The sequence below is a fragment of the Sarcophilus harrisii genome, chromosome 4 (assembly GCF_902635505.1).
Source record: "Sarcophilus harrisii chromosome 4, mSarHar1.11, whole genome shotgun sequence".
In the NCBI taxonomy this organism is placed as follows: Eukaryota; Metazoa; Chordata; class Mammalia; order Dasyuromorphia; family Dasyuridae; genus Sarcophilus; species Sarcophilus harrisii.
In genome coordinates, this window is record NC_045429.1 from 242,654,635 (window position 1) to 242,798,813 (window position 144,179).

The window sequence follows — 144,179 nt, forward strand, 5'->3', positions numbered from 1 at the left end:
ATTATGTGGTAGATTTGATTAAGATGAACTTCAAGTCACCAAACACCTGAAGTTCTAGCATCAAAGTCAATGACCTCCCCATGGCCACAAGAACAAGAAGATTGGGTCAGTGCCTCCTTTTTTCTAGAAGCAGATGTTAACTTTAAAAGCATAAAGTAGGCCCAAAATATGAGAAGAAAAAAAGAAAAAAAAAACATTCATAATAGAAAGCTACTATGGTAACAAGGAAGATTAAAACACCAACTTAGAAGAGGCAAAGGAGAAAGGGATAAGAGAAAGGTTGGGGATGATATAAGGAAGGGCATATTAATGCAGAAGAAAAGAAGCAAAACAGACTTTGAAGAGGAATGTTATAAAAAAGAAGATATACAGAGTAAAACGGGATAGAGGGAAATATTCAGCTAGAAATCATAACTGAGCATGTAATCGAATGATCATACCTTTAAAAGGGAAACTGATTGAAAATGGATTAGAAACTAGATCTCAACATTATATTGTTTAAAAGAGCCATTATTGACAGAGAATGACATTCAGAATTAGAATAAGGTGCTGGAACAGATTCGATTATACTTTAGTTGATGTTTAAAATCAAGGGTAGCAATCAAGATAAGAGACAATACAAAATCCAAAATAGACTTAATTAAAATAGACAAACAGGGAAATTACATTTAAAAAGTTTAATACATACAATGAAGTAATATCACAAATTTTATAACAAGTTTCTCTGATAAATGCTTTACCCCCTGAAATATATAAAGAATTGAGTCAAATTTTTAAAAGTAGGAGTCATTTTCCAATTGATAAATGGTTAAAGGATAGTCAGCTTTTAGAAGAAAAAGAACAAAGATATCTATAATGATATGAAAAAATACTCTAAATTAGTAATGTTTAGAGAAATGAAAATTAAAATAACTCTGAGGTACCTACCCAAAGAATTACAAAATTGTGCATACTCTTTGACCCATTAATCTTTGATTTGTACCCCAAAGTAATAAAAAAGAAATGTACATATCTATTTATCTCTATCTCGATGTCTGTCTGTCTATCTATCTATCTATCTATCTGTTCTTTTGTGGCTACAAAGAATTGGAAATTGAGAAAATGTTTATCAGTTGCTGAATGACTGATCAATATGTGTAAATAATTATGATGGAGTACTATAGTACTATAAGAAATAATGAGGGAAATGATTTTTTTAAAATAGTATGGGAAGATGTGAATTAATGCAAAGTGAAGTGAGCAGAGCCAGGAAATCATTATTTATGGTAGCAACAATATTGGAATGATAATGAGCTGTAAAGACAGATATTTAGATCCCAATGCAATGATCCAAGAAAATTCCACAGTTCTCAAGTAGAAAAAATACTATTTATCTTTGGCAGTAATAGTTGGAAGTGGAGAACCTGATGAACTCTAAGTGCAATCTGAAGCATAATTTTTCAGTTTATTTTTTCTTGCTTTTCTATGATATGGGATTTATGAAAAGATGTTTTACATGATTTCACATATATAATTTCTATTATATTTCTTGTCTTCTCATTAAGTGGGACAGGGACAACAGAGAGACAAAAAAATTATGACAATTAAAATAATGTTAAAATAAATTAAAAATATATATTAAAATTCATAGAAAAAGAGGTTACTGCTGATATAGGAAGTAAGAGAACATGGAAATGACAAGAGTGGGGCAATAATTCAACTATTCCACTTTGAGCAATGAGGCAAGGAGAAACAGTGAAGATACAGCCAGTATGTAAGGATGATGACTAAGTTATCTGAGGCAGTCAGGTTTCAATAATAGTGAGGAAATAAAAGTAGTAAGTTGAGGAGTATATTAAGGATGATAGTAAGTTTGTTGCTTATGAAGCAAACATTTTGGAGGGCACGGCAAAAAGACTGGGGGTGTTTCACTGAAATTGGAAGGCATAATTTGATGGGAATTTGAATAAGAAATTAAGTAATTAGAGGAGGAAAATGGGCAGTAGAAGATGATCTATAGAGACTGAAAATCGCTGGGATATGATAAGTATGATCACATGTGACAATATTCTTTTTTAAGGGGAGAGTGCCTCTCTTCCCAAAAGGTGGGAGATCAGGCTATAGGTAAGTGCAGCATAAGATGGGGGAGGGGCATAGTAGAAATGTCAGATATGGGAGGTTTTGCATAACTACTTCTCTTCCCTTTGAAAGAGAGAGATTGGGCAAGAAAAGGACATAGCAAGAGATGGAAATTGACCCAGCATAGCAGGAGAAAGAAGTCCTATTTACCAACTGTCCACTCTTCTTTCAAAGCACAAACATATCAATATGGATTTTTACCTGTATAGGCAGATGTGTCCAAAAAAGAACATGGAAACACTATAATATAGTTGAGTGTTTATCTGGGATTGGGATATGTGAGTTCAGCTTCTAGAATTTCCTCTTGCTATTTATGCAACTTTGGCTAAGTTTGCCACATATCTGTGGTGCCAGTTTTCTCTTATATGAAAGGAATAAGTTGTATTAAATATATTCTGAAGTCTCTTTTAGCTTCTAAAGCTAAAGCTTTTAGCTTTTAGCTTCTAAAGCTTTCTAATATATAATTGAGACGTGTACTATACAATAGTTCTTTACAAACTAATTGGGGACTGATCAAGCAAATGAAGGCAAAAAATTCATAGATTAGAGAACAAAATGCACAGAGGATTAATAAAAGACTCCTTCAGGGGTCACTGATTAAAACAAAAAATGATAATTAATAATAAATATCCTATTCAGATTAGAAGTAAGAGCAACAAAAAATTTTAAGGCTAAATAGATAACATGGACAAAAAGAATGTATCCAGCTTTTCTAAGTTTGCTGGAGGGGTCAAGGACATGGTATTAGTATAATAAATGAGGATGGAAATATGAGCAAACAGAAGAAAACACATCATGATGAAAAAAATAGCATGGGTTAACAAAAGTCCAAGAGATAAACCAAGAAGAGAATAAATAGAAAAACAATTTTGAGGACAGAGCCAAGACAGCAGAGAGCAGACACAACTTTCTGTGACCTCCTCTGGCCTTCTTTCAAACCAACAGTAGATTAAGCCTCTAAACTGGTTTTGGAGTCAAAGAACTTGTAATGTTCAGGCTAGCTTTCTGGAGGTCCTCTGGAAGGGCCTTGGTCTCAGCAGGATAGACACCACGAGTATGGATAAAAATAGAGTCCAGAGTCTTAATTATCTCTTACACAGTCTGTGTCTGTAATAGTTGACCCAGTCTCTGCCAACAGTCTGACAGTCTGACAGTCTGATTGTCTGAATGTGTGACTGTCTGATTGTCTCAACCAGTCTCAATCAGTCTCCCCATCATGATCTTAGTGTAGGAGTCAGGAATCACTATCCACCACAAGGATAGTAAAAGATAGAATGTTCATCTTCCAGTCCTTCTAAGCTCTTATATACCTTATTGTAATTATATCATTATAGTATACTGAATATATATGAACTAGAGAACCATTACATCACTATACTAAGAACTAAGTATATGTGTGAACTAATCCCACTGAGTTAACACCTTGTTTTCAAGTATACTTCTCCAGAGTTCTGGCCCTCTACAAGAACCCACAAATATTTGAAGTACAACACACTTTCAGAAGAAGATATTTTGGAAGAACTTCAGAACAGGTCTATTTCAAATAGGCAGGGGGACAGCCTGCCAAGCCCAGACCACAGTACAGGGAGACCAAGGCAAATCAGAAGCATTGCAGTTTCCACATACCTGGGAATCTTCTGTGATCCTCTTAGGCAACTCTATCCTGGTTGCAAGTGGGTGATCTAGCAGATGTGCTACAAAAGGCAAATTGTAAATCACTGAGCCTCAGAAGAATATGGGATCTATCCATGATTACCTAGTACTGAGGTCAAACAGCAGAACTGCCTGAGGGCAAACTAAAGCAGCTGTTACTCCTTTTTGTCAAGAGCAGACCTCAAGCCTTAAAAAAAAGAGCAAAAAAAAAAAACCCTAAAAGAAATCTCATCAAAGACAGCTTTTATGGAGAGAGAGAAGAACAGACTTCAAATCCTGAGGTTCCTTAACACAAATAAATTCCAGATCAATCCCCAAAAGGAGATATGAGCTGGTCCCCATTCACAAGGCTTTCTTGAAAGATTTCATAAAGGATCTTAAAAGAGAGAAGAAAAATGGGGAAAGGAAATGAGCTATTTGTAAGAAGGGAAGGGAAAAGCAAATAACTACCTACAAAATAGATTTGATAAAATGGAAAAAAGGCATATAACTCCTTGCAAAATAGATATGAAAATGATACATATTTGTTGAAAAAACAAAATTTGTGAAATGAAAAAAAAATGCAATGAACAAAACAATTAAATTGACCAAATACAAAAAATACTAAAAAAAAAAAAAGGTAATTGAAGAAAATAATTCATTAAAAATCAGAATTGAACAAATGGAAGTAAATGACTCAATAATACTTCAAGAATCAGTCAAACAAAAGCACACACAAAAAAAGAAAAAAAATAGAAGAAAATAAGAAATAACTCTTAGTAAACAACTGATCTGGAAAATAGGTCTAGGAGACACCTTCTAAGCATTATTGGACTTTCTGAAATCAATGATGAAAAAAAAAAGAACCTAGACATTATCTTACAGAAAATCATAAAGGAAAACTGCCCTGATGTTTTAGAATCAGAAGGTAAAATAGGCAATGAAAGAATTAGCCAATCACCTCCTAAAAGAGACCCCAAAATTAAAACCCCAAAATATTGTGGCTAAATTTCAGAACTAGAGCACCAAGGAAAAGATACTGAAAAGAGCCAGAAAGAAACAGGCTTACCCAGGACCTAATAGCTTCCACCTTAAAGGATCTAAGAACATGGAATCTGATATTCTGAAAGGCAAAGGAACTTGAATTATAGCCAAGAATAAACTATCCAACTAAAACGAGCTTTAACTTTCAGGAAGAAGATGAACATTAAAGGATATAGGTGAATTTCATCTATTTCTAATGAAAACTCCAGTAATGAACAAAAAATTTGATCTCCAAACACAGAAGTCAAGAGAATCATAAAAAGGTAAAAAGGAAAGAATTCTTGAGAACTACATTTCTGTTTGGGATATACTTAAAGACTGTGGTATAACTTGATTTATTATGATAATATGAAAAAGAAATTAGAGGTGAGAAGGGGATCATATTAAAAAAGAGGAAAAAAGATAAAATAAGGGAAATTACATTTCACAAAGATGCAAAGAAGACATTATAATTGAAGTAAACAAGGGAGGAGGATGAGCATTGTGTGAATCTTACTCTCATCAGATTTAGCTCAAAGAGAAAATACCAAGTCTCACAGAGAAACTTTTCTTTCCTCATAGGGAAGTGGGAGGGGAAGGGGGAAAAGAAAAAGACTAATAGAAGGGAAAGAACTTATTAGGGGAAAGGTATAAAAAGGGGGAGAGGCTTTCTTTATATCTATATCTATATATCTATATCTATATATCTATATCTATATCTATCTATCTATCTATATATCTTTTTTATTTACAAATATATGCATAGGTAATTTTTTAGCATTGACAGTTCCAAATCCTTTTGTTCCAACTTTTTCCCTCCTTACTCCACCCCTTCCCTCAGATGGCAGGTTGGCCAATATATGTTAAATATCTTAAAATATAAGTTAAATACAATATATGTATACATGTCCAAACAATTATTTTGCTGTATAAAAAGAATTGGACTTTGAAATAGTGTACAATTAGCTTGTGGACAAAATGCAGGTGGACAAAAATAGAGGAATTGGGAATTCTATATCATGGTTCATAGTATTCTCCCAGAGTTCTTTCCCTGGGTGTAGCTGGTTCAGTTAATTACTGCTCTATTGAAACTGATTTGTTTCATCTCATTGTTGAAGAGGGCCACGTCCATCAGAATTGATTATCATATAGTACTGTTGAAGTAATAATGATCTTCTGGTCCTGCTCATTTCACTCAACATCAGTTCATTTAAGTCTCTCCAGGCCTTTCTGAAATCATTCTGTTGGTCAATTCTTACAGAACAATAATATTCCATAATATTCATATACCACAATTTATTCAGCCAATCTCCAATTGATGGGCATCACTTGTGATGTAATTTCTTGTATAAAAGCTATGTATCTTTACTACTTCTTTAGCCCTCCTACCGCAAGCTTTCTCTTTCTTATCTTGCAATGGGACAGCTCATCCTCCGGAGGTTTTCAATAAACAACTTTTCTGCCTTTTACTGAATGATCTCTGATTAGTCATTTTGGGTAAGGGTCTTCCACATCACTCACAGTTGGGGGCTCATCCAGGATGGGGTCTTTGGGGAAGATGGCTGTGTGCACTCCAGACAGGGACAGGAGCCCATGGAGTAGTTTTCTCCATGGTCTCTGGCTCTGGATGAGCAGCCTCGCTCCCCCCTTAGACAATGACCCGAGGCAGGGATACTCAGTGGAATGCAGAATTGAAGATTGAAGGAAGTAGAGTCCTGATGGCCAGCATTTGCAGCCTGAAAAGAAACACGTGTTCTTGAGGTAAAGCTCTTGGGAAGTTTGGGGGTCTATTGGCTGGGTCTAGGGAGACCTTGAGGGATTAGCCCTCCTAATTTTATTTTTGGTGGACTGCTATTGACCCCAGTGATAAAGGACTTTTCCTAAGGAGGTTCTCAGGTGGCTGTGGGGGCATGAAGGGAATGAAGAACCTCCACCCAGGGCGTGAGGGTAATGTAGGGCCTCTGCCAACACCTGAACCAGGTCCAGGATGGTATAGAAGTACTCCAAAAATTTGTATCAGGACATTAGCTAGGGAATTCAAGATTGGAATGAACATCCCAGATATAAAAGGGAAGAAAGCTGGGAGGATGTTCCCAGGACTATTTGGGTATATCAGACTTAAATCTGTATGTAAAAGGTGAAAATAGAGTTTTGTGTATGTCTGTGTGTATGTTTGCTTTGCATTGCTTTTGTTTTATGTTAAAAGTTATAAAGCTTGTAAGAGATAAGAATTCAGTCTCCGTGTTGCAGGCTTTAAAAAATATCAGGCTGAATTGGGAGTTGGTAATTCTTTCCAAGTGTTTCAGAATGAAATTTGGGAACTAGTTTTGGCTTCTCAAGAAAAGAAAATCTTTTTCTCTTTCTTCCTCTACCTCTACCTAACAGCTTCAGCTTTGTGGTGAGAAGGAGGAGGAGGGAGAGAAGGGAAAAAAATAAAAACATAGATCGAAAGTTTGGAAAGTTTTTAGAAAATATAAGAACAGTGGCTATCACTTCTGTAAATAAGGAGCCTGTTATCAGGACTCAGCCAGAAAAAAAAAATCTCAAGGTAAAGGAAGGATTGCTACGTAAAGCTTTCCTGGCTTACTAAAGAAAAGAAGTTTGAATGGAATATTTAGGTAGATTTTAGGAAATTTCCCAAACTCAAGTACTGGTGAATTTTAAAATAACTTTAAATTGGTATGTATGTTAAGATTGGAAACTTAAGATTGGAAATAAGAAATTACAGATATTAGAAGGGAGGAATAAAAATAGAGTAAGAGAGGTAAATAGTTGAACATGGATTAGAGAAATTCTGACCTGTTGGATCTGTGGGAAAACTAGACATACTTCTAAAAAGAAAAAAAAATGTCCCAGGAGAAGGAAGAAAAATCATTATTATCAAGTTTGCTTTCATGGAATTAGAGAGCAGAAAGTTTAAGAAGGCTAAACTGGGTAATTGTCTGCAATATTTGATTAAGAGTTTTAAGAACTTACTATATTTTAAAGAGGTACTATAATTTTAAAATTGAAATAAAATTGAAATTAAATTGGGGGAAATAATTTTACTGTTGCTTGCACATGTTAGATTTATTCTGAGTGTAAATTTTTGAGAATTTTTTTGAATATTGTGGCCTTTAGATCTAAAGAGAAAAAACTTTTCTTTTTTATTATTTGGTTGAACTTCAATAGGTTATTAAATCAAATGCCAGTAGTTTACCTTGGGGGGGGTCATGTTTGTATTTCCCTACTTAAATGGTATGTTGCTTTTTAAAAATATTGGGTAATTTGAGTTTTATGAAATTTGCTTCAAAATTAATTGTGAATCTTCAAGATTAAAGTTTAAAAAGGCAATTTAAAGACACGGGAAACGAGAGATTGATTTACAAAAGCAATTAATAGTTTAAATGGGGCATCTAGTCAGAAGGATTATTGGTTTGGGAGTGTGTTTAAAGTATGTGATAAGCAAGCCATTCTCCAAATGAAAAATGGTCAAAGGATATGAACAGACAATTCCCAGATGAAGAAATTGAAACTATTTCTAGTCATATGAAAAGATGCTCCAAGTCATTATTAATCAGAGAAATGCAAATTAAGACAACTCTAAGATACCACTACACACCTGTCAGATTGGCTAAGATGACAGGAAAAAATAATGATGATTGTTGGAGGGGATGCGGGAAAACTGGGACATTGATGCATTGTTGGTGGAGTTGTGAATGAATCCAACCATTCTGGAGAGTAGTTTGGAACTATGCTCAAAAAGTTATCAAACTGTGCATACCCTTTGATCCAGCAATGTTACTACTGGGCTTATATCCCAAAGATATTATAAAGAAGGGAAAGGGACCTGTATGTGCATGAATGTTTGTGGCAGCCCTTTTTGTAGTGGCTAGAAACTAGAAACTGAGTGGATGCCCATCAGTTGGAGAATGGCTGAATAAATTGTGATATATGAATATTATGGAATATTATTGTTCTGTAAGAAATGACCAACAGGATGATTTCAGAAAGGCCTGGAGAGACTTACACGAACTGATGCTGAGTGAAATGAGCAGGACGAGGAGATCATTATATACTTCTTTTTTTTTTTTTATTTAATAGCCTTTTATTTACAGGATATATACATGGGTAACTTTACAGCATTAACAATTGCCAAACCTCTTGTTCCAATTTTTCACCTCTTACCCCCCTCCCCTCCCTAAATGGCAGGATGACCAGTAGATGTTAAATATATTAAAATATAACTTAGATAATTAATAGTATACATGACCAAAATTATTTTGTGTATAAAAGAATCAGACTCTGAATTATTGTAAATTATTGAAGGAACAAATCAGGTGTGCATAAATAGAGGATTGGGAATTAATGTAATGAGTTTTAGTCATCTCCCAGAGTTCTTTTCTGGTATATAGTTCAGTTCATTACTGCTCCATTAGAAATGATTTGGTTGATCTTGTTGCTGAGGATGGCCTGATCCATCAGAACTGGTCATCATCTAGTATTGTTGTTGAAGTATAGAGATCATTATATACTTCAACAACAATACTATATGATGACCAGTTCTGAGGGACCTGGCCATCCTCAGCATTGAGATCAACCAAATCACTTCCAATGGAGCACTAATGAACTGAACCAGCTTCGCCCAGAGAAAAAACTCTGGGTGATGACTAAAAACCATTATATTGAATTCCCAATCACTATATTTATGCCCACCTGCATTTTTGATTTCCTTCACAAGCTAATTGTACAATATTTCAAGTCTGATTCTTTTTGTACAGCAAAGTAACGGTTTGGTCATGTATAAAAAAAATAAAGTATGTGATAAGGTTTGAGCAAGAAGGCACTGGGAGGGGAGAGACAGAGAGATGGGACAGGAGAATGAAGGTGATTTAAGAAGGATTGATTAGTGGGAGCAAATGATTTCAAGAAGAAATTAGTGGAAAAAAGAAGGAACTGGGTGGAAAGAGTAGTCACAGAGAGATGACTGTGAGGCGTGTTTTGTGGGGGGAAAGCAGCAGAGAAGCAGTGGAAAGTGGCAGATGCTTGATTCCTTTGGCTGAAGAAAACAAACTGTGATTTAAAGAGACAAGCTGCTCTTACAAGATGTTAATTGATTGAATATCTGTTTCTTTAGATAAATAATGGTTATGAATATTAAAAAGCATGATCAGAAATGTGGTATATAGTTTGTAAGGTTTTTTTCAAAAAGTTTAATTGATGTTTTCAAGAACTTTTCAGATTTTTTTTATGTGAAAATAGAAAGTTTTAATTAACTGTATTCATGCCAATTATCTGAAAGGGACTCCAAGGATAATAGTTTTTGCCCTCTGTCTTTTGAAAATATTTTTGTTGTGAACAATAGGTAGTTTGGAATTTTTCTGTGTATTGGGTATTTTAAAAGCAAAATGATTGGTAATATTCAATTTATTCAAGATGCAATATCTACTTGGGTGTGTAAGAATTGTGTGAATTTTCTGGGATACATTTCTTACTGTTACTGATATAAGGTCATGGTAAATAACTGTTTGGGATTTATCTGAAACTTTGGAGATAAAATTCTTTGGGCTTGTAATTAATACTGTTTGGGAGTTTTGAAGCTCCATTCTCTTGTGTGCTGAAGGTTTTAACTGCTTATATTATGTTATAGTTATGTTCTTGCATTTTATTTTCTTCTTGTGACTGATTTCTATGATCAGAGCAATAGTTAATAAGAATTGTTAATGCAATTCAAATATGTCATACCTTGCTGTTTCCAATCTCTTTATATGTAATCATTATATGCTAAATATTTAGGCAAATAATATTTAGCCTGGTCATCTGTCTGTTACTGGATATTTGTATTTTGCTTTTAAAATGTTTCTAAATGATAAGAGGACAATTAACAATGGTCTGTGAAACCTAACTGCTATTTATTGGGACTATAGCCATCTGCTTGTCCTGTGAAGCAAACTTGTTCCTTCACATGGGAACTGCAGGCCAATCTATACTGGCCTCCCCACATGTTGTTGCAGTTCCAGACTGTTCTAACCTTGTTAGATTTGTTTTTTTAATTGTTCTAGATTTTGGCCAAATTACAGATTATTGAACCTCTTCTGAGGTATGGATTGGCCCATCTGAAGCTTAGATTGACACCACACCCACACCCCTGCATGGATTGAGAGCCTTTGTCCATTTCTCAGCCCGCAGCAGCTAAGATTGAGACCATCACCCATGCTCCTGATGTAATTTGAACTAATATGAGGGACTTGGGAATGGTTGATGAATGACTGTTAATTCCTGACTTGGCCATCTATTACTGTGTGTTTAAAATTTGGGAAGGAAATTGTTAAAATTGGTAACTGTTACTGTTAAGGAAGTTATAATATGTTTATAATATCTATGTTCACTTCAGAATATGTAATTGTTTGAGGGATTTTATTTATTTATTTTTTTAGGAAACTGTGATGACCGTGCTAGCACCCAGGATACCACAGAATCATCCGGAATCAGATAAGCAAAATCCTTAGTCTTTATTCTTGGTCTTTAGATGCAGGATTGAACAGGATGGAAGCAGAATCTCTCTGACCACCTTCTTCCTCCCCTACCACAAAGGGTCACTCTGGCTTGTTTTACTCCACCCCCTAGTCCCTCCTACAATCCTCTGTACACACTAATCATTGAACCAGCACAGGATAGTGGGCAGGACATTTTCCAAGCATATGCCCATAGAGTATTGTCCAATCAGTAATTAGCCCTAAGTGTTTGAATTGACCTCAGTTCAATGACTTGAGTTTCAGCCCTCTACATCTCTTGCTTTTTTTTTTTGTTTTAGAACACAGGTGTTTATGCCATCCCTGACTACTCAGGGAGGTGAAAGCCCCTAAAAGGAGGTGATCATGATGCCTTCCTGACTTCTCAGGAAAGGAGGTGAAAACACTGAAAAGGAGGTGATCACATCCCCCGACTTCTCAGGAAGAGAGGTGAAAGCACTAAAAAGGAGATGATCACTCCCCCCTCTTCTTCCCCCCCCACCAGTGCATCTTTGTCAAAAATCAAGAAGTTAATAGTATAAAGGGCTAGATTTAAAGGTTCTCTAGGGTTACCTGTGGCTCCCCCCCTTTTTTTTTGTTTTTGGAGGAGCATCTTAAAGTCTCTTTCTCCTCTCTATTATTGCTTGTCCTTGAAGATTGAAAGGTATGCCAGTGGTGTGTAAAATCTTATATTGTGCACAAAAGTGTGCAAAATGTTTAGAAGTATATGCAAGTCCATTATCTGTTTTTATGCCTTGTGGCATACCCATAATTGCAAATGCTTGGATAAGGAATTCAGTGACCACTCAGGTTGTCTCTTTTGCTGCTGGTATTGCAAAAGTGAATCCTGAAAAGGTGTCTACCACAATGTGGATAAAAGACAGATGACCAAAAGATTTATAATGGGTCACATCCATTTGCCAAATTTCATTGGGTCTCAAAACCATGAGGGTTCTTCCCTGGAGGCAGTGTAGGAGCATGGAAAGGAAGGCAAGCTGTACAGGCTTTTACTATACTCCTTGCTTCCTCTCTTGTTATTCCAAATTGTAAATGTAAAGCTCAAGCAACCTGATGATATTTAAAATGAGATTTTTGGGCTTCTTGAAATAAAGGAGTATTGGCCAGCATAGTTAGAAGGCTATATGACTTTGAATTACCATCAAAAATAGTACTTGGAAGTTCACTATGAGAGTGGACATGCAAGATATAAATCTTACCTGGATGCTTTCTCACTTTCTCTTGAAATTCCTTAAAGAACTAATTGTATATTAGAGGCTACAAATTTTATTTGGGCTGTGGCAATTCTTTGTACCATACCTACTGAATAAGCCTAATCAGATATTATATTTACATCTCCTGGACAATAAGAGCTAGAATGATTGCATACAATTCATTCTGCTGAGTGGACAGAAAAGGAATTCTGACTACTCTCTTTATAGTTAAGTCACGAGAGTATACAGCACAAATATTATTTGGATGCATATGTAAAGATAGTTGGTCCTTTAAGAGGAACTTTAGAAATTAACAGAAATTTTATATTTAGTAGAAGATGAGCTTAGATAATTCACATATCAATCCAATTCCAGAAACTTTATCAGAAGGCTCATTAGTAATAACAATACATAAATAGATTTCAATTATGAAACCTTTTCTTTTCAAAGGTCAACTTCCATATTTCTGTCATTATTATGCCATTTGATTGAAATTAGAAAATATTCAGATGAAGGTTAACATTAAGGATAGCACTAAGTATGCTGTTGTGAATTTTAGAATCTCAAAATTTCAAAGACCTCACAATCTAATCTAGTAAAATATTCTTATGATTGAATTTCCTCCCTAGCATGGGCATTACATTAAATTCAACAAAGAAGGAAAAGAAAGAAAACAAACATTTCTATTGTATGCTGGACATTATGCAAACAAATTTTAAAATATTATCCCATTTGTTCCTTTCAACAAACCTGATGAATTAGGTTCAAACCCAGTTCCCTCATTTGAGGAAGCTGAGACAAACATATTAAAAGACTTGTCCAGGTTCAAACACTTGCTCTGCCTTCCACAAACACTTTCTAGATTTGGAACTATAATTAAATTAGTCCTGCTATTGTTACTGAAATTTGTCTGACATTTTACTCCCTTACAGCTCCATTCTTTCTCCTTGTAATTTTTCATGCCAGAACATATTCTCTCTGGTTATCAGCTCTCAATATGTATTGTACTTTTTGGGGATAAAAGCTCTTTTAGTATAAGAAACATCTTCATTTTTTTATTTTTATATGTATATTTTTAGCTTTTCTTAGTGCTAGGTATATAGGAAGTGAGTCATATATATATGTATATGTATATTTATTTATACACTAGGATCTTTCTATATCTATCTAACTTTATAGAATCTCTCTCTGTATATATATATATATATATATATATATATATATATATGTATATGTGTGTGTATATATGTATGTGTGTGTGTGTGTGTGTATAATACACAGATAGATAGGATTCATTATATTGTCCAGTACCTCAAGACTTTGGTCCAGAAATTTTGGAAATCTGAATTAAAATCCTGCCTCTGATACTTACTATTTCATTATTGAAAACTGACTATCTTTTTATGCCACAGGTAACTCCATTTGTCTTTTCCACAGAGTCAATATATTATCTGTATTAGTTGGAAAGTTTCTCACAATGAGAGCAATAATTACATGGTATTGAAAAAGAATCCTATGTAGGTAGGGTATTTAATGAGAAAATCAAGTTTTGCTCTTTGAAAGTTGAATTATTGCAAAAAAATTTTTTAAAAATCTCCATTCATAGTATCGTTTGATTTTCTAGTATTATATATGTCAATGGACATTGATTCAGAAGATCTGTATTTCACAACATACTTATTCTATGATCTTATCCAAGTTTCTTTTCTCTGTGATCCATAGTTTCTTTAGAAGTTATCATTGGGCTAATTATATTTTCATTACTGTCTTCACAGGACTATTTGAAAGTAAATATGTTTTATACCTCATAGTGTTATAGTAATGCTTTAACTGTGTTCAGATTGTCTACATTCCTAATAATTTCATTGTTTCAATGTTATCAGACATTTGTTTTAATGAGGAGCTATATTACACTGTATAGCATTTCACCAGAAGTAGTTAAAATACATTGAATGTGTATAAATTTATATCTATATTATGTATAGATGTATATCTATGTGTAAATATATGTACATTTGTGTGTACACATATATGTATGACATATATGTGCAGATATCATAAATATAATTGTATGTGTTGTATGCACACATGTGTGTCAAAAGAGCAAGAATGTTTTAATGATGGACATTTTATTTTATTCTTATTCCTTTTTACATTGAGAATATTCATTTTCCCTTACTCCTGATATTTCTAAGATACATAGATTCACCTTGGGTATTTACAGTTACCTATAGTAGTAGGATTTTTAGCTCTGTTTTTTCAAATTTAGCTTGTGAAAAAGACTATCATTTTTCTTTTAAAATTTTATTTTATATAAAAAGAACAGAGTAAGAAAAACAGAAAAACAGAAAAGGAATACAAAAGAAAATAACATAAAGGAAAAATTGTCATGTACCCAGCAAAACATCAGAGAAGATTCAAAATATTTAACAACAAATTCCCAAGTCAAGAATGTGTGTTTGTGTGTATAAGAAGAAGAAGAAATTATATTCATGAATATCCATTTTTTTCTTTGCTTCCTTGTAAATTGTTCTTTGGTTTTCTGCTATCTTATTTACTTTATTCTTTTCCCCCTCTATCATTCCCCTCATCCCCAAGAAAGCTATAGTTAAGAAAAATATATTTAATGCATACATATGTAGATAAATACATACATGAACATACACACACACACACACCCTACACACACACATATCTTCCCTATCCCTGCTGATTCTTTAATTAAATTCTGCTCCATAACTTGGCTTATTACTACTTAACCTCCTACAATCCAAGGGTCCCTCCCTTATCTTCTTCCATCCTCCTTTGCTTCCCCACCTCCCCCTTATTTCTTTAAAGATTCTGGAGTATGTTATACCCTTCATGATATATATATATATATATATATATATATATATATATATATATATGTATGTATGTATATATGTAGTGATGCCTATTGAACCCATTCCCAATCTGAGTAGGTTTTTAGAACTATGAGCTTTCCTCCCTCTTCTAATGCCTCTGTGTCTATTCTTCCTCTTAACCTCATTTGTATAAAATGATTACTATTTTTACTTAAACTCTGTCACTCTTTCTTCTTTGCTACTCTACTGTTGATCTGAATCTTAAACATATAGTATACATTTCCTATGTAACAAGAACTATAAATAATTTGTCCATGTTTAAACATTTTGTCCATATTGAGTTCCTTAACATTGATCTTTGATATTGGTTCTTATTTTTTATATTTTCTGTTCATTTAGGGTTTGGTTGATCAAAAGCCCTGAAAATATGTAAGTTTGTTAAGTCCTTTTTTTTCCTCATTCAAAATTATAAATAATTTTTGGTGAATATGATATTTTTTTATATTTTTTGCTGGGTATAATATTTTTTGGCACAAGACTTGTTCTTTTGATTATCAGCAGATACAATTTCAGGATTTGTGGTCCTTTATTGTGATTACTGATAAGTGTTGCATAATTGTAATTGTAGCTCCAGCATATTTGAATTGTTTTTTCTTCTTTCTTGCAAATTTTCTCATTGTTCTTGAGGTTTTAAAATTTGGCAATAATATTCCTATGTGTTTTCCACAAAAGATCTCTTTGAAATGGTGAGTGGGGGATTTTTTTCTATTTCTACTTTTCCCTTATGTTCTATCACTCTAGGACAATTTTGTTGGGTTATTTCCTGTATTATTCTGTCAAGGTTCTCTTTTTGGTCACAACTTTCTGGCAGTCCAATTACCATTTTTCTTAGAAAAATTATGAAAGTAATATTTTCACCTAAGAATTATGTCAGTTGTATAATTTAGATTTTTTATCTAAATATTGAACACTCCATTGCAGTAAATACTTTTTAAAAATGATTTTCTATATGGTACTGCATTTATTACACCTCCATTACATAGTAATACATCTGTATAGAGGTGTGTGTGTGTATGTGTGTAAGGAGAGATAGACATAAATAATTTTCCCTTCCATGATAAATGAAGCATTTAATATTTTGATATTCAAAAGCAATTAATTAATTTCTAAAGGTGACATGCCTCAATAAAAATTAAATATAACAGTAAACTAAATAGACTTCAAGAGATTGTATTTTAATGTAATGTCATTTTAATGTCAATTTGCATTAACCATTTTTACAAGATTTATTGTATATTTTTGGTTCTACTCTTACATTTTAATTGGTTTTTCTTAGAGTTATATAATAACTGTCTATTGAAAATTATTCATAGTATTCAGGGAATAACTTTTATCTTATTTCTCTTTTTTTTTTTTTTTTTTTTTTTTTTTTTGTAGAACAAAAAGAAATTTGTATTGAAATTTGGCATATATAGTTTGACTGTATCCATATTTCTTTTTTTTTTTTTTTATTTAATAGCCTTTAATTTACAGGATATATATACATGGGTAACTTTAAGCATTAACAATTGAAACCTCTTGTTCCAATTTTTTCACCTCTACCCCCCACCCCTCCCTAAATGGCAGGATGACCAGTAGATGTTAAATATATTAAAATATAACTTAGATACACAATAAGTATACATGACCAAAACATTATTTTGCTGTACAAAAGAATCAGACTCTGAATTATTGTACAATTAAGCTTGTGAAGGAAATCAAAGATACGTGTGCATAAATATAGGGACTAGAATTCAATGTTGGTTTTAGTCATCTCCCAGAGTTCTTTTTCTGGGTATAGCTAGTTCAGTTCATTACTGCTCCATTAGAAATGATTTGGTTGATCTCGTTGCTGAGGATGGCCTGATCCATCAGGACTGGTCATCATCTAGTATTGTTGTTGAAGTATATAATGATCTCCTGGTCCTGCTCATTTCATAGCATCAGTTCGTGTAAGTCTTTCCAGGCCTTTCTGAAATCATCCTGTTGGTCATTTCTTACAGAACAGTAATATTCCATAATTTTTCATATACCACAATTTATTCAGCCATTCTCCAACTGATGGACATCCATTCAGTTTCAGTTTCTAGCCACACAAAAGGGCTGCCACAAACATTCGTGCACATACAGGTCCCTTTCCCTTCTTTATAATCTCTTTGGGATATAATCCCAGTAGTAAACATGCTGGATCAAAGGGTATGCACAGTTTGATAACTTTTGAGCATAGTTCCAAACTACTCTCCAAAATGGTTGGATTCGTTCACAACTCCACCAACAATGAATCAGTGTCCCAGTTTTCCCATCCCTCAACAATCATCATTATTTTTTCCTGTCATCTTAGCCAATCTGACAAGTGTGTGAGATATCTTAGAGTTGTCTTAATTTGCATTTCTCTGATTAATAATGACTTGGAGCATCTTTTCATATGACTAGAAATAGTTTCAATTTCTTCATCTGAAATTGTCTGTTCATATCCTTTGACCATTTTCAATTGGAGAATGGCTGATTTTTTATAAATTAGGTTAATTCTCTATATATTTTGGAAATGAGGGCCTTTATCAGAACCTTTGACTGTAAAAATATTTTCCCAGTTTATTTGCTTCCCTTCTAATCTTGTCTGCATTAGTTTTGTTTGTACAAAAACTTTTCATTTGGTATAATCGAAATTTTCTATTTTGTGATCAGTAATGATCTCTAGTTCTGCTTTGGTGATAAAACCTTCCCTTCCACAGGTCTGAGGGTAAACTATCCATGTTCCTCAATTTATTAATAATTTCATTCTTTATGCCTGGGTCCTGAACCCATTTGTTATCTTGGTGTCGCGTTAAGTATGGATCAATGCCTAGTTTCTGCCATAATTAGTTTCCAATTTTCCCAGCAATTTTTATCAAACAGTAAGGTTCTTATCCCAAAAGCTGGGATCTTTGGGTTTCAAAGACTAGGTTGCTATATTTGTTGACTGTTTATCCCTTGAACCTAATCTATTCCACTGATCAACTAATCTATTCCTTAGCCAATACCAAATAGTTTTGGTAACTGCTGCTCTATAGTATAGTTTTAGATCTGGTAAGTAAGCCACCATCATTTGATTTTTTTATTAATTCCTTGAAATTCTTGACCTTTTGTTTTCCATATGAACTTTGTTTGTTATTTTTCTAGGTCATTAAAATAGTTTTGGGAGTCTGATTGGTATAGCGCTAAATAAATAGATTAGTTTAGGTAATATTGTCATCTTTATTATTTTGCTCGCCCTACCAAGAGCATTTAATATTTTTCAATTGGTTAGATCAGACTTAATTTGTTGTGAAAAGTGGTCTGTAATTTTGCTCATAAAGTTTCTGATTTTCCCTTGGTAGATAGATTCCTAAATATTTTATATTATCAGTAGTTACTTTAATGGAATTTCTCTTTGTAACTCTGACTGTTGGATTTGTTAGTGATATATAAGAATGCTGATGACTTATGTGGGTTTATTTTATAACCAGCAACTTTGCTAAAGTTTGGATTATTTCTAATAACTTTTTGCAGAATCTCGGGGTTCTCTAAGTATACCATCATGTCATCGGCAAAGGTATAATTGGCTTCCTCATTGTCTATTCTTATTCCTTTAATCTCTTTCTCAGCTCTTATTCTATAGCTAGCGTTTCTAATACAATATTAAATAGTAACGGTGATAGTGGGCAACCTTGTTTCCTCAGATCTTATTGGGAATGGTTGCAGTTTGTCTCCATTACATATGATGCTTACTGATGGTTTTAAATAGATGCTGCTGATTATTTTAAGGAAAAGTCCATTTATTCCTATACTCTCAAGTGTTTTAATAGGAATGGATGTTGGATTTTTATCAAATGCTTTTCCATCTATTGGAGATGATCATTGGTTTTGTTAATTTGGTTATTGACATTGGCCAATTATATTGATAGTTTCCTAATATTGAACCAGCCCTGCATTCCTGGTATAAATCCTACTTGATCATAGTGTATTATCTTGGAGATGATTTTCTGTAGTCTTTTGCTAATATCTTATTTAAGATTTTAGCATCAATATTCATTAGGAGATTGGTCTATAATTTCTTTCTCTGTTTTCAGCCTACCTGGTTTAGGTATCAGTACCATGTCTGTGTCATAGAAGGAATTTGGTAGGACTCCTTCATTCCTATTTTATCAAATAATTTATATAGCATTGGGAATTTTCTAAATGTTTGGTAAAATTCACATGTAAATCCATCTGGTCCTGGGGTTTTTTTCTTGGGAGTTGTTTAATTGCCTGTTCTATTTTTTTCTGAAATGGGACTATTCAAGCAATTTACTTCTTCCTCTGTTAGTCTGGGAAGTCTGTATTTTTGGAGGTAGTCATCCATTTCACTTAGGTTATCAAATTTATTGGCATAAAGTTGAGCAAAATAACTCCTTATTACTTCTCTAATTTCCTCTTCATTGGTGGGAAAGTTCTCCCTTTTCATTTTAAGACTACTAATTTCATTTCCTCCCTCCTTTTTCCTAATCAGATTTACTAAAGGCTTATCTATTTTATTGGCTTTTCATTAGAACAACTCTTAGTTTTATTAATTAGTTCAATGGTTTTTTACTTTCAATATTTTAATTTCTCCTTTTAATTTTAAATTTCCAATTTAGTATTTGATTGGGGGTTTTAATTTGGTCTTTTTTTTTTTTTAGTTGCAAGCCCAATTCATTTCTTTTCTTTCTCTGTTTTATTCAAGTAAGCCTCTAAGGATATAAAATTCCCTCTTATTACCCTTTGGCTGCATCCCACAAATTTTGGTATGATGTCTCATCATTGTCATTATCTTAGTGAATTATTAATTGTATCTATAATTTGCTGCTTCACCCAATCATTCTTTAAGATGAGATTGTTTAGTTTCCAATTACTTTTTGGTCTATTTCCCCTAACTTTTGTTGAATGTAGTTTTATTGCATCATGATCTGAAGAAAGCATTTACTATTTCTGCTTTCTTGCATTTAATTAAGTCTTTATGTCTATATATGGTCAATTTTTGAATAGGTTCCATGAACTGCTGAGAAGAAAGTATATTCTCTTCTATCTCCATTCAATTTTCTCCAAAGATCCAACATACCTAATTTTTCTAATATTATATTTACTTCTTTAATTTCTTTCTTATTTGTTTTGTGGTTTGATTTGTCTAATTCTGAGGTGCAAGGTTGAGATCTCCTACTATTACAGTTTGTTGTCTATTTCTTCTTGCAACTCTCTTAACTTCTCCTTTAGGAAGCTGGTCCATACCACTTGGTGCATATATTTTAATATTGATATTGCTTCGTTGTTTATGCTCCCTTTGCAGGATGTAGTTTCCTTCCTTATCTCTTTTAATTAGATCAATTTTTACTTTTGCTTGATCTGAGATAGGATGGCTACCCTACCGGCTTCACCTGAAGCATATAGATTTTGCTCAGCCTTTTACCTTTACTCTTATGTATCCCCTGCTTTAAATGTGTTTCTTGTAAACAACATATTGTAGGGTTCTGACTTTGATCCAGTCTGCTATCTGCCTCCTCTTTATGGGGAGTTCATCCCATTCCATTTACGGTTAAATTACTAAATCTGTTTCCTGCCATCCTATAACCCCAGTTGTGCTTCTTATTCTTGCCTCCCCCAACCCTCTTTCCCCTTTTAAACTTAGTATCCCTCTTGTATCACGATACTTATCCTCTTTATAATCCCTCCCTCCCCCTTTGGGTCTTTCCCCTTCCTTCCCTTATTACTCTTTTCTTTTCCTTTTCCTCTCCCCCGTTTTTAATGGGCGAGAGGAATTTTCTCTAAAACAAATGTCAATTATTTTTCCTTTGAGCCAACTCTGATAGAGTAAGATTACACAATGTTCCTCCCCTCTCTAAATTCCCTCAGATATGATAAGTTTCCTTAGCCTCTTTGTGGGATGTGGTTTCCCTCTTTTTATCCCTCCTTCCCACCTTATTCTGCCATCATCCCTTTTCCATATCTACTTCCCTTTTTATGTTATATCAGTCTATCAAATTTTACATGTATTTTTTGTATATCACAACAGAAATACAATTCTCAAGTTATTTTTACCTTTTTTCTGCATCTCTTGAGTTCTATTCTTGGAGAATCAAATTTTTGTTTAGTTCTGGTTTTTTCTTCCCAGAAACAAATGATTCATTTGTTTCATTAAACGTCCATCTTCTTCCCTGGGAAAATGCTCAACTTAGCTGGGTAGTTTATTCTTGGCTGCATCCAAGTTCTTGTGCCTTTCGGAATATCATATTCAGGCCCTTCTTTCCTTTAATGTAGGGCAGCCAGATCTTGGGTGATCCTTATTGTGGCACCTCAGTATTTAAATGGTTTTTTTGGCTGCTTGTAAAATTTTTTCCTTAATCTGATAGTTCTGAAATTTTGCCACAATATTCCTTGGGGTTTTTATTTTAGGTTTCTTTCAGAAGGTGTTCGATGAATTCTTTCAATGCCTATTTTCCTTCTGATTCTATACATCTGGGCAGTTCTCTTTGATGATTTCTTGTAAAATAGTATCTAGGCTCTTTTTTTCATCATAGTTTTCGGAAAGTCCAATAATCCTCAGATTATCTCTCCTAGATCTATTTTCCAAGTCTGTGATTTTAGCAAGTAGATAATTCATGGTTTTTCCAGTTTGTCATTTTTTGGTTTTGCTTGACTGATTCTTGCTGTCTCAATGCATCATTAGTTTCAATTTGTTCAGTTCAATTTTTAAAATTATTTTCTTCATTAGCTTTTTACTTCTTTCTGTATTGTCAATTGAGTTTTAGATTATTGTTTTGGTCTGTGGAATTTTTTTCCATTTCACTAATTTTTTTTTTTAGTGAATTATTTTTCTTTTCAATTCACAGATCCTACTTTCTTCGTGTTCTTTGTCTTTTCAATTCACGGATCCTACTTTCTTGAATTCTTTGTCTTTCAATTCACAAATCCTACTTTCTAGTAATTCTTTATTTTTCAATTCACAATTCTTACTTTCCTGAGATTTTTTATTTTTCCAATTCAAATTTTGTTTCCTGCACTTCCTGGGAATTTTTTAACTTTTCAATTCGTATTTCAGGAAGTTGTTGCTCTCTTATAGGCTTTCTTTCCTTTCCCCATTTATCTTCTAACTCTCTTTTGAGACTTTTAATGGTCTCTTCTAGGAGAGCATTATGTAAGGAGGACAGTCTGATGCATTTTGCTGTTTGAGGTCTCTTCGGTTTGCTGACCTGCTCTTTTTCTGCATAGAAGCTGTCGATTTTCTTTTCATCTTTTTATTCATGTTTTAAAGCCTTTAGGGTAGGTCTCCTAGGCAAGGGGTTACCAGCTTCCTCTGCAGAGCAGGGAGAGATGTAAACCGATTTCTGGCTCCAGGTATGGGAGTGCTCTGGGTGGAGTTTTCCCTTCCCCAACAGGAAGTGGTTCAGCACTGGCCGAGCTATCAAACTGTTAGTAGGGCTGGTGGATTATCGATTGCTTAAGTGGGCTGGTGGATTATCGATTGCCCTAGGCTAGAGACTAAGTGGTGAAAGTGTCACCCGGGCCGGAGCCTCTTGTGGGACTGTGGTATTGCAGCTGGGCACCAGACTGCACGCAGACAGCCACAAACTCTGCCCAGTGTCTCTGCCTGATGCAAATCGCCTGGAAAACTCTATGGCCCCAAGCCGAGCTCCCCACTGCAGATTGGAGGCTAACCGGGCCGTCCTCCCTGCCGTGCAGGATCTCAAGCCCAAGAAAGCCCGTACTGTGGGTTGGGGCTGCGCGCTGTGCTGAGATCTGTGCCTTCACCCTGGGTTTGAGACTCTCCTCGGAACCTAATTTCTCTCCCAGTCTGCGCCGATCTCCCCCCTGGCCCCGGAACCAACCTTTTTTGGCGAGACTGCAGATTTTCTTCGGCCGGTGGGTTGTTCTACTTCTTATCTTTACAGATTGAGCAGTCAAGACTATTTTTGAGGCTCGATATAATATTGATAAAGAGGGTAAGAGAAGAGCTTAGAAAGACGTGTGTGTCTTCTCCGCCATCTTGGCTCCGCTTTTATCTTATTTCTCCTCGTGACATTCATTACCTTTGCTCTCCTCACAATCAAGAGATCCTTGAGGTTTTTCTTTTTTCTTTACAAACCAAAATGGAGTTCAAATTCTTCCGATTCAAATGGAATATTCCACTTTCTTTTAAGGCAGATCATTCACTAGAATAACCTTTAAATGTAAATTCCTTGAGGGGGAAAAACACATATATACATGTATGGTTATATATAGCATATTTAACCATATACATTCCAATACACACATTGTGTGTGTGTATGTGTGTGTTTGTGCATGTGAATTAGATTGTTTAAAGTTTAATATAACTCATAGAGTATGTCAGAGCAAAAACAAAAATAGGAGGGGATATGTTGAATTATAAGAATTTTTATTTAATATTTGTGGTAGCCCTCTTTGTAGTGGCTAGAAACTGGAAACTGATTGGATGCCCATCAATTGGAGAATGGCCAAATAAATTATGGTATATGAATGTTATGGAATATTATTTTTCTGTAAGAAATGATCAGCAGGATGATTTCAGAAAGGCCTAGAGAGACTTACATGAATTGATGCTGAGTGAAATGAGCAGGACCAGGAGATCATTATATACTTCAACAACAATACTATATGATGATCAATTCTGATGGATGTAGTTCTGTTCAACAATGAGATGAACCAAATCAGTTCCAATAGAGCAGTAATGAATTGAACCAGCTACACCCAGCAAAATAACTCTGGGAAATAAGTGTGAACTGCTACATAGCATTTCCACTCCCTCTGTTTTTGTCCACTTGCATTTTTGATTTCCTTCACAGGTTAAGTGAACATTATTTCAAAGTCCAATTCTTCTTCTGCAGCAAAATAATTGTTTGGGCATGTATACATATATTGTATTTAACATATACTTTAACATATTTAACATGTATTGGTCTACCTGCCATCTAGGGGAGAGGGTGAGGGGAACAACAGGAAACATTGGGAAAAAAAGGTTTTTCAATTGTCAATTCTGAAAAATTACACATACATAAATCTTGTAAATAAAAAGGTATAAATAAAAAATATACCTTCAAATGAAAAAAAAAAACAATTCTTATTTAAGATTCTTATGTTCAAGTAACATTTTATATTTCTTTTTTATCCCAAATGCTCAACATGGTTTCTTGAATTCAAATGAATGAGCATCTATATAGTAACTACTATATGATTTATATGATTATATGATATTGTATTATATACATTATATTGCATTATTATATGTACAATTATATGATGGTACAATAGAAGTTAAATTATTTTTAAAAGATATTTTAAAAACTACTTATTTATGATCAACGGTGTCAGTATTAACAAAGAAAAATCAAAATTATTGTTTTATTTAAATAGAAAAGATGAGGTTAATTACTTTGTCAGTTGGCAGACAATAGTGGAAAATCTCATTTTTGACTTGAGGGATAGGTGCATGTTATGGGAGAGTAGGCATCCAAGTTTTACATCCTTCAGGGACTATATAAACAACTGCCTTAAGGTGTTCTTGGTTCTATTTCACCACTTTACCATCTGGGGAGACATATGTAAATGAAATCAGCAGATCCTGAGAATGTTTATTATGGAAGTTATTCTTTTTTTTAAACAGCTAAATTGATTTTTTTCCTTTGCTACAAAATATGCAAAATTGAAAATTTTTTGATCAGAGATAACTGTGGTCCCTGCATATTGCTGCTCTGCTTTCAAGAGGATAAGACACACACACACACACACACACACACACACACACACAACTCTCCAAAGCAGATTTGAAAACATCCAGTCATATAGCATGAAGGGCAACTTCTTCATGGAATATGCATTACTGTGATGTATATGGTTCTTTCTATCCTTCACCCCACCTCTGTCAAATAATTATCTTCATTCAAGTTTAAAGTAAATACAAGAACAAACGTTAACAATGCTCAATAATTTTATTCTCCTTAAGCATGCCTTTGGAACTTATTACAAAAGAGTATGTTCTTTTAGAAGGAGTTAATACATAATATTATAGAATATGAAGTTTATAATTTAGTAGTTCTTTAAAATCAAAATTAGATTGGCATTTATGTTGAACTTTTTAATTATTATTAATTAATATCCTTATTTTACACAATTGTAGTTTCAAATTAAACTACAGATAATACTACTAATAATATTAGCTTATGTTTATAGAATGCATTTAAAATTTAAAAAATACTAAAATATGCCAAAGTATATAGTCTTTAACATTATGCTAGATCATAGAGTTAATTATTAGAAAGCTGACATAATTATTTATGGTCAGAATATAAGAGTAGGCTTTCCAATTTATTATACACAATAAGATTTTTCAAAGCAGAGATATTTTTTCCTAGCTTAAGCACCATCAGTTCATCAGTTTGGCTGTTCCATTTAATGATAAAGATAATAATGCCTCTGTACTATATAAAGGCACTTTATGAATTATTATAAATGAACAAAATTATCCTGATGTAGCCAAATGAATAATGATAGGCTATTCCAAATTTTACCAGAATTCATAATGTTGCTGAGACTATACTTGAAAAGCATTGTGTCTTATAATATCTGTCAGAGAGGTAAATCTATTGGAATATTGAGGACTTAGGGTGACCTCAGAATTGTTATAAGAACTGGAATGCCAATTAACCTCATAAAACATCTTAAAATAATTTATATAAACCCTTGAACAAAACATTCAAGTTTTCCAAAAAAAACCTGGTTAAATGGTGCTTACAAAATGTTCAGGGTTGTAAATAAAAGTTATGTGACTCCCATTGTTATTTCAATTCAACAGAATTTTTCTCAGATTTTATAATTTCTCTCTCTCTCCATTATTAGAATGGTATTACTTTCATATTATGAAAAAGTTCATTTATTCTTTATTTTAAAATATTTTAAGGTAAGAGTGAATGTTGTATGTTGTCAAAAACATGTTCTGCAATAATTAATAATATCACATGGCTTTTATTATTAAGATTTGCTAATATTTTAATAATTTTAATGATATTGAACTAATAAGAAATCCCTGCCATATATACTAGTATACTATATATATATTAAAAACTTTCATATTGGAATAATGGTAGTAAGGATTATTCACTATTTTTCTGAGAATAGATTGTTTCAGTCATGTGTTTCTTGCTACATAAATTTAGAATTTTTTTTTATTTTTTAAAAATATTCATCCATAACTTTAAGGTTGTCAGTTTTGTTGGCATGAAATTGGCATGAAATTCAAATACTTTCTGATATTTCTTGTTTATTTGTTGATAATTCAACCATTTTATTTTTGGTTGTGGTAATTTTGTTTCCTTCGATATTTAAAAAAATCTAATTTGCTTAGATTTTATCTTTTTTTTTTTTAAAGTAGAACAATAGTTCTCCTATATTTAGATTCTAACATGATATTCTCTAATATTTCATATGATAAAGTAAAAGTATCAATAAATACTTTTTTCCCCTTCTTACAATTCATGAACTTTTCTATTAAGTATATATATATATATATATATATATATATATATATATATTTGTGTGTGTGTGGTGTGTGTGTATGTATAGATATGTCATTAGACACATATGTTAAATATTGATGTTGATTGTCTTCATTCATAATAACAAAATATAGACACATATGTTAAATATTGATGTTGATTGTCTTCATTCATAATAACAAAATACAGTAAGTGGAAAAGGGCTAAAGGTTGTACCATCCTCCTTACCTACAGGCCATATGCTCTCAAGAAATGGGCTTTAGGTTTTTGGACATTTTCTTTGTTCTTTTCCATTCTCATTATAGAGAGTGGGCTTTCCAACTCCGAGGCTTGAGACAGTGGGATCCAGAAAACCAGAAATCCAGTCCAGGTTTTGGAATATGCCCAGTAATGAAGCCCAGTCTATGAATGCTAGTCCATTCGGACCTTGAAATTCAATTTTATGAGACTAATAGCTTTTAGGAACTGGGCTAAAGCATAAATCTAATCCCCTTTACTCCCCAGGGACAAGGAAAAATAATGAGGATTTATATCGACAAGATGTTGAAGGGAAAAAGAGAGTCCTTATTTATATATTTGAAGTAAATGTCCCCTTGCACAAAAGAAACTGCATTTTAATGATCAAATTTAATTAGGATACTGATTAGAGGACCTCTAAAACAAGTAATACAATATGTTGGGGCTGGATCCGATAGTAGATAAAAGAAATTCCCCAAATCACACCTTACTAGAAAATTCTCTTTTTGTATAAGTGCTTACTATGGTTTGGCAAGCACAGTACTTGGCACATAGTGAACACTAAATAAATGCTTATTGATTAAATGACTGAGCACTAGACTGTAAGGTTAGCATCAACCTCCTTACACTTGTAAACAAACAAACTATTGGATTTGCTTTTTAACCCAGCTCTACTAACCCTTGTATTTTTAGGAGCAACTCCATCTAATTCAATTGTGGCTTTTCTAAATCTTGCACTCATACTATTTTCTCCTTTTATTTCTTGCCTTTTCTTTACACAAAAGATAGTAATCTACACTGAATTTTCTCATCAGCAAAGCTTTGGGTTTGATGAAATCTGCTCCTCTTTCCTTGCTCCTTTACTCATTCCATCACCCATCACCCTCTTTAAACCCTATCATCATCTACTTTCTGTGGTTAAAGTTTACTTTGTTAATAGTGACTGAATCTAACCTCTATCTTACTTTTTCACTTCCCAATTTCCTCTGTTAACCCTGTTAATTGAAATATAGTTTTGTATTAGATTATTGCATCTGTGTTTTCTATCTTCCATTTGACAAGTTCACATGACCATGAAGTTTAGATATTGCACAGTCCCCCACTCTTCCCTTTTAGTTTGGATTTTACAAGACATTTTCGCTTCCTTCTTTCTTATTCCCATTGCAGATTTCCCCAATTTTTCTTTTAATTTCCTTTCAAACATCATCAAAATAGTTTCAGACCCTCTGTGTTATTTAACTTCCTTGCTAATCAATGATGTTTTTAAAGTTCTGAGTGGATATTTACACCATATCTTCTCTTTATTCTCTTTTGATTACTTACTGATATATCCCTTTTTAATGTGTCTCGACTCCTCATAGACAACACAAAATTAGTAGACATGAAAGGTGATCAGATTTTGTTGCAGGAGAACTCAGGAGGTATTACATTCAAATAGCAGTCTTGAGTGAAACAAAGCTGGCAATTGTAGGCTGACTTATTGAAATAGGAGCTGGATACACATTTTGCTGTAGTGACCACAGTGAAGGGGAGTACTGTAAATTGGTATAGATTTTGCAATTAAACTAATGTACCAAAATAGGACAAGATTACAATTCTGGATGACTTTTAATGCTAAAGTAGGTTCAGACTACCATACATGGCAGGGAGTTCTTGGAAGGAATAGAGTTGCAATGAATTACAGTAATGGTCATATACTACTGAAGACTTGTTCATCTCATGACCTTTTAAACACAATGAAAATTCATGGTTGCACCATCATGGTAAACAATGGCACTTAATAGACTGTGTCATTAAAAGGGGAAAAGAGAGAGTATGTGAGACTGTAAAGGCAATGTGGCACAGAGTACTAGAGTGATGCTAGACAAATCTTCTTCAAGCTAAATATTTACATTCAATGAAAACAATGTCCTCAAAGCAAAAAAAAAAAAAAAAAAAAAAAACCCAAAAAATAAACTACCAGAAGTAATGCCAAGAAATTAGAGTCTGCTTTCATAATTAACAGTTTATTGCTAACTTGGAAAGTAAATTGAGTCAGCACACAATTAGCAACAGTGGAGTAGAAAAGAAGTGGACAACTTTCAGAAATTTGGTGTATGGAACTGCATTTGCTCATCTGGGTCAGAACACTTGAAATATCAAGAATTGGTCTGAAAATGATAGGAAAATTCAAAAGCTACTAAATGAAAAATGAGAACTCCACAGGGTATACCAGCAGGATAGTCAATCTTCTTAAAGATTGAAATAATTACTTACTGAAAAAGATCCTAAAATGCAAGCTTCCAAGAATATTGTGGCCAAATTTCAGAGCTCTTAGTTCAATATTTCTTTTTTTAAATAGTATTTTATTTTTACAAGTTACATGCAAAAATTTTTAAACATACATTTTTAATTTTAAAATTTTGAGTTCAAAATTTTCTTTATTTCCTCTTCTTCTCTCTCCTTAAGAGAATAAGCAATTTTATCTAGTTTATATATTTGCAATCATGCTATGAGGGAAAAAACAGAGCAAAAGAAAAATAAAATAAACACAAAAAATTAAAAAAAGTGAAAATAATATGCTTCAGTCTGCACTAAGATTCCATCAATTCCCATCCCACATCCCTGATTTTGAGAAGCATATTCAATCATGATCCTTTTGAAATTGTTTTAGATCATCATTTTGTGAGAAGAATTAACTTAATCATAGTTGATCATCACACAATATTGCTGTTATTGTGTACAATATTTTTCTGATTTTACTCACCTCATCTTGTATCAGTTCATGTGAGCTTTTCCCTGTTTTTTTCCCTGAAAACCTTTTACTTATCATTTCTTATAGCATAACAATATTGCATTATATTAATAAATCACAATTTGTTCAGCTATTTCCCAATTGATGGACATGCCCTCAATTTCCAAGATTTTGTTGCCACAAAAATAGCCATTCCTTTTCCTTTGATCTCCTTCGCATACAGACTGAATCACAGGGGATGAACAATTTGATTACCCTTTATGCAGTTTCAAATTGCTCTTGAGAGTGGTAAGTTTAGTTCACAACTCAATAAACATTGCATCAGTTGTCCAATTTTCCATCATCTTTTCCAACACATATCATTTCTCTTTTCTATTCATTATTAGTCTGATAGATGTAAAGTAGTATTTCTGAATTATTCTATTAAATGATAGTGTCAAGAATATTTTAGAGGATTTTTTTTCTAAATAATTATAGTCATGGTTTTTTCTTCTGCAAATTGTTCATTCATTTTATCCATTTTTCAATTGGGGATGACTTGTATTCTTATGAAATTGATTTAATTTCTCATACAGTTGAGAAATGGAACCTTTATCAGAGACACTTTCTATAAAAATTGTTTCCCAGATTTCTGCTTTCTTTCTAACTTTGGTTGCATTGGTTTTGATTGTGAAAATGATTTTTTAAAAAGCATATAATTAAAATTATTCACTTGAAAAAAATCCTGTAATGCTCACTTCCTTTTGTTTGGTCAAAACTTGAAGTTATTGATAAATCTGACAAGTAAAATATTCCATGTTCCACCAGTTTGTCTATGATGCTACTCTTTATATCTAAATCACATACACATTTTGAACTTATCTCACAATAAAATGCAAAATATTGGTCTATATATAATTTATACCATGCTGTTTTGTAGTTTTCCCAGCAGTTTTTTTTTATCAACTAGTAAGTTATTATGTCAAAGCCTTGGATATTTGGGATTATTAGGAGCTTTGGTTATTTATTGATGTATCTTGTGTATATAAACTATTTCCCTGTTTCACCACTTTTTTTCTTAGTCTAAATCAAAAGAATTGTGAGGATTGTCTTTATATTACATTTCAGACATCATGTAGCTAGGTCATCTACTTTATATTTTTTCCAATAATTCCCCTGATATATTGACTTTTCTGATCTTCAGCATTCATTTGTGGGACTTTTTTAATGCCCTAATACATCATCTGATTTTCTTTTTAAGCCATTAATCTATGAGAAAGGAATATTTCTTTTATATTGGAATATTTATTCATTCATTTTTCTTATTATGTACAATCTCTAAATTTCCTAAAATTCTATTTACTTCCTTACATGTTTAGTACTTATTTTTATATAGATTTATTTATTTACTTTGGAGAGGATAAAGGTGAGGTTAAGTACAATTTTACTCTTTATTTCTCCCTGTCACTAATTTAGCTTCTTTATTAGAAATTTGGATGCATTGTCTATGGTATCTTTCAACAAAGTGTAGTTTCCTTCCATGTATATATATATATATATATATATATATATATTTAGCTTTTTATTTACAAGATATATGCAAGGGTAATTTTTCAGCATTGATAATTGCAAAACCCTTTGTTCCAACTTTCCTTTCCTTCCCCCACCCCCTACCCCAGATGGCAGGTTGACCAATACGTGTTAAATGTGTTAAAATATAAGTTTACTTTTTATAGCTTTTTATTTACAAGATATATGCATGGGTAATTTTTCAGCACTAACTATTGCAAAACCTTATGTTCCAACTTTTCCCCTCCATCCCCCCACCCCTTCCCCCAGATAGTGGTTGACCAATACATGTTAAATATGTTGAAGTATAAGTTAAATACAATAAATGTATACATGTCCAAACAGTTATTTTGCTATAAAAAAGAATTAGAATTTGAAATAGAGTACAATTAACCTGTGAAGGAAATTAAAAATGCAGGTGGACAAAAATAGACTGATTTGGGAATTCTATGTAGTGGTTCACAGTCATCTCCCAGAGTTCTTTTGCTGGGTGTAGCTGGATCAGTTCATCATTGTTCTATTGGAACTGATTTGGTTCATCTCATTGTTGAAGAGGGCCAGGTTCATCAGAATTGATCATCATATAGTATTGCTGTTGAAGTATATAATGATCTCCTAGTCCTACTTGTTTCACTGAGCATCAGTTCATGTAAGTCTCTCCAGACCTTTCTGAAATCATCCTGCTGGTCATTTCGTACAGAACAATAATATTCCATAATATTCATATACCACAATTTGTTTAGTCATTCTCCAATTGATGGGTATCCATTCATATTCCAGTTTTTGGACCCTACAAAGAGGGTTGCCACAAACATTCTTGCACATACAGGTCCATTTCCCTTCTTTGAAATCCCTTTGGGATATAAGCCCAGTAGTAACACTGCTGGATCAAAGGGTATGCACAGTTTGATAACTTTTTGAGCATAATTCCAAATCACTCTGCAGAAGGGCTGGATGTATTCACAATTCCACCAACAATATATCAGTGTCCCAGGTTTCCCTCATCCCCTCCAACATTCCGCATTATCTTTCCCTGTCATTCTAGCCAATCTGAGAGGTATGTAGTGGTATCTCTGAGTGGCATTTATTTGCATTTCTTGGATTAATAATGACTTGGGGCATCTTTTCATATGGCTAGAAATAGTTCCAGTTTCTTTGACAATTGTCTGTTCATATCCTTTGACCATTTATCAATTGCAAAATGACTTGATTTGTTATAAATTAGAGTCAATTCTCAACATATTTTAGAAATGAGCCCTTTATCAGAACTTTTGACTATAAAAAATGTTTTCCCAGTTTATTGCTTCCATTCTAATCTTGTCTGCATTAGTTTTGTTTGTACAAAAACTTCTCAATTTGATATAATAAAAATTTTCTATTTTGTGATCAATAATGATCTCTAGTTCTTCTTTGATCATAAATTCCTTCCTCTTCCACAGTGCTGAGAGGTAAAATATCCTTTGTTCTTCTAATTTATTTATAATCTCATTCTTTATGCCTAGGTCATGAACCCATTTTGACCTTATCTCGGGGTATGGCATTAAGTGTGGGTCAATGTCTAGTTTCTGCCATACAAATTTCCAATTTCCCCGGCAATTTTTGTCAAACAGTGAGTTCTTATCCCAAAAGCCGGGATCTTTGGGTTTGTCAAACACTAGATTATTGAAGTTATTGACTGGTTTGTCTTTTGAACCTACCCTAATCCAATGATCAGCTAGTCTATTTCTTAACCAATACCAAATATTTTGATAACCACTGCTTTATAATATAATTTTAGATCTAGTACTGCTAGGTCACCTTCATTTGATTTTTTTTCATTGATTCCCTTCAAATTCTTGACCTTTGGTTTTCCATATAGACTTTTTTTTTTTTTCTATTTCAAATGGTTTTAGGATCTGGTTGGTATACACTAAATATATTGTTTATGTATTTCATCTTTATATTTTACACTATCAAGAACATTTAAATTTTTTCAATTGGTTAGATCTGACTTTGTTTTGGAAATGTTTGTAGTTTTCTCATATAGTTCTGATTTCCCTTGGGATGGATTCCTAAATTTTTATTTCATAGTTCTTTAAATAATTTCTCTTTGTAACTCTAACTGTTGGGTTTATTAGCAATTTAAAATTGATGCTTATATGGGTTTACTTTGTATCTTGCACCTTTGCTAAAGATGTCGATTATTTCTAACAGCTTTTTAGTAGAATCTTTGGGGTTCTCTAAGTATATCATCATATCATCCACAAAGAGTGACAATTTGGTTTCTTCATTACCTACTCTAATTCCTTTAATCTCTTTCTTAACTCTTATTCTCAAAGGTAGTATTTCTAATACAATATTAAATAGTAACGGTGATATTGGCAACCTTGTTTCCTCCCATCTTATTGGAATGGTTGCTTTGTCCCCCCTACATATTTTACTTGGTTTAAATAGATACTGATTATTTTGGAAAATCCATTTTTCCTGCTCTCAAGTGATTTTAATAGGAATGGATGTTGGATTTATCAAATGCTTTTTCTTCATCTTTGGGGTATCATATGGTTTTGTTAGTTTGGTTATTAATTGGAATTATTGATAGTTTTCCTAATTTGAATCACCCCATTCCTGTTAAAATTTGCGATTGGTGCATTTCCTGGGGATGATCTTCCCAAATCTTTTTGCTAATTCTTATTGAAGATTTTGCATCAATTGATGGGGGTTGGTTGGTTTTCTTTCTCTTTTTTCATACCTGGTTTGATATCAATTACCATGACTGTTCATAAAAAATTTGTGGGACTCCTTCATTGCCTTTTTTTTCAAATGTTTATATAGCATTGGGCTAATTGTTCTTTAAATGTTTGGTAAATTCCATTAAAATCCATGTGTCCTGGGATTTTTTCTTAAGGAGTTGTAATGGTTCTTCTTTCTTTTTCTTAAATGGATTATTTAAAATTTACTCCCTCCTCTTTAATCCGGAAGCCTATATTTTTGGAGGTATAATCCATTTCATTAGGCTTAAATTTTTGCATAACACTAAAAGGTTTTATTTCAATTTCCTCTTCATTGGTAAAGTTCTCCTTTTCATTTTAAGACAACAATAGTTTTCCCTCCTTTTTGTAATTGGATTTAAAAAGGTTTATCTATTTTTTGTTTTTCATAAAACCAACTCTTGTTTTATTTATTAATTCAATAGTTTTTTTTAGTTTTAATATTATTAATTTCTCCTTTTAATTTTAGAATTTCAAGTTTAGTATTTGATTGGGGTTTTTTTTAATTTGGTCTTTTTCTAGTTTTTTAATTTACAAGCCCAATTCATTGATCTTCTCTTTTTCTATTTTATTCAATCAAGTCTCTAATAATAAAAATTTTCCCCTTATTACCACTTTGGCTTCATCCCACAAATTTTGGTATGATGTCTCATCGTTGTCATTATCTTGAGTGGGAAATTAATTGAGTCTATAATTTGTTTTTCAAATCATTCTTTAGGATGGATTATTTAATTTCAATTCTTTTGGTCCATTTACCCTAACTTTTTGTTATGAATTTTTTATCGTGATCTGAAAAGAAAATATTTATTATTTCTGTTTATTTAATTTTGAGGTTTTTATTCCCTAAATATTTTTTTTTTTAGGTTCCATGAACTGCTGAAAAAGTATACTTCTTTCTGTCCCAAATTCAATTTTCTTTAAAAGATCATCTTTCCTAATTTTTCTTTTCATTTACCTCTTTTGCCTTTCTTATTTGCTTTGTGGTTTGTTTTATTAATCCTAAAATTAGTTGAGATCCCTTTATAATTTTGCTATTTCTTCTTAACTCTTCCCCTCCTTTAGGAGTTAGATGCTTACCTGGTACATTTTTAGTATTGATATTGCTTCATTTTCTATGCTAACCTTTAGTAAGATATGATTTCCTTCCTTATCTCTTTTAATTAGATAAATTTTTGCTTTTGCTTGTTCTGAGATAAGGATGGCTACCCCTACTTTTTTTTTTTTTAATTCACCTGAAGCATAATAGATTCTGCTCCAGTCTTTCAGCTTTTCTCTGTATCTCCTTGTTTTAAGTGTGTTTCCTGTAAACAGCATATTATAGGATCCTGACTTTTGATCCAGCAGGCTATCTGCCTCCACTTTATGGGAGAGTTCATCTAATTCACATTTATGGTTAACATGACTAATTTTCTATTTCCTGCCATCTTATTATTTCCAGATTATGCTTTTCTTTTTCTTGTCTCCCTCTTACCATAACCCTATCCCAGTATTTAACTTGTGAGCACCACTTACATCACACAGCTCTCCCTCTTTAGGATCCCTCCCACCCCCTTTGAATCCCTTCCCCTTTCTTATACAGTTCCCTTATTACACTTTTCCTTTAACCTTTTCCTCTTCCACTTTTCTTTTAATCAAATTTATTTTTGCTTTTGCTTTTTCTGAAATGGTGATTAATAACCCTATTTTTTTCTTCAGCTAAAGCATAATATATTCTGATCCAGCCTGTTACCTTTACTCTGTGTATCTCTCTCTCTCTCTCTCTCTCTCTCTCTCTCTCTCTCTCTAGATGTGTTTCCTATAAACATGTTGTAGGATTCTGGTTTTTAATCAACTCTGCTATCAGCTTTGTTTTATCAGAGTTCATCTTCATATTCACAGTCACAATTACTAATTGCATATTGCCTTTTATCTTATTTTGTCACTGTTTATGCTATTTTCTCTCATTTACTTTCTTACAAGAGTTTTGCTTTTGATCACAATCTCCTTCAATATTCTGTCTCTGCTATTAGTTTGTTTTAATTTATATATCATCTCTTTTTCCTAGAAAATTAGGGCAGTTTTCTTTTATAATTTCTGAATCTTATGATTATATATATGGAGTTGTGGAAAAACTAGATTACTAATACATTGTTGGTGGAATTGTACAATGATTGAACTCTTTTGGAGAACAATCTTGAACTATGACCAAAGTGCTATCAAAATTTGCATAATCTTTGATACAGCAGTGTCTCTACTGGACCTGTATCCCAAGAAAATCATAAAGTATGGGAAAGAATTCACATGTGCAAAATGTTTGCAAGAGCTCTTTTTGTGGTAGAAAAGAACTGGAAAATAAATTGATGCCCATCAGTTGGGAAAGGCTGAATAAATTTTGGTATATGAAAGTAATGGAATGTTATTGTTCTATCAAAATGATAAATAACTTGGTTTTTAAAAAGGCCTGGAAAGATTTGCATGATGTTGGGAAAGACAAACAGAACCAGGAATACATTGTATACATTAACAGCAAGAATGTACAATGATCAACTATGAAAGGCTTGGTTCTTCTTAGTAGGTCAGTCATTCAAAATAATCCATTAGACTTTGGTCAGAAAATGACATCTGCATCCAGAAAAAAAAAATTAAGAAGACTGATGGTAAGTTAAGACATGCTATGTCCACTTCTTTTTTCTGTTTTTTAAAAATCTCTCCTATAGTTTTTCTCTTTTGCTCTGATTTTTTTTTCTCCCAGCATGATCTATAAAGCAATGTATGCCAAAACAGAGAAATAAATAATTAACAAAGCAAAACAAAACACAACCAAAAAACCCACACAATTTTCTCCCTCTCCTTCACCCACCCCAAGACAACAACAATCTAATATTGGTTAAATATGTAAAATAGTATTAAATATATTTCCACACTTATCGTATGGGGAAAGAAAAATCAATTTACAAAAAGACAATTTACAAAGAACTCACAATGGAAAATGCTATTCACATACTGAGTAAGAACTGATGGATTCTACATGCAGAATGAAGCATACCATTTTACCTTTTGCAATTCATTTTCCCTCCATTTTGCCTGTGCTCTCCCAACAATTATATGGAAATATGTATGCCTATAATCTATATCAAATTGCTTACCATTTTAGGAAGAGGGGAGAAGAGGAAAGGAGGCAGAGAATTTTGGAACTCAAAATACATTAAAAATCAATTTAAAAATGATCTTCCCCCATTGTATTTGATTTATTCATTTAATATTTCCCCTACTTATGTTTAAAACAATTTTTACATGTGATTTACAAATTCTTAATTTCTAGGTTCTCTTCCTTATTCTCATTCACAATTAAGAAACCATAGGTGAAGTTATACAAAACATTTCCAGAAAGTCAAGTTGGGAAAGAAAACATATATCCCCCACCCTAATGAAAATAAAAACCCTCCAGAAAAATTAAGTTAAAAAAAGAAAGCAATAGAGAGAGAAAACAAGAATGTTTCAATATGTTCAGACACAATATTTTCCTTCTCTTGGTATGGATAGGATTTTTCATTATAAGTCCTTCAGAGTAATTGTGGATCATTGTACTGTTGAGAATGAAAATTCCTTTCCATTCCAGAGTATTGTTATTACTTTATATATGGTACATTTCACTTACTTTGAGTTCAAGGAGGACTTTCTAGGTTTTATTTTTTTCTGAGAGCTTCCAACTCTTCACTTCCCATAGAAAAATATCATTCCATCATAAACACATAGCATACTTTATTGATCCATTTCCTAAGTGATAGGCATTCTCTCAATTTCTATTTTTTTTTCCCTTTGAGAAGAGAGTTGCTATGAATATTTTTTGTGTATAGAGGTCATTTTCCTTTACTTAAAAAAATCTTTTAGTATTTGTACCTTTCAATTAAATCCAAAGATTCATTTACTATTCATGTGGTGTTGTTAGGTCAAATGATATGCACGAATTTATAACCCTCTGGGCACAGATTGTCTCTTTTGATCATTTATCAATGGAGGCATGGCTCTTTTTTTTTTTTAATTTTTATAAATTTGACTCGGTTTTCTCTTTATTTTAGGAATGAGACCTTCTCAGAGAAACTTACTTCAAAAATCTTTTCACAATTATCATTGCTAACTGTAATTTCCCTCTCTCTTTTTACCCTATTCCTTTTCAATATCGGCTGCACTATATTTGAATTATTTCTTTCTAGATACTTGTGATATTTTCTCTCAGCTCTGGAAGTTTTGGAATTTAACTATAATATCCTGGAATTTTCATTTTGGGATTTCTTTAAGGAAGTGATAGGTGGATTTTTTCAATTTCTATATTATTTCTAGTTTTAGAATATCAAGATAGTTTTCCTTGACAATTTCTTGAAATATTATATCTAGCTCTTATTTTTAAAGCTTTTTATTTTCAAAACAAATGCACAGATAATTTTGTTTAGTTCTGTATTTCAGATTTCTCCCTTCTTCCTCTTCCATAGATGGCAAGTAATCCAATACATACTATACATGTTAAATATATGTGTTAAATCCAATATGTGTAAATATATTTAGACAATGTTTTTGTTGCACAAGAAAAATCAGATAAAAAGGAAAGAGAATGATTAGGAAAACAAAATGCAAGTGAACAACATCAAAAAAAGTGAGAATGTTATGTTGTGATTCATATTCAGTTCCCACAGTCAGAGCTCTCTCTGGATGTAGATGGCCCTCTTTATCATTATAACTGGCATCAATCATCTCATTGTTGGAAAGAGTCATGCTTATCAGAATTGATCATTGTATAATATTGATGTTGCCATGTAGGATGATCTCCTGGTTCTTCTCAGTTTACTTCACATAAGTTCATATAAATCTCTCCAGACCTCTCTAAAATCACCCTCTTGATAATTTCTTATAGAACAATAATATTCCATAACATTCATATACCATAATTGTTCAGGCATTGTCCAATGGATGGGCATCCACTCAGTTTCCAGTTTCTTTTTTTTATCATACCTTGTTATTTACAAGATATATGCATGGGTAATTTTTCAACATTGACAATTGCAAAACCTTTTGTTTCAATTTTTCCCCTCCTTCCCCCACCTCCTTCCCTAGATGGCAAGTGAACCAATACATGTTAAATATGTTAAAGTATACAATATATGTATACATATCTATATAGTTATTTTGCTGCATGAGAAGTATCGTACTATGAAATAATGTACAATTAACCTGTGAAGGAAATCAAAAATGCAGGCAGACAAAAACAGAGGGACTGGAAATACTGTGTAATGGTTCACACTCATTTCCCTGAGTTCTTTTGTTGGGGGTAGCTGGTTCTATTCATTATTAAACAAATGGAACTGATTTGATTCATCTCATTGTTGAAGAGAGCCACATCCATCAGAATTGATCATCATATTGTATTGTTGTTGAAGTATATAATGATCTCCTGGTCCTGCTCATTTCACTCAGCATCAGTTCATATAAGCCTGTCCAGGCCTTTTAGAAATCCTCCTGCTCATCATTTTTATAGAACAATAATATTGCATAGCATTCATATACCATGATTTATTCAGCCATTCTCCAATGCATGGACATCCATTCAGTTTCCAGTTTCTGGCCACTACAAAGAGAACTGCCACAAAGATATTTGCACATACAAGCCACTTTCCCATTTTTAAGATCTCTTTGGGAATATAAACTCAATAGTAACACTGCTGGATCACATGGTAAGCAGAATTTGAAAACTTTTTGAGCATTGTTACAAATCTCTCTCCAGAAAGGCTGGTTGTATTCAATTCCACCAACAATATATGTGGGGGGCGGAGCCAAGATGGCGGAGAAGACACACGCGACTTTCTAAGCTCTTCTCTTACCCTCTCTATCAATATTATATCGAGCCTCAAAAATAGTCTTGACTGCTACAATTTGTAAAGATAAGAAGTAGAACAACTCACCGGCCGAAGAAAATCTGCAGTCTCGCCAAAAAAGGTTGGTTCCGGGGCCAGGGGGGAGATCGGCACAGGGAGAGAAATTAGGTTCCGAGGAGAGTCTCAAACCGAGGGTGAAGGCACAGATCTCAGCACAAGCACACAGCCCCAACCCACAGTACAGGGCTTTTCCTTGGGGCAGTTGTGATCCTGCACGGCAGGAGGACGCAGCCGGGTTAGCCTCCAATCTGCACAGTGGGGAGCTCGGCTTGGGGCCATAGAGCTTTTCCAGGGCCGATTTGCATCAGGCAGAGACACTGGGCAGAGTTTGTGGCGCTCTGCAGTCTGCATTCAGCTGCTAATACTCACAGTCCCACAAGAGGCTCCGGCCTGGGGCTGTGACACTTTCACCACTTAGTCTCTAGCCTAGGGCAATCGATAATCCACTCAGCCCTACTAAGCCGTTTGATAGCTAGGCCAGTGCTGAATCCACTTCCTGTTGGGGGAAGGGAAAACTCTCACTCGGAGCACTCCCATACCTTGGAGCCGGAAATCGCTTTTAAATCTTTCCTGCTCTGCAGAGGAGCTTGGTAACCCCTTGCCTAGGAGACCTACCCTAAAGGCTTTAAAACATGAATAAAAAGATGAAAAGAACTATCGACAGCTTCTATGCAGAAAAGAGCAGGTCAGCAAACCTGAAGAGACCTCAAACAGCAAAATGCATCAGACTGTCCTCCTTACATAAGTGCTCTCAGAAGAGACCATTAAAAGTCTCAAAAGAGAGTTAGAAGATAAATGGGGAAAGGAAAGAGAAGCCTTTACAAGAGAGCAACAACTTCCTGAAATATGAATTGAAAAGTTAAAAAATTCTCAGGAAGTGCAGGGAAACAAAATTGGTGAATTGGAAAAAATAAAGAACTCGCAAGAAAGTAGGATCTGTGAATTGGAAAAGGAAAATAATTCACTGAGAAAAAAAAAAAAAATTAGTGAAATGGAAAAAAATTCCACAGACCAAAACAATACATTCAAAAACTCAATTGGACATATACAGACAGAAGTAAAAAAAGCTATTGAAGAAAATAATTCTTTAAAAATTAGAACTGAACAATTGAAACTAATGATTCATTGAGACAGCAAGAATCAAGTCAAGCAAAAACAAAAAATGACAAACTGGAAAACCACAGAATTATCTACTTGCAAAACGACAGACTTGGAAAATAGATCTAGGAGAGATAATCTGAGGATTATTGGACTTTCTGAAAACTATGATGAAAAAAAGAGCCTAGATACTATTTTACAAGAAATCATCAAAGAGAACTGCCTAGATGTAATAGAATCAGAAGGTAAAATAGGCATTGAAAGAATTCATCGAACACCTTCTGAAAGAAACCCTAAAATAAAACCCCAAGGAATATTGTGGCAAAATTTCAGAACTATAAGATTAAGGAAAAAATTTTACAAGCAGCCAAAAACCCATTTAAATACCGAGGTGCACAATAAGGATCACCCAAGATCTGGCTGCCTCTACCTTAAAAGGAAAGAAGGGCCTGGAATATGATATCTCGAAAAGGCACAAGAATCCTGAGATGCAGCCAAGAATAAACTACCCAGCTAAGCTGAGCATTTTCTTCCAGGAAGAAGATGGATGATTTAATGAAACAAATGAATTCCATTTGTTTCTGAAGAAGAAACTAGAACTAAAACAAAAAATTTGATCTCCAAGAATAGAACTCAAGAGATGCAGAAAAGGTAAAAAATAACTCTTTGAGAATTGTATTTCTGTTCTGGATATACAAAAAGAATACATGTATAATTTGATTGACTTGATATAACATAAAAAGGGAAGTAGATATGGAAAAGGGATGATGGCAGAATAAGGTGGGAAGGAGGGATAAAAAAGGGAAACCACATCCCACAAAGAGGCTAAGGAAACTTATCATATCTGAGGGAATTTAGAGAGGGAGGAACATTGTGTGAATCTTACTCTCATCAGAGTTGGCTTCAAAGAAAAATAATTGACATTTGTTTTAGAGAAAATTCTTCTCGCCTCATTAAAAACGGGGGAGAGGAAAAGGGAAAAGAAAAAGAGTAATAAAGGAAGGAAGGGGAAAGACTCAAAGGGGGAGGGAGGGATTATAAAGAGGATAAGTATCGTGATACAAGAGGGCATTAAGTTTGAAAAGGGGGAAAGAGGGTTGGGGAGGCAAGAATAAGTCAAAGCACAATCTGGGGTTATTAGGATGGCAGGAAATACAGATTTAGTAATTCTAACCTGTAAATGTAAATGGGATGAACTCCCCATAAAGAGGAGGCAGATAGCAGACTGGATCAAAAGTCAGAACCCTACAATATGTTGTTTACAAGAAACACATTTAAAGCAGGGGGATGCATATAGAGTAAAAGTAAAAGGCTGGAGCAAAATCTATTATGCTTCAGGTGAAGTCAAAAAAGCAGGGGTAGCCATCCTTATCTCAGATCAAGCAAAAGTAAAAATTGATCTAATTAAAAGAGATAAGGAAGGTAACTACATCCTGCTAAAGGGTAGCATAAACAATGAAGCAATATCAATATTAAACATATATGCACCAAGTGGTATGGCACTCAACTTCCTAAAGGAGAAGTTAAGAGAGTTGCAAGAAGAAATAGACAACAAAACTGTAATAGTAGGAGATCTCACCCTTGCACTCTCAGAATTAGACAAATCAAACCACAAAACAAATAAGAAAGAAATTAAAGAAGTAAATATAATATTAGAAAAATTAGGTATGTTGGATCTTTGGAGAAAATTGAATGGAGATAGAAGGGAATATACTTTCTTCTCAGCAGTTCATGGAACCTATTCAAAAATTGACCATATATTAGGAGATAAAGATCTCAAAATTAAATGCAAGAAAGCAGAAATAGTAAATGCTTTCTTTTCAGATCATGATGCAATAAAAACTACATTCAACAAAAAGTTAGGGGGAAATAGACCAAAAAGTAATTGGAAACTAAACAATCTCATCTTAAAGAATGATTGGGTGAAGCAGCAAATTATAGATACAATTAATAATTTCACTCAAGATAATGACAATGATGAGACATGATACCAAAATTTGTGGGATGCAGCCAAAGCGGTAATAAGAGGGAATTTTATATCCTTAGAGGCTTACTTGAATAAAACAGAGAAAGAAAAGATTAATGAATTGGGCTTGCAACTAAAAAACTAAAAAGACCAAATTAAAACCCAATCAAATACTAAATTGGAAATTTAAAATTAAAAGGAGAAATTAAAAATATTGAAAGTAAAAACTATTGAACTAATTAATAAAACTAAGAGTTGGTTCTAGAAAAGCCAATAAAATAGAAAAGCCTTTGGTAAATCTGATCAGAAAAAGGAGGGAGGAAAATAAAATTAGTAGTCTTAAAAATGAAAAGGGAGAACTTTCCACAAATGAAGAGGAAATTAGAGAAATAATAAGGAGTTATTTTGCTCAACTTTATGCCAATAAATTTGATAACCCTAAGTGAAATGGATGACTACCTCCAAAATACAGACTTCCCAGACTAACAGAGGAAGAAGTAAATTGCTTGAATAGTCCCATTTCAGAAAAAGAAATAGAAGCAGGCAATTAAACAACTCCCTAAGAAAAATCCCCAGGACCAGATGGATTTACATGTGAATTTTACAGACATTTAAAGAACAATTGGCCCCAATGCTATATAAATTATTTGATAAAATAGGGAATGAAGGAGTCCTACCAAACTCCTTCTATGACACAGACATGGTACTGATACCTAAACCAGGTAGGCTGAAAACAGAGAAAGAAAATTATAGACCAATCTCCCTAATGAATATTGATGCTAAAATCTCAAATAAGATATTAGCAAAAGACTAAGAAAATCATCTCCAAGATAATACACTATGATCAAGTAGGATTTATACCAGGAATGCAGGGCTGGTTCAATATTAGGAAAACTATCAATATAATTGGCCATGTTAATAACCAAATTAACAAAAACCATATGATCATCTCAATAGATGCAGAAAAGCATTTGATAAAATCCAACATCCATTCCTATTAAAAACACTTGAGAGTCTAGGAATAAATGGACTTTTCCTTAAAATAATCAGCAGCATCTATTTAAAACCATCAGTAAGCATCATATGTAATGGAGACAAACTGCAGCCATTCCCAATAAGATCTGGAGTGAAACAAGGTTGCCCACTATCACCGTAACTATTTAATATTGAATTAGAAACGCTAGCTATAGCAATAAGAGCTGAGAAAGAGATTAAAGGAATAAGAATAGGCAATGAGGAAGTCAAATTATCACTCTTTGCCGATGACATGATGGTATACTTAGAGAACCCCAGAGATTCTGCTAAAAAGTTATTAGAAATAATCCACAACATTAGCAAAGTTGCTGGTTATAAAATAAACCCACATAAGTCATCAGCATTCTTATATATCACTAACAAAATCCAACAGTCAGAGTTACAAAGAGAAATTCCATTTAAAAGTAACTACTGATAATATAAAATATTTAGCAATCTATCTGCCAAGGGAAAATCAGAAACTTTATGAGCAAAATTACAGACCACTTTTCACACAAATTAAGTCTGATCTAACCAATTGGAAAAATATTAAATGCTCTTGGATAGGGCGAGCAAATATAATAAAGATGACAATATTACCTAAACTAATCTATTTATTTAGCGCTATACCAATCAGACTCCCAAAAACTATTTTAATGACCTAGAAAAAATAACAACAAAGTTCATATGGAAAAACAAAAGGTCAAGAATTTCAAGGGAATTAATGAAAAAAAAATCAAATGATGGTGGCTTAGCTGTACCAGATCTAAAACTATATTATAGAGCAGCAGTTACCAAAACTATTTGGTATTGGCTAAGGAATAGATTAGTTGATCAGTGGAATAGATTAGGTTCAAGGGATAAAACAGTCAACAAATATAGCAACCTAGTCTTTGACAAACCTCCAAAGATCCCAGCTTTTGGGATAAGAACTTACTGTTTGATAAAATTGCTGGGAAAATTGGAAACTAATATGGCAGAAACTAGGCATTGATCCATACTTAACGCCTGTACACCAAGATAAGGTCAAAATGGGTTCATGACCTAGGCATAAAGAATGAAATTATTAATAAATTAGAGGAACATAGGATAGTTTACCTCTCAGACCTGTGGAAGGGAAGGTTTTATCACCAAAGCAGAACTAGAGATCATTACTGATCACAAAATAGAAAATTTCGATTATACCAAACTGAAAAGTTTTGTACAAAACAAAACTAATGCAGACAAGATTAGAAGGGAAGCAATAAACTGGGAAAATATTTTTACAGTCAAAGGTTCTGATAAAGGCCTCATTTCCAAAATATATAGAGAATTAACTCTAATTTATAAAAAATCGCCATTCTCTAATTGAAAAATGGTCAAAGGATATGAACAGACAATTCTCAGATGAAGAAATTAGAAACTATTTCTAGTCATATGAAAAGATGCTCCAAGTCATTATTAATCAGAGAAATACAAATTAAGACAACTCTAAGATACCACCTACACACCTGTCAGATTGGCTAAGATGACAGGAAAAATAATGATGATTGTTGGAGGGGATGTGGAGAAACTGGGACATTGATTCATTGTTGGTGGAGTTGTGAACGAATCCAACCATTTTGGAGAGTAGTTTGGAACTATGCTCAAAAAGTTATCAAACTTACATACCCTTTGATCCAGCAGTGTTACTACTGGGAATATATCCCAAAGAGATTATAAAGAAGGGAAAGGGACCTGTATGTACAGCATGTTTGTGGCAGCCCTTTTGTAGTGGCTAGAAACTGGAAACTGAATGGATGTCCATCAGTTGGAGAATGAGCTGAATAAATTGTGGTATATGAAAATTATGGAATATTACTGTTCTGTAAGAAATGACCAACAGGATGATTTCAGAAAGGCCTGGAAGGACTTACACGAACTGATGCTGAGTGAAATGAGCAGGACCAGGAGATCATTATATACTTCAACAACAATACTAGATGATGACCAGTTCTGATGGATCAGCCATCCTCAGCAACGAGATCAACCAAATCATTTCTAATGGAGCAGTAAAGAACTGAACTAGCTATACCCAGAAAAGAACTCTGGGAGATGACTAAAACCATTACATTGAATTCCCTAATCCCTATATTTATGCACACCTGCATCTTTGATTTCCTTCACAAGCTCAATTGTACAATAATTCAGAGTCTGATTCTTTTGTACAGCAAAATAATGTTTTGGTCATGTATACTTATTGTGTATCTAAGTTATATTTAATATATTTAACATCTACTGGTCATCCTGCCATTTAGGGAGGGTGGCGGGGTAAGAGGTGAAAAATTGGAACAAGAGGTTTGGCAATTGTTAATGCTGTAAAGTTACCCATGTATATATCCTGTAAATAAAAGGCTATTAAATAAAATAAATAAATAAATAAATAAAAAATAAAAAATAAAATGAAAAAAAAAAAAACACCAATATATGTGGCCCAATTTTCCCACATCTCCTCAAACATTCAGCATTGTCTTTTCCTTTCATCCTAGCCAATCTGACAGATGTGTAGTAGTATCTCAGAATTCTCTTAATTTGCATTTATCTGATTAATAATGCCTTGGATCATCTTTTCATATGGCTACAAATAATTTCTCCATCTGAAAATTGCCTGTTCATATCCTTTGACCATTTATCAATTGGAGAATGGCTTGATTTTTTATGTTACAGTCAAATCTCTATATATTTTGGAAATGAGGCCTTTATCAGAACCTTTGACTGCAAAAATGTTTTTCCCAGGTTTTTGTTTCCCTTCTAATCTTGTCTGCATTAGGTTTGTTTGTACAAAATATTTTTAATTTCATATTAATATTTTTTTTGTATTTTGTGATCAATAATGATCCCTAGTTCTTCTTCAGTCACAAATTCCTTCCTCTTCCGCAGGTCTCAGAGGGAAACTTTCCTATGTTCTTCTAATTTATTTATAATCTCATTCTTTATGCCTAGGTCATGAACCCATTTTGACCTTATCTTGGTGTACTGTGTTAGAAACAATGCCTTATCTCTGCTATATTAATTTCTAATTTTCCCAACAGTTTTTGTCAAACAGTGAATTCTTATCCAAAATCTGGGGTCTTTGGGTTTGTCAAGTACTAGATTATTAAAGTTATTGACTATTTTGTCCTTTGAACCTAACCTATTCCATTGATCAACTAGTCTATTTCTTAGTCAATACCAAATGGTTTTGATGATCGCTGCTTTACAATATAGTTTTAGATCTGGTACAGCTAGGCCACCTTCATTTGATTTTTTTTTTTTTTATTATTTCCCTTGAAAGTCTTGACCTTTTGTTCTTCCAGATGAACTTTGTTGTTAATTTTTCTAGGTCATTAAAATAGGTTTTTGGGAGTCTGATAGGTACAGCACTAAATAAATAGATTAGTTTAGTATATTGTCACCTTATTATATTTGCTCAACCTATCCAAGACCTATATCTCACTGAATATTTTTTCCAATTGGTTAGATCTGAATTTGTTTGCATGGAAAGTGTTTTGTAGTTTTGCTCATATAGTTCCTGATTTTACCTTTGTAGATAGATTCCCAAATATTTTATACTATCAGTAGTTACTTTATTTTTCTTTTTATAGCTTTTTATTTACAAGATATATGCATGGGTACTTTTTCAGCATTGACAATTGCAAAACTTTTTGTTCCAATTTTTCCCCTCCTTTCTCCCACCCCCTCCTCCAAATGGCAGGTTGACCAATACATGTTAAATATGTTAAAGTATAAGTTAAATAAAATATATGTATATATGTCCATACATTATTTTGTTGTACAAAAAGAATCCGACTTTGAAATAGTGTACAATTAACCTGTGAAGGAAATAAAAAAATGCAGGTAGACAAAAATAGACTGATTTGGGAATTCTATGTAGTGGTTCATACTCATTTCCCAGAGTTATTTCTCTGGGTGTAGCTCATTCAATTCATTACTGCTCTGTTGGAACTGATTTGGCTCATCTCATTGTTGAAGAGGACTACATCCATCAGAATTGATCATTATATAGTATTTTTTTTTTGAAGTATATAATGATCTCGTGGTATTGCTCCTTTCACTCAGCACCAGTCCATGTAAGTCTCTCCAGGCCTTTCTGAAATCATCCTGCTGGTCATTTCTTGTGGAACAATAATATTCCATAACATTTATATACCACAATTCATTCAGCCATCAGCCGTTCTTCAATTGATGGGCATCCACTCAGTTTCCAGTTTCTGGCCACTACAAAGAGGGCTGCCACAAACATTCTTGCACATATGGGTCCCTTTTCCTTTTTTAAGGTCTCTTTTGGATATAAGTCCAGTAGTAATACTGCTGGATCAAAGGGTATGCACAGTTTGATAACTTTTTGAGCATAATTCCAAATCACTCTCCAGAAGGGCTGGATGTATTCACAATTCCACCAACAATGCATCAGTGTCCCAGTTTTTCCACATCCCCTCCAACATTTCACATTATCTTTCCCTTCTATTCTAGCCAATCTGAGAGGTATATAGTGATATCTCCAAGTGGTCTTAATTTGCATTTCACTGATTAATAATGACTTAGAGCATCTTTTCATATGGCTGGAAATAGTTTCAATTTCTTCATCTGAGAATTGTCTGTTTATATCATTTAACCATTTATCAGTGGGAGAATGGCTTGATTTCTTATAACTTAGAGTCAGTTCTCTATATGTTTTGGAAATGAGGCCTTTATCAGAAATTTTGACTTTAAAAATGTTTTCCCAGTTTATTGCTTTCCTTCTAATCTTTTCTGCGTTAGTTTTGTTTGTACAAAAAACTTTTCAATTTGATGTAATCAAAATTTTCTATTTTGTGATGAATAATGATCTCTAGTTCTTCTTTGGTCATAAATTCCTTCCTCTTCCATAGGACTGAGATGTGAAGTATCCTATATTCTTTTAATTTATTTATAATCTCATTCTTAATGACTAGGTCATGAACCTATTTTTACCTTATATTGGTGTACACTGTTATGTGTGGGTCAATTTAGAAATTACTTTAAATGGAATTTCTCTTTGTAACTCTAACTGTTGGATTCTGTCAGTGATATATAAGAATGCTGATGACTTTTATGGGTTTATTTTGTATCCTGCAACTTTACCAAAGGTGTAGATTATTTCTAATAGCTTTCTCTGGGATTCTCTAAATATACCATTATATCATCAGCAAAGAGTGATAATTTGGTTTCCTCATTAGCTACTCTAATTCCTTTTATTTCTTTCTAAACTCTTATTGCCAAAGCTAGCATTTCTAATATAATATATTGAATAGTAATGGTGATAGTGGGCAAACTTGCTTGACTCCTTATCTTACTGAGCATGTATCCAGTTTATCCCCTTTACATATGATGCAGACTGATGGTTTTAAATAGATGCTATTGATTATTTTAAGGAAAAGTCCATTTATTCCTATACTCTCAAGTGTTTTTAATAGGAATTGTTGTTGGGTTTTATCAAATGCTTTTTCTACACCTATTGAGATGATCATATGGTTTTTATTAATTTGTTTTTTGATATGGACAATTATACTAATAGTTTTCCAAATTTGAACCTGCCCTTTATTCCTGGTATAAATCCTACTTAGTAATCATATATTATCCCGGGGATGCTTTTTTGTAACCTTTTTGCCGATATTTTATTTAAGATTTTAGCATCAATATTCATTAGGGAGATTGGTCTATAATTTTCTTTCATTGTTTTCAACCTACTTGCTTTAGGTATCAGTACCATGTTTATTCCTAAAAAGAATTTGGAAGGAGTCCTTCATTCACTATTTTTTCAAATAGTTTACATGACTGACATTGCACTTAATTGTTCTTTAAATGTTGGGTAGAGTTCACATGTAAATCCATCTAGTTCTGGGGATTTTTTCTTAGGGAGCTGATTAATAGCTTCTTCTATTTCTTTTTCTAAACTGGGACTATTTAAACAATTTACTTCCTCCTTTATTAATCTGGGCAGCCTCTATTTTTGAAGGTAGTCATCCATTTCACTTAGCTTATCAAATTTACTGGCATAAATTTGAGCAAAATAACTCCTTCTTATTGCTCTAATTTCCTTTTCATTGGTGGAATGTTCTCCCTTTTCATTTTTAAGACTAACAATTTGATTTTCCTCTTTCCTTTATCTAATCAGATTTACCAAATTTTATCTACTTTTTTTCATAAAACCAACTCTTAGTTTTATTTATTAACTCAATAATTTTTTACTTTCAACTTTATCAATTTCTCCTTTTAATTTTAGAATTTCAAGTTTAGTATTTTATTGGGGTTTTTTAATTTAGTCTTTTTCGAGCTTTTTGCGTTGCAAGCCCAATTCATTGATCTTCTCTTTGTCTATTTTATTCAAGTAAGCCTCTAAAAATATAAAATTTCCCCCAGTTCTGCTTTGGCTGCACCCTACAAATTTTTCTATGTTGTCTCATTGTTGTCATTCTCTTGGGTGAAATTATAAATTGTGTCTATGATTTGCTGTTTCATCCAGTCATTCTTTATTATGATATTATATAGATTCCAATTAATTTTTGTTCTATTTACCCCTAAATTTTTGTTGAATGTTGTTTTTATTGAATCGTGATCACAAAATGATGCATTCAGTATTTCTGCCTTTCTGCATTTAATTTTGAGGTCTTCACGTCCTAATATATGGTCAATTTTTGTATGAGTTTCATGAACTGCTGAGAAGAAAGTGTACTTGTTTTTGTCTCCATTCATTTTTCTTCAAAGTTCTATCAAATCTAACTTTTCTAATATTCTATTTACTTCTAACGTCTTTCTTATTTGTTTTCTTGTTTGATTTATCTAATTCTGAGAGTGCAAGGTTGAGATCTCCCATTATTATAGTTTTACTGTCTATTTCTTCTTGCAACTCTCTTAACTTTTCCTTTAGGAAGTTAGATGCTATACCACTTGGTGCATATATGTTTAGTATTGATATTGCTTCATTGTCTATGCTACCCTTTTGTAAGATATAATTTCCTTCCCTCTTTTAATTAGATCAATTTTTGTTTTTCCTTGAGCTAAGATAAGGATGACAACCTCTGCTTTTTTGACTTTACCTGAAGCATAATAGATTCTGTTCCAGTCTTTTACCTTTACTCTGTATATATCATCCTGCTTTAAATGTGCTTCCTGTAAACAACATATTATAGGGTTCTGGCTTTTGATCCAGTTTGCCATTTGCCTCTGCTTTATGGGAGAGTTTATTTCATTCACATTTATACTTAAAATTAGTAATTTTGTATTTCCTGCCATTTTATTAATTCCAGATTATGCTTTTCTTTATTCTTTCTCCCCTTACCTCGCTCGTAGGATTACTTATGGGCACCACTTGCCTCACATAGCTCTCGCTCTTTAGAATCTCTTCCATTCCCTTTAAATCCCTTCCCCTTTTTTATACCTTTCCCTTATTACTCTTTTCCTTTTCCCTTTTCCTCTCCCACTTTTTAATGATGTGAGAGAAATTTTTCTGTAAATTGCATATGTCAATTATTTTCTCTTTGAGCAAAATCTGATGAGAGTAAGATTCACACAGTGTTCCTCTCTCTCCCTAAATTCCCTCAGATATGATAGGTTTCTGTTGCCTATTCATGGGATGTAGTTTCCCTCTTTTTATTTCCTCTTTTTTTCTTTTTCTGATACTATACCCTTTCAATTTCTGTTTCCTTTTTGTATATTATGTCAGTAAAATCAAAGTATGCATGCACTCCTTATGTATGTCCATAATGGTAATAAAGTTCTCAAGAATTCTTTTTACATTTTTCTGCTTCCCTTGAGTCTGATAGTTGGAGGTCAAATTTTTTCTTTAGTTCTGTTTTTTATATTAGAAACAAATGGAATTGGCCTGTTTCATTAAATGTTCATCTTCTTCCCTGAAAGAAAATGATCAGTTTAGCTGGATAGATTATTCTTGGTTGCATTACAAGTTCTTTTGCCTTTAGAATATTAGATTTCAGGCCTTTTGATCCTTTAATGTGGAAGCAGCTAGATCCAGAATGATCCTTATTGTGGCTCCTCGGTATTTGAATTTTTTTTTTCTGGCTGCTTGTAATATTTGTTCCTTAATCCGGCAGTTCTGGAATTTAGCCACAATATTCCTTGGAGTTTTTATGTTAGCATCTTTTTCAGAAGGGGAATTCTTTCAATGCCTATTTTACCTTCTGATTCTATTACATCTGGGCAGTTCCCTTTGATGATTTTAGACTCTTTTTTCATCATAATTTTCAAGAAGTTTAATAATTCACAGATTACATCTTTTAGATCTATTTTCCAGGTTTGTTGTTTTTCCAACTGTATATTTAACATTTCTTTTTGTTTTCCTTTTTCTTTTTTTTCTTTTTTTTCTTTTGGTTTTGCTTGACTGATTCTTGATGTCTCATTGAATCATTCATTTCTATTTGTTCAGTTCTTATTTTTAATGAGTTATTTTATTCATTAGCTTTGTTTACTTTTTTGTGTACGTCCAGTTCTGTTTTTAAATAGTTCTTTTGCTCTATGGATTTATTTTTCAATTTCACTAATTTTTTAACTGAGTTATTTTCCCCCCAATTCACAAATCCTGCTTTTCTGGGACATCTTTATCTTTTCCAATTCACAAATTATTTTTCCTTGGGAGTTCTTTACCTTTTCCAATTCACATTTCAGGAATTTGTTTTCTTTTATCACATCAAATTTTTCTTTAAGTGAATTATATGCCTTTTCCTACTCACTTGCAACTCTTCTCTTTCCTTTCCCCATTTTTCTTCTAGCTCTCTTTTAAGATCTTTTATAATTTCTTCTAGGAGAGCCTTGTCTGATGTGGGTCAGGTTACATCCCCCTTTGGATCTTTGTCTGGAGACTGTCTGCTATTAGTCTCCTCAGTGTTGAAAACCTGCTTTATTTCTGTATAGAAGCTATTGATGGCTAAGTATGCTTGGCTTTTTTACTCATTTTTAAAAAGCTCTAAGGGTCTGCCTTCAGAGGAAGGAGGTTACCAGTTTCCTCTGAAGAATAGGGATAGATATATGGACTGTAGCTCTCCTGCAAATGGACTGCTAAGAGTGGTTGATCTTTGGAAGTGTTTTGGGAAGAGCTCCACAAAGGGGAAGTATTACTGCCCTGGGAAGAGCCTGTCTATGTGGATCAGTGGCTTCCCTGGGAAGTGCAGCCAGGCTGTGGAACTTCTATGACTGGGCAGAGCCTTCCTGCTTTGCAGATTTGTGGCTGTCCCAGGCAGAGCCTTCCTCCCCTGCAAATTTGTGACTGCCACAGGCAAAAGCCCCATGCTGTAGAATGGGGTTGCACAGCTGTGCTTTGGTTCATGCTGAGTCACTTCTGGTGCTAAGTGGGTGTAACCAGATCCTGTTAGATTCTGGCATTTTTTTGGAGTACATTCTACATATTTGGCCTTTTTGCAACTTCTCTGCTGATCTACTGCTTTGCAACCAAAGCAGAGCAGCCAATCTAATAAAATCCTCCCTGGAAAATCTCCACCTGCAGAGACTGCCCCATCCTTGTCTGCTCATTGTGTTAGCCTCTGCTTTCTACCTCCTACCTGTTCCGGCCTGCTCCCACTGATTAGGATAAACTTTTTCTGGTGATCTTCCAGATTATCTTCAGCGGGTACCTTGTTGCACTCCCCAAATATGTGGATTTTACCAGTCAAGCACTATTTCTGAGGCTGAATTTAGTCATTAGTATTGAGAGTAGGAGAGGAGCTTAGAATAACACATGTGTCTTCTCTGCTATCTAGGCTCCACCCCCAGTTTCCAGTTTCTTGATACAACAAAAATGGCTGCCAAAAATATTTTTCATATGTGGGTCCCTTTTCCTCCTTTAATATCTCTTTGGGATACAAGCCCAGTAGAAACACTGCTAGATCAAAAGTATGCACAATTTAATAACTTTTTGAGTATAGTTCCAAATTGCTCTCCAGAATCCCTGGATTCATTGACAGTTCCACAAACAATGTATTGGTTTTCCAGTTTTTCCACATTTCTTCCAACATCCATCATTTTCTTTTCTGGTCATTTTAGTCAATCTCAGAGGAGTGTATTGTTGTCTCAGAGTTGTCTTAATTTGCATTTTTCTTATTAATAGTGATTTAGAGCACCTTTTCATATGAGTAGAAATAGTTTCAGTCTCATCATCTGAAAATTGTATGTTTATATCCTTTGATGATTTATCAATTAGAGCATGGCTTGATTTCTTATAAATTAGAGTCAATTCTCTATATATTTGGAAATGAGACCTTTATCAAAACCTTCAATTGTAAAAATGTTTTCCTAGTTTATTGCTTGCCTTCTAATCTTGTCTGCATTAGTTTTGTTTGTACAAAAGCTTTTTAACTTGATATAATCATCCCTGGTATCTTCTTTTAGAAAAGTGTTGTACTCCAAATATTTGTCGGTTTTATGTTTCCAAAATTAATTTAGAGTCTTAATCTGTTTTTGGTTTGAAAGAAGATCAGAGGAGGTTACAGAAAGTTGGGTCTACACTCCACTAACTTGTCTCTGTCCCCTCCCTCTTGAACTCTTTTTTGATCATAAATTTCAGGTAGAATGATAATTTTAAAATTAATTCTCCTGGATCTAGTTTCTAGTTAGTTGTTTGTTCAATGAGATGTTTAATATTCTTTCTATTGTGTCATTTTTTGTTTTGCTTTATTATATCATGATTTCTCATGAAGTCCTTGGTTTCCATTTGCTCAATTCTAACTTTTACGGAATTATTTTCCTCAGTGAACTTTTGTTCCTCCTTTCTTTAATTGGCCAATTTTGCTTTTCTTCTCCTCATTACTTTTTTATATTACTTTTGCACTACTCTCAATTCTTTTGTTTTTTTCCATGGTCTGAGAGCAATTTTTATTTTTCTTGAAGGCTTTGGATGTAGGAGCATTAACTGCGTTTTTAATCTTCTGAATGGGTATGTGTGTGTGTGTGTGTGTGTGTGTGTGTGTGTGTTTGATCTTCCTTGTCACCATAGTAACTTTCAATGGTCATAAAACCTTTTTGTGGTCTGCTCATTTTCCTAGTCTATTACTCTGCTTTAACTCCTTATTAAAGAATGCTCCCTTCTAGAGCAGAGGATACATGGCTCATGCTTCAGGGCTTTTATGCAGCTTTTTAAAGAGCTCCTTCTAGGAATCTGACTACAAGCTATCTTTTCTCTCATGGAGGTGTTAAGGGTGTCCTGCATTACTGTAGCTGTAAGATCTAGTGTACTTAAGCAACAGAGTCCTGCTTTGTTGAAGCCAGAGACAAAGCTTGGCCCTATGCTAGGACTGCAAATTGGAGTCCCATATCATTGCTACAGAGACTTTTCTCTGATCTTAAGTCTAGGTCCCTGGTGTCTCCCAGCCAAGTGATCCAGAACCAGTAGCATTGATTCAGATAAAGAGATCCCACCTAATTGATGCTAGGGCAAGGTCTGAAAACTGGGCTAGGCCTGGGGCCTGGCCAGGTCTCGGGGTGAGGCCAGGAAGAAGGCTGCATTTATGTGTCCTATGCTGGTCTTGCATGATGGCTCCTACTTTGTTTCTATAGACTTTTTCTGTTTATCTTGCAAGAACTCTTTGCTGTCTCTGAGAGGTCTGGAAGCCACCACTACTACTACAGATTTGGAAGACCTGCTTAACTGACAGCTGAGATTGAGCCTGAGGCCCGTGCTGTGCTGGTGTCCATTCCATGACTACATGTTCTCCTACCCTGGTATCATTTGCTTTTTCTGCTTACCTTAAAAGTTGCCTTCAGCTAGAAAATATTCTATTCCAACTTTTTGGATTTTTTTTATGCTCTAAAATTTGTTTAGAGACTTTATAAAAAGGAATTTGGAGCAGGTTGTGGGAGAGATTGGACGATTCCATGTCTTTATTCTGCCATCATGACTCTACACCACCAAAATGGTCTATAAACAATTAAAAAATATTATTCAAAAAAAGTACAAATCCTATGTAATTTATCCTGAACCTGGTCTTGTCCTCTTGTACAATAGCAATTCCCAGTTCATTACTGATGTTATCATCTGATTAGAACCTATCCCCATTTTTGACAACTTCTGTTTTTTTGTCAAACTATAATGGGGAAAATGACTCATTATTTTCCTAGGCATTTTTGACAGTGACATTAGCACTTTCTAGATCTTTAGGAAAAAATTAGTGATAGGGATGATGTGGGGAGTGCTGAATCAGAACTCTACTACTTCCCCCTATTCTATGATCATTGTAAAAATTTTCCAATATACTGCTTTTGGTCACAAGGCACAAAGCATCTGTAGATCTTTCAGTAAAAAATATGCAGCAAGTCATATGAAAGAATATATTATCCTTAACTCTATTGTGTTCTCTTCTGAAATTACCCATTTTTATTAGTTAATTCCCTTTAAAGTCACTGGTTTATTCCATTGTAGTAAAGCTGGCCTAATGGGAATTACCCATGCCAAAAAAGTATTAAATACACTACTCTGTACTTAATGCAAAGGAGATAAGGAGGGCTTAAAACTCATTGAGAAGTCTAAAAGTATGTACAGAAGTTTGTGCTTTTTACCATGAATAAATGAAAACTAAGCAATTTGAGCAGTCTCTGCTGAGTGAATTATATAATAAAATTAGCCAATTATCAGTTTGACTTTTAAAAATGACAGCTTTTGAGTGGAGCCAAGACGGCAGAGAAGGAACACACAACTTTCTAAGTTCCTATCACCCCCTCACAACCAACTATTAAATTCAGCCTCAAAAATAGCTCTTCATTGCTAAAATTCATGAAAATTAAAAACACTACAACTTAACAGCCAAAGATAATCAGGAAAATCGCCAGGAAAGGTTTGTCCTGAGGGGCCAGGAACAGACGAGCTCAGGCAGTGAGAGACAAGCATCCTGAGCAGATCAGGGGGGTGTGTGATCTCTGTGGCTAGAGAAGTTATAGAGACAACTCTGCTATAGGCTAACAGCACTGCTTTGATTACAAAGCAGCAAACTGACAGAGAAATTAAAGACTAAAACAGAAGGTACTCTAAAAAAATGCCAGAACCTAACAAGATCTGGCTTTAACCACCCAAACCCAGAAATGATTCAGGCAGAACTTAACACTACAGCCACATCCTGCAGTTCAGGGCTTTTGTGTGCACAGCAGGGGGGGCACAACCTGGGGCAGCCTCTAATCTGCACAGAGCTGGGCTAGGTCTGGGGCAATAAAACTTCCCTAACATACTGTGCTTTTCAAGGCAGAGACAGTTCTGGTGACTACAGGGCCGTTCACTGCTCAGTTGCCAATACCCACAGCCCCACAGCAGGCTTTGGCTTGGGGTAGTGAAACTCTCACTGCTCAGCATCTAGCCCCAGGGCAGTCATCCCACACAGTGGGGGTTCTTTGCAGGGCACTTTCCCAGCTCAACCCTGCAGGCCTGAGTTACTTCCAGGTGGGAAACTCTTTCCCAGAGCACTCCAGTACCTCGCTGCTTTTTGAAACCAGCTGGCAGGACAGCTACCTGTCCATACACCTATAATTGCTCTGCAGAAGGTGGTAACCTCCTGGCCTTGAAGGCAGACCCTACAAGCTTTAAAAAATGAGTAAAAAAATCAAAAGGATGATTGATTGTTTCTATATAGAAAGATAGCAGCTTTTCAATCCTAAAGAGATTAATAGCAGACAGTCTCCAGACAATTGTTGGTCCCCAATACAAAAGGCTCCCCTAGAAAAGACTATTAAAAACCTTAAAAGAGAACTAGAAGAAAAATGGGGAAAGGAAAGAGAAGCTATGCAAGAAAGCAACAACTTCCTGAAATGTGAATTGGAAAAGGTAAAAAACTCCCAAGAAGTGCAGGGAAACAGAATTTGTGAACTGGAAAAAGAAAATAACTCACTAAAAAAATAGTGAAATAGAAAAAAAATTCCATAGAGCAAAACAACTCATTTAAAAACTCAATTGGACATATAAAAAAAGGAGTAAAAAAAGCTAGTGAAGAAAATAACTCACTAAAAATCAGAACTGAACAAATAGAAATGACTGATTCATTGAGACATCAAGAATCAGTCAAGCAAAACCAAAGAAAAAAAATGAAACATTGGGAAAAAATGTCAAATATTTACTTGCAAAAACAACAGAGCTGGAAAATAGATCTAGGAGAGATAACCTGGGAATCATTGGACTACCTGAAAATTATGATGAAAAAAAGAGCCTAGATACTATTTTACAGGAAATCATCAAAGAGAACTGCCCAGAAGTAATAGAACTGGAAAGTAAAATAGGCGTTGAAAGAATTCATTGAAGACTTTCTGAAAAAGACCCTAAAATAAAGACTTTGAGGAATATTGTGGCCAAATTTCAGAATTTTCAGACTAAAGAAAAAACATTACAAGCAGCCAGGAAAAAACAATTCAAATACCAAGGTGGTACAATAAGGGTCCCACAAGATCTGGCTGCCTCAACATTAAAGGATCAAAGGGCCTGGAAACTGATATTCCAAAAAGCAAAAGAACTTGGATTGCAGCCAAGAATAATCTATCCAGCTAAGATGAACATTTTCTTTACATGGAACAAGATGGACATTTAATGAAACAAAGGAACTCCATGTGTTTCTAAGGAAAAAAACCAGACTTAAACAAAAAAAATTGATTTCCAACAACAAGACTCAAGAGAAGTAGAAAAAAGTAAAAGGAACTCTTGAGAACTGTATTTCTGTTGTGGATATACATAAAAACCACATGTATAATTTGATTTTACTGATATAACATAAAAAAGGGAAGTAGAAATGGAAAGGGGATAGTGTCAGAAAAAGGGGAAAGGGGAGATAAAAAGAGGGAAACTACATGTAACGATGAGGCAAATGAAGCCTATCATATCTGAGGGAAATGAGAGAGGGAGAGGAACATTGTGTGAATCCTACTCTCATCAGAGTTGCTTCAAAGAGGAAATAATTGACATATTTGTTTTACAGAGAATCTTCTCTCACCTCATTAAAAAGTGGGAGAGGAAAAGGGAAAAGGAAAAAGAGTAATAAGGGAAGGGTACAAGAAAGGGGAAGGAATTCAAAGGGAGGAAGGAGGGATCCTAAAGAAGGAGAGCTGTGTGATGCAAGTGGGCCCAATAAGTTTAATATCAGGGAAGGGAGGAAGGGGAGCAAGAATAAGAAACTCATAATCTGGGGATATTAGGATGGCAGGAAATACAGAATTAGTAATTTTAAGGATTGTAAATGTGAATGGGATGAACTCTCCCATAAAGCAAAGGCAGATAGCAGACTGGATCAAAAGTCAGAACCCTTCAATATGTTGTTTTCAGGAAACACATTTAAAACAAGGAGATACATACACAGTAAAGGTAAAAGGCTGGAGCAGAATCTATTACGCTGCAAGTGAAGTAAAAAAAAAAAAAGCAGGAGTAACCATTCTTATTTCAGATCAAGCAAAAGCAAAAATGATCTAATTAAGAGATAAGGAAGGAAGCTATATCTTGCTAAACGGTACTATAGACAATGAAGCAATATCAATATTAAACATATATGCACCAAGTAGTATATCATCTAACTTCCTAAAGGAGAAGTTAAGAGAGTTGCAAGAAGAAATAGACAGCAAAACTATAACAGTGGGAGATCTCAATCTTGCACTCTCAGAATTAGATAAATAAAATCACAAAACAAATAAGAAAGAAATTAAAGAGGTAAATAAAATATTAGAAAAATTAGGTATGATAGATCTCTGAAGAAAACTGAATAGGGACAGAAAAGAGTATACTTTCTTCTCAGCAGTTCATGGAATGCACGCAAAAACTGACCATGTATTAGGACATGAAGAACTCAAAATTAAATGCAAGAAGGCAGAAATAGCAAATGTTTTCTTTTGAGATCATGATGCAATAAAAACTACATTCAACAAAAACTTAGGTATAAATAGACCAAAAAGTAATTTGAAACTAAATAACATATTAAAGAATGATTGGGTGAAACAGCAATAGACACAATTAATAATTTCACTCATGATAATGACAATGAGCCATCATACCAAAATTTGTCGGATGCAGCCAAATTGGCAATAAGGGGACATTTTCTATTCTTAGAGGCTTACTTGAATAAAATAGAGAAAGAGAAGATCAATGAATTGGGCTTGCAACTTAAAAAGCTGGAAAAAGACCAAATTAAAAACCCCTAATCAATTGCTAAATTTAAAATTCTAAAATTAAAAAAAAGAAATGAATAATATTGAAAGTAAAAAAATAAAACTATTGAACTAATAAATAAAACTAAAAGTTGGTTTTATGAAAAAAAACAATGAAATTGATAAACATTTTGTAAATCTGATAGAAAAAGGAGAGAGGAAAATCAAATTAGTAGTCTTAAAAATGAAAAGGGAGAACTTTCCACCAATGAAGAGGAAATTAAAGAAATAATAAGGGGTTACTTTGCCCAACTTTATGCCAATAAATTTGATAACCTAAGTGAAATGGATGACTACCTCCAAAAATATCGGCTTCCCAGATTAACAGAGGAGGAAGTAAATTGTTGAAATAGTCCCATTTCAGAAAAAGAAATAGAACAAGCTATTAATCAACTCCCTAAAAAAAATACCCCGGACCAGATGGATTTACATGTGAATTCTACCAAACATTCAAAGAACAATTAGTCCCTATGCTGTATAAACTATTTGAAAAAGAAGGGAATGAAGGAGTCCTACCAAATTCCTTTTATGACACAGACATGGTACTGATACCTAAACCAGGTAGGTTGAAAACAGAGAAAGAAAATTATGGACCAATCTCCCTAATGAATATTGATGCTAAAATCTTAAATAAGATATTAGCAAAAAGACTACAAAAATCATCCCCAGGATAATTCACCATGATCAAGTAGGATTTATACCAGGAATGCAGGGCTGGTTCAATATTAGGAAAACTATCAGCATAATTGGCCATATTAATAACCAAATTAACAAAAACCATATGATCATCTCAATAGGTACAGAAAAAGCATTTGATAAAATTCAACATCCATTCCTATTAAAAACACTTGAGAGTATAGGAATAAATGGACTTTTCCTTAAAATAATCAGTAGCATCTATTTAAAACCATCAGTAAGCATCATATGTAAAGGGGACAAACTGCAACCTTTCCCAATAAGATCAGGAGTGAAACAAGGTTGCCTACTATCACTGTTACTATTTAATATTGAATTAGCAATTGTAGCTTTGGCAATAACATTTGAGAAAGAGATTAAAAGAATCAAAATAGGTAATGAGGAAACTAAATTATCACTCTTTGCTGATGATATGATGGTATACTTAGTGAACCCCAGAGATTCTACTAAAAAGTTATTAGAAACAATCCACACCTTCAGCAAAGTTGTAGGATACAAGATAAACCCACATAAGTCATCAACATTCTTATATATCACTAACAAAACCCAACAGTTAAGAGTTACAATGAGAAATTCCATTTAAAGTAACTACTGATTATGTAAATATTTAGGAATCTATCTGCGAAGGGAAAATCACAACTTTATGAGCAAAATTACAAAATAATTTCCATACAAATTAAGTCTGATCTAACCAACTGGAAAAATATTAAATTCTCTTGGATTGGGTGAGCAAATATAATAAAGATGACAATACTACCTAATCTATTTATTTAGCGCTATACCAATCAGATGCCCAAAAAACTATCTTAATGACCTAGAAAAAATAACAACAAAATTCATATGGAAAAACCAAAGGTCAAGAATTTCAAGGGAATTAATGAAAAAAATCAAATGAAGGTGGCCTTGCTGTACCAGATCTAAAATTATATTATAATGCAGCAGTTACCCAAAGTATCTGGTACTGGCTAAGAAATAGACTAGTTGATGTGGAATAGGTTAGGTTCAAAGGACAAAACAGCCAATAACTTTAATAATCTAGTGTTTGAAAAACCCAAAGACCCTAGTTTTTGGGATAAGAACACATTATTTGGCAAAAATTTCTGAGAAAATTGGAAATTATTATGGCAGAAACTAGGCATTGACCTACATTTAACACAGTACACCAAGATAAGGTCAAAATGGGTTCATTACCTTGGCATAAAGAATGAGATTATAAGTAAATTGGAAGAACATAGGATAGTTTACCTCTCAGACCTGTGGAAGAGGAAGGAATTTATGACCAAAGAAGAACTGGAGATCATTATTGACTACAAATTAGAAAATTTTAATTATATAAAATTGAAAAGCTTTTGCACAAACAAAACTAATGCAAACAAGATTAGAAGGTAAACAATAAACTGGGAAAATATTTTTACAGTTAAATGTTCTGATAAAGGCCTCATTTCCAAAATATACAGAGAATTGACTTTAATTTATAAGAAATCAAGCCATTCTCCAATTGATAAATGGTCAAAGGTTATGGACAGAGAATTCTCAGAAAAAGAAATTGAAACTATTTTTAGCCATATGAAAATATGCTCCAAGTCATTATTAATCAGAGAAATGGAAATTAAGATAACTCTGGATTACAACTACACACCTGTCAGACTGACTAGAATGACAGGGAAAGATAATGCAGAATGTTGGAGGGGATGTGAGAAAACAGGGACACTGATACATTGTTGGTGGAATTGTGAATACATCCAGCCTTTCTGGAGACCAATTTGGAATTATTCTCAAAAAGTTATCAAACCGTGCATGCTCTTTGATCCAGCAGTGTTTCTACTGGGCTTATACCCTAAAATGGTACTAAAGAAGGGAAAGGGACCTGTATGTGCCAAAATATTTGTGGCAGTCCTGTTTGCAGTGGCTAGAAACTGGAAAATGAATGGATACCCATCAATTGGAGAATGGTTGAGTAAATTGTGGTATATGAATGTTATGGAATATTATTGTTCTGTAAGAAATGACCAGCAGGATGAATATAGAGAGGCTTGGTGAGACTTACATGAACTGATGCCAAGTGAAATGAGCAGAATTAGGAGATCATTATATACCTCAACAATGATACTGTATGAGGATGTATTCTGATGGAAGTGGAGTTCTTCAACAAAGAGATCTAAATCAGTTTCAATTGAACAGAGGTGGACAGAAGCAGCTACACCCAAAGAAAGAACACTGGGAAATGAATGTAAACTGTTTGCATTTTTGTTTTTCTTCCCAGGTTATTTTTACCTTCTGCATTCAATTCTTCCTATGTAAGAAGAGAAGTGTTCGGATCTGCACAGGTATATTGTATCTAGGATATACTGTGACATATTTAACATGTATAGGACTGGTTGCCCTCTGGCGGAGGGGGCTGAAGGGAGGGAGGGGAAAAGTCAGAACAGAAGTGAGTGCAGGGGGTAATGTTGTAAAAAAATTCCCCAGCCATTGGTTCTGTCAATAAAAAGTAATTATAATAAAAATGACATTTTTGTATATCAGATCAGTATTAATCTTACTTTTTGATGTCAGTATGAAAGCATTTGGGAAACTTTCAGTCTCTGACAATAGAATCTAAAACTGCCCACATTACTTGAAGGAAAAAAAATACTTCTCCACTCCTAAAAAAAAGATAATTTAAAGATACTTCTTAGAATCATAATACATACACAGTGGTGTCGTCTTATTTATGGTGAAAAGTGACAATTTTCACCCAGAAATTGATCAAGTTTTTGCCTTATTGTGATAGTACACCATTTATTTTGCCTTTCAAAAAGATTTGTGCAATATGTCAAAAGAATAGTTTTAAAATAAATCTGTGTAGCCTTAGTGACTATAGTTTCCTTTTCAACATTCAGAAAAGAAGGAGAAAGGCAATTGTAATTCTTCAATGACTTAATTTTACTCTAAATCACAGATCATTCCTGTTAATCACTACTTGTTAGTGGCAAGAAATTTACTACATTTTAAACAAGATGATAGTAGGTAGGATAATTCAGTCTTTAACTCAGTCTTGTTGCAGAGACAGCAGACTTACTGTCTGATTTAAGATCAAATAGCCGCTGCATGGTTCTGGAATAACAAAATTTTGTTGTCTTTGTTTATCGACATTTGTAAATCTCAGCAGGTTAAGAAACATTGCAGAGTATGTAATGAAATTGTCATTATCTTCTTATTGTAGTAGATACTACTCCACCCTAAAGCTCGATTCAGCTATTTGATGGTGAGATGACTAAATTTTAATATAAATCATCTTAAATTTTATGATATTTTATAGCGTAAAAGATGGTAGATACTAAAAATGTACTGAACATGATGATCTACAGACAAAGCTGCATCACATTGTGAATGACTATTTATATGTCAAGTGTATTTTTAATTTTAATAAAGATATTTATGTGATAAAGAAAGACTACATGATGATCTTCAGGCACCAATGGGAGATATATTATGAACTGATGCATGAAAGAATATTATGTGACACAAGAATTACTTGGATACTTCAACAATGACATAATAAATGATGATAAATTCTGATGGATGCAGCCCTCTTCAACAATGAGATGAACCAAATCAGTTCCAATAGAGCAGTAATAAACTGAACTAGCTACACCCAGGGAAAGAACTCTGGGAGATGACTATGAACCACTACATAGAATTCCCAATCCCTTTATTTTTGTCCACCTACATTTTTGATTAAGTCCAATTCTTTTTGTACAGCAAAATAACTGTTTGCACATGTATGTATATACTGTATTTAACTTATACTTTAATTATTTAACATGTATTGGTCAACTTTCCATCTGGGGGGAGGAATGGGGAAAAGGAGGGAATAAGTTGTAACAAAAGGAGTTGTAACTGTCAATGCTGAAAATTACCAATGCATATATCTTGTAAATAAAAAGCTATAATAAAAAATTAAAAAAAATAAAAATTATCATTTGTTTTTTTTTTTATATTTATTTATTTATTTATTTTATTTAATAGCCTTTAATTTACAGGATATATACATGGGTAACTTCACAGCATTAACAATTGCCAAACATCTTGTTCCAATTTTTCACCTCTTACCCCCCCCCACCCCCTCCCCAAAATGGCAGGATGACCAGTAGATGTTAAATATATTAAAATATAACTTAGATACACAATAAGTATACATGACCAAAACATTATTTTGCTGTACAAAAAGAATCAGACTCTGAATTATTGTACAATTAGCTTGTGAAGGAAATCAAAGATGCAGGTGTGCATAAATATAGGGACTGGGAATTCAATGTAATGGTTTTTAGTCATCTCCCAGAGTTCTTTTTCTGGGTATAGCTAGTTCAGTTCATTACTGCTCCATTAGAAATGATTTGGTTGATCTCGTTGCTGAGGATGGCCTGATCCATCAGGACTGGTCATCATCTAGTATTGTTGTTGAAGTATATTAATGATCTCCTGGTCCTGCTCATTTCACTCAGCATCAGTTCGTGTAAGTCTCTCCAGGCCTTTCTGAAATCATCCTGTTGGTCATTTCTTACAGAACAGTAATATTCCATAATATTCATATACCACAATTTATTCAGCCATTCTCCAACTGATGGACATCCATTCAGTTTCCAGTTTCTAGCCACTACAAAAAGGGCTGCCACAAACATTCGTGCACATACAGGTCCCTTTCCCTTCTTTATAATCTTTTGGGATATAATCCCAGTAGTAACACTGCTGGATCAAAGGGTATGCACAGTTTGATAACTTTTTGAGCATAGTTCCAAACTACTCTCCAAAATGGTTGATTCGTTCACAACTCCACCAACAATGAATCAATGTCCCAGTTTTCCCATCCTCCAACAATCATCATTATTTTTCCTGTCATCTTAGCCAATCTGACAGGTGTGTAGTGGTATCTTAGAGTTGTCTTAATTTGCATTTCTCTGATTAATAATGACTTTGGAGCATCTTTTCATTATGACTAGAAATAGTTTTCAATTTCTTCATCTGAGGAATTGTCTGTTCATATCCTGACCATTTTTCAATTAGAGAATGGCTTGATTTTTTATAAATTAGAGTTAATTTTCTATATTTTTGGAAATGAGGCCTTTATCAGAACCTTTGACTGTAAAAATATTTTCCCAGTTTGATTGCTTCCTTCTAATCTTGTCTGCATTAGTTTTGTTTGTAGCAAAAATCTTTTCAGTTTGGTATAATCGAAATTTTCTATTTTGTGATCAGTAATGATCTCTAGTTCTGCTTTGGTCATAAAACCTTCCCTTCCACAGGTCTGAGAGGTAAACTATCCTATGTTCCTCTAATTTATTAATAATTTCATTCTTTATGCCTAGGTCATGAACCCATTTTGACCTTATCTTGGTGTATGGCAGTTAAGTATGGATCAATGCCTAGTTTCTGCCATATTAGTTTCCAATTTTCCTACAATTTTTATCAAACAGTAAGTTCTTATCCCAAAAGTTGGGATCTTTGGGTTTGTCAAAGACTAGGTTGCTATATTTGTTGACTGTTTTATCCCTTGAACCTCAATCTATTCCACTGATCAACTAATCTATTCCTTAGCTAATACCAAATAGTTTTGGTAACTGCTGCTCTATAGTATAGTTTTAGATCTGGTCAGCTAAGCCACCATCATTTGATTTTTTTTTTCATTAATTCCCTTGAAATTCTTGACCTTTTGTTTTCCATATGAACTTTGTTGTTATTTTTTCTAGGTCATTAAAATAGTTTTTGGGAGTCTGATTGGTATACCGCTAAGTAAATAGATTAGTTTAGGTAATATTGTCATCTTTATTATATTTGCTCGCCTCTTATCCAAGAGCATTTAATATTTTTCCAATTGGTTAGATCAGACTTAATTTGTGTGAAAAGTGGTCTGTAATTTTGCTCATAAAGTTTCTGATTTTCCCTTGGCAGATAGATTCCTAAATATTTTATATTATCAGTAGTTACTTTAAATGGAATTTCTTTGTAACTCTGACTGTTGGATTTTGTTAGTGATATATAAGAATGTGATGACTTATGTGGGTTTTTTATAACCAGCAACTTTGCTAAAGTTGTGGATTATTTCTAATAACTTTTTAGCTAGAATCTCTTGGGGTTCTCTATGTATCCATCATGTCATCGGCAAAGAGTGATAATTTGGCTTCCTCATTGCCTATTCTTATTCCTTTAATCTCTTTCTCAGCTCTTATTGCTATAGTTAGCGTTTCTAATACAATATTAAATAGTAACGGTGATAGTGGCAACCTTGTTTCACTCCAGATCTTATTGGGAATGGTTGCAGTTTGTCTCCATTACATATGATGCTTACTGATGGTTTTAAATAGATGCTGCTGATTATTTTAAGGAAAAGTCCATTATTCCTATACTCTCAAGTGTTTTTAATAGGAATGGATGTTGGATTTATCAAATGCTTTTCTGCATCTATTGAGATGATCATATGGTTTTTGTTAATTTGGTTATTGGAATGGCCAATTATATTGATAGTTTCCTAATATTGAAAGTCCCTGCATTCCTGGTATAAATCCTACTTGATCATAGTGTGATTATCTTGGAGATGATTTTCTGTAGTCTTTTTGCTAATATCTTATTTAAGATTTTAGCATCAATATTCATTAGGGAGATTGGTCTATAATTTTCTTTCTCTGTTTTCAGCCTACCTGGTTTAGGTATCAGTACTCATGTCTGTGTCATAGAAGGAGTTTGGTGACTCTTCATTCCCTATTTTATCAAATAATTTATATAGCATTGGGGCCAATTGTTCTTTAAATGTTTGGTAAAATTCCATGTAAATCCATCTGGTCCTGGGATTTTTTTTCTAGGGAGTTGTTTAATTGCCTGTTCTATTTTTTTCTGAAATGGGACTATTCAAGCAATTTACTTCTTCCTCTGTTAGTCTGGGAAGTCTGTATTTTTGGAGGTAGTCATCCATTTCACTTAGGTTATCAAATTTATTGGCATAAAGTTGAGCAAAATAACTCATTTTATTTCTCTAATTTCCTCTTCATTGGTGGAAAGTTCTCTTTTCATTTTAAGACTACTAATTTCATTTTCCTCCTCCTTTTTCTAATCAGATTTACCAAAGGCTTATTCTATTTTATTGGTTTTTTCATAGAACCAACTCTTTAGTTTTATTAATTAGTTCAATAGTTTTTTACTTTCAATATTTTTAATTTCTCCTTTTAATTTTAGAATTTCCAATTTAGTATTTGATTGGGGTTTTAATTTGGTCTTTTTTAGTTTTTTAGTTGTGCCTCAATTCATTAATCTTTCTTTCTCTGTTTTTTAAGTAAGCCTCTAAGGATATAAAATTTCTCTTATTACGCTTTGGCTGCATCCCACAAATTTTGGTATGATGTCTCATCATTGTCATTTATCTTAGTAAATTATTAATTGTATCTATAATTTGCTGTTTCACCAATCATTCTTTAAGATGAGATTGTTTAGTTTCAATTACTTTTTGGTCTATTTCCTAACGTTTTGTTGAACGTAGTTTTTATTGCATCATGATCTGAAAAGAAAGCATTTCTATTTCTGCTTTCTTGCATTTAATTTTAGTCTTTATGTCCCTAATATTTGGTCAATTTTTGAATGGTTCCATGAACTGCTGAGAAGAAAGTATATTTTCTTTCTATCTTCTTAATTTTCTCCAAAGATCCAACAGTTACCTATTTTTCAATGATTATAGTTGTATCTTCTTTAATTTCTTTCTTATTTGTTTCTGTGAGTTTTATTGTCTGAATTTGAGGCTGTCAAGGTTGAGATTCCTACTATTAAGTTTTGTTGTATATTTCTTCTTGCAGATGTCTCTTACTTCTATCTCTTTTAGTTGAAGTTGAGTGCCATACCATTGGTGCATATATGTTTAATATTGATAGTTGCTTGTTGTTTATGTTCTCCCTTTAGGGATTAGTTACCTTCCTTATCTCTTTTAATTAGATCTAAAAATTTTAGCTTTTGCTTGATCGAGTTGTGATGGCTACCCTCTTTTTGGACTTCACCTTTAATTGCTAATTAATAGATTTTGCATCCAACCGTTTTATCTTTTACTCTATATGCATCCCTGCTTTAAATGTGTTTCTTGTAACACATATTTGTAGGGTTCTTACTTTGATCCATCTGTCTATCCTCCTTCCTCTTTATGGTTTCTCCCTTATTTACATTTAGGTTCATTACTAAATCTGTTTTCTTGCACCTAATAACCCTGATTGTGCTTTACATTCTTGCTCCCTAACCTCTCTTTCCTCCTTTTAAACTTATGTACCCCTCTTTGTATCCTGGTGTTATCCTTTTAATCCCTCCCTCCCTTTTAGTTTCTTCTCCCTTCCTTCCTATGTTCTTTTTTTTTTTCCTTTCTGCTTCTCCCTTTTGTATATGCAGCGAGAAATACTATTTCTAACAAGTTATTTTTCTTTGACAACTCTGGAAGTATGATTCAAATTTGTTCATTCGCTTTCTATCAAGAATATGTATAAGTTTCCTCCTCTTTCTGGAGAATGGTTTCAGCTTTTGTATCCCTGCCTTCCCATCTTATTTCTGCCTGAATATCCTTTTCCATATCTTTCCTTTTTGTATGTTGATATCTTGTAATCAAATTTAAATGGTATTCTTTTTGTAATTTTTCCATAACTAAAAGTTCAATTCTCCAATTGGGTTTATTTTTTAGCCTTTTTCTGATCTCTTGATTCTATCTTGGAGATCAAATTTTCTTGTTTTGAGTTCTTTGGTTTTCTTCAGAAACAAATGGATTCATTGTTTTTAAATTCCATCTTCTTCCTGAAAGAAAATGCTCAGCTTAGCTGGGTAGTTTATTTTCCGATCTCAGTTCGTTTTGCCTGAGATATCTGGTTTTCCAGTTGCCTTCTTTCCTGTTTTTGTATGATTTGGCAGCCAGATCTTGGTATCCTATTGTGGTCACCTCGTATTTAAATGTTTATTTTGGTTCTTGAAATTTTTCCTTAATCTTATGTTCTGAGAATTTGATGGCTTAACAATATTTCCTTTAGGGTTTTTATTTTAGGGTTTCTTTCAAGATAGGTGTTCTGATGAATTCTTTCATGCCTATTTTACCTTCTGATTCTACTTACATCTGTGAGTTTCTTTGATGTTTTTCCATTACAATAGTATTCTAGGCTCTTTTTATTTCATCATGTTTTCAGAAAGTCCAATATCCTCTGGATTATTCTCCTAGATCTATTTTCAATCTTTACGTTTTTGAGTAGATAATTCGTGGTTTTTTCCAGTTTGTCATATTTGTTGTGATGCTTGACTGATTTCTTGTGTCTCAATGAGATCGTTAGTTTCAATCTTGTTCATTCTAATTTTTAAAGAATTATTTTCTTCAATCTTTTTATTCTTTTGTATATGTCCAATTGGTTTGAATGTATTGTTTGGTCGGAATTTTTTTCTTTCAGCTAATTTTTTTTAGTGAATTTTTTTTCAATTACAGATCCTACTTTCTTGGTGTTCTTTGTCTTTTCAATCACGGATCCACTTTTGTAGGAGTTCTTTATTTTTCCAATTCCAATTTTGTTTCCGCACTTCCAGAATTTTTAACTTCAACTTATTTCAGGAAGTTGTTGCTCTCTTGTAAGGCTTCTCTTTCCTTTCCCCATTTATCTTCTAACTCTCTTTTGAGACTTTTAATGGTCTCTTCTATGAGAGCATCATGTAAAGGAGGACAGTCTGATGCATTTTTGCTGTTTGAGGTCTCTTCAGGTTTGCTGACCTGCTCTTTTTCTGCATAGAAGCTGTCGATCGTTCTTTTCATCTTTTTATTCATGTTTTAAAGCCTTTAGGGTAGGTCTCCTAGGCAAGGGGGTTACCAGCTTCCTCTGCAGAGCAGGGAAAGATGTAAACCGATTTCCGGCTCCGAGGTATGGGAGTGCTCTGAGTGAGAGTTTTCCCTTCCCCCAACAGGAAGTGGATTCAGCACTGGCCGAGCTATCAAACTGCTTAGTAGGGCTGAGTGGATTATCAATTGCCCTCAGCTAGAGACTAAGTGGTGAAAGTGTCACCGCCCAGGCCGGAGCCTCTTGTCGGACTGTGAGTATTAGCAGCTGAGTGCAGACCGCAGAAAGCAGACAGCCACAAACTCTGCCCAGCGTCTCTGCCTGATGCAAATCGGCCCTGGAAAAGCTCTATGGCCCCAAGCCGAGCTCCCCCCTGCGCAGATTGGAGGCTAACCCGGGCTGCATCCTCCTGCTGTGCAGGATCACAACTGCCCCAAGGAAAAGCCCCTTACTGCGGGTTGGGGCTGTGCGCTTGTGCTGAGATCTGTGCCTTCACCCTCGGTTTGAGACTCTCCTCGGAACCTAATTTCTCCCAGTCTGCGGCCGATCTCCCCCCTGGCCCCGGAACCAACCTTTTTTGGCGAGACTGCAGATTTTTTTCGGCTGGTGAGTTGTTCTACTTCTTATCTTTACGAATTGTAGCAGTCACGACTATTTTTGAGGCTCGATATAATATTGATAAAGAGGGTAAGAGAAGAGCTTAGAAAGACGCGTGTGTCTTCTCCGCCATCTTGGCTCCGCCCCCCCTATCATTTGTTTTTGAATGATGAAAAATCATCAGAGTGATCAAGTAACTTACTCTGTTATTCAAAATTCCAGATACTAAATGGACAAGAAGAGAGATTTATTGAATCTTCATGCACAACGATTCATGCACACACAAGGATCATAAATACTACCTGAAATAACTACAGATGGTTTATTTGGAATTTGTAAATAGATGTGACTTTTTTAGAAATGTTATTAGATTTGAAGTTCTCAGAATTGTAAATTCTTTTCAAGTGAGGAAAACCAGTGCAAATATTTGAAAAATAAATATAGCTGATTAAAATGTAGGAAAACATCAAGTTTATAGGATATTTTGACAACTTTTTTTTTCAGATATCATGACTTTTGAAGAAAAAGCCAAGTTCTTTTATACTATTGACATTTTGAAACTTTTTTTTTATTTCAGAATTCTGTGTCTAGAGATCGCATATATTTGATCTTATCAAAGGAAGATTTTTATGAATGATGTCAATAATTAAGACAAAGCATTAAAAAGTTTTGAAAAGGACATAGCAGATAGTTATGGAGGCAATTTTGTCTAATTATTACAGTCTCTGAATTCATGCTGGAATATGGAAGTAAATATAGAAAGGAAAGTTCATAGTATAGAGGAATATTTCTTTCACTGGTCTCCTGTTCTGATAATCAACCAATACCTCAGTACAATTTTGGAGATTGGACTTGTTAACCAAAAGTGTGAAGTGATAAGCTGCCAATGTTTTTTTCCTCCAATTCCTCCTTGTGACCTTCACCTGGTAATGAGTTTAATCATTTCGGACTCTTTCTGGATGTTGTGACAGACCTTTCTCTGAGCCATTATGTCCCTTCAAACTATTCCCACTGCATCTGGGAAGATACCAGGTTCTGTATTAGTGATTTAATGGAGCTAGTAGAAAATTCCTACCAGTTTTCATGTTAGTATAACTAAAAAAGATATGTAATTAGAACAATGTAGTTGTTGAGGGAAATAATAAAGAAAGAAATTTGGTTCATTTGAGTTTGAATAGATCTATATATTTTTACCTGGAATCTAGATTTTATTCTCCATTGTGGACACTACACATTAGTCAGAGAGGCAAAATAATTTTCTGTTACCTCTCCTTTCCTTGTCTTTGTTTCTCAATTTTAGTTGTTTCTCATATTTTTTTATTTCATTTCTTGTATTGATTTCTGATGCTTTAAGAAATCCCCAGTTTGAATGCCTTCATTGATGTTTTTGATTGTTTCTACTCAGATTCACTTGAAGGTGTTCATTTTAATATTTGTTTTATGTGCCAGTAAATAGTATCAATTAAACAGCATTTCTGAATGCTGACGTATTGCTATCAAAAAAAAAACTTTTAAGGTTCATACAGGTGAGGGGTTATTCAAAGTGTGGAATTAGCAGATGTTTGCCATTGTGAAATATGAAAAAAACTCCATGGTAAGAATATAAATGTTGATCTGAAAAGGGAGTGAAATAAGTTTTATTGATAGGTATTTACTTTAAGTGGCACATAAATATTTAGAGAGCCAGGTTTTGGCAAGATTACTCATTTTACAATTCTATCTTATTTATGATTTGTGTTGGGAGAAATTCCATTGAAAATAACTGTTGATAATATAATATAAAATATTTGGGAATTTATCTGCCAAGGGAAAGTCAGGAACTACATAAGCAAAACTACAAAACACTTTCCACAAAAATAAAGTCAGATCTAATTAATTTTAAAAATATCATGTGCTTGTGGATAGGTTGAGCAAATATAATGAAGATGACAATACTCTCTAAACTAATCTATTTATTTTGTGATATACCGATCAAACTCCCAAGAAACTATTTTACTGACCCGGAAAAATAACACAAAATGCATCTGGAAGAGCAAAAGGTCAAGAATTTCAAAGGCAAGATGGCGGAGAGGACACACACACATTTACTTAATCTCCATCTTTGCTCTCAGAATTTATTTCATGATAAGCCTCAGAACTAGAGTTTGACTGAAAAACCCCTCCACAAATAATTACCAAGAGAAGACATCATTGAAATTTGCCAGAAAAGACCTGTTTTTGATTGAGAGTGGGGATGGTTAAACTGAGCACAAGCTGAGGGCAAACAGTAGCAGTGAGAGCACAGCAGGCAACTCACACTGAGCAGATCTGAGTGGGGTAGGATGTGAATTAGTGAATCAGAAAAAGAAAATAGCTCTCTAAAAATAAAATTAGTGAAATTGAAAAAAAAATTCCATAGAACAAAACAACTCACCTAAAAACTCAAATGAATAATTAGAAAAAAATATTTTAAAAAGTGAGTGAAAAAAATAATTCATTGAAAATCAGAATCGAACAAATGGAATCGAATGACCTGAGGAGAAACCAAGAATCAGTCAAGCAAAATGAAAAAAAAAAAAAAAAAAAAAATGAAACAATGGAAAAAAATGTCAAGTACCGTCTTGGGAAAACAACAGACATGGAAAAATAGATCTAGGAAAGACAATCTGAGAATTATTGGACTCCCTGAAAAATATGATGAAAAAAAGAGTCTGGACACTATTTTCCAGGAAATTATCAAAGAGAACTGCCCAGAAGTTATAGAAACAGAGGGGAAAATAGAAATTGAAAGAATACATTGATCACCTACTGAAAGGGACCCTAAAATCAAAACTCCAAGAAATATAGTGGCCAAATTCCATAACTATCAGACAAAGGAAAAAATACTGCAAACTGCTAGAAAAAAATCAATTCTAATATGGAGGAGCCACAATAAGGATTACTCAGGATGTAGCAGTGTCCACATTAAAAGATCAAAGAGCCTGGAACTTGGTATGCAGCCAAAAATAGCTTACCCAGCCAAAATGAGCATCTTTTTCTAGGGAAGAAGATGAACATTCAACAAAATAAGAGAATTTCATATATTTTTGATGAAAAAAAATGGAATTAACAAAAAGTTTCATCTACAAATATAGGAGTCAAGAGAAACCTAAAAAGGTAAAAAGAAATCTTGGGAACTATATTTCTGCTATAAAGACATATAAAGAACATATGTATACTTTGTTCTAGAAACTAGAGGTGGAAAGGAAATTGTACTGGGGAAAGGGTAAAGTGGGAGTACTACATCTTATGAAGAGGCAAAGAAAACCTATTATATTTGAGAGAAAGAATGGAGGGAGATGAATATAGTGTGTATCTTACTGCCATCAGAATTGGCTTAAAGAGAAAAATATTAGATATATTCAATTTATGGTGAAACTTTTCCCACCTCATTGAAAAGAGTGGGGAAAAGTGAAAAGGGAAGGAGTAATGTAAGTGGAAGGAAATACAGAAATTGTGAGGGAGAAAGGTAAGATAGGAGGAGGAACTCTAAGGCGGGGGGAAGGATACTAAAAAGGGAGGACTGTGAGAAGCAAGTGGTGCTCGCAAGTTTAATCCTGGAGAGGGGGGTAAAGGGGCAGGAAAGGAGAAAAACATAAACAGGGGTTAACAAGATGACAAGTAGTACAGAATTGGTCATTTTAACCATAAATATGAATGGAGTAAAAGTGGTTACTTTTAGTAACCCCATAAAGAGGAAGTGTTTAGCAGACTGGATTAAAGGCCAGAATCCTACAATATGTTGTTTACAGGAAACACACCTGAAGCAGAGTGATACATACAGAGTAATTGTAAAAGGTTGGAGCAGAATCTACTATGCTTCTGGTGAAGTCAAAAAAGCAGGGCTAGCCATCCTCATCTCAGTTCAAGCAAAAGCAAAAATTGATCTAATAAAAAGAGATAAGGAAGGGCACTATATCTTGTTAAAGGATAGCTTAGATAATGAAGCAATATCAATATTAAACATATATGCACCAAGTGGTGTAGCATCTAAATTATTGAAAGAGAAATTAAGAGAGCTAGAAGAACAAATAAACAGTAAAACCATAATAGTGGGAAATCTCAACCTCGCACTCTCAGAATTAGATAAATCAAACCACAACATAAATAAGAAAGAAGTCAAAGAAGTAAATAGAATACTAGAAAAGTTAGATATGATGGATCTCTGGAGAAAACTAAATGGAGACAGAAAGGAATACACATTCTTTTCAGAGTTCATGGAACCTATAAAAAAATTGACCATATATTAGGACATAAAAACCTCCAATTCAAATGCAGTAAGGCAGAAATAGAAAATGCATCCTTTTCAGACCACGATGCAATGAAAATTACATTCAATAAAAAGCCAGGGGAAAATAGACCAAAAATAACTAGAAACTAAATAATCTCATACTAAAGAATGACTGGGTGAAGAAGCAAATCATAGACATAATTAATAACTTCACCCAAGAAATGACAACAATGAGACATCATACCAAAATGTGTGGGATACAGCCAAAGTTTTAAAGGACAAAACAGTTAATAACTTTAGGGTTAGGGTTATACTATAAAATATTTAACAGGTATAATACTGCTTGCTATCTAGGGGAGGGAGTGGAAGGAGGGAAGGGAAAAATCGGAACAGAAGTGAGTGCAAGGGATAATGTAAAAAAATTACCCATGCATATGTACTGTCAATAAAAAGTTATAATTATTTAAAAATAATTTTTAAAAACCCTCTTACAGCAGCAGCAGCAGCAGCAAAAAAAAATAATTTCAAAGGAATTAATAAAGAAAAAAAAAAAGAAATGAAGGTGGCCTAGCTATACCAGATCTAAAACTATATTATAAAGTAGAGGTCATCAAAACCATTTGGTTCTGGCTGAAAAATAGATAAATTGATCAGTGGAATAGGTTATGTTCACAGAACAAAACAGCTAATGACTATTACAATACAGTATTTAATAAACCCAAACGCCCTGCCTTTTGGGATAAGAATCACTATTTGGCAAAACCTGCCAGAAAAATTGGAAACTTAGTATTGTATAAAGTAGTATATCCTAACAAGATAATGGTTGAAATGGGTTTGTGATCTAGATAGAAAGAATTATACAGTCAACAAATCAGAAGAACATAGACCTCTCAAATTTGTGGAGGAGGAAGGAATTTGTAACTAAAGAAGAACTGGAGATCATTATTGAACATAAAATAGATACTTTTAACTATATTAAGTTAAAAAATTTACAAACAAAACTAATTCACACACGATTAGAAAGGAAGCAATAAACTGGGAAAACATTTTTTAATACCTAAAGGATCTCATAAGGGCTTCATTTCTAAAATATATAGAGAACTGACTCAAATTTATAACAGTTCATGCCATTTTCCAATTGTTAAATAGCCAAAGGATATGAAGAGACAATTTTCAGATGAAGAAATTGAAACTATTTGTAGCCACATGAAAAAGTACTCCAAATCATTATTGATTAGAGAAGTGCAAATTAAGACAACTCTGAGATACCACTACATATCTTTCAGATTGGCTAAGATGATAATGACAGAAAAAGATAATGGTGAATGTTGGAGGGGAAGTGGGAAAACTGAGACATTGATACATTTTTGGTGGAACTGAGAACAGATCCAACCATTCTGGAGAGCAATTTGGAACTATGCTCAAAAAGTTATCAAACTATTATACCCTTTGATCCATGAGTGTTTTTACTGGGATTACTGAGCAGTCGTTGCATTCTCTGACTTCTCTCCTCTTCCCTCTTGCCTCTGACTTGTTGCATTTCCAATGCACAAGCAACATCTGTGTCAGTTAAAACTGATTTGCAATTCCTTCAAATTTATTAGTGTTATGACTCACAGCTGTGAGAACTTTTAGAGAACCAATCTGCCCCTTCATGCCCTTTATAGGCTTTCTGGGTTTTACACTTAGGCATGGTCCTTAACACTCAGGTGTGAAAGAATAAATCACTTTTCAATATAGTGTCCATGATATTTAAATACATGAATGTGAATTCTTTATTCACTCTGTCCATTATTTAGTGGAAAGCATCTTTTTTTTTTTTCATTTTTTAGGATCCTGTGAATGATATGGAAAATATTTGGAATCTGTTTATAGAATAGCATTAGCATGTTGGTGAATTTGACTGAAGATTTTCAGTTCTTAAAAATGAAATTTATTAAGTACCACACACATGTCTTCCTAATAACCTATGAAACAAGATTTAGTAAAGAATTGAAGTCAAAATATCTACTATTATTTTCATTTGGTGGAGAGTTGTTTTTCCTAAAAGAAGAGTACGAAGGAAAAGAAAACCCTGCTAGGAATATTGAAGAGAATAGAAAGCTTGACCATGACTACTTCATATGCAGATTTTAATAGTCCAATGACTTTAGAATTTAGAATGTACATTTAAGAAAGTGCACATTTATGACTATGGATATATTATTAGTATATATCCTAATGTTCTATTACCAGTAAATATTAAAGTTATCTTAATCTTAATTCTGATAATTTAATCCCCCATCTTAATTTCAGAAAATGGCAATTTAAGGTACAGTTTTAACATTTACAAAGTCTCCTAATATTTTACAAGTTTGTTTTGAATATATGTACCCTTTATTTTCTTTGTTTATGCAAAGAAGTCCCCAGATCCTAAATATTACCTTAGAAACACAGCATGTTTATAATGTAACTTCTTATGGTGTTGTCTCCCATGAAAAAATACACATTTATTATTATCATATTTGAGATGACTTTTTAATGCAGCATTTGTAATGTCCCTCATTGAGACACTGAAAGAAAGGTTCAATCTTTCATCATTAAAATTCTTTTGAAGGTAACTTGTAACTGAAAGTCATGGAAAATTCAAATCTTTGAATAATCAAAATGAAATATCACCCAGAGGATAATGGAAAGGGATGTGATTGGCAGGAGTGGGACACAACATATTGCATGTAGTGTTACATAGAAATAGATGTATTAAACCTTACAATAATGAAAGGCATATAATGAAAAAATAAACAGGTATACCAGTGACATAATAAGATCAAAGAACAACTGATGAACTTTGTATATGTTCCACTGATATTTAAAAAATGCTAAGAGAAACAAAAGTCAAGCAGAATATTGGATAGATTTCTTATATTTAATTTTTAGAAGGACATATATAAGAATTGCATGGATTAGGAAAGCATGAATAGGTTGAGAGCATTATTAGTAAAGGAACGTCTATTATCAATCAAGCAATATCTGTTTCTTGAGAACTTATTATAAACCAGACTTTACCTGATGGTAGAGATACATGGAAATGGGAAAGTAAAGAGAGTAATTATTTTCAAGTAGGTTACATTCATATGAATAATACCATATATCTACATCTATTTATATCTATCCATCTATTTATACGGAGAGAGACAGAGAGAGACAGAGACAAAGAGATAGACAAAGAAAAGGGGAGAGAAAGAGAGACACAGACACACCAAGTGACAGAGAGAGACAGAGAGATGAAGATTAATATAAGGGCAGAGAGAAAGTATATGTTTTTCTTAGTGGACTCTTGTATGTTATTTCACCTTTAAATACTCTTTTCTGAAAAGAGGACTGATTTTGAGAAATGGTGTAGAAATTGTATTGATAGCCACATGGGAAAATCATGGAGGAAAAAGAGAAAAAATGTAAACATGAACATGGTTGGTTGAGAAAATTATGTGCATTGAGTTAAGCAGATCATGACTATTGGGCAGAAGATTAAATTTCAGTGTTATTTCTTTAGGGACCGAATATTGTGAAGAGAGATGATGAAGAAATTCATTATAGAAAAAAAGTAGATTTAAAATCAGAAGTTCAGGTTCCAACTACAGCACTATTAATTATGTGAAAATTGACAAATCACTTAACCTATTTAGTACTCAGTTTCCGGGGGGGGGGAAAGTTTAAAAAATTAGAGTGACATCTGTTATTCCTTGCAAGTCTCTCTATATGTGTATATATATATATATATATATATATATATATATGTGTGTGTGTGTGTGTGTGTGTGTGTGTGGGTGTGTGTGGGTGTGTGTATATGTATATATTCTGAAATAAGATCTAAGATATAAATCACAATGAAAAACAATAAAAGTATCATTTGTAAGATAACTTCAATAGTCAGGAAGAATAAAAGAAAAAGAGAAAGGGGGAAGAAAGAATACATTTCCCCATATATCCATCACCATTTCAAAAAAAAAAAGAACTTTTATAGGCAAAAAGGACAGCTTTATAAGAAAAGCCTGAAAATCACTATGAATTTCCAAAAGAGAAATGAAATCATTACTCCATTAAAATTATAATAGAACATGTTGTATTTCTTTATTTTGTGTCTCAGTAACATTATTTGTGTTTTTATAACTGATTTTCAAATTTATGGAGTTTGTTTTAATTTTTTAAAGAAAAAAATCTACGGCAAAAGACTTTGTACCAGGAAATGTTATACTCATAAACCAGATTTTACAATGGAAATACTTATGTGCTCTTACCCTTCATGGCAGAGATGCAATCCTGTAATTAATAGAACCATCAATTATGTATTCTGAAAGTGATCTGTAATTGGTTAGTTTTTCTATGAAAAGAGAAAGTAAATAATGTGTATAACGATTAGCTAGCAGTCATTCGTTATGGTACATGAACAGTAATTAAATCTTAAATAACAGCCTTCACTACAAGGTGTGAGATCACAGACTTTATTCCTTCACTGTTGCTCTCATCCAGTACTTTCTATTGTTGTGGTTATTATGTCCATTTAGGAATAAATGTATCCTTTTTTTTTTCTTTTCATTCCTTTATGGTGGTGATGTGAGTTTGGATTTTCACAGTCAGAAAAAAAATGCTTGCTTTTTTTTTTTTTTTTTTTTTCATGAGAGATTAGGTGATCCAGGGAAAAGACTAAACTTCAAACTCTATATAACCTTCCATTTCATCTTGATTCTGAAGATTATGTTTAAAATTAGCCTGCCTTTTATTTTGGATAGTGCTTTATTTCAAAAAGTTTATTTTCTTCACCTCTAAGTAGCATAATAGATGGACAGTTAGAACTAGAATCAGGAAGAGCTATTATCAAATTCTGTCTATAATACTGACAAGCTATGTGACACTGGAGCACTTACCCTCTCTGAACTTCACTTTCTTCATGTGTGGTTCATAGATGGTCATAGTGTTGTAGCATGCCAATGGAATAATTCATGTAGAATTACTTAAAATTTTTAAAAGCATTATAGGGATATTGCATACTGTCTCTGTAATTTTCACATGTTATCTTTTAGAGTCATTTGACGAAGATGGAAAAGAGATGACGCAAAGGGAATGGAATTTCAGTTGCTTGAAGCCTAATGGCTTCCACATATTAAAAGATTAATAAATGCTTATTGGTTGATGTTAATTGAAGGTGTGAGATGCTGAAGAAAGATTTTCTTTTTCTCCTACAGGAACAATGAGTAGAAACATATAAAGAGCCAAGTTTTTGCTTGATTGAGAAAATAAAAAAAAAAACAAATAAATGAAAAACCTTTGTAAAATAGAGAAAAATAAAAGTAGAACTGATTGTTTTGGGATGGATGGCTCACCTCCATTAGAGGTCTTCAAGAAATATCCTGTTACATTGTGACAAATGTTATTGGTGCTTTTTTTCCATATAAATTGAATGTAGTGGTCTCTCATATCTTAATTTTGATTTCTTCCATTATAGTAAAATGTAAATTCCTTTATGTTAGGAAATGCTACTCTACTTTTCCATTTTTATCTCCTTTATCTAGCAAGATATGTGGCATAAAGTTTTAGATGAACAAATACTTGTTGATTGTGTGATTTAATTCTGAGTTTTGTAATTTATAGTCAGAAAGTTTAACACAAAGTCTAACTCCAAATTCCATGTGATTACAGGAGTAGCATCAAGAACAGGATTAGTAATTGCTACCTCTCCTTTGCCAAATCACTTTGCAAGTTTAAGCCTCTGGTTAGTCCTTTGTGAAAAACAAACAAACAAACAAACATATAAAACATGATCTGAACCTGAATAAAAGATCCGAAATAATCAGAAAGTTCCCATATAGTTCTCATATTCTATGAAACTATTATTTTTTTTTATTTCCTTGAAACTGGATAGTTTATGAAGGAAACACATAGAAACAATCTCAGATTCCTAGAAGTACACTTTTGAAGGTGATACAATCTAATGAAATACAGATGAGATAAAATAAAAATGAATTTGAATAACATACCAAATTCCTTCTGCAGTGACCATGATTAATTAAACAGTGACTTTCTTGGACTAATTTTTTTTTTGTTGTTGTTCAAAATTTCTGATCTCAACATACCACTATCTACATGTATGCAGCTGAAGAATACTAAGACACATCCATACCTTCACAAGAGCATTCAGTTCCATTCATTTATTCATCTGTTTCCTAAGTGACCAAAATGTATTTTAGGAAATGCGATTTTAATATTCTACTTCTCTATGACTTAACCAATAATGGAGCTTAATCTGTCAGTATTAAACATTTCTAGGAAGACAAGGTAGTGGATAAATGGTGAGTTCATTACATATTCAATTATACTCAAAATGCATTTTTTAGTCAGTCACATTTTCCATTATTTTTATTGATTGTCCTATCAAGTAATTCAATACGTATATATTGATGACCCATGTTATTATTCACTGAATTTATCTCAGAATATCCATTCACTCATTCATTGAGTGTCTTAAGAAAAAGTGAAGATATCTTATCAGCAAGATAAAATTGTGCAACTGTTGAACCAGAGGTCATCAATATTCCTTCACTTTGAAATAACCCAAGGACAAAATCCATACTGCATCTGTTTTAAAATTTCATCTTGTTCTGTTCTCCCTGACCACCTTCCCCTGTCTAGTCAGTATAAAAATTTTATAGATAGTCATCATAAATGGGCAATGGAATGAAATAAGTTTCAAGTAGGAACCAGGAAGTTATATACACAATATTACAAAGGTCAAGGGAGCACAATTTATTAAGTATATATTATAATAATCAAAATTCACATTCTTGTAGTATGTGCTTAATCAGAGGCAGCCATATAGATGCTATTTGTCAAGATTTTTGGTGTTATGACATGTAAATTCCAAACAAAATCCAGGCTTTTATAATGCCAGACCAACAGAACATCGAAAAGGTATTGATGATTTTAAGATGGTGACTTTGAAGTTTTACTAATAAATGTGGGATAATTTGTATGTATTAATGAACTAACCCCAATGATATTATTATTAATTAGTCTGTCCTCACAAAAAACCCTATAAAATGTGATCTAAGAGTGCTTCCTCTTTGAGCACACTTCCACCTCCATTGAGTCCATAATATTAAGTATTCCTGATTATAATGCATGGTTAGTAAGATTATCTTTCTCTCCATCCTGCCCATTCTTTTCTTCTTACTGTGCTCCTTCATCATCTCCTCCTCCAAACCTCGTAATCAGCCTATATATCACTCACTTTTTACCACTTGTCTCTGTACCTTACTAAAGTCTGATTGCTATTCCCTTTCCTATTGCCAATAGAGGACCTTCCTGGTAAGTACTCAGAAAACTAGGCATGCCAGACTTCATTTCATAATTTCATAAATTATCATTCAGCATCTTAAACTGTCCTTTAGATATTAAAAGATAAGTATTCTACAGATTCATTTTTAAAAAGTCAAATTTTCAATTGATTTTAGAAACAAATTAATTTAGACAGTACTAATATTTATAATTTTAATTTCTTATAGTTTGCAATCTTTTAATATATATTACTCACAACCTCCTTACAACCACTTTGTTAGTAAGCAGGGATTATTATTCTTATTTTACAAAGGAAGAAACTGAGATATAGGGATATGCTTGGATATTACATAATAAGTTTTAGAGGTTGGACCATGATAATGATAGTTGGATTCCATGTTCAATACCTTTCAATTGATCAAAATGCATCATTGATTTATATTAACTAAAATTTTAAAATAGCCTTTTATTTACAGGTTATATATATGGGTAACTTTACAGCATTGATAATCGACAAACCTCTTGTTCCAATTTTTCCCCTCCTTCCCCCCACCCCCTCCCCCAGATAGCAGGATGACCAGTAGCTGTTAAATATATTAAAATATAAATTAGATACATAATAAGTATACATGACCAAATGGTTATTTTGCTGTACAAAAAGAATTGGGCTCTGAAATATTTTACAATTAGCCTGTGAAGGAAATCAAAAATGCAAGTGGGCAAAAATATAGGGATTGGGAATTCAATGTAATAGTTTTTAGTCATCTCCCAGAGTTCTTTCACTGGGCATAGCTGGTTCAGTTCATTACTGCTCCAATGGAACTGATTTGATTGATCTCATTGCTGAGGATGGCCAGGTCCATCAGAATTGGTCATCATATAGTAGTTGAAGTATATAATGATCTCTTGGCCCTGCTCGATATTAACTAAATTTTAACTATTCCAAAGACTGAAGAAAAAGACGAAAAGATTTACTTATCATATGAGAGAAACAATTAGAATATATGAATTTGGTAGTTTTTTTATTAATGCCATAAACTTTTTGTTAAGGATGTGAGTCATTATTTTTACTTTGAATTATCTGTTTATATTTGTTGTTATCCACAAAAAAAGTATAAAGGCATTAGTTTGTGACTTTTCATGACTGATTTGCTAGTAACAACATACTAAGGATATAAAATATATTTTATTTTTCAGATTTTTTTCTTATAAACTTAAGAATAAATTTATAAAATTAAGATTTTAGACTAAATTATTGTTATATATCTTCCAGATATATGAACATGCACACATATGATCTCATAAACACAGATATATAGTAAACTCTTAAGGGACAGGTCAATTCTCCAAGAACCTCTACAGCAGTAAACAACATATATGCTCTATATTTTATATTCATACATATGTATATACTATCAATACATGATATATGTGTATATGTGTGTATATATAACTATTATATATGTGCAGAGCTCACAAAGTGTAAGCACTCTCAAAGTGGTCAGAAAAAGTGATACAAGAAAACTCTCAAGGTATTTTTAAAGAACTTTAGAATCTATTATTTGACATGGGAGACACTTGCATGAGAGTATCCAGCATTACATGCCCTCATCAGAGAAGGTGATGAGTTTTATGAGCAAAGCAGCATTTAATTAGCTCAAAGGCAATTCAAAATATGTAAAATTAGAGAATCTATCCTACATGTTCACATAGAGTATTTGCATTTTATCTGTGGCAGAGCATTCCTAAATTAATTGGTTTGATCCGCCATAGTCAGACACACAGTAGCTTGACTTTAACATAATCATGTCATTTTGTTACTCTTTGAAAATGAAAGACAAGAACTAACATATATACATATGTATGTATGTGTGTATGTATATACATATGTGTGTATTTATACACATGCGTATTGTGTGGTTGTGTGTATATACACAAAAACAGATATACACACAAATATATGTCTATGCTTTATTTTGTGCTCATGTGTGATACCCAGATAAAATATCTTGTTTAAGAAATGGCAACATAGATATAAAAATAGCTTTAAAATTGTAGTGTATTTGACGAAGTGTAAGGTACAAGAAGACTTTGAAAACAAGGGTGAGAGGGCAGATTACACTGGCTTTTTAAGCCAAACAGGATTTTTTAAAATCCTGGGTATATTGGGGAGGCAATATAATTTATTGAGTGAGTGCAACATAGTCAGTAAGAATGTTACTTTGAAAATATTTGAGAATGGACTAGTTCAGAAGAGCAATGATTTAGAGTAAGGCTCAATCTCAGGTGAGATGATCTAGAAACAATCATTAAAAGACATAAAGGGGCCAATTTAAAGCAATTTCTAGGACAAATAATAATAAATTTTCAAAAATGGAACTTAATATACTCTTTGAGAGGTGGCAGGACCTTTTTCAGTGGAAATCTTTCTCACTTCTGGTGACAGAGCCAACATGCCAGAGGAGAATAAACACTATGTTGAATTTCTTCCAACAGTCTCTTCCAAACAATTTCAAAATAACATCACAAATAAATTTCCAGAGCAGCAAAGTCCAGAAAAGGTCACAATGAGCCATCTTTCTAGTCTAAGACAAGAGGGTCAGAAGGAGGATGAGTTTGTGAAACAAGGGTGGAGACAAGGCAGAACCACCATGGTGGAAATTGGTAGTGCCAATGGCTGCAAGAGCAGTTTGGAGGAGTTCTTAAGCCAGAAAGAGTGTTGTTAGTTAGAAAGATATTACAGAAGGTCCATGTGTTAGCACTGGGACCAGTCACATATCTATATCCAATCGCAGGTAATGTTTCAAGGGCAGAAAGAAACACATTCAGTTATAAGAGTACAACGACTCTGAGGAGCAGTATCACTTTTGGTCAAAAGGGATTGGAGACAAGGAGGAATAATATTGCTTAAAATTCCAAGAGATCTAGGGCCCAAAGAGCATATCACTTGAAATTGATGTGGACCATAATTTATTTTTTTCCTTTCTTTATTTTTATTTTCATTTTATTTAATAGCCTTTTATTTACAGGTTATATGCATGGGTAACTTTACAGCATTAACAATTGCCAAACCTCTTGTTCCAATTTTTCACCTCTTACCCCCCACCCCCTCCCCCAGATGGCAGGATGACCAGTAGATGTTAAATATATTAAAATATAAATTAGATACACAATAAGTATACATAACCAAACTGTTATTTTGCTGTAAAAAAGAATCAGACTCTGAAATATTGTACAATTAGCTTGTGAAGGAAATCAAAAATGCAGGTGGGCATAAATATAGGGATTGGGAATTCAATGTAATGGTTTTTAGTCATCTCCCAGAGTTCTTTCTCTGGGCGTAGCTGGTTCAGTTCATTACTGCTCCATTGGAAATGATTTGGTTGATCTCATTGCTGAGGATGTCCAGGTCCATCAGAACTGGTCATCATATAGTATTGTTGTTGAAGTATATAATGATCTCCTGTGGACCATAGTTTAGACAAGAAGAATAATGACTACATATCTCCCCAGATGACACTATGTAAGAAGAAAAGAAAACTTTCAAACCCATATACCTAAGTCTGAAAACAGTAGTTAAAAAAAGCCAGAACCTTGGAATAGTGACACCCTCCATTCTTACCCCATGGCAGGAATAGAACTAAACTTTAACATAAAATTAACAGTCAAGAAATAGACGGGAAAAAATGAGGATATACCCAAACAAAAGTTGACTATATAAATTTAGTATGATGACAGGGAAAATCAAGAAACCAAGAAGACAATGATGTAAAAAAAAGAATTTTATATGAACTCAACAAAAAATCCTGGAAGAACCAAATAATCATTTTCCAAATCAAATAAGCATAGCAGAGGAAAACTTTGAGCAAAGAAATAAGGACAACAGACAAAAAAGGCAAGTAATAGGCTGGTAAAAGAAGCACAAAAATACTGAAGAAAATAGCATCATATGGCAAAATGAGTACAATATTTCACTAATGGAAATAATTCCTTATAAAGCAGAATTGGATTAATGGGAAAAGAGATATAAAAATCTCACTGTAGAAAATAATTCCTTAAAAATTAAAATTGGGCAGGTGGAAACTAATAACTTCATGAATATCAAGAAACAATAAAACAACAAAAGAAAATGTAGGCTATTTTATTAGAAAAATAATTTACCAGGCAAAGAGATTAAGGAAAGATTATTTAAAAATTTTTGAACTACCTGAAGGCTTTGATAAAATAAAGATCACAGACATCACATTTCGAGAAATAATAAAGGAAAATTGCCTTAATATATTAGAACCATAAGGCAAAATGGAAATTGAAATAATCTAATGATCATTACATGAAAGATACCAAAATGAAAGGACCCCAAAATATCATAACCAAATTCCAGATCTCCCAGATTAAAAAGAACATATTTGAACAAATAGAAAGAGACAATTCAAATATGGTATCTTGATCCTGTGGTCACTTTTTTAAAATTGTTGTTTCATCTCTTTTTATGGTCAGTTTTTAAAAAATGCTGTTTGATCATTTCTGCAGCATATTTTTTGACTTTGAATATTAATTTCCTAGCACAGGAGGAAGAGAAACACTTTTGCAAGCTGTCAACTTTTTCACATTGCTATTTTCATGCCTTGCTCTAAAGGATTGGAATTTCCAAGATTATATGATCTGAGGAAAGGTATGGTCACTCCTCTCCTGATCTGTGTCTTGACTTTATCCATAAAGGGTCCTTGGTCTTTTGGGATTGCAATTGATACTGCTCCTAAGGGATATGGGGATCAGAAGTAATACTGTTCCTAAGGGTAATTATTATCTTATGATTGAAAGTGTTGATCTCTACTATTAAACTATGCTTCAGGCAATGAAGTTGGCAAGTAGCATATATTCTGAGTCTAGTGCTAGCACAGATGTGCCCTGCAATCATTTTCTGTTCAGTTGACAGAGCCCAGGAAAAAAAGAAACTGGAAAACCAATTCTTAGAAGGAAGTACCTGAGTTGAGTTGACTCTTCAAGGAAACTAGAGATTCATGGAAGTGGAGGTGGGAACATAACTGACTGCTGAAGACATAGTAATAGAAATTGGAATGCTGAGATCAAGAAATAGCCAACAGTCGAGTTTAGATGCCAAAGCTTAAAGAGGCATAAAAGGAAATTAATTTACAAAAACATATTAAAATTTGAGGATATTAAAGCCTTTAAGGACCATGACTTGCTTCTGGGATTTGTGGATGAGGAGGCATAGAGAGAAAATGAAGAGCAGCAAGTTTCAATAATACACAGAATTTTAGCATTCACACTAGTGTGAAGCTAACTAGGATCTGTCTATGAATGACTTAGCCTATACACATATGTTTGTGGGTTAGAAAAGGGAATGCTAATAAAGCTATTAAATTTATTGAACTCTATTCAGTACTTATGCATTTTTATTGTATATTTTAATAAATATATTTAGTTTTTGAGCAATATACATGTAAATGAATTAAGAGACAACACCACTAGGCAGTAAGAAAATAAAAGATCCTAGATTTTTTCAGTGAGGACAAAAACTAGGTGAGACAAAAAATTCGGTGAGAATAAAATATAATATTACCATTTATTAGGTACCCACTAGCTATCAAGTACCATGTGAGATTTTAAAAACATGAAGACAAAAGGATATAACATGCTTGGGGAAATTTACATCAAATGTTGTGGTAAAATTGTAACAAATTATATACAAAATTATGCACAATAACTTTTGAGAAAAAGACTAAAATATAGGTGAGGGAAGGCATGGCTTCTAAATGAGATTATACTTAAGCTTTTCTATGAAGAAGTGAGGGATTCTTTGATCCAGCAGGGTTACTACTGGGCTTATATCCCAAAGAGATTATAAAGAAGGGAAAGGAATCTGTATGTGCACGAATATTTGTGGCAGCCCTTTTTGTAGTGGCTAGAAACTGGAAACTTAAGGGATGCCCATCAGTTGGAGAATCGCTGAATAAATTGTGGTATATGAATATTATGGAATATTATTGTTCTGTAAGAAATGACCAACAGGATGATTTCAGAAAGGCCTGGAGAGACTTACACGAACTGATGCTGAGTGAAATGAGCAGGACCAGGAGATCATTATATACTTCAACAACAATACTATATGATGACCAGTTCTGATGGACCTGGACATCCTCAGCAACAAGATCCACCAAATCAGTTCCAATGGAGCACTAATGAAATGAACCAGCTACGCCCAGAGAAAGAACTCTGGGAGATGACTAAAAACCATTACATTGAATTCCCAATCCCTATATTTATGCCCACCTGCATTTTTGATTTCCTTCACAAGCTAATTGTACAATATTTCAGAGTCTGATTCTTTTTGTACAGCAAAATAACGGTTTGGTTATGTATACTTATTGTGTATCTAATTTATATTTTAATATTTAACATCTACTGGTCATCCTGCCATCTGGGGGAGGGTGTGGGGGGTAAGAGGTGAAAAATTGGAACAAGAGGTTTGGCAATTGTTAATGCTGTAAAGTTACCCATGCATATAACCTGTAAATAAAAGGCTATTTAAAAAATGTCAAAGCCAGAGTAAGGGCTTAATAAATATGTATTGATTGACTGAAAAAAAAAAAAAGTGAAGGATTATATGAGGTAACCTTGGAGTGAAAGGACATTCTAAGATTGACAATGGTAGTCTATGAAAAAAGGGGGACAATTGGAAATGGAAAATCATGTTTGCCTAGTCTAATTGTCTAGTTTGGCAGGTGTGTGTAAAACTAATGAGTTATCAGCCTACAAATCCACCCAAAATATAATCACATATTTGAAGTCAGATGAATATCTTGAACTAAAGAACTGGATATGTTTTCTGAGTAGCACATATATATATATTTGCCCTGAAAATGTAATGGAAGGATAGTCGTGATAGTTAAAAGGGAACATGGAAAAAAACCCAAATAGGGGTTTGCCTATCTTGTCCTAAATAGAACCAAAGATGTGATTTCATATTATCTCCAGCCATAATAGTCTACTAATATTATAGTAGCAAAGCCCAATAGTTTAGAACTAGATTCTGTGCTTCATTCTTACAAATACTCTTCTAAGTATTTGTAATGAAGTATTTGTAATGAATGTCAATTCATTAGTAACTGAATCTGTTATATATATACACACATATGTATATGTCAACCCAAACACCTTCCAGAAGAAATTTTAATTGATCCATCATTTACAAATTCTCATTCTGTGTCCTTTTTGGTTTAGAAATCTAAATATTCCTTTAATTTAATTTCCCAAAGTGAAAAATCAAATACAGTCTTGTGCTTTGTTTAGTGACTTGTGTTATACTAATTATTGGAGAAGTTGGCTCTTAGTCTAAGTAATATGGAAATTTGCTCATTACAAATATAGGTAGGATTTTTTTAGTTAACTTTTTGTACTAAAACAATTGTTTTCTTTTTTCCTGATAATTCCTAAAACTTATGGAGTTTGCACTTCTCATAATTTGCTTTCCCTGTAACTAATAAAATAGATATATATCCTCAAAATTAAAGTGGAAAGCATATGGACACATGTATGTATGTATGTGTGTATATATATATATATATATATATATATATGTACACACACAAACATATATTATGTATATATATGTATGTATATATATATATATATTCCTAATATGTGGAAAGGGTAATTAATATTGAAGTTATAACATAGCACAATTAGTCTTTAATAAAAATTCTTATTTCTCATTTAGTCTGTTACTCTGGCATTTTTACTGTAATTATCATAGGTACTAAATTACTGTCAAGGAGCACATTTTATGGACGTTATTTTCAAAGAAGAGATGACATAACATTTTCTCCAAAAGCTTCACTCCAATCCTTATAGTATATTAAGGAATACTGCATAGATTTCTTCTGGATTTCTGGTTTTACTTTGAGAATGAATATAAAATCATTATAGAGATGAACTGTCAAATTTTTATCTATGAGTCACTCACTTGTTGGCTTTCTTCTTTTAATAAAGGCTATAACTTTTAGTAGCCTGTAGGCAATCATGAAAGTAATTTTCTATAGATAAAATAGATTTGAGCAGGGTGAAATCTAAGAAATACAGTATATATAAACCATGGTTACTAACATATGGAAGAGTCAGTGGCATTGATCATGAACTCTGAAGTGGGGAGGGAAACACATCTATTTGACCAGAAGGCAAATGGTACACAGTATCTCAACTTGAGTGTACAAACACTTCATTGTGTTTAGATGTTGAACTATTTAGGAGAAGTAGATATTGATTTAGAATTCAGTGAGAATGATATATTATGATTTTGACCTTTTATTCTGAAATGAATGTTAACAGAAAAACCTAGTTTGAAGAGGTATTATTCAATATCTGTTGCTCCCACTATTAGGAAAGAAAAAGGCAGTTCATTTTTCATATCTTGATGGTAAAATCCAATGTAATTATTACGTAGGCTAGTGGAATAGGAGTGGTAGTATAAAGTCTTCAGATTTTATGTGACTTTTTGGTGTTTGAACATATTTCATGTAAGAATATATACTATGTTAACCATAATATAATGTCTTAAAAGGACCACAAAGTGAAAGAATACTATATATGATTAGACCACCTAGATTTTTTGTGAATTGGTAGATAGTGTCTCTGGTTAGAACAGATATTAGCCTAAAGCATTTCATATTATTATTCATTTCAGACTCTCAGAGAACATCTAATCCAACTTCATTCTTTTTGCATATGAGGAATAAATGAGGTTAAATGAAGTAAATAAAGGTTATACATATAATATTCAAGAGACATAAGAATCAAATTCATTAGATAAAATATCTGGTGATGTTTTCATTATGCACTATTAACTTTAGGATTCAGAAAACTTGCTGACAGAGAGGAAAAGAGGACCAACAAATATGAATGTTACTATCTTTACTAAGTATGAGGTTTTAAAATTCTTCCTTACAGAGAAGGAGAGCTACAATCACTTTGTGGTAGCCTTAGGCTGGGCAATATCTGGGAAAATAGGAGTGAAGAGTCCTTTGATGACTAACTGTCTCCATCTTGTGTCTTAAAGAAGTTGAATATATTAGCCTTAAATTTGGGGCTTAGCTGTATGTACTGTTACCACTTATGTGTGTCCTCAAGCTGTAACTATGTTTGACAAATGATGCATTTTTGTTCAGAGAAGAGGGAGGACTTGATTTGATATCTATGAGAAAAGGAAAAGATTTGGTGAAAATAAGTTTTGCTCAAAATAAGATCTTCAGTAAAATGATACTTTTTTTTCTCATCATATAAGCACTCTTTAGCAGAGGGATTAAGTTACCCATATGCTGAAAAATAGTCAATACTGAGGTATGTTAGCTATTTATATTTCTGTTCAGAAACTACTAATTAAATTGCATCAACAAAATAAGTGAATAACACACATTGAAAAAAGTTGCACAAAGAGCTTTACATGCATAAACCCACTTTTTCTTCACAATAACATTATAAATTTGTCAACTCAATTTTATGCAGGTATTTACTAAGGATCATAAAGTTTACATTCAATTCAAAATGTATTTATGAAATCAGAGTTTTCAGAAGTATATATTGTGCTTTTCATAGGAGTAGGTAGTTCAGAATTCTCACTCACATGGGGCCCAAAAATGAACAAAATTAGACAATCTATGCTAATATGACATAAACACAATAATTTTATTTTATTTTTACATTTCAGGAAAATTTTCAAATCAAACTCAATCTAAGGAAAACTAGCATGGATAATTGATTCCAACTGAATGCAGTATGATGATTAGTACAACATACAAACAGGTGTAGAAACTCAATGTATAGAGTTTACAATCATCAGTGGTAATCAAGAAAGACTTATTTCAGCTGAATTTTGTCATGCTGCTCCTTATGTATTTTAAAATGAATTACATAAGTGCAATTAAAATTATTGTATTAAATTCTTAATTTCATTTCAATAAATTTTTAGCTAAGAAAGTTATTTACATAAATTGTTTCTTGAAAACATGTTTTCTTTTATAAAATCTAAGGAGCATAAATTCATTAATTTGGAAACCAATTTAGGACCTATTATATGCCAAGCATTGTGCTATGAACTGGGAAATTAAAAGACAAAAAAGAAAAATTCCTTTATTGCTAGAAGCTAACAATATACTGAAATTGGTTAAGGTCAGATTGCTTTTAAGTACTGTATGTGAGGCAGGATTCATATCCTGAACCACATGAATTAAAGCCTACTTCTTTTCATTATAGCATAATATTTTTCTGAATTTGGATTCTACCAAGTAACAGTCTACATTCTAACAAATTCTGATATATTGAGAATGTTTTGATGATGGATATAATGATTGGCTTTGATGATAAATTTACTCATCACAAGGTAATTTGTAATAAGTTTAGTACTTATTTATTGTCCATGTATAAAGTATTAATTTCATTTTTATATGGATAAGGCATCTTTTAAATAAATGGAAAATAATAGAAAGCTCCAAAAAAATGAGACTCCCAACTGACTTTCTTCAATTTAATTCAATGTATGCTGATGTGAGATGAAATTTGAAGAAGAAGGGAGATCAGTATTCTTTCAAAGTATTTATGAAGGGGAGAGGTGGGGGAGAGCCAAGATGGCAGAGTAGTCAGGAAACTGCTCAAGGTCTCTTAGTTTCCCTCAAAAATGACATGAAATCAAGCCTCTGAACACAGTCTGATGGAATGAAACCACTCTCTAATTCAAAATACATTGGAAAAAAACTTCAAGAAAAGGTAGTCTCACTAGCGTGAAAAAGGTATTCAGCCTAGGTCAGATAGACTCTGGGAAAGATGGTGAGAGGGGCTTATTCACATGAAATAAGCAACTAAGACACTCAGTCCTGGTTCAGTACAGGAGCAAATGAGCGGGGCTGCTAGTAGCAGCTCAGATGGTAGACACTAAGAAAGAAGACTGTCTCTTGAAAAGAACAGCCAAGCTAACCCCTACAAATAAAAGGGGCCCCTGTGCTCAAAGCTAAGACTCAGAAGTGCATTTGAACCCTAAGAAAGCAACTCCTTTATCCCAGGAGCAGAGCTCAAGCATGAAAGTAAAAAAAAAAAAAAAAAAAAAAAAAAAAAAAGAAAAGGATATTAAAAATAAGAAAAAAAAGGAAATGAGGAAAAAACAGAGAAGAAGCTTGACCATAGAAAGCTACTATGGTGACAGGGAAAACCAAAATACAAACTCAGATGAGGACAGAGTGTCCACAGAATAAATCTCAAAGAGTGAGATGGAATGGTCTCAAAGCTAAAAAGACTTATTAGAAATGATCATAAAAGACTTCAAAAGGCAAATAAGAGAGATTGAAGAAAAATAAGAAAAGAAATAAGGAATTTTATGCATGAGAAAATCAACATTTTGAAAAAGGAAGGGGAAAAATGTCTGAAGAAAACAACTCCTTAAAAAGTAAAATAAACCAAATGGAAAAAGAAATACAAAATATAATTGAAGAAAATCACACACTAAAAACTAGGTCAGGGCAAATGGAAACTAATGACATTATGAGACAAAAAGAATGAGTCAATGAGTCAAACAAACTAAAAGGAATGGAAAAATGGAAGAAAATTCCTCATTGGCAAAACAGTTAACCTGGCCTACCTGTACGCCATGACCAAAAAAAAAAAAAAAAAAAAAAAAAAAAAAAAAAAAAAAAAAAAAAAGAGCTCCTGTATAGCATTCTACATGTGGTAATTAAGGAAAACGGCCCCCAATATTCTAGAAACAAAAGGGAAGTATTCAGAAACCATCAATCACTTCTGGAAAGAGATCCCACAAGGGAAACCTCAAGGAACATTGTTGCAAAACTCCAAAACTATAATCTTAAGGAAAAATTACTTCAAGCTGCCAGATAAAAACAATTCAAACGTCAAGGAGCAATACCTAGATCTAGCAGCTTCTGCAATAAGGGATCTGAGACTGGAATACCATATTCCAGAAGGCAATGGACCTGGGGTTCTAAGCAAGAATTAACTGTCCAGAGGCAGAGCCAAGATGGCAGAGAAGACACACGTGACTTTCTAAGTTCCCCTCATAACCAACTATTTTATCCAGCCTCAGAAATAGCTCTTCACTGCTTAAATTCATGAAGATCAGAAGCATACAACTTACCTGCTGAAGTCAATCTGGAAGATTGCCAGGAAAGGTTTGTCCTGAGGGGCCAGAAACAGACCAGAGCAGGCAGGGAGAGGCTAGCTTCCTGAGAAGACCAGGGGCGGGGGTGATCTCTGTGTCTAGAGAAGTTATAGAGACCACTCTGCTATAGGCTAACTGCTCTGCCTTGATTACAAAGAAGTAAACTGGCAGAGAAATTAAAGCCTGGAACAGAGGGTACTCTAAAAAAACACCAGAACTTAACACTGGCTGTAGCTACTCAAACCTGGAAGTGACTCAGGAGACTGAAACTGCATCATTTTTTGTGGGGGCAGTTACAAACCCACAAGGCAGGGGGGCACAGACTGGGCAGCCTCTAATCAGCACAGTGGGGGGCTCGGCCTGGGGCAATAGAACTTCCCCAATAGGACTGTGCTTCCCATAGCAGAGACACTTCTGGTCCCTACAAATCCATTCACTGCTCAACTGCTAATACCCACAGCCCCAGGGCAGGATTTGGCTTGCCATAGTGAAACTCTCACTGCTCAGCATCTAGTCCCAGGACAGTCATTATCTCACACAGCAGGGGTTCTTTGCTGGGCACTTTCCCAGCTCTGCCCTGCAGGCCTGGTTACTTCCAGGTGGGGAACTCTTTCCCAGGGCACTCCAGTACCTTTTTGCAGCCGGCTAGCAGGAAAGCTACCTGCCCATACACCTCTCACTGCTCTGTAGAGGAAGCTGGTAACCTCCTGTCCCTGAAGGCAGACCCTAAAAGCTTTAACAAAATGAATAAGGAAATCAAAGGGACAATTGATAGTTTCTACTCAGAAAGAGAACAGCTTTTCAACCCTGAAGAGACTAATAGCAGACAGTCTCCAGACAATTCTTGGTCCCCAATACAAAAGGCTCTCCTAGAAGAGACTATTAAAAACCTTAAAATAGAACTAGAAGAAAAACAGGGAAAGGAAAGAGAAGCTATACAAGAGAGTACAGAAAAGACATATAACTCACTAAAAGAAAAGTCTGACAAAGTGGAAAAAGAAAACAACTACCTGAAATGTGAACTGGAAAAGGTAAAAAACTCCCAAGAAGTGCAGGGAAACAGAATTTGTGAACTGGAGAAAGAAAATAACTCACTAAAAAAAAAAAAGAAAATAGTGAAATGGAAAAAAAAATTCCATAGAGCAAAATGACTCATTTAAAAACTCAATCAGACATATACAAAAAGAAGTAAAAAAAGCTAATGAAGAAAATAACACACTAAAAATCAGAACTGAACAAATAGAAATGACTGACGCATTGAGACAGGAAGAATCAGTCAAGCAAAACCAAAAAAAAATGAAAGATTGGGAAAAAATGTCAAATATTTACTTGAAAAAAACAACGGACCTGGAAAATAGATCAAGGAGAGAAAACCTAAGGATCATCGGACTACCCGAAAATTATGATGCTATATAAATGCTATATAAATTATTTGATAAAATAGGGAATGAAGGAGTCCTACCAAACTCCTTCTATGACACAGACATGGTACTGATACCTAAACCAGGTAGGCTGAAAACAGAGAAAGAAAATTATAGACCAATCTCCCTAATGAATATTGATGCTACAATCTTAAATAAAATATTACCAAAAAGACTACAAAAATCATCCCCAGGATAATTCACCATGATCAAGTAAGATTTATACCAGGAATGCAGGGCTGGTTCAATATTAGGAAAACTATCAGCATAATTGGCCATATTAATAACCAAATTAACAAAAACCATATGATCATCTCAATAGGTGCAGAAAAAGCATTTGATAAAATCCAACATCTATTCCTATTAAAAACACTTGAGAGTATAGGAATAAATGGACTTTTCCTTAAAATAATCAGCAGCATCTATTTAAAACCAGCAGTAAGCATCATATGTAATGGGGACAAACTGCAACCATTCCCAATAAGATCAAGAGTGAAACAAGGTTGCCCACTATCATCATTACTATTTAATATTGTATTAGAAATGCTAGCTTTGGCAATTAGAGTTGAGAAAGAGATTAAAGGAATTAGAGCAGGCAATGAGGAAACCATATTATCACTCTTTGCTGATGATATGATGGTATACTTAGAGAACCCCAGAGATTCTACTATAAAGTTATTAGAAATAATTCACAGTTTTAGCAAAGTTGCTGGTTATAAAATAAACCCACATAAGTCATCAGCATTCTTATATATCACTAACAAAATCCAACAATCAGAGTTACAAAGAGAAATCACATTTAAAGTAACTATTGATAGTATGAAATATTTAGGAATCTATCTGCCAAGGGAAAATCAGAAACTTTATGAGCAAAACTACAAAATACTTTCCACACAAATTAAGTCTGATCTAACCAACTGGAAAAATATTAAATGCTCTTGGAATGGGCAAGCAAATACAATAAAGATGACAATACTTCCTAAACTAATCTATTTATTTAGCACTATACCAATCAGACTTCCCAAAAACTATTTTGATGACCTAGAAAAAATAACAACCAAGTTCATATGGAAAAACAAAAGGTCAAGAATTTCAAGGGAATTAATGAAAGAAATATCAAATGAATGTGGCCTATCTGTACCAGATCTAAAATTATATTATAAGGCAGCAGTTACTAAAACTTTCTGGTATTGGCTAAGAAATAGACTAGTTGATCAATGGAATAGGTTATGTTCAAAGGACAAAACAGCCAATAACTTTAATTATCTAGTGTTTGACAAACCCAAAGACCCAGTTTTGGGGATAAGAATGCATTATTTGACAAAAATTGCTGGGAAAACTGGAAATTAGTATGGCAGAAACTAGGCATTGACCCACACTTAACACCGTACACCAAGATAAGGTCAAAATGGGTTCATGATCTAGGCATAAAGAATGAGATCATAAATAAATTGGAAGAGCAGAGGATAGTTTACTTCTCAGACTTATGCAAAAGGAAGGAATTTATGACCAAAGAAGAACTAGAAATCACTATTGACTACAAAATTGAAAATTTTGATTATATCAAATTGAAAAGTTTTTGTACAAACAAAACTAATGCAGGCAAGATTGGAAGGGAAACAATAAACTGGGAAAACATTTTTACAGTCAAAAGTTCTTATAAAGCCTTCATTTCCAAAATATATAGAGCATTGACTCTAATTTAGAAGAAATCAAGCCATTCTCCAATTGATAAACGGTCAAAGGATATGAACAGACAATTTTCAGATGATGAAATTAAAACTATTACTACTCATATGAAAGAGTGTTCCAAATCACTATTGATCAGAGAAATGCAAATTAAGACAATTCTGAGATACCACTATACACCTGTCAGATTGGCCAGAATGACAGGGAAAGATAATGCAGAATGTTGGAGGGGACGTGGGAAAACAGGGACACTGATACATTGTTGGTGGAATTGTGAACACATCCAGCCATTCTGGAGAGCAATTTGGAACTATGCCCAAAAAGTTATCAAACTGTGCATACCCTTTGATCCAGAAGTGTCTCTACTGGGCTTATACCCCAAAGAGATACTAAAAAAGGGAAAGGGACCTGTATGTGCCAAAATGTTTGTGGCAGCCCTGTTTGTAGTGGCCAGAATCTGGAAAATAAATGGATATCCATCAATTGGAGAATAGTTGAGTAAATTGTGGTATATGAATGTTATGGGATATTATTGTTCTGTAAGAAATGACCAACAGGACGAATACAAAGAGGATTGGCAAGACTTACATGAACTGATGCTGAGCGAAATGAGCAGAACCAGGAAATCATTATATACCTCAACAACAATACTGTATGAGGATGTATTCTGATGGAAGCGGATTTCTTCGACAAAGACATGATCTAACTTAGTTTCAATTGATTAAGGATGGACAGTAGCAGCTACACCCAAAGAAAGAACACTAGGAAATGAATGTAAACTGCTTGCATTTTTGTTCTTCTTATCAGGTTATTTATACCTTCTAAATCCAATTCTCCCTGAGTAACAAAAAAGCTGTTCGGTTTTGCACACATATATTGTATCCAAGATGTACTGTAATCTATTTAACATGTATAGGACTGCTTGCCATCTCGGGGAGAGGGTGGAGGGAGGGAGGGGAAAAATCGGAACAGAAGTGAGTGCAAGGGATAATGTTGTAAAAAATACCCTGGCCTGGGTTCTGTCAATAAATAATTATTTAAAAAAATAAAAAAAAATAAAATGAAAGTCTAAATCTGAAGAAAAAAAAAGAATTAACTGTCCAGCAAGAATCAGCATCATTTTTCAGGAGAGGAGATGGAGCTTCAATTAAGTGAGAAACTTTCAATCATTTATATTGAAAAAAAGAAGAACTAGAAAATCTAATCTAAAAGCACAGGACTCATGAGATCCATAAAAAGGTAAACAGGGGAAATACATTTAAAGGTTAAACTGTTTACATCCCTACATAAGAAAACAATATCTGTAACTCTTGAGAAGTGTATCTGTCACTGGGCAGACAGAAAGGGGGCATCATATGGATTGAGGGTGTAATTTGATGTGATGTGATTGGATTTCAAGAGGAAAAAAAAGCATTAAAGTGTGGGAAAAAGGTTTGTTCTGGGAAAAGAGGGAAGGGAACCATATAATATGACAATTAGTTCATATGAAGAGGTGCAAAAGACCTATTACAATTGAAGGAAAGAAAGGAGAGGGGATTTTTATAGCCAGTCTGATAAAGGCGTCTTTTCTAAAACATACAAAGAACTGTGTCAAATTTATAAGAATACATACAAATCATTCTGTAATTGATAAATAGGTCAAAGAATATGAAAAAAAATTTTCAGATGACAAAATTAAAGTCATCTATAGTCATATAGAAAATGTTCTCAATAACCATTGACTGGAGAAATGCAAATTAAAACAATTCTGAGGTATAATCTCACACCTCACTGATATGCTAAGATGACACGAAAAGACTATAATAAATGTTGGAGGGGATGTGGGAAAACTGGGACACTAATACACTGTTGGTGGAGTTGTGAAATGGTCCACTGTTTCTGGAGAGCAATTTGGAATGATGCCCAATGGGCTATAAAACTGTATATCTCCTTTTGCTCAACATGGCTTACAGGGTCTATTTTCCAAGGAAATCATAAAGAAGGGGGAAAGATCCACATGTGCAATAATATTAGTATCAGTTCCTTTTGTGGTAGCAAAGAATTTAGAAAAGGAGTAGCAGCCCATCAATTGGAAAATGCCTGAATCAATTGTATATAATATGTAATATATGTTTATTATATACTATATAATATAATAATAAATAACAAATACTATCATTTATTATTTCTATTAATTTGACTTTTTTGTATTCTAGAATTTAAATAAGAATATTTCTCAAGAAAACAAATAACAAGACCTAGAAGATAGAAACCTGGCCTCGTAACCATAAAGCTATAATATTCATATTTTTAAAATCTTTGACAATCACTGCATGGTTGATCAGGTTGACCTGCATAGTTTTCTTTCTCTCTCTCTCTTTCTCTCTCAATACATATGTGGTTCATCGGCTTTAGTTCCTTTCTTAAATGTATATTGTAAGCATAAATATAACCAGGCTTGTAGAAACCTCACTTTTTATGCCAGCCATCTTTAGCTATTATGTCTGTATTAAATCACTGTCTGGTACTTTGTGTGTGATAGAGAAAGGTAAGGTTCTAGATTAGCAGCATTCTGACACTTTTCACTTCAGGATTCCTAAATAAAGTTTACATTCAATTGCAAAGGCAAAACATTGTAATATCCTCCTTTAAATCACTCTTTTTCATTTCAGTTTCAGGAGTCTAAGCTTAATTAATCTACTTATTTTAGGTTGACGGTAGGAAAGGATGCTATAAGGAACTTCTGTAGAAAAGAGGAATCCAAATAAGGGGCTTTTCACAAGTTTATGTACTTGTCTTTTCTTTTAATTTGGGAAAATGGAGACTGGTAGTAGAGGCTTGCTGAATGAACATGGAAGAAGAGTTCATTACATAGTAAGGATTTTATATTGTGAAGGTTTATATTTTTGGTATGTGTATACAGATTCAATTACTTTACATCTATAAGATAATTGTTTTTTTTTTTCCTTTGGGAATGGAAAAAGAAGAACATTTTAGAGCTTAATTATTTTGTACAGTAAAATAATCATGTGATTCTGTTATTGTCTGTTTCTATTTTTAAACTTCTATAGGGCAATGGAGACAATGTAGGCAAGAATCATTTTGGTTGAGAAGGAGTGTTGATGGAAAGAAGTCATATACATATTTATCTATCTATGTTATACATATAAAATCATAGAATTTTCAAAGTGTAAAAGTAAGTAGCTAAGAACATTAAAGTTTCAGACAAGGTGCAATAGAATTATATCCTCTGGAAAAGATATTGAATAATGCAAATGCAAATCTTCAATTCTCTGGGGTCCTTCTGGGAGAAATTCTTTGCTTCATAAAAAAGACAAAGGAGACAAAATATATTGTAAATGCATAGAATATTTGGGGGCTGTTATTTTGGTCATAATTTGGAATTTCTGTCAAAATGAAGTATAAGAAAAGCCAAAGCTCCAATAAGTTATGAAAATAAATGGCAGGTAGAGGAAGGAATAGAATTGAAAAGATACTAAAGAAAAGTTGAAGTAAGCCATTCTCTCAAAGGATGAAAGGAGGCACACATAGAGAAAAGAGAAGGATCTTTTGCCTCTGAGAGAGGTAGCAATTTCAGAAAAAAAGATATGTTTCAAAAGTCTGATAATGAAGATATGCAAACAGATTGAGCATATACACTGAGGGAGATTGAGGAAGAAATGATGACATACATTGTGAGCTTGAGTAAGTAGGAGGATTGTGGTAGACTTGATTATGATGAGGAAACTCAGAAAAGAGGATGGTTTGGGGGGAAATATAATAAGTTAAATTTGTATAACTTTTTTGGGGTTCAATTTTACGTGCAATTCTTTGAACATATTTCAATATTTGCCATGATGTGCAAAAAATCAGATCAAAAGGGGAAAAAAAAACTATGGTAAAAAAAAACAAGAAACAGACAAAGGTGAGAGTACTATGCTTCTATCTATATTCAGTCTTCATAATTCTCTCTCTGGCTATGGATGACTCTTTCCATGACAAGCATATTAGAATTTTTTTGAATTACCTTATTGTTGAAAAGAGCCAAGTCTGTCACCATTGATGATCTTATAATCTTGTTGTTACTGTGCATAATATTCTCTTGATTCTGCACACTTCACTCAGCATTAATTCATGTAAATCTAGATTTTTCTGAAAAAAGTCTGCTCATGATTGCTTATAGAAGGATAATATTCTATGGCATTCATATACCATAACTTATTCAGCCATTCTCCAATTGATGGGTATCCATTCAATTTCCAATTTATCACCACTACAAAAAGACATTTTTTCACATATGGATCATTTTCCTTCTTTTATGATCTGTTTGGGATACAGAGCCAATAGTGACACTGTTGGATCAAAGGGTATGTATAGTTTTATAGCCATTTGGGGATAGTTTAAATTTGGATAATATTTAGAACAAGATTTCTATGAGACATCCATTTTTATATGACTAAGAGGCAGTTGGAGATGTGATAAGAAAATTCAAGAGAGAGATTAGGCATGTATAAATACATCAACAAATCATCTGCCTAGAGATGATAATCTAGTCCTTTGGATTTGATGACAATGATAAATAATATCATAAGAAAAGAGATAACTGTCAAGAATAGAAACTTTGGGAACAACCATAATTAAATGTAGATGTGATCTGGATGAAAATCCAGAAATGGAGAGGGAAAGGAAGTTACAGAACAGGCAGGAGGAAAACCAGAGAGGCAGCATCATGAAAATGTATGATGATTAGGTTACAAAAGAGAAGAAAAAAATTAACAGTGTCAAAGGATACAGAGTAGTCAAGAAGAATGGGGATTCAGAAAAGGCCAAATGGATTTTCCAGTTAAGAGATCACTTGATAATGTGATAGAGATTGGTTTCAGTTGAATGATGACATCAGAAACTAAAGTGTTGAGAATTAAGAAAAGAAGAAAAAGAAATACAAGTGGGAAAAAAGAAAGTAAAGGTACCAGGTGTCTGGATCAAGCCTTCTAGAAAGGAGATATTAAATGTATCACCTGATTGTTCCTTGCTGAAGGACTTTTAAGTTTATATTATTTGTAATTGCATTTCTGAGGGCATTTTATACTATTGTAGCAGGGACTGAATATTTTATTTGTTAGGGCAAAATGCTACCTTAAATACTCTCCCAAAATATTCCTTATATGCGCAATTCAAAAATTACTGATATCTTTAAATATTTAAGAACATAAGTATCCTTGTTCAACCACCCTCAGATTATTAATGTCAAATGAAGCATAAAACATGATGTATGTAAAAAAACCTAGGAAGATCAGAAGGAAAAAAGCCTCCTAACCCTTTTCACTACAGAAATCTTTTCCAGGGATTGCACATAATAGAAGGTAAAGGCATCACTTGACTGAAATTGAAAATTAAAGAAAAAATTTAAAAATTCAGCTTTTGCATTTTGGTGAAAAACAGATATAATTTTCAATATCACTTTAATCCTGACTATATAGCACATATTTTTCTACTGCTATCAAATTGCAAAGTTTTTCAGGACAGAGCAGGATGAGTGGGTGACAGTCTTAACATAGGGAATGCAGTTTTCCTTGAAAATACAACTATGAAATTAATTAACCAATTTTAATTTATCCTAATAAATTCTAATAATTTTATAATAAAAATGTTCATTTAATTCAATGATGTTATGACTTCATCAGATACCATTCATATTCATGAGTATCAATTTGCATATGCAATTCTTAGTCTTTGCAGCACTTATTGTGATATGTTATCTAAATTACTAGCTCCAGCTTTCAATAAATGTTTTAAGAGTATAGCAATTGGCTATGATGTGTCAATGAGCTCAGACAAAGAAATAAAAATACTTTTAGAAGTCTAATTAAAGCAGTTCTCCTAAGGGATTCTTAGTATGTGTCTCTATCAGGGAGATCCCTTTATCTCAAGGTGCTCCACAATATTTGCTGCCTTGATAGTTTTAGAAGAATATTTAGTCATTGTACTTGCAGATTATTTCACTCCTTTGGTAAATTAAAAAATGTTTCTTAGGAGATCCCCTTTGTTTGGTAATAATAAATAAGGACACTTTATTCTTTCTGTTCAAATATTGGCTTGTGTGATAAAAGGGAAAATTGGTAGCAGATAAAAGTCTATTTTTGTGGATGCTAAGAATTAAATGTTCAATTAATTATAATTTTAGGGAAGATCTGTGTAAAAAAATTCATGCTATTATTTTAAGAAGCAAGCAACTACATTCTTATTTTCTCCTAACAATTGCTGCTATCCAGAAGTTAAAAAAAAAATTTCTTGGGATCTCTCTTGTGCTTCTTCACAAGGAATATTGAAGAAGTCTGAATGGATAGTTAGCATATAAAGGATTTTTTATTATTATTTAAAATAAATAGAAAAAGAAAAAAGAAAAATGCAATAATGCATTACCATTTCAAGAAAGCATAAATAATAAAAATGCATTTATTCAAAACTGTCCATTGTTTTCTTAGTTTCCTTTTAGATTTTCTTTTGTTCCTGCCATTAGCTTTTTACTTTATTTTTTTTCCCCTTTTTTCTTCCTCTCCACCTCTCCCAAGAAGGCTACAGTTAGGCATGAATTTATTTGTTTTTATATGTTTTTCTATATCTCTCTATATCTACACACATGAACACACACACATATACATACACATATATGTATTCCTTTTTTCCTATACCTGCTAGCTCTTCTACTATACTTCTACCTGCTAACTTGCCTTTCTATTATTTATTACATCTCACCTAATCCCAAAAATCTCTCTCACATCTTCTTCCCACACCATTTTCCTTTCCCTGTATGTTTTCCATTAATCTATATATTTTATCTCACTCCTATTAATCTATATTCGGTATCTTGCCTTATCCTATTTCCCCTTCCCCATATTTCTATATAAATTTTGGAGGGTGCTATCATTTTCTTGGTATATATACATGTTTATATGCATACACACACACACAATTTCGCTCTTTAACCAGGTCTGATTTAAGTAGGATTTCAGAACTACCAACCCTCCTTTCCAATCTAATTCCTGTGTGCAATTCTTGCTTTCTCAGCTCATTTGTATAGTATAATTACTCTTTTTACCTTTTTATATGTGGTTTTTATTTAAAAATATTTAATTAAAAAAACAGAGTAATAAAAAAAGGAAAAAAATAGAAAAGAATATAAAACAAAATAATGCAAAATAAAACAGAATATTGGCATGTGCCCAGAAGAACATCAGGGATTCAAAATATATAACAATAAATTACCAGATCAAAAAAGTATGTACATTACTAAAAGAAATTATATTCATGAACATTCATTTTTCATTACTTCCTCATAATTGTTCTTTCATTCTTTCCTGCGCACCTTGTTTACTTTATTATTTTCCCCATTTTGTCCCTCCATTCTACCCCCAACAAGCTACAGTTAAGAAAAGACATTAAGTATACATACGTAGTTATATACACACATATACACACACCCATACATGCTCCATTTGAATAAACATGTCTTTGTTTATTCCAGCTGCCTCTTAAATGAAATTTTGCTCATAACTTGCCTTGCTATTGCTTATCCTCTCCCTACTCAAAGATTCCTCTCTTGTCTTCTTCCCTCACCCTTTGCTTCCCCATCTGTCCGTCCTTCCCCCATTATTTCTCTACTGATTTTGGAAGATTCTATATTGCCTATTGGTATTTAATGAATCCCATTTTTGATGTGAGTAGGTTTAAGAATAACAAGCCCTCTTTCCCTCTCTAATGCCTCTGTGTCTATTTTTCCTCTGCACCTCATTTGTATAACATGATTACTGTTTTAACCTTAACTATGCCAATCTTTCTTTTGAGCTACCCTATTACTGATGTAAATTTTAAACATATAATAGACCTATATAAAAATATAAAAGGTTGATTTATGTTATTTGTCCATGTTAACTTCCTTAAAATTTATCTTTCTTGTTGGCTCTTATATGTTAAATTTTCTGTTAAATTTGGGGTTAGTTGATTTAAATTCCTGAAAATCTGCAAGTTCATTGAATGTCCATTTTTTTGTCATTCAAAATTATAGATAATTCTGTTGGATATGATATTTTTGGCTGCAGGATTATTTTCTGATTGTCAATAGATATAATTCCTGGATTTACAATCCTCTATTGTAGCTGCAGGTAAGTCTTGTACAATTCTAATTGTAGCTCTAGTGTATTTGAGGTTTTTTTTTTATGTTTGTTGCAAAATTTTACCTCTGATTTGGGTTTTTTTGAAATTTAGCAATAATATTCCTGTGTTGCATAAGGATCTCTTTGTGATGATTATTGGTGGATTTTTTTTTTTTCCATTTCTACTTTCCCTTCATGTTTTATCACTCTATGAGAATTTTCTTGGGTTATTTCCTGAATTATTGAGGCAAGATTCTCTTTTTGGTCAGAACTTTCTGGGGGTCCAATTATTCTTATATTTTCTCTTCTTGATCTGTTCTCCAGATCTGTCATTTTTCTTATGTTTCACATTCTGTTCTATTTTCTTTCTTTCTTTTTTTTTTTTTTTTTTTTTTTTTTGTAATCAGTACTGTTATTTCTTGGATTCTTATAGCTTCACTGACTTCTCCTTGCCCAATTCTAATTTAAAAAAAAAATTATCTTTGAGATTCTGTACCTCTTTTTCTAGTTGATTAACTTTTTTTCATAATTTTTTGGATGGTTTTTATTTTTCTTTTTTGTCTTTCCTCAAAGTCTCTTGTTTGATTTTTAAATCATTTTCAAGTTGTTCTGTAAGTTTACTTTGAGTAGGGAGTCACTTCACTTTACTCTTTGGGGTAGAAGTTTTTTTTTTTTTTTCTTTTTTAAACAAAATGTCTTTCTCTGAAGAAGAACCCTGGTCTTGCCTGTCCCCATAATATGTTTCAGTGGTGGGGTTCTTTCTTCTTTACCAGTTTTTTTTTTTTAATAAAGAGTATTAATGTAATTAATTACAGTAATGCAATGTAATTTAACAAGAGTATTAATAAGGGTAACTAATGTAATTAATGAAGTGGGAGAATGCTGTCTCTAACTTCCTTATAGGAACCCCAAACCAAGCGCTCAATCCTCCTGCTAGTATCCATAGCCAACAATGTCCCTGCCCCACTGCCTTGGCCTTCACCTAGTGGTGGTTCCTTCTCATCTGTGTCTCAGCAACCTAGCTGGTCTTAGAGTTCCCAATTAGCCAAGGTTTACTCAGTTTTCCTGGACTTAAACCCTGACTCCATAAACAATCTGGGAAGTGAAAATCTCTATTATTCCTGCAAAGGCTCCAGTCACACATTTCCAGCTTAAGGAATCCCCATGAGATTTCTGCAGGTAACCTAGAGGTGTTTGCTCATCAGACATGTTACTCACCAGCCCATGGTATTTCTTCAGATCTTTTTGGGTTGTATCAAGACAACTCCTTTTTTGCCCCAAGACTTCTAGATTTTTCACCAGCCTATGTTTGTTCTGTGGTGTAAATTTGTTCTGTTTGTGAGGAAAATCTGGATAAGTGTTGAACGAGATATTGGAAAACTGGGACACCAATACATAGTTGGTGGAGTTGTGAAATGGTCCAATCATCTTGGAGAGCAATTTAGAATTATGCCCAAAGGGCTGTAGAACTGTGCATGCTCTTTGATTCAGCAGTGCCAGTATGATATCTGAATCACAAAGAAATCATAAAAGTGGGAAAAGAATCCACAAGAACAAAACTTTTGCTGGATATGACATGGCTGCAGGCCTATCTCTTTTGATTGTTGGAAGATATGATTCCAGGACCTGCAGCCTTTTATTCCAGCTGCTGATAACTTGTACAATTCTGATTCTAGCTGTAGTGTATTTGAATCATGTGTGTGTGTGTGTGTGTGTGTGTGTGTGTGAATTTTGTGTTGGCAAAAAATTGGAAAATGAGTAAATTCCCATTGTTTGGGGAATGGCTGAATAAGTTATGGTATATAAAAATAACATTATCAATCTATAAAAAAAGATGAACAAGTTGGTTTTAGAAAGGCCTGGAAAGATTTACATGAATTAATGCTGAGTGAAACAAGCAGGATAAGGAAAACATTGTACATAGTAATAACAAGATTTTGTAATAATTAACTAAGATGGATTTGTTCTTTTTCAATGGTTCAGTAAGACAATACCAATAAACTTTGGATGTAAAATGCCATCTGCATCCAGAAAGAGAACTATGGATACTGAATATAAATCAATATATGCTATATTCACACTTTTTTTTTTCTTTTTTTCCTCTCATTTTACCCTTTTGTTTGAATTTTTTTCTCTCAACATGACTTCTTATGGCTGCTAGTGGCTGCTTGTAAAGTCTGGGCTAGCTCCCTGGAGGCCTCAGGGACAGTCAGAATCAAGATAAGTAAAATCCTTGGTGTTTAGGGAGAGAAGTGAAGGAGACAGACAAAATTGCCAAGAGGCTCCTGGATTCTCTAGTCCAAAGTCATCAACCTCTCCTCCTTGTCATGTGACCAAGTGAAGTCTGGCTTGTTTTACCCCACCCTCTAATTCTTGCTATTATCCATATACACCAAACATTGAGTAAGCACTGAATAGTAAGAAAGGGCATATTTCCAGACATATACTAATAGAGTCATTGTCTCATATCAAAAGGTAATTAGCCTTAAGTGCTCTGTTGTCTGATTCAAACACACCTTTTAACTGTTTCAGCCATTTACCTCTCCTGCTTTCTTTTGTTTTAGAACACAAGTGGTTACTCTATCCCTGACTTCTCAGGGAGGTGAGAACCCCAAAAAGAAGGTGATCATACCCTCCCTGACTTCTCAGGAAAGGAGGTGAAAACACCATAAAGGAGGTGATCACGCCCCTCCTGACTTCTCAAGAAGGGAGATGAAAAACACCAAAGGAAAGTGGAGAGTCCAGTCAGATATTGTTACCAGATTTCTGGACTGAAGGATCTGAGTAGAAACAGGTATGCACAAACCCATCAGCATGAGAGGTATAACACAAGAACATAGCAATAAAACATAGGCTAGCAGTGATGACTCTCCCCACAGCTGGTGCAGGCTCAATGTGGTGTAACAAACATGAATTGTACATGAAAGTAGTGATATAACAAACAATATGAATCAACATGGAGAGAGAACACTAGAAGGTTTCAAGAAGTTCCTAGAGAGTGGTGGATTAGATGGGGCAGGGGATGATGATGATCTAGAAGACTTAGAAGAAGATGAAGAGCCAGATATGGAAGAAGATGATGATCAAGTAGCTCCAAAAGATGAACTGTAAAGAGAAATAAGCTGACATATCCCAAAAAACAAGACACTGCATTATGGGCTGCTTCAACCAAGCAGCAAATGAATCTGGAAACTTGAAAGATTCACAACTGAAGAAGAGTGTTCATTGAAAATCCAGGGAGTTTTTTTTTTCAATAATACTTCATTCTAACATGTATATAAATTCAAATGTCCTCTCCTTTTTGCTTTTCAATTTTTGAAAAGTGAGTTACCTTTAACATCCCAAATCATTTGGTGAGCCTCCTGTTCTTTTAGGGAAAGGGGTGAGGGAAGTGATGTTTTTTTTTTTGGTACAATTTTTTTTTTTTTTTTGTCACACGTGGTTTTTTGTTTGAAGTGGGTTGTAAAAAGTTAAAAGCATGATTACATCATTACTAACCATTTTAGTGTCTGCCACACTCATATCTCCCATGGAAATTCTTGTCATCCCTTTTTTTTTTTAAATCCTGCCTGTAGGGTTTTTAAACATATTTGATAATTCAACATGTCAGAGTGTCAGATGGCAGTGTCACTCAACCTTTTCCTTTTCTAGAAGTCCTAGAAGGAGAGTATGTAAATAACAATCACACATATGCCTCCTTCAGGAGTCAAGATATAGTCCAAAACCAATCTATTGTCCATTACTTCAGGAAATCCAATGATCTCTACAAGGTTTTGAAGTGCTACAATGGTCTTTTATTGTGTTAGGGAATACAATGATTCCTGCAGATTTTGAAGTCCTGCAATAGTTTCTTCATGTTTCAGGGATTCCAATGATTCCTGAAGGTTTTGAAGTCCAACAATTTTTGATGTCCATGAGTCAGCTTCCATAACTGCCATGATCTTTCACTTTTTCAGTGGTGGGCACAGTCAATGATGGAACCACCCAATGTTTCTTGGGTCTTCTCCTTCATTTCAAGGGTCTATGCTCCATCTCTCTCCAATGGACAAGGCAAATATGGCTCATTGGCACCCATCTGATTCCTTCTCCATCTGTAGAGATACAAGCAAACCCTCACCCCCAAGCAGTTAACCTATCTGGACCCTTCCATACATCACTTTCTGGATCTCTCCACATCACCTGGTGATTATCTAAAGATAGTGGAGCTGCTTGCACTGGACACTGTTCTTCCTGTGGGTTATAAAATCTGTGTGTCAGAGCCAGTGTATCTTTGTCAAAAATCAAGAAGTTAATAATATAGAGAGCTGAATTTAGAAGTTCTCTAGGGTTACCTATGGCTCTCCCTTTCTTTTGTTTCTTTTGTAGATATTATCTACACATTCCCCAGTTTCCCACATCAGTGTGTGGGACAAAGATGGACACTGTTTTGTAAGTGATCTCAGGAGGTGAAATGGTCAAGCCTACCTACTGTGCCTGGAGGCAAGGGATCCATAGGCTGGAGAGGAACAGATTTCACCTCTCCGGGGGATATCTCAGTTGTCCCAGATGCATATAACACTATTCTCCCCAATTGTAATCCCTTTTCCCATCATATTGCTTCCTGGATGATTGGTCATGTCTGGGTATTGAGCTTCTAAAGGCTCTCTGGATGTAGTATTGGCTGCCATCATGCCCCAAGTTTTTTTTTTTGCCTTGGGCCTTGGGGATGGGCCCTTCATCCCATTTCCCTGAATCAGTCTACATTCTGATGCCCAATGGTATCCTCTGTTGCATTTTGAAAATGGATTTTTGGGTCTTGTTCTCTCACCCTGTTTTCTCACTCTGTCTCTATGCCAACATTGAGCTTTCAGATACTCTACTTTACCACAGTGAAAACAGACAAGTCTCTCTGGAAGTCCTTTGCCAAAAGGGAATCTGTCTTCCCATGTTGTGATCTTGAGAAGTCTGCATCATAGCCTGGGTATAAAAGGCATTTGTGCCCCCTGTGGCACAGCATCTTATGATCTCATCTAAAGGAGCATCCTTGTGCTGTCCTAGTATAATTCTTCTACAAACCTCATTAGCATTTTCTTTAGCAAGTTGCCTTATCACAATTTCTGTTGTTGCATTTTCACCAATAGTTCATATGAAAGCTGTCTGAGAACATCCCACAAAATCAGCAAAGGGTTCATTTGTCCTTTGTGCTATTTTCGTGAAGGCCTCTCCTTTGTCCTGTTTACCTGGGATAAAACCCCATGCTTTGATAGCAGCAAAAACAATGTGCTCATATGCTGCTATGGGGTAATTAATCTGTATTGAAGTGTCTGCATAAGAACTTACACCTGTTAGTTGGTCATAGGTGATTGGAGTATTAACTCCACCTTGACTATTTCATTGGGCTTGTATCCTGCAAAGCTCAGTATATTCAGAAAGCCACAACAAGTTTTGTCCAGGTTCTAAGCATGTTCTTGCTATAGATTTCCAGTTACTAGTGGTTAAAATTTCATAAGCCAAATTCTGTAATAACAGCTTAATATATGATGATGTAGCCCCATAAAGAGTGTAAGCTTTTTTTAAGTCTTTGATTATTTCTAGCTCAAAAGGAGTGTATCTTATACTTTCTTGACCAGAAGAGTTAAACTGTTGAATTACAGGATACATTTCTATTTTCAAATCAGCTGTATTCTGCTCTTCCTCTGTGACTTTAAGTAGTGCCTTTTGCAATTTAGTCATAGGAGGCGATGAATGCTGCCCTCCCACTCCTCCTTCCTCCACCAGGGAAGATGAAGTTGATGATGGGTGGGGAGTCAAGAGTCTGCAATGTTATAAGTGGAGTTGAAACTGGGGTGTGATAGTGAGAATCACCATGCCCTTCAAGTTCACTTAAGTGCTCATGCCCTCTGGCACTATTACCATTTATCTGTCCTTTGTCTTCCTCTTTTTCTTCACACTTCCTCATCTGGCTGTTCTTAAAACTTGTCTTTTTTCTATAATTTGCAGAATTCTTTAAGGCCAATTGTATTAAGTTGTACATATAGAATGTTTCCTTGGAAATTGAATCAGGACTATTATCATGGTAAGATTCACATAGTTGATCTCATACTAGTATCCAATTTTCTGTCTGTATTTCTTCTTCCTTGAAGAACTAGAGGGACATGCATGCTAATGTATCCACAACTCCATCAATCTGCTCCCAAGTTGCAATCAAACCCTGTCTCTTTGTCTGAGTATGCTTCCTTGTAGATCTCCTTTGGGGTAGTGTTTGGGGTGCGGGTGTGGGTGTGGGGATGAATCTTTTCCTAATATCTGCCCCATTTCAGCTAGAAAATGTGAGTTATCATTTTAGCTCTTAACAAAGTAAGTTCCCTGTTTGTCTATTAAAATATTCACCTTATTTCCAGGTCACCTGGGGCTTCTTCAGTGAAATTAGGGTCCTTGGTTCACATGTTGGGCACTAAAATGTAAAATCTGGACTAGCTCACTGGAAGCCTTGGGAACAGTGGGAGTCAGGATAAGTAAATGTCCTTGTTCTTTAGGGGGAGAAGTGAAGGAGATAGACAAAACTGCCAGGAGGCTCCTGGTGTCCAAAGTTACCAATGTCTCCTCCTCATCCTGTGTCCAAGTGAAGTCTGGCTTGGTTTACCCCCACCCTTTAATCCTTGCCTGTTATTGGCATGCATCAAACATTGAGTAAGCCTTGAACAGTATTTCCAAACATATGCTAATAGAGTCATTGTCTCTTATCAAATAAGTAATTAGCCTTAAGTGCTTGGTTGTCTGATTCAAGCATACCTTTTAAGAGTTTCAGCCCTTCACAGCTACTGAGGATCTAATTCTGAGCAGCAGCATAGATCCTTTCATGTGAGAGCATGATAGCAATACAAAGAGACTGAGAGGGAGTTGCATTCTCTGACCTCTCTTCTCTTCCCTCTTGCCTCTGATTTATTTCATTCTCAATTCATGAACAATATCTGTGTCAGAAAAGCCTAATTTGCAATACCTTCAAATGTGTTATGATTCATGGCTGAGGGGGCTTTCTGAGAACCAACCTACCCCTTACATGTAACAACCCCCTTTAATCCTTTGAAGACTTTCTTGGTTTCACACTTAAGCATGGTCTTTAACATGATTAATTAGGAAATATATTTTAAAAATATTTCTACTGGGAAAAATTTTAAAAAAATTAAAAGTTGCTGGATATAATATTTTAAGCTTCAACATGCTTTTATTGACAATATATAATATTGTAGTTTGTGTTATCTTTTATTGTGTCTGTTAATAGTTCTTTTGTGACACCAATTATAGCTGCAGCATGTTTAAATTGTTTTGTTGTTATTGTTATTTTGTGGCTTAAAACATTTTCTGTTTGATTTGAGGGCTTCAAAATTTAGTAATAATGCTCTTGTGTGTTTTTCTTGTAGGATTTCTTTAAGGTAGCGATTGATAGGTTTTTCCTATTTCTACATTCTCCTTTTGTTCTATCACTATTTGACCATTTTCTTTGATTGTTTATATATATATATATATATATATATATATATATATATTCTTTTTTTGTCATAGCTTTCAGTTAGTCCCATTATTCTTATATTTTCTTTTCTTTATCTCTTCTCCAGATCTCGTTTTCTTATGAGATACTCACATTATTTTTTTCATTCTTTATATTTTGTTTTATGATGAAGTTTGATCTTTTACAATTTCTTTGGCTTCCCTTTGCCCAGAGTCATTTTCTTCTTTAAGACTCTGGATTTTTTTTTCTTTTTTCTTTTGTTTCATTTCTTCTTTTCTTCCTTCCTTCCTCTCTCCCTCCCTTCCTCCCTTTCTCTTTCCTTCTTTCCTTCTTTTTCTTCCTCCTTCTCTTCTTTCTTCCTTCCTCCCTCTATCCTTCCTTCCTTCTTTTTTTCTTTTGTAGTAAGTTTATTTTAATATGCATTGATTTATGAATCATCTTGAGAAAGAAAAATCAAAGCAAAAGGGAAAAACCATGAAAGAGAGGAAAAAAACAAAACAGAACAAAAAGTTAATATAGCATGTGTCAATTTACATTCAATCTCTCTAGTTATTTTTTCTGGATGCAGAAGGCATTTTCTCTTCAAAGTCTATTTGGATTGCTTTGGATCATTGAGCCATGAGAATTACCAAGCATTTCATAGCTGATCATTCCACATTCTTGCTGTTATGGTGAGTAATGTATTGCTGGTTCTGCTTGTTTCATTCATTATTAATTCATGCAAATTTTCCAGGCTTTTCTATAATCAGCTTATTCTTCATTTTTATAAAACAATAATATTCCATTACCTTTATGAACTACAACTTCTCCGCCATTCCCCAATTAATGGACATGTACTCCTTTTCCAATTCTATGCTACCACAAAAAGAGCTGCTACAAACATCTTTGCATATAGTGTATTCTTTTTCCTCCTTTATGATTTCCTTGGGATACAGATCCAATAGAGGCATTGCTAGGTCAAAAGGTATGCAGAGTTTTAACATCTTTGGGCATAGTTCCAAATTGTTCTCCAGAATGGTTGGATCATTTCACAACTTCATCAACAATGTATGGGTCCCACTTTTCCTACATACCCTACAATAGTTATCATCATTTTTTCTTGTCATCTTAACCAATCTGAAAAATGTGAAGTGGTACCTCAGAGTTTTCTTAATTTGCATTTCTGTAATCAATAGTGATTTATAGCATTTTTTCATATAACTATAGATGTCTTTAATTTTATCATTGGAAAAATGTCTGTTCATATCCTTTGAGTATTTATTAATGGGGGAATGACTTGTATTCTTATAAATTTGATACAGTGGATTCTTTCAATCTGTATTTCCCCCTCTGTTACAAAATTATAAGGCAGTTTTCCTTAATGACCTCTTATAGAATGTTCTCTTGGCTCTTTTTTTTTTTTTTTTGGTCATGGCCTTCAGGTAGGCCTGATTTTTTTTTTTAAATTTTTAAATTGTTTTGGATCTATTTTGCAAGTTGACATTTTTTATTGCCAATGAGGCATTCCACATTTTCTTCCTTTTTTTTTTTTTTAGTTTGTTGACTGATTCTTGCTCTCTCACAATGTAATTAGTTTCAATTTGCCTTCTTCTAGCTTTTAGTGTGTGATTTTCTTCAGTTATTTTTTGTATCTCTTTTTCAATTTGATTTATTTTATTTTCTTTGGACATTTTTTCTCCTTCCTTTTCCAAAATGTTGACTCTTTCATGCATATCTCTCATTTCTTTTCTCATTTTTCTTCTACTTCTCTTATTTTCCTTTTGACATATTTATAAGCATTTCCAAGAAGTCTTTTTGAGTTTGAGATCAATTTATCTTACTGTGAGATTTCTTCTGTGTATTTTCTGTCCTTGTCTGAGTTTCTGTTTTGGTCTGCTGTGTCACCATAGCAGTTTTCTATAGTCAAGTTCTTCTATATTTCTTGCTCATTTTCTTTCCTTTTCTTTTGGTATTTCCTCTTTTTTTAATTTTAAGGTAGACTGTGCTCCTTGGGCAAAGAGAACACTGTCACAAACTTACTGTGTACTTTTGAGCCTTGGCTTTGAACACATGGTCCTCTTATGTTTGCAGAAGGGTAGTTTTGCCTCCTCATTTCAGAAAACAGCCTGGTTAACAGAGTTTGTCTTCTGGGACTGTAAGCTGCTTCACTGATTTACTATTCTACTGAGCCAGAAGTGAGGATCTTAGTTGCTGATTTGCTATGGTTAAGATGCCATTACTGGCTTCTCAGAGTCTATGTGACTTGGGTTGGGCATCCTTTTCACCCTAGGGAGACTGACCTTTTTTCAGTCTATCTTGAGCTGGAGAGTGGTTTCATTCCATCACACTCTTTTCAGAGGCTTAACTGGGAGATTGTAAGCAGCTTTCTGACTTTACTCTGCCATCTTGGCTCCACCTCCAAAACTCTGAGAATTTTGTTTCTAGTTATTTGGCTTTCTTTTTGTGGTCTTGTCCTTCTTGGATTGTTCTTATGTAATTATCATTTTTCTCAATTCTCTGATCTGATTTTTCATGTCTTTTTTTGAGCTTTATAGGGATTCTTTTGGGACAGGCAACTATTTAACGTTACTTTTAGTGGTAGGGGACACTTTTTTTTTTAGTTTTACATACTCTTCTGAAGAAGAACCATCATCTTTCTTATTTCCATGGTAATTGACTATAGTTTTGTAGTTTCTCCTTTGTCTGCTTTTTTTTTTTTTAATAGGAGCTCGTTAGTGTAATTGCCTTTAAACATGGATTAGAGGGAATAGTGCCTTTGTTTTCAGTTCTTCTTTTAGTTCTACTCCTTTATTCTGGAACATAAATCAAGAATTCTAAAATCTTGTAAGTCCCTGCAAACAACAGCTTCCTACTGCACTGCTTCTGTACTCACTGGTCATGTGCTGGTTCTTTTTCACCAAAGGCTGCATCTTAAAAGCGCCACTGATAGTGGTATTCCTTATCAGCAGAGGTTTTTCTCAGTCTTCCCAGATTCAAACCCCTGATTCCTTACACTGGCCAAGAATTAAAAGTTTCTATAGTTTGGACTGAGGCTACCTCCAAACCCAGTTAGCTCCAGGGTTCTTTGCTCACTGTTTCAGTGGAGGTAGCATGAAAGCATTTATCCTTCACATGGGTGAAAACTTCATCTTGGGATATTTATTCCCATCTTCTCTTCTATAGTTGTTCCAGAAGGACCTTTGTTTTGGTGCAAGTCTTATTTATTTTTCACTACCTATGTTTGTCCTGAGGTGCAATTTTGTTTTGTTTGTGGCAGACATCTGGAGAGTTTGGAATTTTTTGATCAACTCCATCATCTTTCTAGAAATTTTTCAAGGAACTTTTCTTCAGGTGCTTGGTGGAGCAAATGCCTTTTGCAGTCCCCTTCAATTCTGAGACTCTTGTTTACCTAATCCTCCAAAAATGGTATATGATATAACTTATTTTAGTTAAAAGCACAGTTTGCTTATGGACATAATTATCTCATGTATAACCAGAATAATGAGTGTTTAAATTTCTGTGATGGCAAAAGTAACAAAGTGAATGTCCATAAATTAGAGAATTGCTGCATATAATAATGATAATAATAATAAGAAGAAATGATAATAATAATATTTAGATTGTTTCAAAATTAATATATTTTTTCATTTGTTACATCTTGTGAAGTATAGTAATCTACTAAAAATGAGAAATCTGAGACTGAGAGGCCTTAATTAACATAATGAAACACATGAATGATCTTAGGTTTAAGGTGGAAGAAATCTTAAAAATATCAGTATATCTGATACAACATAGAAAAAACAATTTTTTTCCTGAACTTTAAAGAAATTATTCTATTTTTTCCTACATTTTACAGTTGCAATAGGAACAGATTGGGTAATTTTCATATATGAAAAGAAGTTTTTTATTCAATTAAAAAAACTTTTATTTAATGATGTCAAGCAAGTTGAAAAACAATATTTGACTAGATGCCAGTAATAAAAGTTAAAATCTAAAATTCCCAAGTAGGAGATTTGAAGAAATCCTGTTTGTGATCCAAATCCATTTTCCTTCTACTCCTTTGATCTCTCTCTCTCTCTCGTTCTCTCACTCTCAATCTCTCTCTCTCTTCATACACACACACAAACAACTTTTTAATGAATTTTTTTTTTAGTTTTGCCACAATTTTTGTACATATTAGTTCACTTTAGATTGTCCTAGGACAGAGAGGGATGCAGGATCACACTTCTGATCTTATTAGTGACAGTTCTTTCATTCAAACTTTGTCAATACTTTATGGTTTATATTAATGTTAGAGAATAGTTTCAGTGTTAAATAATGGTAAAGAATTTATTTCCAAAACCATTCCTAACAACCTAATGTTCTAAAAGAAAACCTTTTCACAGTAAACACACTCCAAATACATCTTTATTTTTTCTAGCATCCTTTTGTGAAAGTGATGACATGTAAATCTTATATAAAATACATTTTGGAATATATAGTATAAAATGAAACATACTTAAGATCTTCTTCTCTTGTTAAATACAATAACCGATATCTAAAACATACAGATAGACAAAGGATTGATGTGGAATACTGCCCTTGCATGGGATGCTACAGGATATACAGGATAACCTAAATTCTTTCTCTCTTTTTCTCCCCTTCCTTCTCTCCCCACCCTCCCTTTATATTATATTATATCTATGTATCTATCTATCTATCTGTCTGTCTACCCATCTCTATCTATCTATACTATAGCATTTCAAGCAAGGACATTATAATATTGTGTGTATACACACATGCATGTATCTAGATGCATACATATACTTCAGAGTTGTTTTAATTTGCATTTCTCTAATCACTTGTTGCAGGGGTCCTCAAACTTTTTAAATAGGGGGCCAGTTCACTGTCCCTCAGGCTGTTTGAGGGCCAGACTATAATAAAAACAAAAACTTTGTTTTGTGGGCCTTTAAATAAAGAAACTTCATAGCCCTGTATGAGGGGGATAATCGTCCTCAGCTGCCGCATCTGGTCCGCAGGGCCGTAGTTTGAGGACCCCCTGCTAGGCTAGTGATTTGGAGTACTTTTACATAAGACCATAGATAGCTTTGATTTCTTTATCTGAAAAGTCCTTGTTCATATCCTTAAGTTCTCTTGAAGAATCTAAATGTTAACCTATATAGTAGAGAGAAGCCAGAAAATTTCCTGACTTTTTCTGAACTTCCTTCAGAATATTAAATCAAGCCTCCAAACAGATTCTGGAGTGACAAAACCTATTCTCAAAATGGAGAAATCATTAAAGTTGAAAGTATATAAAAATGAGCTAATAAATAAAGCTTGGAGTTGGTTCTATTTAGGGGGAAAAACCAAATAAAAAAGATCAGCCTTTTATTAATTTGACTTTAAAAAAATGAAGAAGAAAATCAGTATCAGAAAATGAAAAGGATAAATTCATCATCACTGAAGAGGAAATTAAAAAAGCAATTAATAGATATTTTACCAAATTGTATTAAACCTGAAAATATAAGTGAAATTGATAAATATTTGCAAAAAATATGAATTGCCCAGAATAATAGAAGAAATAAAACATTTTAATAATTCCATCTTAGAAAAAAAAAATTCACAAGTCATCACTAAACTCTCTAAGAAAAAACAAAACAAAACAAAACAAAACAAACAAACAAACACAAAAAAAACCCAACTCTCAGGAACCAAGATGACAGATTAAATACAAAGACAGTATAATCACAATTTTCATTTAATTTCATTTGATAAAAAAGATGTGGAATGATGGTTTAAATAATTGAGAATGAATATGAATTAAAAGGCATATAGCACTACCAAACTTCATACCATATTTTAAATAAATAATACTAAATAAATATGAAAACAACCTTTAAAACTTACACAAACTTAAAAAAATAAACAAGTAAAAATAAAATAAGACTAGATCAATGGAAAGTGCTAGACAAGATATAACTAGGAGAAAGCAAAAATTGTAACTCGTTTGACTAAAATTTCTGGGGGGAAGCCTATATATTTAATATAGTATATTATATATAATATATTATAATATAATAATATATAACATATTGTAATATAATATAATAATATATAATTGTATACAATAGGTTATATATGTGTACATATATTGATATATGTACACATATATAACCTATTGTATATAATTATTATAATAACACACACACACATATATATATTTTTAAAATCTACTGAGAAAGCTGGAATGTAGTTTGGTAAAAATTGAAAATCAGAAAATAATACAAAAAAAATGCAGTTCCTGTATAAGAAAAACAGTTACATCAGAAAAAAAAGGAACATAATTAACTTTCACCATATGTCTGGGGGATAATTATTAACTTGCTTAGAGATAATCAATATCATAACAACCAAAATAGACAATTGCATTTTTGAAATTTTAGATTTTATTATCATTTTGTATCACCAACTAATGAAATATGAATTACCATGGAAACAATCCATTGGGAGAAACTTTACAAATCACACATAAAAAAGTAAATGAATAAAAATTTTAAAATGCCTGCTAATTGATATATATTTTGCAATTACATAAAAGAAAGGGCCATTCTGCAGTAGGAAAATAACTCAAATGTTAAGAGTATAACAAAAAGAAGTCATTGATAAGATGTGCCCATATACCCAAAAACTTTCATAGCAGCACTTATTTTAGTAGCAAATAATTTGAAAGCGCATACAAATTGACTAAGGAAGGATTAAACACATTTTAACACATGAACATATTGAGAAACTACTATTTGTAAGTGATAATAGATATATAATAGATATAATAAATGGAGGAAAATATGGAGTCTTACATAAAGTGATTCAGAGTGAAGTAAAGGGAATCCTTTGAAGGACTGAAAGTTCAATGATTGTGAAACATGGCATATCTTTTTAACCTTTTTCAAAATATTGATTGGTTTGTTCTTTTTTATTTTTTTCTTCCTTTTTTTCCATAGTAGTCTTTGTCTTATGGATACTATTTTAGTAAGAGGAGAATGAGTACAAGAAAAAATTTAGAATTTGTGAAAATAAAGTAATAATATTTTTTAAATAACATGATCATGAACCAGTCAGATAATCATCTGCCTCTTATATTAATTTAGAAATGTTACAAAAAACTATCTTTCTTCTAAGCATAAAGCTAATTATGATCTTAAAGATATAGTAGTTAAAGGATTTGAACAAAAAGTTTTATTTGTTAATTATCTATATTTAATGAATAACAACAATGACAACAAAATGTGGAGATATTTGACTTGTCCAGGGCCATAGAAGGAATAAGCATTGGTGACGCGAATCAAACTCAAGTTTGCTAACTTAAGTTAAGCCACCACTTATCCCACCATGGCATTATTCCCTTCAATGACATATTTCATTTTGGAAAATATCCGATTTTCCTCAACTTTAGGATCTTGAAAATTTTGTTAATGGTGTGAAGAAAATATTTGTTATTCTGAATTTTTTGGGGGGGAAGTAGTAAAGGCTCTGTAAAATGTCATGATTATAAACTCAGATTAACAGATATCACTGAGTCTCATACAGCCACAATGTGTATTTGGTTACATAAGGACATAGAATGTGAAGTAAATTTTAGTAAATTTGTGCAGTAAAATAAAACCTTTGCCTATGAATTCCCTCTTTTATTTCCAACCCAGCCAATGTGAAATTGTGTTCATTTAGTTCATTTCCTCTGTTATTCTTATTGAAAATGCCCCAAGAGCTTCCCACCATAGTCACATTTTAAATTCTCTACTTGTCTCTGTTATTATTTTCAGTTAATCTGTATTTAAAATGATTAAGCAATGCAAAACTTCTTGCTTTCCCTCTTTTCAGTGTTTCTCTACAGCTGCTCACTGTTGAGGTTTTTGTTCTCTCTTCAATGGAAGGAATATCCACCCACAACAGCTCCAAGTGTTTTATTAATGTCAAATAGAAAATATAAAACATGGAGTTCCAATACCAGTTGCAGATGGGTCATGCTCAACCTCGAGCGAGTTTATTTATTGAAAAGATCCAGCAAAGATCAGAAAATAATGACAGCAATGAAATTAGCATTCTAGAGGGGGAGCAGGGAGTAACTAATAATAAGATAAGAAAGCATGGCAAATATAAATGACTAACATAACTATCTTTTCAAATATCATTACAGAAATTCTTAAATGCTACATCCTTTGGCCATTACATTTTGTATGTTAAGAATTTTAATGGGAGAAAGAGAATATAACGCATTGCAGCTAAAAGCTCTACATATTTGTTTTGCTTTTCTGAACATACGTACTTAGAGAAAATCAAGAAGGATCATATGCATAGGATGTGTGAGTAAACTATATTATAAATAAACATATTATTTATAAGTATTCCTTAATTTTCTATGCCAATTAGTTCTCTTTTTAAGGAAAATGCTCCTCAGTATTTCTGACTTTGGATACATGGAGTTTTCTCCTTTTCCTGAAGTATTATTATTGATCAGTTTTCCTGTTCTATTATTAAATGTGGTCAGGGGTCTCTAGGTAATGTCTTACATAAACTAGTCATCTGATTCTCCTCAAACAGGTTGGCACATTATTAATTTTTTTCATCACACTCAATGTCACCTTTGAGTTTTACCAATTACTGATGTGCACATGGACTATTGCAGAATCCCACTTTATAATAAACCTGTTATAATCCCATGACCAAAATCCCTATCCCTAGGTAATGAGCATGAAACAGTGACAAAACAGCAAAGATAGTGTGGTCTAACTCAGTTCCAGGACCTGTGTTATTTATGCCCTGTGAGCTTACCAGAAAAATCTTTAACACTTGTCATATCAGAGTTTATAGTTCTTTGGTCAAACAAACAAGTTTGGGTTTCCAAGTACAGAAAGATAGTAATGAGAAAAAGATGAGACCTATCCTAAGGTGAAAAAACAGCTCTCTCCACCCTGCTGATAAATAGATATACCAAAAGACAAATGGATCTACTGCAGCATGAAACAGGATGCATATATAATATTTATTCTTGTGTGGCTTCATTTTGTGTGTTTTTTGACAGGAAAGTTCTGCATTTTCCAGGCTCAGTATTTCCTGTGCATAAACCACACTGATACTATTGCTTCACAGCAAGATAAGAAAGTTTCATTAGTTCCACTATGCATCATTTCCCTTCAGGGAGCCTGCTATCACTTAGAGACCTGCTGCAATGGAGAACAATGAAGGTGCTTGCAGCAGGATCAAACTAGCTTGGCAAATTCAGTCACTGGAAGACAGAGCAAGCTGTGCATTTCCACAAATGGTAACATACTATCGCTATAGGATATTGAACAAAGTAATTGTTAGAACACTTTATGTTGAAGCTCTGTAGCCTGGTCACCAGATTTTCATAATCAGTAGTCCCTTTAGACTTGATTTTGTTCCTGCTTTCACTCTAAGGACCATCTTGTTTCCTTACGTCATTCAGATTAAAGGATATCCTTGTTATCCTTTACCACATAGCACTTTTGGTCCCTATCTGTGGAAAATATCATTAACTGTAATATTACCTTTTCTTCTCAAATTGGGAAGGCTTTAACCAATTCCATGCAATTTATTCAATTCATATCCATGATGCTTCCTAATCAGATGTAATTTAAGAAAACAAAACTTAGCATAAACTAAGCACATATTAAAGCATGATTAATTGAATTATAAAATCTGCATATACAAAACTTTACAAAAAAAGATGAGGCACTAATGAGATGAGTTTGAGATTACTTAATCAAATCTATTATTTGGAATATGATGAAATTTGATTCAATTTAATTGAATGTAGTTCAATACAAAATCATGATTTGGTGGATGAATGAGTGTTTCCATTGTTATATACGCTTAGAACACAAATAAGGAAAAAATGAGTTTCTAATGAGTCCCTATTCTTTAGAACCTAACATTAATGAATGGAAACAGCATATGTTTTAAAGTCCAGTATAAGGGAGAATGAAAATTCCTGCTTATACTAATGATGTGGTGGTAAATTGCCTTATGCATAAGGTACATATACCTATTCAATGGAAATATCCAGAGCCTGAACAGGCAGCACATCAGGATGGATGATACAATATGGAAAAATTTAGGAATAGTGAGTGATGTTTAATATTAAAATCTGATAATATTCTAACAGCTGGGTGGCATTTTGTGACTCCAATCTCATCCAAAGTATAGCTTTACCAGTGAGGCTTGGGAAGCCTTAGTCTCAAAAAAGAAAGGGAAAGAGAAGAGAAAGTGGAAAGGGAGCCCTTTTTGATGGCTTGTCTCTCCTCTTCCTCACCTCTGTCACTATATACTCCTTTACTTCACTATCATATGAAGAATTAACTTTACTCTTTAACAAGGCCCATCCTTCCACCTATATAGGCAGTCTTATTCTATACTATTTCTTCCCAAAATTTTTACTGCCTTCTACATTCTGTCACTCATCTTCAATCTCTTCCTGTCTGTTGATTGACTATATCTCCCCCCATTATTATTATTATTATTTTTGCTGAGGCAATTGGGGTGATTTGTCCAGGGTCACACAGTTAGGAAGTATTTCCCCCATTATTTAAAAAAAAAGCTTTACTTGACCCTTCCATTTTCACTATTTGCTCAGATTCTTCTATCTTTTGAGACCAAACTTCTTTGAAAAGTCATCTCTAGCAGGTGTCTCTATACTTTCTATACTTTCACTCAATTATTATCTCCTTACAATCTGGTTGCATCATCATTATTCCAATGAAATTGCTCTCTAGAAAGTTATCAATGATCTTTTAATTGATAAAAGCTATATAGCCTTTTCTCAATCCTCATCCTTCTTGAACTCTCTGAAGCCTTAAATAATGTTGATCACCCTCCTTCTTTCTCTAAGTTTTCAGAGTACTGATTACTCCAGGTTCTCTTCCTACCTATTAGACAAATCCTTTAGATTAGCTTTTGTTGAGTCATTTGCATCATTTCCCTTTAATCATAAAGGTCCCACACAGTTATTTCCCAGGTCTTTTACTCTTCTCCCTATACTATTTCAGTTGATATAATCAACTCCCATGTATTTTATTACCATCTCTATGCTGATGATTCTCAAATCTATCTATCCTTCTCTATCCTCTTTGCTGAAATCTGCATTTTTAATTGTCTCTCAGAAATTCCAATCTGGTTGGCCAATAGAAATCTTAAATTCAATATGTCTAAAATTGCATATAGAATTTTCCCCAAAATCATCACTCTCCAACTTCCTCACTACTATCAAGACACCATTTTCCAGATGGTCAAGCTCACAATATAGTCATCATTTCTTACTCTCTTTCAGCACACCTCATAAGCAATCTGCTTCTATTTTTCCTTTGCAAGGTCTCTTGGTTATATTTCACTTTTCTCTTCTAAGGTTAACAATACGCTAGGTCAGGAAATTATCAATTTATGTTTACACTACTGCAATAACATCCTTATAATTCTGCAGACCCTAAACCCCTCCTCACTCCAATCCATTCTTCAATTAGATGCCAAAATTCTTTTTCTCAAAATATATTTGGTCACATCAATCTCCTACTCACTGGCTCCCTATCACTACCAAGATTCAAATCAAAATGCTCTGTTTGGTTTTCAAAGCCCTTTATGACCTATCCCCACAATTTCCTTTGTAATATTCCTATACCTAATATCTGAAATGTATTATCTGCTCCAATAACACTAACACTGTAGTTATTTGAACTAAACACTCGATTGCTTGATCCTCAGAATTTTATTCGATTTTTCCCATTCTTAGAATGCTCTTTTCTTATTACTTTTCTTGCCTTGCTTCCTTCAAGTCTCAAATAAAATCCACTGTCTTACAGAAAAAAGCAAAAAATATGGTCTTTCTAACTTCTCTTTCCTTCTATTATTTCTTATTTATTCTGCATATAACTTTGATGTGTATTTTTGTTTGCCTCCACTATATTTTAGATTCTTTTGAAGATTACACCTTTATTTCATTTTGCATCTCTGTCACTTATCACAGTGCATAACATATAGTAAGCCCTGTGAGATCATCGTAGGCAATGATTTATTGACCGACTAATTCTTTCTATTCAGTCTTTGTACTGTGCTCTCAGAATTTAGATTAAAAACAAAACAATAAATCAAAACAAAGAAACAAATATAATCTCTGCTCTCAAAAATATTAAATTCCTGGAGGTTGAAAACTGAATTGTATATGTAAGAGTGGGATTTCTCTCATATTCAGTCAATGGATTAATTTTCATTAATAATCAGTAGATTTAATGGAGTTTTAAATGGGCAAATGATTTGGTTGATAATTACAGTTTGTAACATCCCCCTCTGTCTCATTATGCACTGATTTTAATCCAAGACAAAAAGCCAGTAGTTTCAGTATTGATTGATGGCAGTCTGTTGAGAATACTATGAAGATGTTCAAGCCATCTTTCCTGGATCCTGACCTTAACACTAATCAATGTGTCTCCATCAGCACTGACAGTGCTGACACTATCACTGATATTAGTGACCAATGCCCCATAAACATGCATAGCACATTATAAAAACTGATCTGGATTGTTACTATCAGCATAAAACTAAATTTCATCTGCCTTCTTACTAAGTCATTAATCCTGCATCTCTAAGCTTTGCTTGTGGTTTACTTTTGATAGAGTTAAACTATGCCTTCTCAGAGATTAATGAACTGTCCTGGTAAACCCTTTAAAGCATTCATATTTATTTATTGTAGCTTCTGAATTTCCCCAGTTATTAGGTAATATTAGCTAAATATTGATGTCTGTAAATATTCTGATCCAGATGACTAAATATGGTGCTAGGTATCAAATCTCTGAAAGCACTCTATTCATTTTCTGCTCCAGTGTTGTCAAACAAATTTTGACTCAGCTTTCATTCCAAGTTAGCAACAAAATGCTCCTGCTCAAAGTATTTCTTTAGTCTGTTGACATTGATTATTCTGGAAATTGTCTTGCCCTGGGCTTATCATTTTTGTTGAATGAAAATATTTAGCTTGGAGGGGATAAGTCTATGATCAGTCCAGCACTCTGCACCACATATTACCTTTGTCATTCTCATATCCTTTCTCTTCTCCTTTCAATAGCATAGTCTACTAATTACCAGTTAATACTTCAAGGTTATATACAAGAAATTTTATTGAGTTTAGCATATGGAAGATGGTGTTGATGTCGGGAAACATCATGAAATGCATGTATCAAATAGTAAGGGGCAACTGCTATTGCTGTTTCCAACTGAGTTTCTATCAAGGATTTTCTGCCATGTTTGGTAATTGGTGCCCACTCTTTCATTAAAGTCACCAAGATCTACAAGCTTGTTTTTTTTGGCACATTGGTGAATAAGGTCTCCATAAAATATTTCTTTGATCTTATCTTTGGGGCAGCATGCCCACAGATGGTGGCATAGTGCTTTCCTATAAATAGCAGTCAAATTGTCATAACCCTGTTATCTCCTATTGGTAAGCATATAAGCTTATAAACTTGATAAGTTATGATTGCAAAACTTCTACCACTTTCACAATGCTCCCTTTCACTTAAAGAAAAAATGTATCCAGATCTAATTTCATAAAGTTATCCTTCATTTGCCACCTTTGTTTCATTCAGGACTGCAAGTTAGATGCGTTCCTTGATGAGTGCTTTGAAACATGAACTACTCCTCTTTCAAGTCTACTGGATTTTATGTTTCCCATAAGTGTGTGCATTCCATATACTCATAGTGAGTGGAATCACAGAATTTTTGGACATTTTCTTTGTGCTTTTTTGACTACAAGGTGGGATCCTTCTCTGATCTGACAAGTGGGCCAAAGTAGGGTGAAAGAGTTAACTCTTGGGGACTTTTTCTATTCCTTTACTCATACCAGGAGGTAAACAGCATACTCACTAAGAAGATTGCCCAGGGGACTACCAAATCCCACTGCTGCTTCAGAATAGTGAGGACAATGCTGTATGGCATGGGCCACTTATATGTAGGATTTTGATTTTAGCTGCCAGTGTATCCACACCTACCGCTTTGTCACTTGCCTGTTGTTCAGGACCTTGAGGTACATAAGATGTTAAAATAGTATGGATTATGTCTTCATACATAAATTAGAGAGAGAGTTGTGTGAATAAATGGTCTCACTCTGATTTCCAGGATCATCAGAGTCCAGTGGCAAGACAAAGTCAAGATGACTGACATTGGCTTAGAATGCAGTGAGTAACTTTGGCTTCTTCATTGTCTAACAAAACTCTAAGCACTGCATAGCACTTATTTTAGCCATCTTCTTGGCTGGTGGGACAACTGGCTACTATCTATCCAGTAGTGGTGCATACCTTTACATGCTTGGGATAGACACTCCCTAAATTAAATTAAAATAAAAAAAAAATCAATGTAACTAATCAATATTTTAAAAATACCAGTCACATGATAAGAATTGATAATTGCAGGAGATAAAAATTAAAAAAAATATTCTTTACCCACCATATCTTATATTAATCTAATGTGTAGAAGATAATATAGAAGCCTATTTTAAGACACAAAGAGGAGTAGAAGATTATCTGAGAAAATTAATTTATTGTCATATTTGACATATTATTACACTGAAACCTCATATATTTGGAATGGATTTTGTGTTCTCAAATTAATATTTTAAGCCTTGAGAATACGCATTTGCTCTCCTTTTTATAACTTGTGAAAAAATAAGCCTACTATTTCTATTTTCATAATCCTAGCTTGTATTTGTTTTTTTTTTTTTTTCCTAAGGAAGATCAAATAGCATTCACATGTCTTATTTGATATGATTCTAGTACTAAGATTTTGAGATTTCATAGTTTACTTTATAAAAATCCTGTTTTCAGATATTTAACATTAAAAAAAATAATAGGAACTGTTTATATAAAGTCTAAGTAAAAAAATGAAAAAAAATGAGTTCTGTATTCATCAGCTGTTTTTATAAGGTTATTTTCATTTTCTTTATTTCTTTTTTCTCCTTAAACTTAGAAAATAATGTATCAAAAAAATGAACAAAAGAATTCAAGATAACCAGCCTATGCCATTATTCATATAGGGAGGAAGGGTAAAAGAGGGAGGAGAAAAATTAAAAAAAAATGTATAAATCTAAAATGGTAATCTAACTGGGGAAGGGAGAACTGTCATTTTCAGGATTTTTAGTAGAATTTTAACCAATGTTAGAATTATGTTTCCCATAAATATTTGAAAATCTCATCACTACATTGGAAAAAATTGCCCAAAGGGCCCATGCTACCAATAATATTCCCCCATCTTTAAAAAGAGACAAAAATTTTCTAGTAAACTATAAGAAATTTATTTTCTTTATATGAGCATTGAATAGATTGTCAACTGTTAAATTCCAGCTTTGGTTCTGACTTTTGTTTCCTAGGATAGCTATAAATTATATGTGATGAAGTCATTCCAAACTCACTTCCTTCTGGTCATATATCTCACTTGCTCTTGTGGAAGGGAGCAGAGTCATAAAAAGGAGATAACTCATTCACTGCAGCATGAATTCATTTTTCCCAAGTCATGTAATAGTTTGCTAACTTGGTTGGAATTTACAGACTTGCATGTTGTGGGTAGCATCATTTTTACAGAAAGAATGCCTTTTATACAAGTACTCTGCTGAATATGGTTAATAACCCATACCATAATGCTTTGAATAATTTCAACAAAGGAATAATTTTAAAGTGATGAACTTCATGGAAAGGACAGCTTTTTGCCCCTTTATAGATCTATTCACAAAATAATTATGCATCAGCTTCACTTAATTTCCCAGATGTTTTTTGGAATATGTTCAGATTCAGAGGATTGACAAGATTATGGTGGGCTCAACGGAAAACTTAGTCATTTATTGAAGATGTTGAAAGCATTCATCATTTATAGATACTCAAGTAAAATTTATGCATTTGTTAAGAACTATTTCAGTATGTATTTCTCAGCACCTCCACACATTTTTCCTAATTACTTCATCATTATTCAAATGAAGACTTTTATTATACACCTTAAAATGAAGCATTTCAATTTTAAATTTTGATAAATGGTTAAAAAGTGAGAGGAATAAAATCAATGAAAGCACCTGTTCCCTCACATGGACAAAGGCTTTCTCCCAAAACTCTTGTTGCACATCAAGATAGTATGAATTTTAAATGTTTGTGATTTTGAATTTCTTCTTCTTTGAGCATTACTATGTATTTGTTAATCATTCTAGGTCATTAGTCAATTTTTCTGAATGTAAAAATTCCTCAATTGTGTTTGTTTTTCCTTTCTATGCAAAAATAGACTATTTTTGATATTCTGTTTTTAATTTGATTTTCAAATTGTCTCTCTTCTTCCCACCTTTCCCATGTCAATCGAGAAGACAAGAAGTGTGATATTATTTATGTGTGAAATCATGCAAAAATGTTTCCATACTAACTATGCTGCAAAAAAAAAATGCTTCAGTTTGCAACTCTGACAACATTAGTTCTATCTCTGGAAATGGACAGAATTTTTCATTATAAGTCCTTCAACATTCTCTTAGATTATCCTATTTATCAGAATAGCTAAGTAATTAACAGTTGATTATTGCACAATAATAGCATTACTATGTACAATGTTTTTCTCTTTCTGCCCACTTCATTTCCCATTAGTTTCCATATGTCTTCCTAATTTTATTTTGACATGATCCTGCTCATAATTTATTGCTGCAAAGTTCAATTCAATTATGATTATATATCACAACTTGCTCAGTCATTATGCAATTATTGGGCATTATGTCAATTTCCTTTTCTTTTCCACCACAAAAGAGCTCTATAAATATTCTCTCTATATATGGGATCTTTTTTTTTTTTTTTATTTTGTTGGAATATAGATCTCAAAGTGATAGGTAGTGAAGGGTTAAAGTTGTATGGAGTCACAGTTTTAGTCCTTTGGACATAATTCCAAAATGTTCTCCAAAATGTTATAAACAGAGTTTTTTGTTTGTTTTGTTTTGGTTTGTTTTGGTTTTGGTTTATTTTCACCCAAGTTATTACATCACCAGTACTAGAATTGGTAAAAATAATTATTTTTAGCATTAGAATGGGCTATGGTGGCCATCCAGTCTAATTTAATTCTCACTTTTACAGATAAGGAAACTGAACAACAAGCAGGGTAAATGTTGGAGGGAAAATAAAGAGTAATCATCATAACCAGGATTTAAACATACATCTTTTGTCTTTAGAATTGATAACCTTTGTTCTGCTTCATGGTTGAAGCTAGGCAAAATGTGGAGGCATTTTTTTTTTTCTTCAGAATCTACCCTTTCTCCTGTTCTTCCTCTTCACCTCTCAAAAATCAAAGCTTTCTCTACTCTGAATATATTTCCCAAATAATGTCTGTGTTGAAAAATTATCTATTTAATATCTTCATTCTCAACAATCCTTCTCTCCCTTTTCTTTATCACTAACTATCATGTATTATACTTGTACACAGGAAATATTTCCTCAATAGAATGTAGGACAGGGACTATTTATTTTTTCCCTTTGTAATACCAAATCCTATCAGTGTCTTGTACTGTTTATGATCAATAGATCAATATCAATAGTTTGTTTATGATCAATAGATGTTTATGAAGTAATGAAAACAAATCCCATATCTTCTGTAAAATTATCCTTTTCTCAATTCCTTGATCTCAGCTACCTGACAAAGAGGTAAGTATTCTTTTAAAGTAATTCTCACAAAATTTAGAGTTGTGAATGAAGAGTGAAAATAGCTAGTTCATCTATCAAAATACCAGAGAAATAGAATTATTTATCTGAAGATACTGTGCATAAGCTGGAATTTGAATGCTGGTTTTCTGATTCCATATCTAGTTCCCTTTTCACTAAAATATATTGAAGGTACACATGACTTATATGATAACAATTCTTTGTGTATATGGATAATATCCATATATCTCCATATGTATATGCATGTATATATGTGTGTACATATAAATAATTCTAGATATATATGCACATATGCATGTATGTATACATTGTATATATAAACATAATTCATCCATCCATTTATTTATTCATCTATTTATTAATACAAAAGCCTTAATTATGTTCTTCAGATTATCTCACTTTAAAACATTTGTACTTTATTATCTGATAGAATTGTTTAAATCATTAGTTCACCTATTAATGTCTTCTTGATAAAATGCTAATCAGAAAAAAAATCTCCACCTAGCAGGAGATGATTAGTTAGTTAAAATTGTTTTCATTTGGTTCTATATTATACTTACTCCAGTAAAGTGATTATAAAAGAATGAGCTAATGTTATCAAGAACTTACTGACCTTAGGGAATCTGTGACAGAAGAAATTATCACCTAATATCCTTGCTACTCAATTGAAGTTGGTTCTTCTTAAAACCAGGCAAAGACAATAAAACAACTTATTACTGGATTTACACAAAGGGAATAAAATTTGAATCACTGACATAGTTTTCTTGTTCCTTAAGTACAAAATACCCCAATATCCAGAGTGTTGTGATTTCCTCAGGAATGACACATGACTGTTGCAAAATTTTTCTCCATTATAAATTTGAAGACAGAAAGAAGAACCCAATGGCACTAATTCAATATCTTTACTGAATAACATTTCCTGGCTAACAATTCTAATCTCCTTTTAATTAGAGATAAGATCAGATGAAAAGGTATAGCACTTACTAATACTCTTCTTTTATGTCATTTGTACTGAGATAATAATCAGTTTATGGTGAAGGATTATTCACCCAACTGCTAATGGATTTGGTGACAGAAACTTTTATTTGTGGTTTCAGTAGCTGTGTCTAGACCATCCATAGGACCAGTGGCCAGATTTAATTTCTGTAAAGTTTGCTTCTCAGAATGATGGATGAAGACCGAAAGCATTGCTGTTTTTAAGGATCTTGGCTTCAGAATCATTGGCTGTCTCCATTAGTATTTAGGAGAAGCTGGTAGTGATGATCTAACTTGGATGAATTTGCTGCCCCATTTCTCTGTCTCTGGCATCTTTGCAGTTTCATTCAGGCTACCTTCCACAAAAGTGTCAAATTGTAGTGTTCTTCTCTAAAAATATAATGTTCTCTGGGAATAGGTTTCTTAGGCGGCTTCTGGAGGCAGCTTAGTTTCAGTTTAGTGTAATCATCCCAAAATGCAGCCAGGACTTAAAATTCAAATCCTTTATTGTATCCTTCAAAGTTTTATCTCCTTTATTTGGGGCTTGGCTACTTTTCTGGAGGCCTTCCGGATCTTGCTGCTCTTCCTTTGCCTCTGGTAGCTTCTGTCTCTAGCTCCCTCCAAATGTCTCTGAACCCAAAGGTTTGTACTTCAGCCTCCAATCAGCACAAAGGTGAAAAATGGAATGAATCTAACAGCAAATCATGGAAATAAGTGGGGATGATTGTTCTCTTCACATAATTGCTTTCCCTAATGATGATTGTGAGGACTGGACTGAAAGGGGCATTGGTGTTCTACAAGGCCTCCCAATGAAATTATGCCATTTTAAAATGTTCCTTGTAACTCATTGTTGTATAGTTTTCCCTTGTTGTAAGAATAGATATATTTCAGCAGTGATTTCTATCAAGTGAATTTAATTTAAAGAATACTTTTTCTCCCATAGATGTTTAGTCTAAAAGTGTTTTTGTCCCGAAAAAAAAAATGATCTCTGCTAAATCAGAGAACAAAACACAACAAACTTAAAATTCATTTTTAGAGAAAAATAATTTTCTGATAAAACTTAAATGTTTACTTGAAAAATAAATATAACTTGATTTCTCTCAAGATTAGTGAGGGTAGCAAAGAGAAATACTGAAACACCAAAATAGTATACAGTACTAGAGATTCTAGAATTATTATTACATATTTGAAAAAATAATTTCTTTCAGGAGACTGAATCCCTTAAATTTTTAATAAATTGGTTAAACTTGAACTATCTTATATGATAACTTTATCTAACTTTTTGCCATCTTTTAAAATAACAAGTTTAATTCCAAAGATTTTCAAATTCTAAATTAGGTTTTTGGTAACTATTAAGAAAGTTATAAAGTGAAATGTTTATCATTTCATAATGAAAGTTCATTGTATTCATAGATGGGACTTTAAATATTGTGTAGCATCCATAAGGATCTATAATGGCTTAATTATTTTTGATCACACACAACCCTATATAGACCTTTATTTTGTAAATTTCTAATGCAATTAATATTACATTTTTAAATTGTAGTCATCTTTTTGTTTTATCTTTTTATTGGATAATTATATTCAGGAAGACAGAGAATGTTTTCACCTTACCTTATACCTCCATCCTATGTCTGTACTTAGTAAAGTGTTCTATGTACAGTATGCACTTGATACATATATGTTGATTGAATGGCTAACCAATTACTATAATGAGTTACTCTAACAGGATAGCTATAGTAGATGGAGATTGTGACTTTGGAATATGTTATGATTCAATTAGAAATTCTGTTAATTTATATATACCTGATTGCTTAAAAAGTCATGACATATGTTAATTCAGTTTGTTGAGACACATATTTTCTGATGGAACACTATTAATATAGTTCAGTAATTTTCAATATAATATTCAATATTCAATTCAATATTCAATATTGCTTGTATTTAATCATCTTTCTTATGTGTTTAGTATGTGTTAGTCATTGGACTAATCCTGAAGATACTAAGAAAAGCAAAAATAGTCATTGCCCTCAAGATCAAAGGTACAGACAACAGAATCATTGTCTTAAGGGCTTGATATAAAAGTAATATAAAATAGCTCTACATGGAAGTGTAATGTTCTTTTTGTTTTTCTGGAGGTCTTTGAGCAGCTTTCAGTTCAGCAGATTACTTTCCATGAGAATAGCCAGGTGTTAAAGTCCAAAAGTCTTTATTGTCTCCTTCATCTGGTACTCAGCTAGCTTTCTTGTGGTCTTCAGAGGGAACTTGGTTTCAGTGAAGAAAATGCAGGAGGACAGACCAGCCACCACAGGGTGTGAGATGGGATGAATGAATCTGTCTTTCAGTTCCCCAGGAGAGCCACTAGGAGCCTGACCAAAGATGCAATGAATCTCTCTCCTTGGCTCCAAGATCTTGAGCTCCCTCCTTCAGTCCTTTGTCTTCTTTGGTTCTGAATATGGCTGAGGCTCCCAGCTTATATGCTCTACACAATATATCATTAGGAAACCATTATTTGTTGTGATTAAATCAATGATACTAAACTTGGAGAACTATTAATCACTACGATAAACTAGATAACCATTGTCTCATCAATACCAAAATAAGAATCCTTGTTTTAAGTACAGAGTTCTGGCCCATAACAGGGAAGGCCCTACCATATTAGTTGGATTTTCTTGGAAAGATCTACTGGCAAATGTAGACAAGCATCATAAATAATTAGAAGTGGGAATGAATTATGATTTGTAAACAAAGAGTGAATGCTCATAAAGATAAGGTCCCATATTCTCTAAAGTACTGATGTATTTGAGTTGAGGCCATTCATCCACAATATATGTATTTATTAAAATCTAATATTCCAAACAAATTTCTGAGCAATTAAAACAAAACCTACCTAAATAGATGACATTTTAGTGGAGATAAGTGAAATCAATAAGAATTGTTAAACATGTACTTTGAATCAGGTGTGGGAATACAAACATGAACAAAAAGAAAAATATTCCCTGCAATGAGAAGTTTGCATTGGAATGGAGAAAGGCAATTAATGACATGGAACTGAAAAGATGGTTTTGGCAAAGAATATTTTAAACACAATGGTGTATGATGGAGAAGTCCAAAGAGTCAAAAATGAGCCAGGAGAGTAAGATGGAAGTTCTGAAAGTAACTGAGAAGTCCTTTGATTACAGTAATCTTGCAGGTAAGAGGGCAATTGAGGGATGCTAGAAAATTCTGGACATTTATCAGAATTTTCCGATTCAAGCATTTTGTGGCAGAGACAAGAGAGACAAGGAATGAGCATAATTGATCTGATCACTTCTTCAAAGTGTTACTTGATGTGTGCTAAAAATGTCTCTTAAGTAAGTTTATATATATATATATATATATATATATATATATATATATGCATATATGAATGTGCATATAAATTTTATTTATGGGTACATGTGTATGTGGAAATGAGCTCATGTATGTGTATTCATATACAAACACATCTAGATACACAGAAAAATATGTCTTTAGAAGAAGAAAATGTAGAAAAATAACAAAAAAATTTAAGAAATTTTAAAGGAAAGTTCTAAGTTAAAAGATGCCAACTAATTTTTTTTTATGTATTAAGCATATATTTATGATAACTTTCTTTATACCAAGGAATTTAATATTCTGAAGTTTCTATTTATTTCCTGTCTCTGTAACCTAGACAATAATTTCCAGTATAGAATCTGGTTGAACATGGTCTAAAAATGTGTGATGTGAATATCTTGTTTGTTTTATACGACAAAGTTATTCTCAGATAATCCCAATAAGTGAAAGCAATAAACTTCCCTGTATCTTTTTAGGCTCTTTTAAAGAAATTATCTAAGGTTGCCCACTTGGCAATCCCTTTACCTACCTCACCTCTTGCAGCCTTAGATTTCTTTTTATCAGTTATTAGTTATATGAAAGTTTTAAAAAATGCCATATGTGTTTTCTTTTCCAGTCCCAAATTGCTTTATCCATTCCCTGACAAATGATTTTTGATTAAGCTTGCCTTCCTTTGAAAAGCCATGTTTTCTTCAATTACTACACCAAAAGGATTTTGTGAAAATAAATTTCACCAGTAGCTTATGCTTTTCTTCTAGTAGATTCTTATATCTGCACATAGAAAAATAATTAATAGAAAATTGATATTGTTCATATTATTTTTCCATCCTCTCCTAACATTCATAATAGTACATCTGTCTTTTTGTGACTACTATATTTTTTTCTAATTCTCTTTATTGTCAAATAGAATGTTGCAATTCCTTGCTATGTGTTGTAGAGAGCAGTAAATTAAAGCTTTCCAAAATCAAATGACTTAAACCCAAATCATGCCCTAGCACTTTTTCTTGCCTTGTGATTTTAGGTAAGTCATTTGCATATTTGCAATCAAATGAAAAATGATTTAATTGGACCATACAAACACACACACACACACACACACACACATATACACATATACACACAAAAAGATCTTTCATTTCTAATCCTCTGATTCCCCTATGGAAAACCTTCAAATATTTGAGTAAAATTGTCATTTCTTTTTTATCTTTTTTTGTCAGCAAATTAAATATTATCACTTCTTGCATTTTTTTCTTCTAAAAGTTTTTTTTTCTTTTAATCTGAGATATGTGAATATATGTTAACATATATTTCCACAACTTCATTTCAATAAAATGGATTTCTGTTATAATCCTATATGTTTGAGGATTGCTTCTGGTGAAGCAATATTCTAAATGTTTTTAAAGGCTTTATATTTGAGGCATATAAAAACAGTTAGTATTGATTCAAAAAATGCCAAAGGAGGACAAGGCACAAAAGGAGTTTAATAGATTTAAGACTTGATCATCCATTTTTGACCTTCATTATTACCCTCCTTATAACCACTTTATTTCCTCAATATCCTTCCTAAAATGAAGTCTTAATATTTTTATGCAATTTTACTTATATGTTCTGATTATGGGAGATTTCAGTGATGATAATGAATGGACATTTAAAGTTTAATTTGAAGAATGTGATGGAACCAGAATGGGTCAATACAGTTAGCACTCAGCTAAGCCCTCTCACCTTCCTTCCAAGCAATTTAAAATAATTATTCCAATAAAAATCTGGAGTAGAACCAACAAAAACTAAGGTATTTTACCAGCCTAAGACAACTTGGACCCAGGGATGGAGACTAACCTGGAGCTTTTGTGAATGCAGCATTAGTGGCAAAAGCCTTCAGGAGTTCTCAAGTCAGAGACCATAAGGCAACCTGGCAACTAGTCAAAACAAAACAAAACAAAACAAACAAAAATAAATTGAAGATTTTATAATAAACAAAATAAAACAAAAACAAAAACAAACAAACAAACAAACAAAAACACAGAAGATGCCCGTGCTATCACTGGATGCCAAACCAGATGTTTTTTGACAGTTCCATTGCTTGCACCTACTTCAATGTCACAGTTCAGTGACAGAGAAGAGTACTTTCAAGAAAGAGTTTTAGAAGTCTTGGAATATTATATTTCAAAGAGCAAAGGATCTGGCATTACTTCCAAGAATAAACTATATAGCAAAGTTGAGTGTGATCCTGAATTGAAAAAAAAATGGAAATTTGTTGCATTGAGAGACATTCAGATATTTGTAAAAAAAAAAAAAAAAAAAAAAAAAAAAAAAAGACCACAAATCAATGGAAAATTTGATGTAAAAGATCCAGGAAAAATATAAGGAAAATATTAAAGTTTAATTTTAAGACACTCATTTGAGTCAAAATGCTTACTAATTATAGAGATGCTGATGTTATAGTGAATTTAAAGTTATCATCATTATTAAAATGTTTGAAAAATATGCTAGGACTAAGTTGTGTATAATTGGGTGATTCTAAAAACAAAATTGAGTAAAAAAAATATAATGGGGAAATTATATTATAAAATGGGGCATGAAAGAAAGAGCTAATACAGAGGAAGCAGGTTGAGATAGAGGGCTTGAAATCTCGAAAACCTCTCTCTAAGTTAAAGAGGAAACAACATATACATCTGGAAGGGTGTACAAGTACAAGTACATGTAGAAAAGTAAGAAAAGTGAAGGATATGTTAAGGAACTTTTATATGAGTAAGTGGATTAGGATTTGAGACAATGTGTGGGGGAAGAAGATCAGGGGGATTAGAAACAAAAGGCTGGGATTAAAATCAAGAAAAATCTGCTTTACTTACATGAACTGATGCTGAGTGAAATGAGCAGAGCAAATAGATCATTATATACTTCAACCACAATAAAATATGACGACCAATTCTGATGGACCTGGCCATCCTCAGCAATGGGATGAACCAAATCAGTTCCAATGGAGCAGTAATGAACTGAACCAGCTATGCCCAGCGAAAGAATTCTGGGAGATGACTAAAAACCATTACATTGAATTCCCAATCCCTATATTTTTGCTCACCTGCATTTTTGATTTCCTTCACAGGCTAATTGTACAATATTTCAGAGTCCAATTTTTTTTTGTACAGCAAAATAACCATTTGGTCATGTATACTTATTGTGTATCTAATTTATATTTTAATATATTTAACATCTACTGGTCATCCAGCCATCTGGGGGAGGGGGTGCGGGGAAGGAGAGGAAACATTGGAACAAGAGGTTTGGCAATTGTTAATGCTGTAAAGTTACCCATACATATAACCTATAAATAAGAGGCTATTAAAATAATAAAAAATAAAATAAAATAAAATATGATACCCAGAACTTAAAAAAAAAGAATAATCTATATAGGAATTTTTCACTGGAAAACCAAACCAGACTAAAACAAAAATCTAGATGTGAAGAATAAATCTGATATCCAAACACAAAATTCAAGAAAAAGTATAAAAATGTAAATAGGAAAGAAAAATCATAAATATTCAGTAAGGTAAAATTGTTTATATTTACCTGTGGAAAAGTGATACACATAACTTCCAAGAACTTTATCCTTTTTAGGGTATTTAAAAAGATTCTATATAAACACAGGGGATAGTAATGAATCAGTTATTGTGGAAAATATATTTTAAAATTGGATGGATGAGAAAAAGAGATGTCCTAAGAAAAAGATGAAGGGATTGAAAAGATGGACAAAAATCTCATGTGAAAGAGGTGTTCAAGAAAAAGGTTATAGTGGAGAGGTAAATATTGTCAGGCTGGGCAACAACTAAATCCCACTCTCATCTAAATTAGTCAAAGTGGGGAATAAAGAAGATGGAGAATAAGGGATTAATTGAAGGAGAGGAGAGGTGAGGATAAGAGGTTGATACAAGAAAAAAGCAAATAAAAGGCAGGAAGTGGTCAGAATCAAAACATATACTAGAGGCAAAAAAAAAAAAAAAAAAAAAAACAGAATACAACTAGAGAGAAAAAGGAAAAACCAAGGGAAAATGAATGAAGGGAAATTCAGAGTTATTAATTAAAACTGAGTATGAATAGGGGAAATTACATCATAACATGCAATCAGATAACCAAATGGATTTGAAACCAGGATCCAACAATATGTGGTTTACAAGAAATATATTTGAAACTGAGAGACACATACAGAGTTAAAATAAGGGACTGGAACAGAGCCTATTATGCATCAGCTGAAGTAAAGATGCCAGAAATAATAATCATGATTTCAGACAAAGCAAAAGCAAAACTAGAGCCAATTAAAAGAGATAAATAGGGAAAGTACAGCTTGCTAAATATCACCAAAGACAATGACAATTACAAAACAGATGTGAACCAAATAAATAGCATCCATATTCTTGAAGGAAAATTTAGATGAAATTTTACAAGGATATAGGCAACACAACTTTAATCATGGGGTTAGGGACTCAATTACCCCCTTTAAGAGTTTGATAAATAGAGCCATAAAATAAATTATTAAAAATATAAGGAAATTGAGTAGATTGATAAAAAGTTTGATTTCAGGACAAATATTGTCATTTTCTACATATACATATATATGTACAAATATACAAACACAAATATATAAAATTTAGAGAAATTCATAACATTGCCATAAGAAAAACTAAAGAGTCTATAAAATGCCAAAGAATATATTTATAAGATTCATTGAAAAGCATAGAGATGACAAGTCACTACTGCATTTTTAAAAAGTTTTTATTTTCAAAATATATGCAAAAATAGTTTGCAACATTCATCCTTGCAAAACCTTGTATTCCAAATTTCTTCTTCCTTCCTTCTCACCACTCCCTCTCCTAGACAGCAAATAATCCAATATAGGTTAAACATGGACAATTTGACTAGTACATATCTCCACAACTATCAAACTACACAAGAAAAATCAGATCAAAAAGGAAAAAAAAAAAAGGATGAAAAAGAAAATAAAAAGCCAGCAAACAACAACAAAAAGGTGAACATACTCTGTTGTGATCCACATTCAGTCCCCATAAATTCTCTTTCTGAATGCAAATGGCTCTCTACATCACAAGCTTGTTGGAATTCACCTTGAATCACCTTACTGTTGAAAAAAAAATCATGTCCATCAGAATTGATTGTTATTGCATTTAGTGCTCCCTTGGTTCTACTCACTTTAATTCATGTCAGTTTCTCTAAGTCTCTCCAGGCCTTTCTGAAATCATCCTGTTGATCATTTCTTATAGAACAATAGTATTCCACAATATTATAAAATATATAAATATAAATTTATATAAAATATTATATAAATAGAAAAATTCATCACTGAATTTTTAAAAAGTTTTTTTGTTTTGTTTTTGCAAAAGCTTCTATAAGGTGATGGCTAATGATCATGTACAATATAATTCACAAAGTAGTGGGAAATTGAAGAAATAAACATTTACAAAAAATTTGGCAGAACCTCATGCACAAAATGACCATGATATCTCTTAATAATAAAAATGAAAAGCAGGAATATGAAGAAATAAAAAAATCTAATTAAAGAAAATGATTTGTAAAGATGGAGCCATTTTTGCTCCATTAATGATAATATAATCAAACTAATTCTGCAAAAAGATCACAATTATTGATGTTCAACAAATATATATGAATAGTATTCTAAAAATGGAGAAATATGGTAGATTATAGATACAATATAGAGATAGGTTTTCTGGTCATAAAGAAATTTTGAAGGTTTTGAGGGACTGGTTTGATATTCAAATAGCTAAAATAAGGATGGATAAAAATTATTTTAACAATTTCAGATTTTATTAACCAAAACTACAACTGAGAAAATCATAATGACAGACAATATATATTTTTTCAATCCTTTAAAATTTCATAAGAATAAAATTTGACCGCAATTTGAATATTTTTATTGTTTTTTTTTAAGAGAAAGAATTGTCTTTTGTAAAAGTTGTGTTATAATAGACAATATGCTCGAAGTCACATAAGATTTAATTAATTATTTTTGTTGAATCAATGAAATAATACAGAAAATATTATTTTCATGGTTCTGTCAACATAATTTTATGATTCACATTTCAAAATAATACAAGAGTCCAACAATGTAGCATTTCAATTAAATTTAATAAACATTTATTAAATACATTATGTGAAAACCATCTCAAAAAAATTTTAGAGACAAAAGTTAAAAATGAAAAATATGTTTTCTCTCATATATATATATATATATATAAATATATGCCACAATTACACAGAAAAGTAAAACTGAACATATTTTCCCCTTTTTACCACTCAATCATCTACATTCTTGATAATTACAGAACTCAAATTATCCAGAGAGTTTAGAATACCCAAAGAGGTCACATATGATGGTGGTAGCAGCACATCTCCATTCTCTTTCTTCTTTGGGATAATTTTGGTAGCTGGAAGGTTAAGTTCTTACTATTCTATCACTCACTGTCTGTGATTTCTGTTATTAAATGCCTTATTTATCAATACAAGAAACTTCCTTCATTTCTAGAATGGTCAATTCATTATCTTGAGTAGAATGTCCAAAATAGTGATGTCTGCACAGACCTTCAAACAATAAAAATAAAAAGCTATGTCCAGCAAACATCAACTATACAGAATAAAGCAGGATAATGTTCAGAAGGGGACAGATTAAAAATAGGGCAATTATGTTATGTTACTATAATGATAAATTCAATATGAATTTAAAGCACATGGTAGATTAATAAAAGTCCATTTTTGTTTTATTTGCATATTGAGATTTACAAGTTTCTTAATATTTTAGTTCATAAAGTAGGACAATTTTTTGTATAGTTTTTAATATCCAGACTATCCTTTCAGCTGGATTAACCTTTTATAGAACCCATATATCAGTAAAAATCTAATGAATAGATATTTCAAATTTTACTATGAGTTAGATTCAGAATTAAATAGAAGGAGTGGTGACACAGTAAAGGGATTGCTTATATCTATAAGACTAGAATTATTGGTGTATGTGTTATATGAGACTTCTATTCTATAAATTCTGTGAAAAGAGAGGTGCTCTTCAATTTTTTAATCTTTCCCAGGGTTTAGTACTGCACTACAAATATGATACTTAATGGATGTTTGTTGAGTTGAGGTGATTTGAACTAAATAACATTAAACTAAGAGATTGAATGGTTTTCCTTTTTCTTTTTAATATATTATGTGCTAAGTTCTAAACTAGTTAATTTTATATATGTATATATACACACACACACACACACACACACACACACACACACATACACAAAGCCTACTATTCATTTCTGTTAAGATTAGCCAAATCTCATAGGAGGAGCTGTGCATTGTTGGTCTTTGAGAAATAATTGCCATTGAAATAACTTAAAAAATTTAACCATACAGATATTTAGTCCTAGTTCAATTCCTACATAATTACAGAGAAGCTGCTTCATACTAATCTATTTACCTGAGAAGATTAAATCATTCAGAACGATATTCATATATTGATTGATGAAAATGTGGACTGATAAGGAGTTTAATTTTCTTTCTTCTATTTTACAAAGACCAATCCAAATTACAAATAATTTGAGGAAAACATTCTATATTTTTGAAACAAATTTCACATATTTTCTTTGTATAAACTACACTTATTAATCAACACCTTTGATTCAAGATCTCATACAGCTGAAGCATATTTTAGAACAACATAAAAAAGAAATATACCAATTATTTATAAGCCTCTGAGCTTGTATCACTATGATTTACTTTATTAAAAAACTGAGACACACATATGCATTCAAATCCACTCATTATAATGCTAAGTATTATATTATCAAGATTCTTCTTGTCATTTTGGTATATTACTTCGGTTGTTTTTTATTTAATATAACATAACTCTAGTTCATGTGAATTCCCATAGAGATTCACTGAAAGTCATTCTTTTATTCATAACAAAATTTGTGGAATGCTTCATATGTAGAAGACAGCATAAAGGACATGAAAGCTAAGAAGATCACAAATGTTACATTGTAAGGGACTTTACCAATGATCTATCCCAAATATCAAACATTCTAGTTTTAAGACTACTTAATACTCTTAAATATTATGAACAACATTAAAATACTTTTTGTGTATGCAGAATATATGTATTGTTGTTTTTCATCTTAGAAATCAACATTTTCCCCCTTTTATTTATTGTGGAAATAGTCTTTAACTTGAGGACTTTCTAAATATTTCAGAAATTTCCAGGTTATGACTATACTAGAGTTTGAAAAGTTTATGT